At 42.7% G+C, this 144,179-nt stretch overlaps 1 protein-coding gene across 1 annotated transcript; it reads left to right on the top strand.

The window, feature by feature from the left end:
• The first annotated feature begins 79,743 nt into the window (after nucleotides 1–79,743).
• On the top strand, nucleotides 79,744–136,755 carry FSTL1 (follistatin like 1). The gene is made up of 11 exons (XM_055568308.1): nucleotides 79,744–79,893; nucleotides 80,055–80,111; nucleotides 118,831–118,935; nucleotides 121,097–121,226; nucleotides 122,048–122,080; nucleotides 123,367–123,497; nucleotides 126,891–127,009; nucleotides 128,820–128,932; nucleotides 129,250–129,360; nucleotides 130,403–130,479; nucleotides 134,104–136,755. Exons 1-11 carry the CDS (start codon nucleotides 79,891–79,893, stop codon nucleotides 134,146–134,148), a joined length of 924 nt encoding a protein of 307 aa, XP_055424283.1. The 5' UTR covers nucleotides 79,744–79,890; the 3' UTR covers nucleotides 134,149–136,755.
• Nucleotides 136,756–144,179: the final 7,424 nt, after the last annotated feature.

Below are 144,179 nucleotides of genomic sequence, written 5' to 3'. Positions count from 1 at the left end.
AATTTCAGGTAACCAAAAAATGCTGAAGAGATTGTCCCAGGGAGAGGATTGGGAAAGCAGGCCCATAAAGTTGCCTATGAATTCTTGGGCTCACTTCCAAGTGCATACACCCATGCCCATGCTGACCCTAAAGAGCATATAAGTTTAAGAACTGAACTACAGGACAGATCACTAAGGTCTCAAACTGGCCACTGGGTGGTGCACGTGCAAGACAGATCTGAATAGCACTGTTTTGAAAACAGGTTTTGAAATCAGCCATCACACTGAAACCACAGAAGGTTGTTCGGAACTTGTACCTAAACCCAACTGGGTCAATTATCTGTTAAAACAAATACCCATAATCCCATAATATAATATTCAAAATGTACAGGATACAATCTGAAAATAATCAACATACAAATAACCAGGAAAATCTCAACCTTGCATGGCAAGAAACAAGTAAGAGATGCCAATGCCAAGATGACATGCAAGTGAGAATTGTCTGATAAAGACTTTCAAGAGCAACTATTATAATTAAGGGCAAATGTTCTTAAAATATAAAAAACTAGAAGGTCTCAGCAAAAAAATTGAGGATATAAGGAAGAAACAAAGGGAAATTTAAAAAGCATAAGACAAAGAAAAAGCTGAATGGGCTCAACAGTAGAATAAAAATAGCAGAGGAAACTGTAAATGAACTTGTAAACCAATCAAAAGAATTTACCCAAAGTGAACAACAGAGAGAAGAAAGTTGGGTTTGTTTTGTTCTGGTTTTTTTGTGTCATGCCGCACAGCTTGTGGGATCTTAGTTCTCTGACTAAGGATTGAACCCAGGTCTTCAGCAGTGACGGTGCAGAGTCCTAACTACTGGACTGCCAAAGAATCCCCAAGTTGTTTTTGTTTTTAATGAATAGAATTTCAGATATCTGTGGAATGACACCAGAAGATCTAACATTGATGTCAGAGTCCCAGAGAAGATGAAAGTGCAGTGTAAAAAAATATTTGAAGAAATAATGGCTAACCAGTTCCCAAATTTTGTGAAAAACATGAGACTCCAGGCTCAAGAAACTCAGCAAACCTCAACAGGATAAACCCAAATAAATCTATGCCCAGACACATTCTAAGCAAACTTATAGATTAATGGGAAAGTGACCAGAGAAAAATAACACATTATTTATAGGCAAACAAGAATTCAAATGACTGTGGAATTCTTATTACATACTATGGAGGACAGAAGAAAGTGAAACAATATCCCTGAAGTGAAAAGAAGAAAAAACACTGTCAAATCAGAATTCTATATCCAGCAAAATGCCTTCGGGAAATAAGGTGAAATAAAGACAGTCTCAGTGAAAGAAAACTAAGAGCCAACAGACCTGCCCCAAAATAACTGATAAAGGAAGCCTTCCAGAATGAAAAAAATAATAATACCAGAAGAAGAAAACTTGGGATATCAGAAATGAAGAGAGAGCAACAAAAAAAATAAGTACATAGGTAAATATGCTCTTCTCTTTTTGAATTATTTAAAATACTTTCTAAAGCAAAAATTAGACAATATCTAGAACTGAACAAAAACAAAAATACAACACATCAAAATTTGTGGATGCAGTTAAAGCATTGCTTAGAGAGAGATTTATAGCATTAGATGTTTATATTGGCAAAGAAGAAAGTTCTCAAATCAATAATCTGAACTTCCACCTTGAGAAACTTTTAAAAAAGATGAGCCAAATCAACCCCAAACAGCAGAAGGATGGAAAAATAAAGAGAAGAGCAAAAAGCAATGAAATTTAAAACAGAAACCCAGTAGAAAAATATCAGTAAAGCAAAAAACTCAATAAAACTGATAAATCTTTAGCCAGAAAGAGAGGGAGACAGAGGGGTGTGCGAAGCAGTGGGCAGGGATTGCCAATATCAGGAATGAAAGAGGAAAATGACTATAAACCCTACAGACATTAAAAGAATATTAAGGTGATACTATAAAGAACAACTCTACACACAAAAAATCAACAACTTTCATTAAATAGACTAATTTCTTGAAAATTACTATGATATGTACTAAAGAGTAAATAGATGTTAAAGAGATTGAATTAATGGTTTAAAATCTTTCAAAAAAAGAAAGCTACAAGCCCACGTGATTTCACTGCTTCACTTGGTTTCATTTGCCAAATGGTTAAAAAATAAATAACATTATTTCTACACAATTTCTTCCAGAAAATATAAGAGGATGGAACACTTCCCAACTTACTTTATGAGGACAGTTTTGCCCAGATACTAAAATCAGATAAAGACAATACTTGGAAAGAAAAGTGGAGACTAATATAACTTAGAAACATAGAAATTCACACAAGATATTAGCAAATTGAATCCTGTAATGTTTAAAAAGAATAATATACCACAATCAAGAGCACTTATCCTGGCAATGTGATGTTAGTTCAATATTTCAAAATCATTCATTATAACCCACCATACTAATATCAGAAGACAGCATTAAGAAAATGAAAGGTAAACTGCAGATAGAAAGAAAATATTTGCAAAACAAAATGTGTATATGATAAAGGACTTGTGTTCAGAATATATAACTCTCAAGATTTCACAAAAACACAAAAGATTTGAGCAAACATTTTACCAAAAAAGATATGCTAATGGTCCACAAGCCCATGAAAAGATGCCCCAATTGTAGTCATAAGAAAAATGCAAATTAAAACTATGGTTTACTCAGAGGGGTAACTGAAATTTAAAAGATTGATGATATTAGGCCTGGGTGAATATGGAGAAACTGGTTTTCATACATTATAAGCAGGAATGCAAAATGGCAATGTCACTTCAAAAATCAGTTTGGCACTACATGTAAGTACCATATAGTCCAGCCTTTTCATTCCTAGATATTTACCTAATAAAAGTAAAGCTATACCCTCACAAAACTTGTATATGAATATAGCATAAGCATTCATAATAAGCACAAATGGTAACAATACAAATGTTCATCATCTAGTGAATGAATAATCAAAATATAGTATATCCATGCAATAGAATATTACTCAACAATTAAGAGAAATGAACTACTGATACATGTAACAGCCTGGATGAATCTCAAGAGCATCACGCTAAATGAAGGAAACTAGTGGCAAAAGTATTACCACACTGTATGATTCCATTTATATGAACTTCTAGAAAAGGCAAAACTATAACAACCTGAAGCAAATTAGTCATTTCTAGGGGAAAGAATGGACTGCAGAAGGGAGCTTTTGGCAGGTGATAGAGTGTACTGAAACTGGATTGTGGGGGGCTGCCTCCATGACTCTGTACATGCATACATAAAATTTACCAAAATTCATCAAACTATACATCTAAAAGTGGGTGAATTTTATTACAGGTAAATCATGCCACAATACAGATGTAAAAATAAAAATGAAGGTTAAGTAAAGTTGTTTCCAGACAAACAAAACCTGAGAGAATTCAATGCCAGCAGCTGTAAACCAAAAGAAACACCAAGAAGTTCTTCAGGTTGAAAGAAAATGGTCTCAGATGGAAGAGCACTGACAAGGGAAAACGTGTGGTTAAAAACATAAGAATGCTAACTGTTTACATCAAAACGATAATAATCACATATGTAGAAATGAAATACATGGAAACAATAGCACAAACTGTGGGAATGTGACATGTGCAGTTTAACTGTTGCAAAGTTTCTTGCCTTATTTAGAAAGTGGTTAAATCAAAAGTATTCCTTTAAGGTAGACTACAATACACCAAGAAGGCATATTGTAATATCTAGCCTGTGTGTGTGCTTAGTCACTCAGTTGTGTCCGACTCTTTGCCACCCTTTGGACTATAGCCCGCCAGGCTCCTCTGTATGTGGGATTTTTCAGGCAAGAGTACTGAAGTGGGTTGTAGTTTTCCTCTTCCAGGGGATCTTCCCAACCCAGGGATTGAACCTGCATCTCCTGTGTCTCCTGCATTGCAGGTGGATTCTTTACCTGCTAAATCTCTAGGGCAACCACTTAAAAAAAACTGTGTAAGAATGTATAACTAAAAATGGAATAAAGAAGAAAAATGGAATAATAAAAAAATGTTTCCATACTCCAAAAGAAGGCAAAAAATGAGAAATAAAAGAAAAAACACAAGAGGACAGATAGGAGAGAAATAGCAAGCATTAGATTTAAACTGTATCATTAACTATTAATTATTTTAATGTCAATGGTCTATGAGCCAATTAAAAGACAGTTTGCCCGACCAAATAAAAACACAAAAACCAGCTATATGCTATTATTAATCAGAGCCACACATTAGATGAAAAGATAAAGATTGAAAAATAAAAGGGTAAGAAAAGCTATCCTACTCAAATACTAATCAAAGTAAATCTGATATAGTTAAATTAATATCAGACAAAGTAGATGCTGAGGTTAGAAGTATTGCTAGAGATTAAAGGGGACAGTTTATAATTAAAGACATTTAAGAATATTACTCATTTCTATCTTCCTTTCTTTCATTAAGTGCTATAATTATCTAATAATAGAATAACTGTATTCAGGTAAGAGGATGATTCCAAAATGCTTTGTCATTTCAAGCACAAAAAAATGATAAAATCCAGTTTAAAAAATTATTGCTCATCTATGCATGCCATTAGGCTTTTAAGAGTGACGGCTGTGAAAATGTTAGGACTATCACATTTGCTGATCACCAAAGATTTTATTTTACTTCTGCCTATATAGCATTAATGTGCAGAACCACTCTTTGCATCTGTCCAATGTAATAGTCTGCTTCTCTTTCCTCTTTATTCTTCTGAAGTCACAGGTAATGAGCTCACTCAGAAAACAGGAGTGAGTTAGCACTGCCAGGACAGACCAGTTTCATTAGCTTCATGAAAATGGTTCAGGGGAAAGACCTTCATCAGCTATTATGTCCTGATGAGAGTTCAGTCATTACCTGTCTTAAAAAAAAATAACTTAAGCTTTGAATTCAGCTGTTTTCTTCTGGGCATGCATCTAGTTTCGAATGCACCCTTTAATAGAAAGTACTAAATGTAATGCTATAGAACTTTGTATAAATGTCAGGTTCTGTTATTATTTTTCACCAAACTAAGAATGCCATAATTCAGAAACTACATATGGCCCAATGAGATGCTTTTGCTCATAAAACCATTTGGTTTCTCTCAGGGAGCTGGAGCCAGCAGTAGAGACACTGTTTAAACATTGAACCAGGAGCTATTCAGGCCGAGCACCGTGGAGGACACACAGACTGTGTCCATCATTCAGCAACTTCATTTGAACCAGAACCAGTAATGAAACAACAACAAGCTGGACAATCTGTCGTTTCCAGGCTTTGATGTCTTATAAGCCGGTGGAGATAAAATTCACTGTATCTGTAGGCACACTCGAACTGGGAGCGTTGAGGTGCGGCCAGGGTGTAGGGCCCTCAGAGGAGTGAGTGGTTATCAAAACGCGCAGGAAGCATCCTGTGTGGAGAGGAGCTAAGACTTTTGGTTGGTGGAGCAGGAGAGAGCTGGGGAGGGGAGCATAAAAACCTTTGTTTTACTCTCCCTCTTTCTCACCTCCTGCCAATAATCTCTGTTGGCCAAACACAGCTGGAAGCCAGCAAGCAAGTTGGTGCATCCTTTGTGGGAACAGAGTAAAATGGAGACGTGTATAGGGAGGATGTGGAGGAGCACAGGGAAGCCATCTGGCACAGGGGCTGTTGCAACTGTCTAGATAAGAGACCACCTGCGTGCGTGCTAAGTCGCTTCAGTTGTGCCCAACTCTTTGCAACCCTACGGACTGTAACCTGCCAGGCTCCTCTGTCCATGGGATTTCCCAGGCAAGAATACTAGAGTGGATTGCCATGCCCTCCTCCAAGGGGTCAAACCCGTGTCTCTTGTGTCTCCTGCATTAGTAGGCATGTTCTTTACCACTAGCGCCACATGGGAAGCCCAAGAGCACCTACTGAATTTAAATCTCAACTCTGCCATAAACTTTGTGCTATGTGACTTTGTGGAAGATACTTAACTGCTCCGAACCATAGTGTACTAGTCTTTTAAAACGAGGTAAATAGCTCACAGATTATTGTCAGGATAAGGTTAATGTGTATCATTTAGTGCTGTACCTGCCACACAGTAAGTGCTAGATAAATGCTATTATTTTCCCTTCTTCATTGAACTTATTCTCTGCTTGCCTCTTTTAAGCCAAGCCTAGAAATCTACTTTCTTTTCAACATTAGCATGCTTTAGAAAGATCCTCTTACTCATAAAGGCCCTGGGAAAGTGTCAGGATCATTCCTATGTCAGATACATTATTGCAGTAAAATTGTTTTGGATCAAAATATTATTTAAGCAGAAAAACATTTACTTTTAATTCTTCAGAAAGAATTACAAGGACTAATTTGGCCTTTAGCAAATAATTCAACATAAATTACCACCTACTTACCAAAAGCAGCAGTTTATGTTGCCCTCGTAGCTCAGTTGATAAAGAGTCTGCTTGTAATACAGGAGACCCGGGTTCGATTCCTGGGTCAGGAAGATCCACTGGAGAAGGAAATAGCAACCCACTCCAGTATTCTTGCCTGGAGAATCCCATGGACAGAGGAGCCTGGCAGGCTACAGTCCATGGGGTCACAAGATACAGACACAACTTAGCGACTAAACCACCACACCAGAAGCAGCAGTTTTATTTCCTAGGACCACTGGACACTGGCATCAGCCATACCCTATTCGTTTGTGTCAGATAATGAGATACTCTGCATGGAGAACACTTAATTGGATCGCCGTGGAGTGAATCTCAGAAGACTTGCTGTGAGCCAATTGCTTATTCCAAGCATCTGAAGAATATTTGTTGTTGTAAACCTCACAGCAGCTTGCCAGGTCGTTTCCAAGTTCTGATGCAAAGTCTATAATGTATTCCTAGAATCATCTAATGTTGTTATCGATGATCCCTCAGGCTGAAATGTTTTCTGCTGTTTCACTCAGTGTAATTCTAAAACAATGATGGTTGCCTGCAGGCTGGACCATTAGAGGAGACTGGACCATGCTCAGGCTACAGGCTTTCCTTGTGGGCTGCTCTGAAGACAGGGAGGAAAACTGAGGATGTTGAGTGCAGTGTTGAGAAAGGCCCAGAAAATGATAATTGCATGTGCATCTGCTTCTCCCGTCACTAAGCAACTTCACAGCCATTATGCCAGTTGAGGTGGGTAGGATAATTACTTCCTTGCTCTTTACAGATGAGAAAACTGACTCCCAGGGATGTTAACTAGCTTGCCCAAGGCCTTCCAGCAATTTGGGTTGACCCAAGGGTTAGAATATAGGCCTTCCAATTCTAAAGAACTTGTTCAGGGATGAAAAAGAAAATTTACATTGCAAAGTCACTGTTGACTGCCTGTTCTCTGTAAATGAAACAAAGACCACCAGAGCTTAAATAGTAAAAAGAAGAAGAAGAAAGCAAAGTTTATTTCTTTGACAAGAAAACACTAATCAGTTAAAAACAAAAACAAATTCAGTGACTATTTACTTAGAAGGAAAAGTCAGAATTTTGTAAGTGCTTTAGAAAGATTCAAGGTGCTTATGCCAAGTAAGCATTGAAAACTACTTCTTTGGATAGAATGGAGCCAGACCCTAGGTCTTATGTGATTGATTTAACAAGCCCCATTGTTCATTGGTCTGGAGAGTCTGAGTGAGGGCTCACTAGAACTTGATATTCCTTTTTCAGCTTCAGCCAGTTACTATGGTTAAGTATAGCATTCAGGTTTTTTTTTTCAATATTAATTTATTTATTTTAATTGGAGGCTAATTACTTTACAATATTGTATTGTAAAAAAAAATTACTTTACAATATTGTATTGGTTTTGCCATACATCAACATGAATCCACCACAGGTGTTTGTTTTTTTAGGATTTTTGATGTGGACCATTTTTAAAGTCTCTATTGAATTTGCTACAATATTGCTTATGTTCTGTTTCTTTGTTCTGGTTTTTTGACTGACAGCTCATGGGATCTTATCTCCCTGACGGGAGATCCAACCGCCACCCTCTGTGTTGGAAGAAGTCTTAACCACTGGACCATCAGGAAAGTCCCTAGCATTCAGTTTTGACATCTTTTCAAACTCTCAAAATCCTCAAATATTCACTGGAATTACACAGAGGGCTTGCTGAGGCACAGATTGCTGGGCCTAACCCCAGAGTTTCTGATTCAGTGGTTTGGGCATAAAGCCTGTATCTCCAAGTTCCCAAATGAAGTTTTGTGGCTATCCTAGGGCCATGATTTGAGAACCTCTATCCCAGACACATAATGCTATAAAGGGAGAGTTTTCATTTTATACCTCTTGTTGCCAACATCCTCTCTAGGATCTAGCTACCAGATGACTCCCTCACACTCAGAAGGGACAGAGGTCTCTCCTGATAATAACCTTTATATTCCCCATACAGGAGACCTGCCTTTTTCTTCTATCAGTAGGGAGCCTTTTTTATGGGGGCAGAATAGATAAAGAATTGCTTGTGGAATCTAAAGTCAACACAACTTCACACCACAAGCTTTATCTGTTCATTTCCCTTCATGGTGGCAGTACTGAATTATTTGACTAGCCTTTTTTAAAAACTATCATCCCATGCATTGATTCAATCTCATTACCTTTAGAGTTTGCTTTTATTACATTACCCTCTCTGATCAATAATCACATTTTTCCACCTTCATAAGCTTTTCCCATCTGATTTTTCATGAGCATACAATCTGATTTATTTCTGCTGCAATTCAGCCTTACAGTTTTCCAAGCTTACAATTCTCCTTGTAATAATCCAGTCTTCTCCATTTACACCTTCATCGTTCCTCTGTTAGGCACATATTCTAAGTAAACAGTAGTTATTTGTGTACCTGTTTGTGTCTTGCAGTGGACTGGTGCCTATGGAGGGAGGGAGCTTACTAGAAGGCTTTGTTTTCCTCATACCACTAGTCCAGGCCCTACTATAATAGGTGCTTAATAAATACCAGTTTGAATTTGTTGGCAGTTTTTAATCAGATTCTTTTAATTCACATAAGTAAACTTCATACTTTTGGGCATAGAGTTCTGAGTCATGACAAACATGAAAAGCCCTGTAACCACCACCACAATTATAATAGAACAGTTCCATAACCTTAAAAAGCTCCATCATACATGCTACTGTTTGTAGTCAAAAACTTCCCTTTTCCTTAGTTCCTGGAGATCCCTAGTCTATTCTCTATCCCTATAGTTTTACCCCTTTTTGATTGTCATATAAAGAGAATGGTACAGAATGTAGCCTTTGAATATGGCTTATTTCACTTAGAAAAGTGCTTTTGAAAGCCATCCATTTTGGTGAGTCTGTCAATAGTTCATTCTTTGTTACTGAGTATTGTTCCCCTATATGGACGTTCTGCAGTTTGTTTATCCATTCACTAGTTGAAGGACCTTTGGGTTGTTTCTGGTTGTAAATATTTGCATAGAGGCTTTTGGGTGAACATAAATTTCCATTTCTCTTGGATAAATACCTAAAAGTGGGATTGTTGGGTAGTATGATAAATCTCGGAGAAGGCAATGGCACCCCACTGCAGTACTTTTGCCTAGAAAATCCCATGGACGGAGGAGCCTGGTAGGCTGCAGTCCATGGGGTCACTAGAGTCGGACACAACTGAGCGACTTCACTTTCACTTTTCACTTTCATGCATTGGAGAAGGAAATGGCAACCCACTCCAGTGTTCTTGCCTGGAGAATCCCAGGGACGGGGAAGCCTGGCGGGCTGCCATCTATGGGGTCGCACAGAGTCGGACATGACTGAAGTGACTTAGCAGTAGCAGCAGCAGTATAATAAATCTGTTTAACTTTATGAGAAACTGGCAGTTTCTTATAAAGTTGCTGTACCACTTTGTATTTTTATCAGCAATGTATGAGTTCCTATTGCTTTGCATCCTCAGCATCTCTAGGGCTTGTCAGCTTGTTTAGTTTTCAGTTCAGTTCAGTTCAGTCGCTCAGTCGTGTCCGACTCTTTGCGACCCCATGAATTGCAGCACGCCAGGCCTCCCTGTCCATCACCAACTCCCGGAGTTCACTCAAATTCATGTCCATCAAGTCGGTGATACCATCCAGCCATCTCATCCTCCATCGTCCCCTTCTCCTCCTGCCCCCAATCCCTCCCAGCATCAGAGTCTTTTCCAATGAGTCAACTCTTCACATCAGGTACATTCTAATAGCCCATTCTCATGGTCTTCCCAGGTGGTGCTAATGGTAAAGAACCCACCTGCCAATGCAGGAGATGGAAGAGATGTGGATTTCCCTGGGTGGGAAAGATGCTCTCGAGGAGGGCATGGCAACTCACTCCAGTATTCTTGCCTGGAGGGCTACGGTCCATAGGGTAGCAAAGAATCAGATACGACTGAAGTGACTTAGCATAAACACCTACAATTTTTTCGTTAATCTGCATATCCATAACAAATAATGATATTGAATACCTTTCCATGTGTTTATTTGACACCCATGTATTAACTTCTTTAATGAGATATCTGTTAAAATCTTCTGTCCATTTTTTCCAGTTGTGTCCTTCCTTACTGTTGAATTTAGAGAATTTCTTATATATTTTGGATAAAAGTCCTTTGTCAGATTTGTGATATGCAAATATCCCCCCACCCAATCTATGACTTACCTTTGCAGTGCTTTAAATTTTGACTCTTGAGAGTCCCTCAGACTGCAATGAGATCAAACTAGTCAATCCTAATCAGTCCCGAATGTACATTGGAAGGACTGATTCTGAAGCTGAAGCTCCAATACTTTGGTCACCTGATGTGAAGAACTGACTCACTGGAAGAAAGATTGAAGGCAGGAGGAGAAGGGGACAACAGAGGATGAGATGGTTGGAAGGCATCACCAACTCAATGGACATGAGTTTGAGCAGGCTCTGAGAGTTGGTGATGAACAGGGAAGCCTGACATGGGGCTGCAGCCCATGGGGTTGCAAAGAATCGGACATGACTGAGCAACAGAAATAAACTGAAATTTTTATCAAGTTCCATCTATTAATTTTTTTCGTTTGGGAATCATGCTTTTGCTATCCTTTTTAAGAACTCCATGTCTACTTCAAACTCACAGAGATTTTCTCCTCTGTTTTCTCTTCAAAGTTTTATAGTTTTACCTTTTGTATTTAGGTCCATGACCCATTTTGAGTTAACTCTTGTATGAAGTTCGGAGCATGGTTTGAGATTCACTTTCATGGCATTTGGGCATCCAGTTGTTTCTTCACCTTTTTAAAGAATATATTTGTTCGTTTATTTGACTGCACTGGATCTTAGTTGTGGCATGCCAGATCTAGTTCCCTGACTAGGGATTGAACCCAGGCCCCCTGCCCTGGGAGCTGGGAGTTTTAGCCACTGGACCACCAGGTAAGCCCCTCCTGCACCTTTTGTTGAAACGACAGTTCTTCCATTGAATTGCATTTACCCTTTTGTCAAAACCCAGTAGATCATATTTGTGTGGGTTTATTTCTGGATTCTCTATTCTGCTTCACTGATCTACTTACTTATCTTTTTACGAATACTGCAGTTTTGACTGCTATAAACCTATCTTTTTACCAGTACCACAGAGCTTATTTAACAAGACTTTTAGGAAGTTGTGAAACCAGGTAGTATGGATCTTTCAACCTTGCTTTTTTCCAAAATTTTCTTTGTTAACCAACCCTCCCAAGTCAGTCCCCAGCAAAGGTCCTTTTGCCTGGTGTCACTAACACTGATAGAACAAGTTACAGTTTGGTTCAGAAGCATAGGGAAGCTTCGTTATTCAACCAAAGAATGACGATGTGAGCTCAACTCCTAGAGCCCCTGCTCTCCCCAGAAGACGAACCGTGGGGGGAGGGGAGGATGCTGCTTTATATGGATTTAATCAGCTGGGACGGGGCAGAGTTCTCACAAGGCATGCGCAGCTCTGCCCCTCCGGGTCAGATCACCATGAGGAGCGCAGCGACTCTAACCGCGGCACTCTGCCGCCATCTTGAATTGAATGTTACGAGCAGAGTCTCTGTACACACCCCTGAGCTGAGGTACTGGTGCAGCCATTTCACCCTAGGAACTTGTTTGAAGTGCTGGGAATAAGACCTTTGCACACAGCACCCTTTAAGCAAGTGAAACTGGATGAAGCACAAAGAAGAAGAAAAAGGTTAGACTCTACTTTACTACCACATTCTATTTTTACGGGCTGGGAATTGTTAGTGGGCTTTGCCTGTGACAAATCTCTGTTCTGTCTTTTGTCCCGCTCCTCATTCTTGAGGGGTATTGAGGGGTGCAGGTCCATCTTCTGCTTTCTGTTGATTTCGAGCAATGTCATACCCCTGGGTAGAGGAGCAGAACTTCTCAGCTGCCTTTAGGTACATTTGAGGCTCACCAGACCTCAGCCCTGACTGTTGGTATGCCTGAGCCACCCTCTTTTGTCCAACTTTCGCAGTATCACTGGTGGCTCAGACTGTAAAGAATTCACCTGCAGTTCAAGAGACCCTGGTTGGATCCCTGGGTCAGGAAGATTCCCTGGAGGAGGGCATGGTAACCCACTCCAGTATTCTTGCCTGGAGAAAACCATGAACAGAGGAGCCTGGCAGGCTATAGTCGGTGAGGTTGCAAAGAGCTGGACAGGATTGAAGTGACTTAGCACACATGCAACCTTTAAAAATTATGAATCACTTTATTGTATGCCTATAATATATAATACTGAATATCAACTATATGTTAATAGAAATTAATTAACTAATCAATTAATTCAAAATACATGGCCCAAAAGAATATGATCACATTCAAATTGTGATCACAAGAGAATATGATCACATTCAAATTGTTTTCCTAAAAATGCCATTATTTAGGTCTTTTGTGTTGTGTTGGACTCTCAATTGTGTCTGACTCTTTGCAACCTCGTAGACTGTATCCCACCAGACTCCTCTGCCCATGGGGATTCTTCAGGCAAGAATACTGGAGTGGGTTGCCATGCCTCCTGCAGGGGATTTTCCCAACCAAGGAATTGGACCCGAGTCTCTTACATCTCCTGCATTGGCAGGTGAGTTCTTTGCCACTAGCACCACCTGGGAAGCCCATCTAGGTATTTTGCCTATAGGCTACGTGTGCCCTAATGTTGAGGCTCACTGCCAAGGCCTGAATATCGCTTATCACACTTTTGTTGTTTTCTGCAAGAGAAGCCTAAGGTCAGAGAGGTTTTCATGACTAGTCAAGGGGTTTCATTGTCCCAGGTTGTTTCTCCAGAGGTTGGGGCTTGGGGCCTCTTCACTCACGTGATGTAACCACAGAGTGACCCTGGCAACTTCAGGATGGAATGGGTGGTTAGGATCACCAAGTGGGGTCCATTCTCCTTATGGGTGAATTGGACTTGCAGGCTGCCACTTTTCTAGATTTTTAGGTTATCCAGTCTCCTGCCAGAAGTAGTGTAGGGCCAGGTCAGTGCATGCAGGCAATTTCATGAGGGCTTTCATGGTTTCTGCTACCTGAAGGGCACTCTTGAGTTGTTCCATTTCAAGGCAGTTAAGGTTTCTGTCCCTTCCCTCAGGCTTGGGACAGGAGTTGGGACATGAGTTCAAATGCCCTTAACTTTTTTTTCTTCATATTTTTAAAATTTATTTTTAATTGGAGGATAATTGCTTTACAATGTTGTGTTGATTTCTGCTGCTGCTGCTGCTAAGTTGCTTCAGTCGTGTCCGACTCTGTGCGACCCCATAGACGGCAGCCCACCAGGCTCCCCCATCCCTGGGATTTTCCAGGCAAGAATACTGGAGTGGGTTGCCATTTCCTTCTCCAATGCATGAAAGTGAAAAGTGAAAGTGAAGTCGCTCAGTCGTGTCCCACTCTTAGTGACCCCATGGACTACAGCCTACCAGGGTCCTCCATCCATGGGATTTTCCAGGCAAGAGCACTAGATTGGGATGCCACTGCCTTCTCCGGTGAATCAGCCATAAGTATACATATGTCCCCTCTCTCGTGAGCACTTAACTTTATCTCATGGAGTTAACTGAATAAGAAACAGGGCAAATGGAAGCAACTTAACCCAATTTTCTTGTGTTTCTTGACACAACTTGCCTAAAGGCCTGCTTCAAGTTCTGATTGGATCTCTCTACTTTCCCCAACAACTGGGGCCCCCAGGATGAGTGCAGGGTCCATTATATGGACTCCTTATCTCTTCATCACTATTATTTTCCTTTACTATTTAGCCACTTTGGCTGCAGTTTCAGGTCTAGTGGAGAATGCTTCTACCCACCCTGAAAATGTATCCACTAGCACCAAGAGATACCTGAAGCTGCCAGATGCTCTCGGCATGACAGTGAAATCAGCCTTCCAGTCTTCCCCAGGATATGTCTAACTGGTCTGAGGGGCCTTATCTGGGGGGAGGGGGTAGGGTCTGGTGTTGGAGTTGTTCATTGTGCAGATGGGGCACCTCTCGACCATATGACTGATTATTCTTTTCACACCTGGAGTTACCATGATCTCAGCTGATGAGTTATATAGAGTTACCCTCCCATAATGAGTTCCTTGATAAGCCTCCCTGACAGCTGGACAAGCTGAAGTTTGAGGAAAGAAGTATCACCATGTTCATTAACTAGCTGCCTGTGGCCTCCTAGATCTCTACTGAAACTCCATTTTGGGGCTCTTAATTCTTCCTTTGTGTAGATTGGGGAGTAATTGGTTGGAGCTGGCCTTCAAGGTATGAGGGATAGTTGCCAAGTTACTGGGTCTTGGGCCTCCCTTTTGGCAGTTGCATCTTCCTTGTTGTTTCCCTTTATAACCTCTATATCCCCCTTCTAGCACCCCTACAATGAATCACTGCTACCTTTTTGAAAGCTTTACTGCTTTGAAGAGCATCAATACACTTAAGCCTTGTTTTGCCTTTTTATTCTCCACAGTGAGCATACCTCTTTCTTCCCAAATAGCCCTGGTGTGTGTAGGATGGCATATACATGCTGAGAATCTATATAAATATTCAAGGTCTCCCCTGACCTGAGCTCTAAGGCCTGAGTGAGGGAAATTAGGTTGGCTTTTTGGGCTGAAGTCCCTGGGGATAGTGCCTTTATGACTTGGGTCAGGGAGACTAATGCGTATCCCGCTAGCCTTTTCACCTCTCTCATAAAACTGCTCCATCTGTGAACCAGTCCTCTTCGGCACTTGGGAGAGGACCACTTCCTAGGTTGGGGCAACTGGAATAGAGTGGTGTGTATGGTTTCTGTACAATTATGCTCCAGGAGCCCCATTTCTGTGGATAGGATGGCAGTCTGCAGGGTGGCAGGATTTAGCATGTGTCGGGTTTTTATGGTAACCACTGGGTTGTCTGGACTTGGCCTTCTGAGGGATAGCCATTCCATTCCCTTAGAACTTACCACAGCTGAAGCTGGTGTGGAGTCCATATAATGATCGGCTGACTGAACATGAACTTTTCAGCCCCCTTTGGCAGGGTTGTAGTAGCTGCTACTGCCCATGGGCAAAGAGGCCGTCCCTTACCAGTTTGATTCAATTGTTTAGAGAAATAAGCAACCACCTCAGTAAGCCATCCCAGTTTTTGAGCTAATATCCTCAAAGGCAAGTCCTTTTCTCTCATGAATGTGAAGGTCAAAGGATTTAGCTAAATCTGGGAGGGCCATGGCAGGGGCCTAAAATAATCGCTTTTCCAATTCTTGAAAGCCCCCTTCACATTCTGAATTCTATTCAAAAGGATTATCGTCTTTTCCTCTTAACATTTCATATAGAGGCCAAGCTATTAGATCATAGTTAGGGATTCAGACATGGCAAAACCTGGCCATGCCCAGGAAATCTCTAAGCTGTCTTCCAGTTTAGGAGGGGCAAAATTGGAAATGGCTTATTTCCTTTCCTGGGGTAGACTTCTCTGACCTTCTGTGAGAATGAAGCCTAGGTAGGTCACTCTAGTTTGTGACCATTGGAAGGGCCAACTTTCCCCATCTCCCAGCTGGTTTTGGGTCTAGGCTGTATTACCTAGAAGACTAAATGTTTCTACAGGATGCACCCTAATAGGTTGTCCTTAGGTATGGTGGACATTTGATTCCCAATACCTTAGATGCTCTGTTTTGGATTTGTTTCCAACTACTGAGGGGGCAAGAACTTACCAAGAAGCTCAGTGGTAAAAAAAATCCACCTGCTAATGCAGCTGACACAGAGACATGGATTCGATCCCTGGGTCGGGAAGATCCCCTGGAGAAGGAAATGGCAACCCACTCCAATATTCTTGCATGGGAAATCCCATGGACAGAGGAGCCTGGCAGGCTCTGGTCCATGGAGTTGCAAAAGAGTCGCACACGACTTAGTGACTAAACAACAGCTGAGAGGGCGGTTGGAGTGATATGGCACAAGATTTGACCCAGATAAGATTTCCAGTTCAGGAAATTTGGAACCACTACCAGATTAATGGATTCCTTTAAAGACCAAAAGAGGAGACGTCCAGATGGCATGGACTCTGATATAACTGAGATCCCCCTTGAATTGTAATGGCTTGTGCTTGAGACAGTTAGCCCCTCCTCAGTCAGAATATCCCACAGGTAGTCAGACAGGACTACCTCCATGCCAGGGCAGCTGAGCCACGTTAGTTCTTGACCCACCTGGTCCGTTAGAGGGTGGCACAAATGTCTCAGGCAGGGTTCTTCTTTTTCTCCCTTTTGGCCAAAAAGGAGTTTTCTGACTTTCCATCAGGTGAGAGCTAACAACATGAGTGATTCTCACAGGGTACTCACCAGATCACTGGGGAGGGGAGCCCGTGGAAACTCAGTCAATGAAAAATCACCCAAGTTTCTCCTTGTAAGTAGAAGAGGGCAGAGGTTAGGCATTGGTTGTTTCCTCTTCTTGTCAGCAGCTCACAGGGCTTCTCAGTAATACAGTTCCTGGTCTTGTGAATGGCTCACAGGGCTCCCCAGCCCATTTCAGAGAAGCTGGTGCTGACTAGAAGAGGTCAAGTCACCAGTCACACACCTACCTACACAGGGACCGTCTCTCACTCAGACAGCCCCGGTGCCTCTCCCTGAACTCTTCATTCCATTTTGTCAGGCAATCCTTAGCACCTGGGCCTCTTCCCAGTCTCACCTCTGGCCCACTTTACCAAATGAAAATGGCCGTGGAGAAAGCTACTGTTGACTTCTGGAGGTTGGCAAGGAGGGCAGCAAGCCCTGGTGTGGCTGCTGCTGCTTTGTACGGGAGTTGAGAGGACAGCTCTTGTTTGAGGCAGTGGGCAGGACTGCCGTGGCTCCCTCATTCGTGGGTCCCCCCATCCCCAGGTGTCTGGCACCACAGGAAGGCCAGCAAGAGGCAGCAGGCAGATAGGCATGAGTTTTAGTCTCTTACCCCCAGTGATGCCACAGTGTGAACCATCAAGGGGATGCAGTCCAGATGACTCTGAGGGCTATGTGCTGTGTACACCACACCCTCATATTATTGGGTTGTTTGGCAGAGTTGTTCTGAATTTGGCCAAAGGCTGCCACTGTTATACCCCATCAGTCTAAACTCAAAGATCATCATGGACTATGATTTGGGAAACATGTCCCTAGCTTCCCTGGAACCTAGAGAATGCTCCACAAGCTTTGAGGAAATTTATTACACCCACAAACTTGGTGAAAGAACATGGCATTGGGTTCACAGTTAAACTGAACAACTGATACCATTTATTATACAATATTATGACCAATCAGTATTGTCTATCCAGTGCTGGTACACAAACCCAAATTTCATGGATATCTAACTACCCTGCTTTAGATGATGAGAAAAATGATGTGGATTTCCTTGTCCCATGAGTAGCTCCTCTGTGATATGTATGCTATGGACCACTTGCATGAACGTTTTCTTATACTCAGGGCAGAAATTCATAAATCATTCCCAGACAAGGAAAAAACTGGATTGGAGGGATTCACAAGGTAAGTGAGAGAGTTACAAGGAGAAACATTAATCAAATGAATAGACTCTCTAGAGAAAAATTAGATTAACGACCATAAATATTAACTTTGCTTTACATTGAAATATGAATTGACCAGCTTGCTTGGGGAATTGGACATTCTTGTTAATTTAATTTTCTGTAATGGGAGATGGAAGGTTAACTGGAAAAAGCTTCCAGTAGAAAAATCTTTCTGAAATGAATTAGTGCACTTTTCATGTTAATTTATTATTAAGCATTCACTGCTTTGCTTGTTTCCTAAGGGTTGAAAAGACAATTTACAAAAAACCAAAGTGAATTTAAGAGGATTCTCACAGGTACCTAGACCAAGAGACTCACTGAATAGGCTTAGCAAACAGGTGGAAAGAAATAAATTATTGTAGAATGCCACTGGGGAAGTGAACTCCTTTCCAGGTGTTAATTGCTTTGCTAATAGGCCAAGGCTGCTTAGAAAGGAGTAAGGGGAAGTAAAAATTTAGAAGAAAACCAGTTTTCAGTCTTAAAAGAGCCTTCTCAGAAGCCCCAGAGTCTGCAGCCCTTGTGAAAAGGTGTGGCATACCAAGTGACCATGTATTCTTTATCGAGTAACCATGTATTCTTGACTCTTAAGTTTTCTTGAGGCACCATAGGGAGGCTTGATGAATCTTTCACTGGGCATTGTAGTCTAGGGGTTCCTAGGTGGGTTGTACCCAGCTGATATCATCTATACCCTGGCCTCACCTTTTGTTGGTTGTATCAGGGGTCCCCAACCCTGATTGGAACCGGTCCTCACAGCAGGAAGTGAGCAGTGGGTGATCTGGTGACGTTTCTTCTGTATTTATAGCTGCTGCCCACTGATTCTGCATTATGGTGAGTTGTATAACTTCATGATACATCACAATGTAATAATAATAGAAACAAAGTGCACAGTAAATGTAATGCACTTGAATCATGCTGAAACCATTCCCCCGCCCCTGGTCCATGGAAAAATTGTCTTCCACAAAACTGATCCCTGGCGCCAAAAAGATTGGGGACCACTAGGTTATATGGCCTTGGAAAAGTCATTGCACTTTCTCTTTCCCTCAGTTTTACTGTCTGCAAAATGTAGGAAACAATAGTACCCACTTCATAGAGTTTATTGTTGTGAAGAGCAAACAGGTTCTTGTATGGTTCTAAGATATGCAGAATAGTCCCTGGATAGTAATCACCATCATGAATTTGAGCAAACTCTGGGAGAGAGTGAAGGACAGAGGAGCCTGGTGTGCTGCAGCCCATGGGGTCACAAAGAGTTGGACACTACTTAGCTACTGAACAACATCAGTGATCAGTATTAACCACTACTACTAATAAAATCATTTATTTATGAGGAAGAATTTAAGACTGAGAATACTTCCTGAGGAAGATGTTGTAAGACTTGGCGTGAATCCTGTTCCTCTCTTTGCCTGAATTGCTACCGTTTACTTGTTGTGTGTGTACAAGGTGGTTAGGTCTGCAGCACAGTCGCAGCTCTCTCTGCCCAACTATGTTTCTTCTCTACTTGCCTTTCACAGCTGTCAGAACTACCTGTGAAGTCTTTCCCTGCCCTAGTTTGCTTCCACCCCCTTTATCTTGACTCTTGAACTCTTGATTCTGACCCACCATGCTTCCCGGAGGACCCAAACTAACACTGGGATCACCCCCAAGCACACCTCCGAAGACAGAGCCCATTGAGAGGCGGCACCTCACTCTGAATCCCCTCAGACAGTGGACCCCGAGCTGCTGGTTGGGGAGGGTTTCAGGCAGAGAGCTGAATGTACCAGAACTGTCTTAGCTTCCACTTGAAAGCTGTGCCTTTGAAATGTTAAGATTACTGGAAGTGAATAGGTATCTCAGAAGATGGTGTCAATAATTTTTCTTCTCAACTCTGATTTATAATACCAAAATGACAGATTTCTGGCAAAACAAGTGATGCGTGTTAGGAAGATTAGGAACAAAGCTTCCTAGCCAAAGGGCTCCACATGAAGTTTGAAGGGAAGGGAGAAAAAGACTTAGAAGAAACTTCTAAATTACAGAAATGGTCGTAAATATGAGTAGTGTAGAAAGAAGATTCACTCTGGGAGAAAAAGAAGCCCAGTAATTCTAAGAAAATTACAGAGAACCGGGCTGAGAATAATACTTAAGGCTCATTTTGTCATGTTTCAGTGTATGAGATAATACAATATAGGACTTCTCAGGAAACAAATGCTGAAATGGAGTTCAGCTTGCAGGATGCTGACTAGGGAGTGCTCTTAGGATTAATACCTGTGAACTGGGAGGGAAGGAGCAGAATTGAGCAAAGGAACAAGTGGAGTTTCATTGCCACCTCAACGGAATGTCTCACCAACCTTGTTGGGATGACCCTCCAGAGCTAACCTGAACGGACGCAAGAGGGGGTGGACTTTATTCCCGCATCGGTCAGTCACTGAATGACTACAGGCTACTCTGGAAGGGGCATGGCCTTGGGAGATGACGCAGCTCTCCTCAACTGAGACAGTTCCCAAAGAGACTGACAGGTGAAGACCAGCTTCAGAGTCATTCCCAATAGCTTGAGTGATACTTCCTTTATTCCTAAAGGGGAATGGGTGGTACATCATAGCATCCACCACACAGATAAATACAAGTTCTTAGATCTTACTGAGGCTTGGGGAAATGAAACTGGTTTAAGCAATGAAATGGTATGTGTTTCTCAATGTAAGCAGATCTGATAAAAATGGATATATAGTACCACTGTATGTCAAAACTGCAAATGTATGGAATCCACAAGTACGGCATACAGCATATGGAGAGGATTAGATGAGAGTGAGAGAGTACTGTTATTTATAGGAGCATGCTAAGAATGCCAGGCTAAACGGGAGGATGCTTCCCTAAATCAAATGATAAAAATGTCACAGAGGCAAGATATAATATGGCTATGTTACTTCAACTACTTAGACATCTGTTCAAAATCTCTATAACAATCTTAGAATTTAATACATTCTTGGCTTGCCTTCCTAATAATTTGATCTTTCAAAAAGTGTAAGAAAGAATGAAGGGAACTGCTATACTTCACTCAGTCTGATCAGCAAGGAAGGATTTGTTGGTGTTGTTTATATGCTAGAAATCTTTCAACAAGCATATGAAATAAAATGCAGTCCTTGCCTTCCTGAAGAAAAAGAAAGAAATTGTGTCATCCTAGAGTCTGTAATAGGAAAAAAAAAAAAAAGAAACCTTTGTCATGATAGACATGTAATTGAGGCTTTAGGAAAACAAACTTCAACAAGTTCACAGAAATATAAATATAACCCCAGGGCCAGAGGCAGTAAAAAGGACATCCATTTGCCTTAACGGTGAAACTCAGAAAAATTAAACTTTGTACTATAATAACTACCTGCAGAGGCCAATATGACCAACATGGAGTTCTCCAATGAGTCTGTATTTTGAAATGACACATACAAAAGATGAAAAAAGACTCACCAAGATGAATAAGGAAGTTATAAAACTCTGTCAGAAAGTGACAAAAGGCAAAAATTCAGAATGAGCTGAGGAGTGTTAAATGGCGAGGACCACAGAAGGGGCTTTAAAAACACACACAGTTTGAAGTAAGATGAAGGAACGTATAAACTGACTGACTAGAGAAGATTCTGTTAAATGATTATGGAGAAAAGACAGAGCTACTCAATTGCTTCTTTCTTCTCCAATAAGGAACATGATCTTCAAACTGAGAAGGGTATAACAGATATCACAAAGAATAAATTGAAACACAATCTAAGTGAGGAGAGAGTCAGAAAGAACAGGTATGCAGGATTTGCAGTCTGAACAAAAGATTATAGGTCTCAGGGAAATAGGAAATAGGATATGTGCCAGAAATCTAAGGCAGGCAAAAATACAGAGTCTCTAAAGGAGAAAAGGAGGTCAGGGGTATACAGTCAGCAAAAACAAGACCAGGAGCTGACTGTGGCTCAGACCATGAACTCCTTATTGCCAAATTCAGACTTAAATTGAAGAAAGTAGGGAAAACCACTAGACCATTCAGGTATGACCTAAATCAAATCCCTTGTGATTATACAGTGGAAGTGAGAAATAGATTTAAGGGCCTAGATCTGATAGATAAGAGTGCCTGATGAGCTATGGAATGAGGTGCGTGACATTATACAGGAGACAGGGATCAAGACCATCCCCATGGAAAAGAAATGCAAAAAAGCAAAATGGCTGTCTGGGGAGGCCTTACAAATAGCTGTGAAAAGAAGAGAAGTGAAAAGCAAAGGAGAAAAGGAAAGATATAAGCATCTGAATGCAGAGTTCCAAAGAATAGCAAGAAGAGATAAGAAAGCCTTCTTCAGCGATCAATGCAAAGAAATAGAGGAAAACAACAGAATGGGAAAGACCAGAGATCTCTTCAAGAAAATCAGAGATACCAAAGGAACATTTCATGCAAAGATGGGCTCTATAAAGGACAGAAATGGTATGGACCTAACAGAAGCAGAAGATATTAAGAAGAGATGGCAGGAATACATAGAAGAACTGTACAAAAAAGATCTTCACTACCCAGATAATCACGATGGTGTGATCACTGACCTAGAGCCAGACATCCTGGAATGTGAAGTCAAGTGGGCCTTAGAAAGCATCACTATGAACAAAGCTAGTGGAGGTGTTAGAATTCCAGTTGAACTATTCCAAATCCTGAAAAATGATGCTGTGAAAGTGCTGTGGAAAATTCTGAAAGAGATGGGAATACCAGACCACCTGATCTGCCTGTTGAGAAATTTGTATGCAGGTCAGGAAGCAACAGTTAGAACTGGACATGGAACAACAGACTGGTTCCAAATAGGGAAAGGAGTACATCAAGGCTGTATATTGTCATCCTGCTTATTTAACTTATATGCAGAGTACATCATGAGAAACACTGGGCTGGAAGAAGCACAAGCTGGAATCAAGATTGCCGGGAGAAATATCAATAACCTCAGATATGCAGATGACACCACCCTTATGGCAGAAAGTGAAGAGGAACTCAAAAGCCTCTTGATGAAAGTGAAAGAGGAGAGTGAAAAAGTTGGCTTAAAGCTCAACATTCAGAAAACGAGGATCATGGCATCTGGTCCATCACTTCATGGGAAATAGATGGGGAAACAGTGGAAACAGTGTCAGACTTTATTTTTCTGGGCTCCAAAATCACTGCAGATGGTGATTGCAGCCATGAAATTAAAAGACGCTTACCCCTTGGAAGGAAAGTTATGACCAACCTAGATAGCATATTCAAAAGCAGAGACATTACTTTGCCAACAAAGGTCCATCTAGTCAAAGCTATGGTTTTTCCTGTGGTCATGTATGGATGTGAGAGTTGGACTGTGAAGAAGGCTGAGCGCCAAAGAATTGATGCTTTTGAACTGTGGTGTTGGAGAAGACTCTTGAGAGTCCCTTGGACTGCAAGGAGATCCAACCAGTCCACTCTGAAGGAGATCAGCCCTGGGATTTCTTTGGAAGGAATGATGCTAAAGCTGAAACTCCAGTACTCTGGCCACCTCATGCGAAGAGTTGACTCATTGGAAAAGACTCTGATGCTGGGAGGGATTGGGGGCAGGAGGAGAAGGGGACGACAGAGGATGAGATGGCTGGATGGCATCACTGACTCGATGGACGTGAGTGAACTCCGGGAGTTGGTGATGGACAGGGAGGCCTGGTGTGCTGTGATTCATGGGGTTGCAAAGAGTCGGACACGACTGAGCGACTGATCTGATCTGATCTGATCTGAAAGGAGAAAAAAGTGCATTATGGAATCTATTAAGTGAGTGAGCTTAGCATTACTTTCTATAATATTCTAGAGTGCATATTACATAAACATTTGTGAACTAAACTTTAAATCTCTGAGTTAGCATCATATTATTTTATGATAGAGCTAAAAAATAGAATGGAAGAATACCAGGCACAATTAACCTTTTTTTGCAGCACAATATTTTGCAAAGATGCTTGTAATATTCATTTGAATAAGATGGAGGGATTTTGCCTAGTTTGTGTGCTGGTTGGGAGGATCCACTGCTGACTAGACAATGGCATTCATATGTCTGTTAATAGATCTATGCCCATCATAAACAAAGACTTCTAAGGCTGTAACGTATTGTTCTGTATATGTTCTTGTACTAGTCAACATTTTTTTGGGGGGGGGGGAGTTCATGTGAAGACTCTATAAAACAGAGTAGAGAGAATATTATGAAAAGAGTAAGAATAAGCAGTTCATACAAAAGATGTTATGGAGAAACTTCAAATGAACTTTTTGGCCAACCCAGTTAGATCCTCAAGCTCATTAGTAATTGGAGTTATTCAGATTAGTAAAAACTAAAGCATGTACAGAGGTAAAGAAGTGCATAGGAACAAGTCTTTATGAGTATATACCAAGCCAAGTTGAGTAAATATCTCTGGAGAAGGATGTGGGGTTAGAGGAAGAAGGGCCAAAGGAGATGTTCACTAAATCTATGGTGTTTGATTTTGTGCAATGTTGATTTCCAGTGGTCATGTATGGATGTGAGAGTTGGACTGTGAAGAAAGCTGAGCGCTGAAGAATTGATGCTTTTGAACTGTGGTGTTGGAGAAGACTCTTGAGAGTCCCTTGGACTGCAAGGAGATCCAACCAGGCCATTCTGAAGGAGATCAGCCCTGGGATTTCTTTGGAAGGAATGATGCTAAAGCTGAAACTCCAGTACTTTGGCCACCTCATGCGAAGGGTTGACTCATTGGAAAAGACTCTGATGCTGGGAGGGATTGGGGGCAGGAGGAGAAGGGGACGCCAGAGGATGAGATGGCTGGATGGCATCACTGACTCAATGGATATGAGTCTGGGTGAACTCCAGGAGCTGGTGATGGACAGGGAAGCCTGGCGTGCTGCGATTCATGGGGTCGCAAAGAGTCGGACACGACTGAACGACTGAATTGAACTGAACTGAAATGTTAGAATCATCACTGTAGAAGCAGTGCTATGATGTAGATGATAAAAATATAACAATTTCAAGCCATATTAGGAGAAACCTTGGGAAGAGAGATGTGGTCACAGTTGTTGGTGGGGTCATCCACCAGGACTGACTGGTCTAAGCATGTTAACCAAGGAGAAACACAGAAATATGTATCATCCAGGAACATAACAGATTTCTCTGAACTTCTCTCCATTGAATGCCATACCATTTAGCATTTAATATGATTTCATTAATTATCACTGTTGTTCCCATTATCTCTTCCTCTGATTCCCAGGTGTCGCTGTGATAAAGAATCTGCCTGCCAATGCAGGAAACACAGGTTTAATCCCTGGGTCGGGAAGATCCTCTGGAGAAGGAAATGGCAACCCACTCCAGTTCTCTTGCCTGGAAAATCCCATGGATAGGGTAGCCTGGTGGGCTACAATATGGTCCATGAGGTCACAAAGAGTCGGACACAACTGAGCAACTGAGAGGATCCCATTACATTGTAAACACCTTAAAAACACACACCACAGATTGTATTTTTCATTCCCCATAAAACTTGGAGGAGAGCTGAGCATATAAGAGGCATTTAGTAGATACTGAATGTAATAAAATAGATTTTATGTTTGTCTTTTTTAACTTTTTGACCTGGACCCACTGCAGGTGAGATCTTAGTGCCCTGGAAGATTTTTAAAGACTGAAGATAATGCAAGTTCTGCATCTGTCATTCTGAAGATCAGTAATAACATACATGATTCTAAGAGTAGATGTAGGGCATGGTTATACCTGTATTGTCAGTTGATTGTTTTGTTACCTTTATATGACCTTGTTTTCTTGAGGCTTTTTTTTTTTTTTTTTTTTAACACAGTCCAGCAGAAGTTCCAGTGAATTCACTATTGCATCATATTACTAAAGGTTTTACATGCAGAGGATTTTATGTTACTGGTGACAGAAATAGCTGGGACATCTGTAAGAATATAAGAGCAAGTTATCCATCAATCAGAAACAACTGGGAGAAACAGCTATTTAAGCAAGGAAGCCTTTTGTAGAGTTTTATGAGAATTCGGACACATTCGATTTTTCTGTTAAAAAATCCACTCGGTACTAATTTTAGCTTTTTCAGAGTTGTGATACTCTTGAAGGAGGAAATATGTCCATTGGAATATGTGAAAAGTGGGAGCTGTGTTTATCACTTTGTGTTGTTTCAGTAAATCCTTCTTCCCTAGCATCTATATGCAGTTTGCCTCACAATCAGCTGATATACTTTTTAAAAAGATATATATAGCCTGGGCTCCCTCCTCCTGGTCTGAAATGGAGCCTCAAATTCCTGATTTTTAAAGTGTTTTCATGATACATGGCCAGTTATGAAATGAATTTGGCTATAGCTGTAGAAAATAAATGTTGAAACCTTAGTGATATGTTTCTCCTCCTGTCATATTTTCAATACTGTCTTCATATAATTCAGTTAATCAGTGATTTGGGTTTGAGAAGAAAACAAAAGGAAATATATTCAGGAATTTTATTGGTGAGATGAGAAAATAAGGTCAGGCATGTGTCACAGTAAGGATGGATATATTTGTCATTTGGGACCCTGTCAGGGAACTGATGGAACATGTGAATAGGATAACTGGGGAGAGTTTAAAGAAACTATTTACAAAGTGTCGAGGGGGTAAGGGAAGTCTCAAGGGATGGGTAAGTGCCCCCACTAGCAATGGTGGGAACCACTGGGCCTGGAGGGGCAGGAGAAAGAAGTAGTGGTCAGAACTGCAGCTGTAGGAGAGGGCCACCCAACAGGGGCCTTCAGGAGAGAAACGAGCTGCAGCCCAGCCAGGAGGGAACTGAGGTGCTAAAGGCCCCAAACTTGCCCTTCTGCTACCGTCCTATCTTCTGCCCGCCTCTCCCACTGGCCAGACTTGACTTGGAGCAGAGGGCAAGGGAGCTGGTCAGTGCAATCCATGTAAGTAAGCCTTGAGTGGCACAGTGCAGGGAGGAGAAGAATGTAAAATGGATTTAGAAGGATAAATGGAGAACATCTGGCACAGGGGATGGTCCCCAGGTACCACTGTGGACACTTCAGCTTCTTTATTTGTTTACCAATTTTAATTTATTAAATCTATAAAACACTGGCAAACTTTCTGGTCGCTTGGTACCTCATCATTGTTGGGGAGGTTTCCATGTTAAGAGCTTTGGCTCTGTAAGATAGAAAACAAAAAACTTGCTTCCCCAGCCCCTTGTTTGCAGCAAGCTTCAGGCATGAGCCGGGGTACATCAATTAGACATATCCAAAGCACAGCAGATTTCTGGTTGAAGAAAAGCTTCATGTTTTGCTGCTCAGGATGGCAAGAGAGGTGATTGGGTTTCGGGATCAGTAGGATTATAGTTGAGCTCCCATAACCGGAGAAGTACAAACACACTGCACAATTCCAGCAGATGTCATTGACACCAAGGTGTGTTCTACACAGAAATAGCACTGATGCTAGTGGCAGTCGTAGTTTCGGTAAAGCCAAGATTCTGTAAGCATCTAGTTCACTATAACATCCAGTGCTCACCGCTTGAAACAGTAGCCTTTCTCAGCAGGCTGCTTCTAAGGTTTGGAGCCCTGTTTAGCCTTCACAACAATTCGGTGAGCTACACAAAACCCTAGTAATAAATTTTTTCTGCTCAATCAACCAGAGTCAGTTTCTGATGCTTGTAACTGTGGACCCTGAAATGTATAATACTTCTCTTTTCATTTCTATTCTTGTTTTTTTATTCTCTTACATTTATCTAAAGTAAAAGTGTTAGTCACTCAGTAGCCCACCAGGCTCCTCTGTCCATGGAATTCTTCAGGCAAGGATACTGGGTTGCCAGTCCCTTCTCCAGGGATCTTCCTGACCCAGGGATCGAACCTGGGTCTCCTGCATTGCAGGCAGATTCTTTACCATCTGAGCAACCAGGGAAGCCCCATATTTATCTAAACTAAATCACTGCAGATGGTGACTGCAGCCATGAAATTAAAAGACGCTTACTCCTTGGAAGGAAAGTTATGACCAGCCTAGATAGCATATTGAAAAGCAGAGACATTACTTTGTCAACAAAGTTCCATCTAGTCAAGGCTATGGTTTTTCCAGTGGTCATGTATGGATGTGAGAGTTGGACTGTGAAGAAAGCTGAGCGCTGAAGAATTGATGCTTTTGAACTGTGGTGTTGGAGAAGACTCTTGAGAGTCCCTTGGGCTGCAAGGAGATCCAACCAGTCCACTCTGAAGGAGATCAGCCCTGGGATTTCTTTGGAAGGAATGATGCTAAAGCTGAAACTCCAGTACTCTGGCCACCTCATGCGAAGAGTTGACTCATTGGAAAAGACTCTGATGCTGGGAGGGATTGGGGGCAGGAGGAGAAGGGGACGCCAGAGGATGAGATGGCTGGATGGCATCACGGACTCGATGGACGTGAGTCTGAGTGAACTCCGGGAGTTGGTGATGGACAGGGAGGCCTGGCGTGCTGCGATTCATGGGGTTGCAAAGAGTCGGACATGACTGAGCGACTGAACTGAACTAAACTGAACTGAAGCACTTAATAGGGCCACGTGAGAGACAGAATAAGGAGTAGCCTCCTAACTCTGCTTTCTATCAGAAGCAAGAAAGGCTGGTATGCACATATTTGCATTTGAAAAACTCACAGTAGATTGAAACTGAGACCTTATGAAAACTGGATGTGATTTGTTCTGTGAAATGCCTCCACTTTTTAAATAGTTATGCATCGCAATAGAAATCATTTATCAAGTATCCTAGTTCCATCACTTCTGATATATGCTACTGACAGCTTTGTTGAAGAAATACAAATCTAAGAGAACCCAATTATTAAGTTCTAGCTTTGCTGTCGGTATACCATGTAACCTTGAGCAAATATCACATATTTTTAGAATCAGCAAGTCATTCCAACTTTGCTAATTACAAAAATTCCCATTCATACCTTAAACATTACAACCCATGGTGTATGTTATTAATGGTCACTTTGTCACAGAAAATTGAAAACTTCCCAAGGAAGATTTTTATAAAACAGCTGCTGGACTTGAATAAGATGAGACAGGAAGTTCACACTGACATTGCTGTTCTTCCCTCAAATACATGGTGATTATAAACTATGAAAAAGAAAATTAAAATGATGTTGCAGAGTTCAAGGGGGGAAAAAGATTGCTGTCTTCATGGATGTCTCTCAGATATGCAGATAACACCACCCTTATGGCAGAAAGTGAAGAAGAACTAAAGAGCCCCTTGATGAAAATGAAAGAGGAGAGTGAAAAAGTTGGCTTAAAGCTCAACATTCAGAAAACTAGGATCATGGCATCCGGTCCCATCATTTCATGGCAAATATATGGGGAAACAGTGGAAACAGTGGCTGACTTTATTTTTCTGGGCTCCAAAATTACTGCAGATGGTGATTGCAGCCATGAAATTAAAAGACGCTTACTCCTTGGAAGGAAAGTTATGACCAACCTAGACAGCATATTGAAAAGCAGAGACATTACTTTGCCAACAAAGGTCCATCTAGTCAAGGCTGTGGTTTTTCCAGTGGTCATGTATGGATGTGAGAGTTAAACTATAAAGAAAGCTGAGTGCCGAAGAATTGATGCTTTTGAACTGTGGTGTTGGAGAAGACTCTTGAGAGTCCCTTGGACTGCAAGGAGATCCAACCAGTCCATCCTAAAGGAGATCAGTCCTGGGTGTTCATTGGAAGGACTGATGTTGAAGCTAAAACTCCAATACTTTGGCCACCTGATGTGAAGAGTTGACTCATTGGAAAATGCCCTGCTGCTAGGAAAGATTGAGGGCAGGAAGAGAAGGGGATGATAGAGTATGAGATGGCTGGATGGCATCACCAACTCAATGGACGTAGGTTTGGGTGAACTCTGTGAGCTGGTGATGGACAGGGAGGCCTGGTGTGCTGAGGTTCATGAGGTCGCAAAAAGTCGGACATGACTGAGTGACTGAACTGACTGACTGACTCCATGGATGATAAAGAAGACAACAGAATGCCAAAGAGTGAGTTGGGCTAAAGCCATGGACGTGTCAGTCTCCATGTCTAAAATTAGGTGGTGAAGGCTATGTGACTGGAAGTCTGCTCCACTTGAGACAATGGGCCTGGATTAGAATCATTGCCTTAGGCAGAAGCTGCCTAAACTGTGAGTTAGAAAAGTCTATATATCTAGGGAGATGGGAGGACACAGATCCGGCCTTGAGAGCAGGATAGGAACCAAGCCACATGTTGGCCTGGTGAATGGACCTGTGGTACCTATGACATCACCATGGCCAAGAGTCCTGAACTGCCTTTATAGCATCTGGTTCCGAAATGGAATTCCAGGGGGCCAAGTGAAGTGACAATCACAAAACCAATGAATTTAGAAAAGTAGACACAGGGAAAGAAGAGAGAAAAAAACAGACTGAAAACAACAATTAAAAACAACACAAAATTAGCTTGCAAATCAAAATACCAAGATCCATGAAATCTAATCCTAAAAACATAAAATCAGTAAAATATGAAATCAGAACATGAATTCACTCCAGAAGGAAATTTATTATAATGAATGCATAATGGGTATAACAAAATGGTTAAAGCAAGGAAGCACAAAGATATAAATAAGAGAATGACAGTCATAAAAAGAAGCAGCCATTACTGAACAAAAACAGGCATAAATGAAGCAAGAACAGATGGATATGCAAAATAACCAAATAGAACTACTCTTCAAGTAGCCCTCAAAATTTTTAAATTACTTAATAGACGGAATGACCTCTAGATCAATGAAGAAAGTGCTGGTCACTGGAAAGTTCACATTGAGGAATTCACCCTAAATTTAACACAAAGAGATAAAGAGTTTGAATATACAAAAGAGTGGTTACATGCATATACTATGAGTCCCAGAAAAAGAGAATGAAAAGGATGACAGAGAAGCAATACAAGTTGTTTCACATAAAAGTAACGGCTGAGAATTCTCCAGAGCAGAAGAAAGACGTAAATCCTCTGACTGAAAGTTCACTCAAAGGGTAAATAAAAATAAATCCCCATCTAGGAATGTTGTCATGAGAGTTAGAACACAAAGAATAAAAGTAAATCTTAAATGTGCCAGAAAAAAATACAGATTGTTAAAAAAAAAACACCCCAGATTATCAGATTTAGCAGCAGCAACTTTAAATGCTACAAAACAATAGAGAAAACATTCCTCAAAATGCTGAATGAACAAAACTTTCAACTTAGACTGTTATATTCAGCCAAACCACAGTTTGAGTGATGAAGAAAAATAAAGATATTTTCAGACACACAAAACTAAAACTATTTATAATCCACAGACCTCCACTGAAAGGACTTTTGCTTTGCCAAGCAGGCTTCTCACCCACCCCTTCTTCAGCAGTTCTCCACCTCAGAGCGCTCCTACCTCACTCTCCTCCCAGTTTCTGCCATGTTTGGTGTCCTGATAGTGTACACAGCATTAACCCTTTCCCTCTGGTCTCTCTCTGCGCTTCCTCAGTTTACCCTCCCCCTCCTTTGCCCTGGTTCTCCTTAACCCCATGGTACAGGCACCAAGCAACTGCCATCTCCTGCATCTCTCCGCCCCCCTAAGCAACCAGCCACACATTTTCTGCTATTTTCTTCCCTAGAGCATGCAATGCGGCAACCTAAGCCTGGAAACATCAGAAAGGCTGCTTCATTATCTTGTATGCAGTTGGGTTAGTGTAGGACATAGATTGGAGGGAAGAATTATGAGTGCCAGGGAGAAAAGTAAGAACACCAGGTCATAAAGCAAAAGATGTAACAGGAGGAAACCCTGAGAATTCCAACTATTGCTGTAAATCCTGATCCTAAAATATCTCTCTCTTTGCACTGGAGGGTGTACATGTGTGTGTGAGAGAGAGACAGAGGCAAAGAAACTGAGATTGGGGATTTTGCAGTTTTTAAATACAGTACATGTGCCTCAGTTCAGGAGCAGCTAATACTGTAATGCTTTAGTTTCCTGACCATCTTGGATAACAGGGTTTACTGGAATTTCCCATGTAAACATGAGTCATTCTCATTTGTGCTGTGAAATTGCCGTGGACAGAGATCCTTCCACACAAGAGTGTATTGACCTAAGGCCTGATCTTCCCCCAGTGCCCAGTCTTACTGGTCAAAACCTCAATTCTGCATCTTCAGTCAAACAGCTTGATTTGTGTTCTGCAGGCAAGAGCATTCTGGCTTAGCATGTATGCCTTCTTTTCAGTTTCTAGGGTTTGCATATTGCTTTGAGGGTGGAGTTTGTCCTAGAGGTTTTTGCAGTAATAGAGGACTGTTTTATTTCAGGCCTGGTGGCCTCTTGACCAATTTAATGGCCTATTAACACCACCTAACAACTTTTAAAGAGGCTTCACAGAAATAAAATTAGGACCATTTCTGTTGACTTTGGCACAATCAAATTTAATTTCCCCAAAGCATCACATAAGTAAAGAGCAGAAAACTTCCAAATATGACAAGAAGTGATAGGTGTTTTTTATTGATAAGAAATATAAATACATATGCCTCTAAAAAGCCAAGTAATTTGAGAGTTCTAATTTAAAAATAAGAGATTAACATATACACCATTTCTCAGCATATTTTACAAATGAAATGCCTCTTTGTGGCATTTATTTCACTTTTCTTTGATTATGGGAAAAGGCAGAGGGAAGAAATTCAGATTTTTCTTTCATTGTCCTAGTGATGGCCACGACTGACTTTTGGAGTCTTATTTTTTAACCTGCTTTTTTTCTGTTAATACATATAATAATTAGCTTAATATATCACAAAATTTTCTTATGAAATTTAGTATTATTATAACATAACATTATTTTATGGTTGTATAGTATACCACTGTGACTATATCATGTGTGTGCTCAGTCGCTCAGTGGTGTCCGACTCTTTGCAAACCTATGGACTGTAGCGCACTAGACTCCTCTGTCCATGGGATTTCCTAGGCAAGAATACTGAAGTAGGTTGCCATTTCCTTCTCCAGGGGATCTTCCTGACCCAGGGATCAATCCTATGTCTCCTGCATTGCACACAGATTCTTTACTGTTGTGCCAGCTGGGAAGCCCTAAATATATTGTAATTTGTTTAAAGGAGGATTCTCTTTTTGGCTATTTGGCTGTTTCCAATTTCTCACAATGATAAATAATGTTGCAACAAACAATCTTCTACAAAGTTTTGTTTTGTTTTTGCACATCTTGGATTATCTTTTTTCCTTCCTGAAGGCTGGAGTAAGTGACTTGAGAGATTACTTTTAAGTCCAATTTTCTTCAAGCTCAGGCTGTCCCAGAAGTGTTGACCTTCTGGTTCACAGGGGTGTCAGTTAGTAGAAGGCCTGGTGTTAGTAGTAAGATGGTGCATCATTCTTAATCAACAGGTCCATGGGAAGTAAACTCTTCATTTCCATCTTGAAACCCTAGATTTTTTTTTTTTTTTTTTTTTGCCATTCTATTCAAATCAATTAAAAAACAAAAATCCTGAGCTAGCTCACATGCCAACTTTTTGAAGCAGCTGAAATTAATTTTGATGTGTTTAATATGAGTTTGGAAACTGTTCTCTAAGATTTGTTATTTTTAGAGTTTTCATAGCTGTTCCTATGCCTTCCCGGTGCCAATTCATTGTTAAGTGTACCAGATCTATAATGTACATTTTAATTAACTCCATAGTTGAGCCAAATAGAATTCTGCAAAACGTAATTGAAATTTTGGAGACACTTAATGGGCATCTTAACACACAGTTCAGTCCTATTTAACATGAGTCAGAAAAAAGGCATCTTTGGCTCATGAAATTGCCGCCCTTACATTAGCAGTCTCTCTTATATCCCAGCAGGCAGAAAATGAAGTCACTTTGGAACAAAGCCTAAGAACACAATGACTTCAGAACACAAATCTTCACATAGGGAGGAGTTTGAACATAAACAGTTTCACTAATGTCCAGGAAGTTTAAATCTACTTCTTGTTAGGATGACTATTATTATAAATAGCCAAAAAGGTAGGAGAGGGAGGAATGGGGATAGAATTTTAGCCTATTTATCTGTTTCACTTGATTATTTCTCCTTTTTTGGTGCTTTTTGAAAGCATGATATCTAAATACATAATCATGGAATACAATAGTTCTCATAATTTCATCATCATCAAAAAAGAGGGGAAAATGTAGGTTTTTTCAAGCTGACCTAATTACTATAAACTAAGCCTGATAGATTAAAATAAATTTTTTTCTGAATATAAATAATATTCTGAGTATCTTGGGTTTCCAAAGTGCAGCAGCTGAAGATTAAGTTTATGGCCTATGGCAAAAGCAACATATCTTAAGACATGTCAGATTTTCTGGCTGAAAACAAATAACTGAGGAACGTGGGCATAATGAAAGCATAGAATTTCCAAGTTAATTCCTAATATTTTTAGCAGTCCTGACCCCAGAAGAATTATAATCAGTTTTTAATAAAGGCCAGTTCAAAAGCAGCAGTGTAGAGCTGAATGTTCACAGCACCATCCATAATCATGCCTTGTTTTCTTATAAACCTCTATCCTTTTAGTTTATAAAAATTGGGTAATGCTGCTTGGCTCATTAATAGTCTATATGAGTTCAGGCTGAAAGGATGCCAGAGGGAGAGAGAGAGAAGGCCTCAGAAGAGCTGGGAGAGGAAACCAGAGGAGAAACATAGCCTGTGCTGAGAGCTTTGCACAGCAAAGCAAGAGTGGGGCATGATTTCAGTCACCCCTCTACCCCCACACCTGAGGAACATGTGAGGCGCACAGAGTGACTGTAAGAATAAAAACTCCTTCATGTTCTGTCCTTACAATCAAACTGAAGGAAACCATGTGATCTACCATCATTCATTCATAACCCAAGGTGAATCAGAGTTGGGAAGTTAACAAAAATGCTTAGGGTCAATGTGCTAAGACCATGGGGAGAAAGAACAGAACCAGGATGCAGTAAGATGAACCTGGGCTTATTGCCAAGCTGGTCAGGCTACAAGGATGGGATTGGACTTCTCCCCGAGGAGTAGGAGCACATCTGTCATCACCAGGTGACAGTGCCCCATTCCCTGAATCAGTACATCAGAGAAGGGAACCCTGGGGAAGTTTCCACGGGGTGTCATACACCAATAAGAATAAACAGCACTAGCACGCTAGAATTTACAAAGCACTTTCATCTTCTTTTTCACATATCTATTCCTCATATTTCCATCAATGGGTAAACCTTAAGAGAAATGATGCCTGAAATAGTGTGTGATTTTCATGTTACCAGGGAAAGGTTCAGTTCAGTTCAGTTCAGTCGCTCAGTCGTGTCCGACTCTTTGCGACCCCATGAATCACAGCACGCCAGGCCTCCCTGTCCATCACCATCTCCCGAAGTTGACTTAAACTCACATCCATCGAGTCAGTGTTGCCATCCAGCCATCTCATCCTCTGTCGTCCCCTTCTCCTCCTGCCCCCAGTCCCTCCCAGCATCAGAGTCTTTTCCAATGAGTCAACTCTTTGCATGAGGTGGCCAAAGTACTGGAGTTTCAGCTTCAGCATCAGTCCTTCCGAAGAACACCCAGGGCTGATCTCCTTCAGAATGGACTGGTTGGATCTCCTTGCAGTCCAAGGGACTCTCAAGAGTCTTCTCCAACACCACAGTTCAAAAGCATCAATTCTTCGGCACTCAGCTTTCTTCACAGTCCAACTCTCACACCCATACATGACCACTGGAAAAACCGTAGCCTTACTAGACGGACCTTTGTTGGCAAAGTAATGTCTCTGCTTTTGAATATGCCATCTAGGTTGGAAAGATTCAGTAACATGTTCCAAATAAAAGCATGAGAGAACTAGGTTCTGACAGAGCAGTCAGCATACTACAGGGTGTAGCACTCTGGACTGGCTGCACTGGTAGGCATACTCAGCAGGCTCGGTTTTCTTCTGCTCCTCCAGGGTGTCCAGAGAGATAGAATGTTCAACTACTGTGGAGAAGAGCACATGCAGGCCAGTCCTGCTCAGACTGTGGTAAAAAGATACCAGACGGGGCTGGGAAGATCTTGCCCACAAGCCTTCACTCCCTCCTAGATGGTCACATGACATTCCCAGAGGCAGAGAACAAATCCGATCAAATGAGGCTGGTATCTCCAAGTGGGTAAGTCAGAGGCAGGAGAAAAATTGAACTTTCTCCTGCACTTCAGATTTTCAGTGGACTTCCCTTGTGGCTTACATGGTAAAGCGTCTGCCTACAATGCGGGAGACCTGGGTTCAGTCCCTGGTTTGGGAAGATCTCCTGGAGAAGGAAATGGCAACCCACTCCAGTATTCTTGCCTGGAAAATCCCATGGATGGAGGAACCTGGTAGGCTACAGTCCATGGGGTCGCAAAGAGTTGGACAGAACTGAGCAACTTTACTTTTTTTCTTTTCAGATTCTCTGCATATGGGAATCTGGTTTGTCCCTGGGAAAGAAGGTTCCGCATTGACACAATAACCTTCATGAAGTTTTACAAGCAGGCTTCATCTTCTAATGTCTAGTTTTACCTTCAGCATCATAGCTCTGTGTTGTGCTAACACAAATCTACATCATCTATGAAAGTGAAAGTGTTAGTCTTTGCAACCCCATGGACTATAGCGCATCAGGATCCTCTGTCCATTGGATTTTCCAGGCAAGAATACTGGAGTGGGTTGCCATTTCCTTTTCCAGGGGATCTTCCTGACCCAGGGATCAAACTCGAGTCTCCCACATTGCAGGCAGATTCTTTATCGTCTGAGCCACCATGCCTGCGTGCATGCTAAGTCACTTCAGTCGTGTTCAACTCTTTGCAACCCTGTGGACCACAGTCCGCCAGACTCATCTGTCCTTGGGATTCTCCAGGCAAGAATACTGGAGTGGGTTGCCAGTGCAGCTACAGTAACTGCTGTTTCTCAATCTCACCTCTGTTCTTTACTGAATTCCCTTAAATTGCTCATTCTCCAACTTTCTCTTTGCTTTGTTTCTTCTCTGTCTCTGCTTCTCTCTTGCTGAATCACCCTTAGTGGGTCTTCTTTTTGTGAATGTTCATGTATGATACTCCTCCAGAGTATCTTCCTGACCCAGGGATTGAACCCACGTCTCTTTTGTCTCCTGCATTGGTAGGCAGGTTCTTTACCACTAGTGCCACCTGGGGAGCCACTGAGCTACCATACGGGGTATTAAATCCTGGAGAACCACTTCAGACAAAGCCAACAGCTCTTCAGGGTTACCACTCATGGCAAGCCTCCAGCATGTTTCAGCTGGCCTTGGCCTTGCCCTCATTGTGAAAGCCTATGACCATAAAGGGTCCTGGACTATGCAGGCAGCAATTCCAGGGATGGGTCCAGCAGTCTGAGCTATTTCAAGCATTCACTGAATATTGGGGGCATAGGGGACTTCTTATCTTCAGAGGATGAGGGAAGTGGCTGTATCTTGCATCTCTTCCTCCTCAAGCTTAGTAAGTCCTCATTCAGCCCTACAACCCTGGGGGTAAGTGAGGAAGCCCCTGTGGCTGCTGGAGATGGCTCTGGAGTTCTCTAGGCCTTGGGATTAGCCCTGCAAGTGAGTCAACAGACTGATAACCTAAAGTTTGATGGTAAGGGAACAACAACCCCTGGGGGCCCTATGAAGCCTAGTGGGTGGCAACCAGGGCTCAAAGGCTCCCTCCCAGTTCCTAGTAAGCAGCTGTGTTATAGGATGGAACTTCTCTGGGCTTTTCACTGTTCTACCTACCACCTTGGTCATACATGAACATTCACAAAAAGAAGACCCACTAAGGGTGATTCAGCAAGAGAGAAGCAGAGACAGAGAAGAAACAAAGCAAAGAGAAAGTTGGAGAATGAGCAATTTAAGGGAATTCAGTAAAGAACAGAGGTGAGATTGAGAAACAGCAGTTACTGTAGCTGCACCCCCTTAGCATCTGATACTGTTTACATCCCACATTTTGGCCAAACGTCTTAACAAAGATTTTTGCCTTAACAGGTAGGTGTCCTTATTTGTGTTTCATAGATAGAGTCATGAAGGGTGAGGATTAGAGAGTTCTTGCTCAAGGACACACAATATCAGACATTTTCCCAGTTCCTCATTTGTCTTCTGGCCTCTGGAGATTAAAATGCCTTATTGATTAAGCTTTAACTATTTATGTCCTTTGAAACCTTTCTCTTCACTGGGTTCCATGACACAGTCTCCCACAGCTGTTCTGTATACTTCTTAATTAGAGAGTATTATAGCATTGTTTTTTTTTCCAGAATTGTGCCAAAGCATCAGAATCATGAAAATAAAGGATCTGAGAGATGGAAGCAACTTCAGAGGTCATTGAGGTCATTGAGCTCGGTCTCCTCACTTTCTACATTAGCAGCCTGATGGCAGTCCAGGGAGGTGAAGAGGTTCACCACAATTGCCTGGTTGCACAGGGAAGGCAGGAATTGCAGTTTATATATCTTGATTTCTAGGAAGCTATCTACCCAAGAGTCTTACCAGACACAGATTTCTTTCTTTTCTTTATACCTAATCCCAAGTATTTAGCATTCCCAGAGCATTCCAAATGGATGAACAAAAGCAAAGAACTCAGTGTGATCCAAAGCACTGATTTCTGGTGTTTCTTCAAGGGTGTTTTTGGCTTTCAATCTGTTAACCATAAGGAATATTGAGTTTAGCAAAGTACATCGACGTTTTCTGTGCAACATGTTAAGAACAGCTGAAACCAATTAAATGGTAATCAATTTTACCCTGTCTGATGCAGAATGGAAAAAATGTTCCAGAGGTCTCTCCACCCTGAGATGTTCTTGGCAATGGGTCTCTGTGCTGTGGGCCCCCTCCCATCTCTCTTAGTCATGTACACTCAGAAGAGGAGAGCTGGCCAACTCCCTTCACAACTGGGAGGAGAGTAGAACCAGCCCAGACTTTCCTTTGAAATGAGAGTTCATCATGGGAAAAGAAGGCTGCAGACTCTGAGACAATGCACATCACAACTGTGAGAACAGAAGGGTCTGGGGAAGGCAGTGAAGTCACATTTATCGATCCTCCATGGCCACTTCATGGAGTTTACCAAGATCTCTATTACCTTATCTCCCTGCCCTGCTTTCCCCCAGTCCCCATCTTCCATGAGAAATAGATAGCAAAGAAGACAGTGTCCAAATATGATAAACTGGGGTTTGAATTTGGACTCTGCAATTATTAGATGTGATGCTAGGCAAGTGAACCTCTCCTGGCCTCAGTTATTTACTTATTGGTTAAAATTGAGTAATAATATCACCTTTTAAAAATTAAATGTTTATAGAGTACCTGATATATAGTGGATGAGCAACATGCCTTTTCATTAATTATTCACAAACTCTCCTATATTCAAGCCATTTCATTCACTTTTCTATCAGCCTAGTCCAATGTGTCACAGTGTATATGTATATTTGTCTGTCTGCTGACTATCCTGCTCTATCTGTCCTGAGGATGCATGGATGAGAATATGTATATTAGGGAACCACAAGACAAAGGGCCCTGGTTCTCTGCTTGGGGCAGAATGGGGAGTGTGTTACCCTCCACTCTGCCCAAGGTTCTGTGTCCAGGGTAATAATCATCTTCTATCCCTGAGGCCTGAAATTCAGGACTTCTAGCGGATACTCACCACTCTCCAGTTCACAGCATTAGTCTAAATATATATATTTTTTAATCTGTTAACTTCATATATCTATGTGTATAAAAATATCTACATGGGTAGATAAACATGTATCTATATCTTTATTTTATTTGCTTAATTTTTTATTTAAATAAATTCACCTATTGATTAATTATGTGTATACTATTAACTTATTTTACTAACTTGATGATTTACTCTTTTATATTTCTGTAAAGAGTAGGAGTGGGAAGCGGGGAGGGTGGTGTGCCTGACATAGCCATCAAGTGTTTACTAAGACTTGAAAAGGACTCAGTGACTTCTACTTCCAGGAAGTTGGAGGAAATATACTTTCCTTATTGCTCCTGCTCAGCACAACTGAAAACAAACCTAAGAAGCCTCTGAAAGGTGGAGGGAAGGCTTCTAAACTCGAAGAATGACATGATGGTAATTCCCTGGGCTTTCTCTTTGCTTCACACATTCCAGATGTGGAGCTGAAGAACATACAACCCAGAAACACCAACAGGTGCAGGCAAGAGAAACCTTTAACAAAAACCTGCTCTCTCTAACTGAACATTGTAGCTAGACAAAACCTACTCTCCTCCAGTGAAACATCAAAGAAAAGCCATGCTTCAACCTCTCTCACACCAGCAAAGCCCTGGTGGGAAGCTTAGATTTCCACCCTTGGGAGGCTGAAATGAGGCACCCCAGCCCCTCTGCTAGGGTGGTGCAATGGAGATCACACAGGAAGCCTGGAATTCTGTCCCCACCCAGCAGTAATGAGACATCCTTCAGCCTTCCTGCTGGGGTGTTGTCAGAGGAAGATTAGTGAAGAGTTAGAATGTTCATCATTACCCTGTGGAAACTAGGCCACCTCTACCACAGTTCCAGTAGAGACCACCAGGAGAATCAGCGCTCCCAACCCTGTCCCACAATACTGAGTGGCTCCTCACTTTGGGTATCAGTGGAAGTTGAGTGAAGAATCTGGATTTCTACCTCTTCTTGACAGTAACAATGTGGAAGTCTCCTTCTCCTGCCAGAGCAAGGTCCAGAAAAAGGCCAGCTAAAAGAGAAGGTTTAAATAAGATTTAGAGTCACGTAACCTGATATGAAAATGTCTAGGTATCAGTCAGAAATCACTCATCATAACAAGAGCTAGGAATATCTCAAATTGAATGAAAAGAGACGATCAACAGATGCCAACACTGATATAACAGAGAGGTTGGAGTTACCTGATAATGAGTTAAAAGCAGCCATGATAAAAATGCTTCGGCAAGCAATTATAAATATGTTTAAGATCTGTGAAAACAAGAGAATTTCAGCAAAGGGACAGATGATATAAAAAGAATCAAATAGAAACTTGAGAACTGAAAATACAAAAACCAAAATAAGAATAGCAGTAGATGGGCTTAATTGCAGAATAGAGGGGACAAAGGAAAGAAATTGTGAAATAAAATATAGAACCATAAAATTAACCAGTCTAAACAACAGAGAAAAACATACTTGAAGAAATGAGCGGAACCTCAGACTGTAGGATCATAACAGATGATCTAACATTTGCCTCATCAGAGTCCCAGAAGAGAAGAAAGATAAGGGAGCTGAATAATTCTTGAGAGAAATAATAATGGAAAACTTCCCAAATTTGTCAAGAGATATATATTTCCAGGTTTAAGAAGCTGAGCAAACCCCAAACAGAAGAAGCCTAAGAAATTCATGCCAAGACACATTATAATTAATCTTCTGAAAACTGAAGATAAGGAAAACTTGAAAGAAGCCAGAGAAAAATGGCATCTTATCTATTACAGACGACTGATTTATATGTCAGCAGATTTCTCATTAGAAATCATGAAGGCCAAAGGGAAGTGATACAATATTTTTTCAAGTCCTGAAAGAAAAGAACGTTTAACCCAGAATCCTACACACAGTGAAAATATCTTTGCCTACAACCACACGGCATGTGGGATCTTGTGGGATCTTAGTTCCCCAGCCAGGGCTCAAACCCACGCCCTCTGCATTGGGAGCACAGAGTCTTAACCACTGGACCACCTGAGAAGTCCTGAACATATCCTTCAGGAAAGAAGGGGAAATTAAGACCTTCTCAAGTGAAGGAAAACTAAGAGAATTTGTCACCAGATCCATGTCAAAAGACGTCTAGGTATCAGTCAGAAAGCTAACTGAAGTTCCTTACACAGAAAGGTAACAGTAAAAGAAGGAAGTTTGGAAGACCAGGGAAAATGAACACAATAAGCAAAATTATGGTAAATACAATAGAATTTTCTTCTCCTCTTGAGTTTTCAACATTCTGCTTGACTATCAAAGCAAAAGAATTATAACACTATCTGATGGGGTTCTAAATGTAAGTTATTTAAGATAATTATATTATAGATGGAGGAGGGTAAATGTACATAGAAAGAGGAGGTGAGGTTTCTCTAACATTATTCAAACTGGTAAAATGATGGCACCGAAAGACCAATAAGTTAAGTAGATATGATGTAATATTTAGAGCAACTATTTAAAAAGCTATGCAAAGAGATACACTTATAAACACCACAGATAAATCAGAATGGAATTTTTTTTAAATGTTTGGGTAATCCGTAGGAGGGCAAGAAACAAACAAACAAAACCGGAAGGGAAAAAAAACCAGAAAACAAAAAATAAAATGGAAATAATAAAATAGTGCTCAGGAGCTCAGTGGGTGCACAAGTGCGTGAACAACACACAAATGCCAGGGTTGCTAAGCCACCACTGCTACCTGCTTATAGGCCCAGCTTCACCACTGCCTCACTCACAGGCCTTCCCCTGGCTGCAACCAAGTGCCATCCATCACTGATGGGGTGGGGAGAGGAGGCATGTTTTCCAAACTAGTCTGCACAGGCCTATGGTCTTGCTCAACAAAGCTGGAAACATCCCCTCCTCTTTCATCTTCAGGGCCATGGCCTCATGGTACTATCAGCTGCTGAGGGACCGCAGGCCCCCATCCCTAAGCTACACCCAGGGAACTGGAAACAGCCAAGTACCTCAGAGCAAATATGCAGAGCTGTGGACTGTCACAGAGTTGAGGAAAGTGATCAGACCCACCTACCCTGAGGCATCATTCACCCTAAAGGACTGGATAAGGAGTACTTGGCTGAAACAGAACACAATACCAGACCCTAGTCACCTTTTTAGTTTTGAAAGATTTTCCATATATATATTTTTAAATAAGATGGGAGGTTACAGTTTCTCTTCTGTTTAAATGAAACATGCTTCCAAAATGGTAACGGTTTGAATTTTTCTGCCCTTTTCCCTCTCATGGTTCGTTAGGTTCTGAACCTAAAGAACAGATTTTGCTTTTAATTAGAATTTTCGTCTTAAGTAGTTAGGAACTATTTGGGTTAGTTTTTAAAGCATCGATTAAAAAGATGCACATGAAAGTTATCTACTGTTGCAGCAAACTGTAGTTTGCCTCCCGGATACCAGTGTCTCATTTTAATCTGTCTTGATAACAGGTAGCCCAACTTCTTCCTTGTACCTTTTCGTAAGCCAACACAACCCTAAGGATTTTGTTTGTAATGAATCCTGACAGATCACTTTGTTTTTAAATTTTTATTTTACTGACAGCTGTACAATATAGATGCTACATAACAGAACCTTTTTGCTTAAGCACTTGCATGACTGTTAGTGCTTTGAAGTCAGCTTTAAAAGTCACAGTTTATAAATACAGATAAAAGAGCAATCAATCCAACAGCAACTTTCATACTGACTGTATGTAGATTTAAGTACTGCTTTTACTGTAAGTTGATCAAAACATCTGTAAAAAAAGGACTAAAACTGCTTTCATCTTTGTGCATATTTATTATTTAATAAAGCTTATTTTCATTAACAAAAAATTAAAATAAATTAAATGGAAGATTAAGGCCCTAACATATTAATAATTACATTAAATACAGACAGTCTAAATACACCAATTAGAAGACAGAGGTAGGCAGACTGGATTTTAGAACATGACAAAATGTATATGCTATGTACAAGAGATTTCGATTTGCATGATATACGCAAGTTGAAGGTTCAGTTCAGTTCAGTCACTCAGTCATGTCCGACTCTTTGCAACGCCATGGACTGCAGCATGCCAGGCTTCCCTGTCCATCACCAACTCATGGACTTTGCCAAACTCATGTCCATCACATTGGTGATGCCATTCAACCATCCCATCCTCTGTTGTCCCCTTCTCCTTCTGCCTTCAGTCTTTCCCAGCATCAGGGTCTTTTCCAATGAATCAGTTCTTCACTTCAGGTGGCCAAAGTATTGGAGTTTCAGCTTCAGCATCAGTCCTTCCAATGAATATTCAGGACTGATTTCCTTTAGAATTGACTGGTTTGATATCCTTGCAGTTGTAAGGGACTCTCAAGAGTCTCCTCCAACAGTTCAAAAGCATCAATTTTTTGATGCTCAGCTTTCTTTATAGTCCAACTCTCACATCTATACATGACTACTGGAAAAACCATGGCTTTGACTAGACGGACCTTTGTTGGCAAAGTAATGTCTCTGCTTTTTAATATGCTGTCTAGGTTGGTCATAACTTTCCTTCCAAATAGCAAGCATCTTTTAATTTCATGGCCGCAATCACCATCTGCAGTGATTTAGAGCCTAAGAAAATAAAGTCTGTCACTGTTTCCACTGTTTCCCCATCTATTTGCCATGAAGTCATGGGACTGGATGCCATGATCTTCATTTTTTGAATGTTGAGTTTTAAAACAGTTTTTTCACTCTCCTCTTTCACTTTCATCAAGAGGCTCTTCAGTTCCTCTTCACTTTCTGCCGTAAGTATGGTGTCATCTGCATCTCTGAGGTTATTGATATTTCTCCTGGCAATCTTGATTCCAGCTTGTGCTTCATCCAGCCTGGCATTTCACATGATGTACTCTGCATATAAGTTAATATGCAGGTTGACAGTATACAGCCTTGACATACTCCTTTCCCAATTTGGAACCAGCCTGGTATTCCATGTCCGGTTCTAACTGTTGCTTCTTGACCTGCATACAGACTTCTCAGGAGGCAGGTAAGGTGGTCTGGTATTCCCATCTCTTAAAGAATTTTCCACAGTTTGTTGTGATCCACACAGTCAAAAGCTTTGGCATAATCAATAAAACAGAAGTAGATGTTTTTCTGGAATTCTCTTCCTTTTTCTATGATGCAACAGATGTTGGCAATTTGATCTCTGGTTCCTCTGCCTTTTCTAAATCCATGTTGAACATCTGGAAGTTCATGGTTCATGTACTGCTGAAACCTGGCTTGGAGAATTTTGAGCACTACTTTGCTAGCGTGTGAGTTGAATGCAACTGTATGGGTAGTTTGAACATTCTTTGACATTGCCCTTCCTTGGGATTGGAATGAAAATTGACCTTTTCCAGTACTGTGACCACTGCTGAGTTTTCCAGATTTTCTGGCTTATTGAGTGCTGCACTTTAACAGCATCATCTTTTAGGATTTGAAATAGCTCAACTGGAATTCCATCACCTCCACTAGCTTTGGTCATAGTGATGCTTCCTAAGGCCCACTTGACTTCACATTCCAGGATGTCTGGCTCTAGGTGAGTGATCACACCATCATGGTTATCTAGGTCATGAAGATGTTTTTTGTACAGTTCTGTGTATTTTTGCCACCTCTTCTTAATATCTTCTGCTTCTGTTAGGTCCATACTGTTTCTGTCCTTTATTGTGACCATCTTTGCATGAAAAGTTCCCTTGGTATCTTGAATTTTCTTGAAGAGATCTCTAGTCTTTTCCATTCAATTGTTTTCCTCTATTTCTTTGCATTTCACTTTAGGAATGCTTGCTTATTTCTCCTTGCTATTCTTTGGAACTCTGCATTCAGATAGGTTTATCTTTCCTTTTCTTCTTTGTCTTTTGTTTCTCTTCTTTTCTCAGCTATTTGTAAGGCCTCCTCAGACAACCATTTTGCCTTTTTGAATTTTTTTTTCTTGGGGATGGTCTTGATCATGCCTCCTGTACGATGTCATGAACCTCTGTCCATAGTTCTTCAGGCACTATGTCTATCAGATCTAATTGCTTTAATCTATTTGTTACTTCTACTGTATAATCGTAAGGGATTTGATTTAGGTCACAAACCACTAGATCATTCAGGTATGGCCTAAATCAAATCCCTTGTGATTATACAGTGAAAGTAACAAATAGATTCAAGGGATTAGATATGATAGACAGAGTGCCTGAAGTTGAAGGTAAAAGTATTGAAAAAGATATACCATGCAAACATTAATTAAGGAAAGAAGGAATGCTAGAAACAAATAAAGTAGATATTAGAGAAAATAAAATTACTAGAGACAGAAAGGGATATTATATAATAATGAGTCAATCCATCAGGAAGATAGCTGTTACTGTTTAGTCTCTAAGTCGTGTCCAACTTTTTGAGACCCCATGATGGGTGACCCCCCAGGCTCCTCTGTCCATGAGATTTCCCAGGTAAGAATACGGGAGTGGGTTACCACTTTCTCCTCCAGGGGATCTTCCCAACTCAGGGGTCGAACCCAGGTCTCTTGCATTGGCAGGTGAAAGTTCTTTACCAGTAAAGCCACCTGAAAGAAAGTGAAAGTGAAAAATCGCTCAGTCGTGCCTGACTCTTGTGACTCTGTGGACTATACAGTCCATGGAATTCTCTAGGCCAGAATACTGGAGTGGGTAGCCTTTACCTCTCCAGGGGATGTTCCCAACCCAGGGAGTGAACCCAGGTCTTCCGCATTGCAGGTGGATTCTTTACCTGCAGAGCCACAAGGGAAGCCCAAAGCCACCTGGGAAGACTTAAATATGTTTGCGCTAAACAACAGAGCTGCAGAAAACATAGAACTGAAAGGAGAAATAGAGGAATTCTGAAGGAAGAGCAGAATCACTAGAGAATTAGAACCCAGAAAACATGACAGGATTGGAAATCAGTAAAGATGGACTTTGCACTGATGATGAGCCAGGCTGGGCCCCATGAGAGAGAGAGTCAGCTAGATATGATGGGACCTGAGGACTCTGGCAGAGTGTGGTATGCAAGATGATTTCAGGAGGCTTACCACTGCAATGTTAGTTTGCTTTTTACATTATGCATAAGTATTTTAATGTTATTAAGGGCACAAGTACTTGGGCACAGAAGCTAGAAACATGGTTTCATAGACCACCTAGATTAACAGACTGCCGTGAATATTTCAGACCTTTATGTATTCAGCATTTCACCACAACTTCTTGGAACCAGGGATAGTAAGAACGACTGCTCTTATCATCCTCCCATAGTGGTCATGGTAGGTTATCATTCCCATATTGAGACTGCTGTCAAGGTGGCCTGACTGTTACACCACCAAGCAGGGGCCCCACTCACTCTGAACCGAGGACTGTGTCACACCACCAAGCAGGGGCCCCACTCACTCTGAACCAAGGACTGTGTCACACCACCAAGCTGGGGCCCACTCACTCTGAACCAAGGACTATGTCACACCACCAAGCCAGGGCCCACTCACTCTGAACCAAGGACTGTGTCACACCACCAAGCAGGGGCCCCACTCACTCTGAACCAAGGACTGTGTCACACCACCAAGCCGGGGCCCACCCACTCTGAACCAAGGAAGCATCTAGGCATGGTGTCAACATTGAGCACCAGTTGGACAGTCGTGAACTTAAACCAAGGAGTTTTTCACATGTTTAAATTAAGCACTTTTCGTATATGCATTTAAACACTATATTTACTACTTGTTTATCATTTTTTTATTTTAATTTTTTTAAGTACAACTTTTGTTTTTGCAGTGTTCATGTCAGCAGTGTTTTGTTCCCAAGTCTCCTTAAAACCTGACCCGGTGGGAAAGCTTTTTTTTTTCTTTGCTAACTCTTAGGTTAAAGATAGTACAGTCTTTTATGTTCTAATTCAGTCTTAATTTGGTCATTTGAATGTCAGGTCCTTTAGCCAACCCTTCAGCCTCCTCCCCCTCCCCTGGGCAAGGCCTCTAACTTGACAGCTGCCTGCCTTCCAGGAAGGGAGTGTATTTGGCATCTGCTCTTTCCACTCACTTCCTCCTCCACTTGTTAGCTGCTGTTTTACTTCTTCCCTGGTTAAAGAAGGGGAGGTCCAAGACAGGAGAGGTACAGGCACTAGGACAGTATTTTCTGACAGGTGGCTGAGTGCCCTGTGGGCCCAGGAGCTCACATCTGAGTCCTTCTTGCCTGGGCACCTTAATAGAGATTTCTGTCACCCCCTGGGTCAGGGCACGTATGTATTTCTAGTCCTGTCACAGCATTCCCTTCTAGCTTCTTTTTGCTGAACTTCCTTCAGGATCCTAGATGTTCTGACCCAACTTCTCTTTCTCCCAAGTGGCCCAAATCTGGCCCATGACAAAGAGTAATACCTTCCTTGTCCCCAAAACACTGGTAATTCAGCCCACTCCTAACACAGCCACTTCTACCCTTCATGGGGTGGGAATTGGTTGCAATTACTCCATTTCCCTTAACTGTAGGGAACATAGTCCGCAGCTCTGTGTGTGTGTGGTCCTGAGGAAACTTGTCACTCTAAGTCTGAAGAGAAGGACCTTCTTGAGTCTCTGCAATAGCACCAGAATCCTAAGAGCTCCTCCACAAATCCTCCTCTCCCTCCACAGTCTGACTCATTTTAAATATCATTGATCTGGCTAAGGGGTACAAAAATCATAGAACCAGTTCTCCACAACTTCCTATGTAAACTTGCATATAAGGACTCCATCTTACACTAGTTTGGCAGTATATATTGTATATTGCATTGGAGTCTTAGTCAAAAACCATGGTTGGAAACCACATTCTAACATCCTGCTATATTTATTTACATGATTACTTTCTATTTAAGGAAAGTGATATCAGTTATGGTAGAGTGTATTTTTTAAATTAATGTATTTAGTTATAGGCTGAGTTGTGTTTTTTTTAAGACATTAAGTAATGAAATACAAGAGGTAACATAGATAAGGCTAAAACAGAGACAGTATATGAGTAATAGTCATCATAGATTGGGCTTCCCTGGTGGTTCAGTGGTAAAGAATCCTCCTGCAATGCAGGAGACACGAATTCAATCTCTGGATCGAGAAGATCCCCTGGAGAAGGAAATGGTGACCCACTCCAGTATTCTTGCCTGGAGAATCCCATAGATATAGGAGTCTGGCAGGCTATACTCCATGGGTCTGCAAAGAGTCTGATACAACTTAGCAACTAAACACACACACACATACCATAGATTATAAATCTAAGGTATTTTATAGAGATTAATTCAGTAGAAGTGAGAATAATATATTGGAGGAAGGAGAAAATATAGTTTTCCCATAAATTCCCAAAATACAAATACACAATCATGAAGAAGGCTTAATAGACAGTACAGGGGACTTTGGGAACTAGAATCCCTTTTGAGAGTTAAAGTATAGCACAGCTGCAGTGGGCTGTTGTGTCCTTTGTCTGCCACGTTCTCCAACTTTTGAGGAAACTGCCCTGTTACTCTCAAATGAACATAAAATAAAAGTAGTATATTCAAAGGGACCTTGTTCCCTAGCCACAGTTGATTGTTCCAGGGCAGGAAATTGACTGGAGTTTGGCTAATTATACTCCTTCCTTAGGAATTTGAAATTAAGACCAAGAGATTACAACTCAGTTTAACTATCCTGCAGGAATGCATTAACCATGAGTGTGCTGGCAGATTGTATTTCTGAACTTGTGAAATGGACAGCCCCCATCTCAGAACCTGATGATATGCATTACCCAAAGTCATGAAAATTAATGCGTGAAAAGCCAAAACTCTGATTTTTAGATTTATATTGAGAAATATAATGATCCAGCAGACTAAATACTTAGGCATACAGAACAGCATATCCTGTCACTGCTTAATCTGCATAAGCAGCCAAATTATTAGAAAATTGCTTGAAATCAGAACAACGGATGCTAACTCAGTGAGCATAGTGGCTGGTGTCCAGACCAAAAAAACATGGTGCGTTTATCTCCTCCAGGGGGATGTGCAATCTGGTGGGTCACAACCTGTGTTCTTTGCATCTGCAGGCCTTTTATTCCATCTGGTACTGAAAACACTCTTTGTCATCCTATTGCCAGCTAATGCCATTTTTTTTTTCAGTTTAATTTATTTATTTTAAATGAAAAAATGTACAATTCACAAAGAAGATAGCTAACACCATTTTTAATTGGCATTTTATTTTTAAATATGCCAAATGTTGAAGGCCATATGATGGTCCCCTAGAAGATATTGATGTCCTAATCCCATGAATCTGTGAATATTACCTTATATGGCAAAAGAAGTCTTTGTAGATGTGATAACATTACATATCTTGAGATGAAAGATTATCCTGGATTATCTGGGTGGGCCTAAATGGAATCACTGTGTCCTTTTAAGAGTAGGGAAATTTGATGCCCAGGCAGCAGATGGGAAAGCAACATGACTCCAGAGGCAGAGACTGAAGTGACTGATGTGGGCACAAGTCAAGGAACTGTGGCGGCCACTACAAGCTGGAAGAGACAGAAAGCAGATTTCTCCTGGAGTCTCTGGAAGGAGCACACCCCTGGAGTGAGCATGGCCCTACCGACACCTTGATTGTATTCCAGTGATACTGACTTTGGACTTCTGGCCTCCAGAACTTAAGAAAATTAATTTCTGGGTTTTTAAGCCACCAAGTTCATGGTAATTTTTTCTTATAGAAGCCATAAGAATCAATACACCAATACTTACAGATTCAGCTTGAGAGTCACTCTTTCTCTTACAGATGACTTTACTTGACTGAATTCTAATTCATTATGTGCATGAAGTAACAGAAACTGATTTTAGTAACCATAAGCAGAAAGGGAATTTGTAATTAGGGCCCAAGGGAGCCCTACGAATGCTGAAGGCAGGAGAGTGATTGGATCTCAGGAATAGGTGGAACTATGCCACCTGGGAATCCTCTTTCACGGTCTCTCATCTCTGCTCCTTTCTGAGCATCCCTCTGCTTCCTAGCCTCTCTTGCACCAGTACAGGCTTTCTCTGTTACTCAGCCCACATAGCTGGTAATGGCTTCTTCCTTCAAAAGTTCTCAGCTGTAAATTTTGTTTTCTCAGCTGTTAAATGAAAAAGTTGGATAATATGCTTTGTAAGCTCCCTCTGGCTCTGAAATTCGATGGAATTCTATTAAGGGTCCTGTGTGGTAAATGACAGAAGGAATGGAAAGCCAACTACAGTGGGTGTGAGGGAGCAGAAGTGCTACAGAGAAGGTAGCTATGGGGTGAGGCTCAGAGCTGGAATCTCTCAAGACCCACTGAGCTCATGGGCTTAGCCAATGGGGGGAGAGATTTTGACAGGTAGCCTGGAGCGGGGGAGATTCACACTTTGTTGTTCAGTCGCTCATTTGTTTCCTACTCTTTGCAACCCCATACACTGCAGCACGCCAGGCCTGGAGCTCGCTCAGACTTAAGTCCATTGAGTTGGTGGATGCCATCCAACCATCTCCTCCTCTGTCATCCCCTTCTCTTCCTGCCTTCAATCTTTCCCAGCATCAGGGTCTTTTCCAATGAGCCAACTCTTTGCATCAGGTGGCCAAAGTATTGGAGCTTCAGCTTCAGCATCAGTCCTTCCAATGAATATTCAGGATTGATTTCCTTTCGGATTTACTGATTGGATCTCCTTGCAGTCCAAGGGACTTGCAAGAGTCTTCTCCAGCACCACCATTCAAAAGCATCAATTCTTTGGCACTCAGCTTTCTTTATAGTCCAACTCTCACATCTATACGTGAGTACTGGAAAAACCATAGCTTTAACTAGATGATCGGATATTTGTTGGCAAGGAATGCCTCTGCTTTTTAATATACTGTGTAGGTTTATCATAGCTTTTCTTCCAAGGAGAAAGTATCTTTTAATTTCATGGCTCCAGTCACCATCTGCAGTGATTTTGGAGCCCCAAAAAATAAAGTCTTACTGTTTCCATTGTTTCCCCATCTATTTGCCATGAAGTGACGGGACCAGATGCCATGATCTTCATGTTTTGAATGTTGAGTTTTAAGCCAGGTTTTTCACTCTCCTCTTGCACTTTCATCAAAAGGTTCTTTAGTTCCTCTTCACTTTCTGCCATAAGTGTGGTGTCATCTGCATATCTGAGGTTATTGATATTTCTCCTGGCAATCTTGATTCCAGTTTGTGCTTCATCCAGCCCAGCATTTCACGTCATGTACTCTGCATATAAGTTAAATAAGCAGGGTGACAATATACAGCCTTGACGTACTCCTTTCTCAATTTTGAACCAGTCCATTGTTCCATGTCTGGTTTTAACTGTTGCTTCTTGACCTGCAAACCTCCTGAGGTTTCTCAGGAGACAGGTAAGATGGTCTGGTATTCCCATTTCCTTAGGACTTTTCCAGTTTGTTGTGATCCACACAGTCAAAGGCCTTAGCGTAGTCAATGAAGCAGAAGTAGATGCACTTTTAGGTAGGCATTGTGCACTTACACGTAATAGCTGACAGAAACTCTAGCTAGATTGTTCCTTACCTGTAATTGGCATATATTATTTATGAATTCTTTCCCTTTTTTTGAGTAGGAGGACACTTTCTTTATTTTTAATAGAAATGAGTCTGACTGCCCCATTCTATTTGGGTTGTCCCTCAGAGCACTTCCTATTGGAACCACATGTTCAGTCTGTACTTGGAACCACAGTGTGACAACTAGATGCATCTCTGCCCATGCCCTTCACCTGGATAGTCCTACACACTCACATGACACCTCCTCTGGGACCCTACCCCTGAGGCCGTCTTATTTAGAGCCCCCTTATATGTACCCACTGCACCCATTACTTGTTACTAAGCTTATCACCCTGGCTGGGAGTCAGCTGTTCACTCTACCTGTGTTTACAAACTGTATCTTTCCCACCTGCATCTCCTGTGTCTCACACAGAGCTTGGAACATGGTAGAGACCCCACAAATACTGAATGATGAGAAGGTTAAGTGTCCATTTACCCGTCTTAATTATGCTGCTCTTCCAACAGAAACCACTAGCCCCTTCCACATTTCCTGCTTTCAAATTGTGATCCTACTTATAATGAACATTGCATCATGAGATATAGTGAAAAATGAGATGCTTACTACCTAAACAGAGAAGAGCTAATGTTTTCTTAGATTAGCTTGATTTCTATGTTCACAAAAAATCTTAACGAGACTCTTTAGGCATGTTAAGTTTGAGGATAAAATGTTCTGGGCAATATAGGAAGGGATAGAGAGGAAAACCAGCCCTTCCTGCTCTCAACTTAGACCCTGAAAGGAAAGCCTTTCCAGCATCCTCCAGTCTTGCTACAGGATGACATACACTTACCCACTCCAAGATCCCCTTGTGGTTTTATTTCTTGTGTTCTCATAGTTTGGAAAACAGAGTGAATTCATTTTGAGACTTCAGTTTATATGCAATATTTTCATGATTAAATCTATCTAGAGAAGCATCACTCATTGCCTGACTGGGGTTATTGTTGTCTGGTAGCTAGGCACATATTTTCCGAGCATGAAAGGAAAGGGTTGATATGTGAAGCCTCAGAAGAAATATCTTACTTGGCACCTGCTCCAACTACTTCCTTAGAACCACCCCACTCCCAAGCAACCTACCTTGTCTCAGAGGTCTCAAGCCTTATCCAGGGTCCCAGAAGTTTAGAGGAGCTGTAAAACATCTTAAGGAGGGGCTCCCACTCAGGAAGGAGGCATTCTCCCATGAAATTAGGCAAGGGAAAATGACTCAATTTTACATGACCAGGAGTATGACTTCTCTGTTTTTCTTTTTAATACTAAGCAGCATAGACATAATTATTGCTCTGTCAAGGCCATACTACTACTTCCAACACCAAAGTGAGTATCTGGGTGGAGGAACAGGATAGAAGGGTAGGTGGGGTCATGAGGCAATGAAGAAGGACCCTCACTTGACGCTGCAGAGCCAAGCCTTTGCAGAGGTGCACACATTCACATGCTGACCTTCCAATGCTGCTTGTCACTCTGGATCAGTAGTTCTCAACTGGGAGCAATTTTGCTCTCCAGGCAACATTTGACAGTGTCTGGGGACATTGTTGGTTGTCACAAGCATAGGAGGTGCTACTGGCAACTAGTGAGTAAAGTTTGGGGATGTCGCTAAATATCCTACAAGGCACAAGACAGGCCCCTACAACAATTATCCCGCCCCGAATAACAGTAATGCCCTGCTCTAGACACTGGATGTAGAGACCGCATTCCTGTCGATGGTAGCAACCATCTTCCCTAACTCCAGAGCAGAACAGCCTCCGAGCTTCTGCCTTACACACCCAGCTGCTTCTTAGGTGTCTTTACCTGGAGGTCTCAAAGGCTCCTCGAACTCAGCATGACAAAAACTCATCTTTATTCTTTCAGCAAACATAAATAAGCACTTTCTATATGATAGGCACTATACTCATGATAGAAATGCAGGAGTATTTCTGCCACCTTAAAAATTCTGGTTTGGTGGAATGTCTAAGCAGCCAAATAGGAAATTATAATATTGAGTGAAAAGTGATCATTAATTAAGCAGAAAACTGGGTTGTAGAATTGGTGAGAACTGTATTCTTGCCTGGGAAATCCCGTGGATGGAGGAGCCTGGCAGCCTACAGTCCATGGGGTCACAAAAGAGGTGGACATGGCTTAGGGACTAAGCAACAACAACACTCAAATACACTGTAGAGTTTGTAAGCAAATTTCATTCTACAGTTGTAGGCTTAAAGGATACAACTTTCAGCCAAAGGGAAAGAGATATCAACTAGAGACGCTAGATAAGTACAAATTCTAGGATCTCCTCTAGTCCCTTATCTAGTCCCTCCTGACAAACACTTTCTGTTGGTGACAGTGGCTGATCTGGGAGGGGAGTTGGGAGTTGGGTTCCTGTCCAGGATAAGGAAACTATGAGCATGTTACCCTGAAACTGTAGCTTAATTATCTTCATTGGTTGTAATTTCTTTTTTTGTTTATTTTTTCATCTGTACATCAAGGTTCAAGACATAATTTCTTACTCTGTCATAAATGCCCTGTCTTTGCCTTATCCAGAGCCTATGTAATAATAAATAGACTCTACACATAGGCCGTGGCACTGTTTTTACATAAATCATATTTAGCTTGAGGACATAGAGGATCATTTACTACAACATAGGCCTGGAAGAATTAAATGTGGCAGACTATCAAACGGTGCTTTTTTAAAATACAATCTATTTATTTTATATTTTGGTCTGTGCCAGGTCTTTGTTGCTATGTAGGCTTTTCTCTAGTTGCAGCAAGCAGAGACTACTCTCTAGCTGCAGTGTTCGGGCTTCTCATTGTGGTAGCTTCTCTAGTAGAGCACGGGCTCTAGAGTACAGGCTCAGTAGTTGTGGCGCGTGGGCTTAGCTGCCCTGAGGCATATGGGATCTTCCTGGACTGGGGACTGAACCCACGTCTCCCGCGTTGGCAGGTGGATTCTTTACCACCAAGCCACCAGGGAAGCCCCTAAATGGTGCTTTAAGAGGGAAAATTTAACTCAGGCTTGGAGGTTAGGGAAGGATTCCTGAAGAAGTATCTCTCAAGATATGACCTGAAGTACCAGGGAAAGTTATACAGATGGTTTGTTGTAGTTCAGTCAGTCAGTCGTGTCCCACTCCTTGTGACCCACGGACTGCAGCATGCCAGGCCTCCCTGTCCTTCACTGTCTCCCAGAGTTTGCTCAAACTCATGTCCATTGATTCGATGATATTCTTGGAGTAGAAAATGGCAACCTGCTCCAGTATTTTTGCCTGGAAAATTCCATGGACAGAGGAGCCCGGTAGGCTACAGTCCCTGGGGCACAAAGAGTTGGACACACACACACTGACATCCATCAACACGAATGAGCCACAGGTATATAGAGATATATCCCCTCCCTCTGGAACCTCCCTCCTGCCCTATCGCACCCCTCTAGATAGTCACAGAGCGCTGGGTTTGAGCTCCCTGCATCAAACAGCAAATTCCCACTGGCTGTCTATTTTACAAAATGTGTCTATTTTTACATATTCTACATGTCTATTTTACATGTCTAATACATGTTTCAATGCTTCTCTCTAAGTTTTTGCCACCCTCTCCTTCTCCCACTGTGTCCACAAGCCTGTTCTCTATGCCAGCATCTTGGAGGACAATATTCTTTACTCAGTCTACAGATTCAAGTGCTAATCCCACACAGAAACACCCTCACAGAAACACTCAGAATAATGTTTGACCAAACATTTGGGCGTGCATGACCCAGTCAAGTTGGTAGAAAAAAAAATAACAGTCATATCACTTTAAAAATTCTATTTGTTTTAAAAATATATAAATCAGGCTTCACTAAGGCCTCTCACTGTATCCCTACATGGAAGAAACTATTCAAAATCTCATTTAAACAATGCTCTTCTGTTTCAGAATACTGCATTTTTTCGTGACTATATTTAGCTGTGCTGTTCATAGGTAACCATTACATTTGAAGCAACTCACAGCATGTTAGCTTCCAGGAACAAGGATTTCTAAACAAAGTAGTATGTGGAAAAGCACTTTCCCCTGAGAGGCAGGGGTGTGGTTAGCTACCAGAAACTTGGCCAAAACTTGTTTGGGAAAGTGGGGTCTCTAACAGAGACACACCCAGATCGTGCCAATGGAAGCAGAGAAACGAGTTACAGAGCAAAGGAAGGCTGGGATGCAGTTCTGGTGATACCACTTGAGTTAGAATGAATGACTGTAAAGAGCTGGTGGTGGAGGTATGAATTTCCCATGGTCAGTACAGCTTATCAGTCAAGTCTCAAAGTCAGATGTGAGCAACCAAACTTCATCTTTCCATCTAAATAGAATGAGAATACTGGAGTTGGGGGAGGGATGGTGGTGAAGTAGATTTATCTTCCAGAAAATATGAAAAAGAAAGGAGAATTGATATGTCTTTATAGTACCTAATTTAATCTTTAAAGTAGGAGTTACTATATCCACCTTATAGAAGATAAAAATAAGGCATTGACAGATTAAGCTACTTATCTAGGGATATAGAGGTAGAAGTTGGCTATGGAAAACTTAAACACACAGTTTTCTCTAATTTCTCTTCATTATGCTGAAGGTAACAGTTTGGGGTTGAATTCTGTGACCCCCATATGTTGAAGTCCTAACCCCAGTATCTTAGAATGTAACCTTATTTGGAGATGGGGTCTTTATGTGCGTGTGTGCATGCTCAGTGACTCAGTCATGTCCAATTCTTTGCAGCCCTATGGACTGTAGCCTGCCAGGCTCCGCTGCCCATGGAATTTTGCAGGCGAGAATATTGGGGTGGGTTACCATTTCCTACTCCTGAGATCTTGCCAACCCAGGGATCGAATCTGCCTCTCCTGTGTCTCCTGCATTGGCAGACTGATTCTTTACAAGTGCAACCACCTGGGAAGCCCCAGGGGCTTTATAGAGGTAATCAAATTAAAGTGAGGTCATTAGGATGAGTTCTAATCCAGTCTGACTGGTGTTTTTCTAAAAAGGGAAAATTTGGAAATGTACATGGAGGAAAGATGGTGTGAAGGGACATAGAGAGAAGATGGCCATTTAAAGGACAGAGGCAAGGAACAGATCCTTCCCTCATGGCCCACAGAAGAAACCAACCTTGCCAACACCTTGCTTTCAGGCTTCCAGTCTCCAGATCTCGGAGTCAATAAATGTCTGCTGTTGAAGCCACCCAGTTGCTGGTAGTTTACAATAGCAACCCTAGCAAACTACTACAGTGACCCCATAGTAAGGATTTAATCAAGAAAATAAAAACTTCATCAGCTATTTTTTTTACAGAAAGAATTTAACTACTGAAATTGATTAAGCAGGTATTGGAGACTGAAAGGTGAAGGAGGAGCATGGAGGTAACAGAGAATTCAGGAAGCAGCTCCCATGCTAGGGCAAGGGGAAAAGAGAAGAGATCAGGGTCATCAGGATCTAAAGGCTTAGAGGAGTGGCCCTACCGAGCTGGGATCCAGACGCGGGGGCTGCCTGTCAGTGCTGGTGCCTCTGGAACTCAGGGGATGGGCCCACCAACCTGGAACTCATCTCTGAGGAGACGTGGGCTGTCGCTGGGGCTGGTGTCTCCAGGGTGGATGCTGTGAGGTTTGTTCAGAAGGGTGGGAACCAGAACCCATTGTCATCAACAGGGTGAGCAGTCTTTCCTGAGGTGACCCTGACAGGAACAAAAATCAAAACAATTCCAAGAATCTCCTCAGCCTCCCAGTCTCCCTTTAGTGTCACCTATGGTCAGAGTGTCACAGGGACCAGCTACTCAAGGAGAGACGTGGCTTGATGACCTCTGTCTTATTCTAAAGATCTAAACGACTTTCCTTCAGGAAGGCCCTGCTCACCATCCCTCCTTCACCCCATTGCTAGTCATCACGCTGCTGCTGCTGCTAAATCGCTTCAGTCGTGTCCAACTCTGTGCGACCCCACAGATGGCAATCCACCAGGCTACGCCGTCCCTGGGATTCTCCAGGCAAGAACACTGGAGTGGGTTGCCATTTGCTTCTCCAATGCATGAAAGTGAAAAGTGAAAGTGAAGACGCTCAGTTGTGTCCGACTCTTAGCGACCCCATGGACCGCATCCTACCAGGCTTCTTCATCCTAGGACCTGGCAAAACTTATCTGCACCATCTGGTATACCAGTTCTTTATAAATTCCCTGAAACACATTTGTTGTCACATTGCTCCTCTCCTCAAAAACTTTTCGTAACTCACTGTTTTCTCTATAACCCTATTTTCTCCCCAAGGCTCTCAGCCCTGACCATCAGTGATTTCATTTGTCCCTACTAAATGCCCTTTCTCATTCTCCATGTTGACAATTCCACATACTCTCCACAGCCCTTCCTCCAGCCTATTTGTCACAAAGAAAATGGGCTATCAGGCCAGAACCCTTCAACTTCTCTCTCCTCTTCCTCTCAACTTATCTACTCACTTTCCTCCTTCCTGCCTGGTTCAGAAGAAGAGCTTTCAGTCCTCTTGCCCCAGGCTAACCTCCTCACCTACCTGGGCCTCAGCCCAATCCTGCCTGTCTCTCCCAGGCCTTGCTCTCTTGTCTGTACTTTTATAATCTGACCCTCTCTAAGAGCTACTTCCTCTTCACCAATAATATATCCAGGTCTCCTCCCATCTGAAAAAAGGATTCCCCAAATTTCAGCCCCCTTATCATGTTCTCAGCATATCTTCACTTCCTCACTTTTCAGTCACTCTTCCACCCAAGTACTCTGGCATCTGTCACTGTCACTTACTTAAATGCCTTCCCTTAAGGTCAGCAATGACCAAATAATCAAATGTATTTTGTACTCTCTTGTTCATTTGTGTCTAATTCTTTGCAACCCAATGGACTGCAGCACGCCAGGCTTCCCTGTCCTTCACTATCTCCTGGAGTTTGCTCAAACTTAGATCCACTGAGTAGGTAATGTCATCCAACTATCTCATCCTCTGTCATCACTTTCTCCTCCTGCCTTCAATCTTCCCCAGTATCAGGGTCTTTTCCAATGAGTCAGTTCTTCACAGGTGGACAAAGCATTGGAGCTTCAGCTTCAGCATCAGTCCTTCCAATGAATATTCAGGATTGATTTAGGATTGACTGGTCTGATCTCCTTGCAGTCCAAGGGACTCTCAAGAGTCTTCTTCAGCACCACTATTTGAAAGCATCAATTCTTTGGCATTCAGTCTTCTTTATGGTCCAACTCTCACATTCATACATTGACTACTGAAAAAAACCATAGCTTTAACTTGACTGATATTTGCCAGCTTTTTAATATCTGTCTAGGCTTGTCATAGCTTTTCTTCCAAGGAGCAAACGTCTTTTAATTTCATGGCTGCAGTCACCATCCGTGGTGATTCCAGAACTCAAGAAAATAAAATCTGTCACTGTCTTATTTGATCTCTCTTGTACTATCTGATCTTTGGCAAAGGTTTTATGATGGTTCTTGTCTTGGTTTAAAATTAATACTCAGTCATTACATACATTTGGGGGAATATGGAAAATAACAAAATATATTTTTTTAAAAAAGATTCTCAGATTTTCCTGGCAGTGCAGTGGTTAAGACTCTGTGCTTCCAAAGCAGGGGGCATGGGTTTGATCCCTGGTTGGGGAACTAAGATCTTGTATACTGTGTATAGCGTGGCAAAAATTTTTTAAAATAAAAATCTCCAAACCAGGTAATACTTACTGTAAAGTTCCGAGGGGTTACATTCTAAGGTACTGGAAGTTTGGGCTTCAACATATGAGTTTTGAGGGAGACACAGTTCAGCCCATAATAGTCTTTGCAGAAAAAAGTTTTAAGATCTAAAAGCTTGGCTTTTAGTTATTAAATGCTAATGCTCCAAAAGATTTAGGGCATAAAATCATGTGACACTATTATTATGTCATATTATTAAATTTTGAATCCCATATCTCATACTTGGATTAGATTCCTCTGAATTTCCACTGAGCTCTAAGACACTGATCAATTATAGAAACAAAAGAGAAATTTGAGACATGTTATTTTTACACTGATATCCCTAGTCAGCACTGATGCTTTAAATGTTTGTATCTGATTTTTTGTATTTCTGACTCCTGTGTCACTATCAGCAGTTTTTCTTACTGTTTACATTGTACAACTAGATCCTCCTATCACTTACCAACCTCAGTCTGGCATAGAAACTTGATAACTTGAGTGTCTTTGAATATGTAACAAAAACAAATAAGCTTTATTGGAGGGTTTAAGGGGCTTGCCTATGAATGAACTCTTTGGTGTATGGCTTCTATGAAACCTGTTTTCGTGACTTTTTTTGCTACTTCCTATCCCTAGCTGTGTTTAGATTAAGTTCAGTCCATGTTTCAGGTGGATGAGAGGTCATTGTATAGCAGAGTTTTGGCAAGAGAAAAATCTTTTACCTTTTCACAGAAGAAAACCTTGAGCCTGGCAGTGGGAACTCTGGGATCTATTTAAACCCCCTAGTTCATGAACACTCCACTGGCATATACAGTGGATAATATGACGCAATGTCTTCTCCTCCTCCCCACCCCGCACTTTCTGCTGTGCCTTGTCCAGTCTGCATTTGACCTAGACCTGAAGCTGACATTGTCTGAGGGTAGATTTGTTACAACATAATGCCAATAGCAAAGAAGTCAGTTCTTAGTTTCAAAATAGGCTTTGCAAGAAAAAAGGGTTTTGTGATCCAGAAGCTCTGCCTTTAGATAGCAAAAGCTAATACCACCCCCCCAAAATTCAGGGCATAAAATCATGCCAAATTATATATTATTAAACTGTGACTCCCATGTTTCTAAAAGAGCAATATAGAAAGGCTCTCTTTGTTAGTTCTGATTATTTTGTAATTAAAGAAAACAACTAAATAAGCTATTTCTGTTTAGGTACTCTAGTAAGAATAAAACACTGTGTTTTAAGAGACACATTCCATAAACATGAGAAGACTTCCCTGAGAAGACTTCCAAGGAAGGGTCTAGGATCCAGTCCGCCATCCCACGGTTGCACAAAAGGAAAGAAAGAAAGGCTTGAGAAAGGCTCTCGTGCCCTTCCATGTGCTAAGCCAGGGAAGAAGGTGAACAAAATGCTCAGAAACTGTTGGGGAAATAGGAGCCCAGGGAGTGGAGTGGTGTGACTCCACCCCTGCGAGCAGTGGAGCAATTGCAGGGTCTGGCCCTAGAGAAGGTGTGGGTTTAGAGGCCAGAAGTGCCTCAGAGAGTCCCTGTGCCCCGAGGCAGCAGGTCAGGACCCAAGAGAGCAGGAGGGCCAGGAAGACCAGAGGGTGAGGGAAATCTTTGCAAGTGTCAGGCATGCATCAGTGGTGATGAACCCAGGGTTATAGGCTATCCTCACCAACTCACTCGCCCAGGGGAAAAGAAGAAAAACACTGAACCCAGGGAGCAAACTCAGACTCTTCCACCAGGTAGAATGAAGGCTGAAGAGAGTACTTAAATATAGCATTGAAAAGGAGCAAATGTTACTCCACCTACCCCCTAGCCCACACCTGAGTTTGTGGTCTGAAGATATGTTTCCACTACACATGTGATTTATCCTTTCAAAAGCTGTAAAGTACAATTGAAAAATATGCTCCCAGTTAATAATTTTATTCCAGGTCGACTTCATTGAAATGCAGAAGCTGGCAGTCTGCAAGGCATACTCTCCAGTTAAGCCACTCTTCCCCACCTCAGCTCAGAGGAGACAGCTCATGCATGCCCCAGAACACCTGTTACCACAGACCCGCCAGAGGGCTTGATGGGAGTCCATTTATTCAAAAGGGCCAGAACCACTCAAGATATCTTAAGCAAAATAATAATAATAAATAATAATAATAATTATAAAAATTTATTGGAAGACTACTAGGGTATTTCATGAACCTCTGAGACAGAAAGAGGAGATAGACCTTGCACCAGAACCAGGCCTCTGGAGGCAGAACCAAGCAGTCAGGAATGCACCCCATGCTCCCGTTTCCCAGGGATCTTAGGCTCCCTCCCCTCTGCATGTTTCTGCATTTCTGTTTCCTCTGTCTCTCTCTGAAGTACAGCTTTCTCTTCTGTGCATGCTTGGCCCTCCACCCAAGATCACATGCAGTTTCTCAGTTCAAAGCCTGGGAGAAACAGCCAGAAATTCAGGAGTTCATTGTAACTCAAGGAGTTTTATTTATTTTTACTTTATATAATAAATAACTTTTTAAAATTGCAGTATAATTGCTTTACAATGTTGTGTTAGTTTCTGCTGTACAACAATGTGAATCAGCTATAAGTAAACATATATCCCCTCCCCCTTGGGCCTCCCTCCCACCCCACCCCCATCCCACCCTTTTAGTTCATCACCGACCTTTTTAAAAAGGGCTATTTCCCATTGAAATCTTTTCCAATGTTTAAAATTTTAAACACACACATAAAACCCCTGAAATAACAGTGCAGTGAACATTTATACACCCTTCAATTAGATTTATTAATTGTTTTAATTCTGTGATGTTTTAATTCTGTGATGCTTTCTCTTCCTGTACAGTATATATACATATATACAGTTTTCCTGAACCATTTGAAAATAAATTATGTATATCATGAGATGTGACCCCCAATTTCTTCTTCATGTATCTCCTGAAAACGAGAATGATTCAGGAGAGAAAAGCAGTTTGATCCAAACACCAGATCAGCTCTCCCTGCGTTGCGTGTCCCAGCAGCTGTGGTGTGGGGTCACAAGCACAAAGCTTCCTCCAAGGGCCCACCTCTTTTGTGGGGGGCAGTTCTCAGAGAAGAGAATGACTGGGCGGGTACTCAAAATGATTCTACTGCATCCTCACTGCTTCTTATCCATTTTAGGTTAAGGTTATATGTGTGTATATATATATATTACATATAGAGCGTATACCATGTCACAACCCTTGAGACAGTTTATGAATAGTTGAAACCACAAGAGTGAAATCCATGGAAGACAAAGGCCTACTTCATTTTACAAACGGCGCAACCTACCCCTCCTTAATGTCTATAAAACATTCTGCTCTTGACCACTTACAGTGATGGGATTCTGATGTTGGAAAGTTCTGGAATAAAGTAATTGTATGCAGGTTCAGTACCTATGAAAAAATAAAACAGTTAAATAGCTAAGTAGTAATTGAGCAGTCACTCTGTGCTAAGCATTATGCTAAGTGTTTTATGTACATTATCCAGTTCCATCCTCACAAAAACCCTGTGTGATATTATTATTCACATTTTACAGAAGAAACTAATGAGCAAAGAGCTTAGGTAACTGGCCCAAGCAGCTAGTAAGCTGCAGATCTCTCATATACGTGAATCTGTAGTCTTAACCACTACTCTGTATATCAAAGCATAACTGTGCCCTGAATGCTTTTAAGGGAGCTATTAATTTTCCCCTCCTTCTATAGAGAAAGAAAAGTTGAGCCCATTTTTAATAACAAAGAATGGAAATGGCCCCAATACTAAAACTGGATCTTCTCAGACAACCCTTATCATTTTAACTGCAGGAAGCTCACCAGGGAACAGTGATCACAGAGCAAGTATTCCTGTCCCATTTAGAACTATCTCTGAACAACCCCAAATACTTCCAGTTCAACTATAAGGTCACATGCCAGATAAAGAGAGGTTATCTACCCTTCTCTTAAGAAAGTGATGGTGTTGGAATGAAACCAGCCTTTCTAATCAGTCCTGCCTCATGCAACATGTCAATGGGAGTCTCTGAAGTGCTTTGCCAGGTAGCAGACGCTGTGTTCCCCACACTGACTGCATGTTCTGAGGGCCTTTCACAAGAACATCCTGGGCTAGGGGGTGTGCCCATGAAGCCTACTCCTAATTACCCTTATCCTTGCAGAGACCCAAAATATTGACTCTTGAGTTATATTTAATCCACAGACAAGTTGCTAAATACACTATACTCCTGCTCTGAGCCTGATTTGGATACAGGGGGTGAATGTTGCCTCCCACTGAGTCCATCAGAATGTTTCCACCTACTGTTCAGTTCTGGTGTGGAGCTTCTGGGATTTAAATCCTCAGGGGTTACTCTCAACTTCATAGACCCTGCTGGCTGCCTCATTCGAGGAACCCTTGCTTCAGGCCATCCTGAGCTGGTCCTGCCCAGGACACAAGAGTTATGTCTAGGAGATCATCACTGTCCTTCCTGACATCCATCTCATAGGAAACGAAATAGTCCCAACATATTGAGCTCTTCCCAATAACTCCCCATGACTCAACCACATAGATACGTTTTGAAGCTTTTCTTAAGCCCATCTATGTTTTCTATTTTTCAGGGACTGAAATGTGTTCTGAAACTTCCTTTCTGCAGTGTAAGGTACTATTTCCTGTTATTGACCTAAATTGTACCCTTTCAAGTTTCCTTGGACACTCTTTAGTTCAATCTTTTCTTTTTAGTTGCCAAATCTCTTTGTAAAGGAAGTATTTACACCATGTTCTCTAGGCTTTTTCAGGCTGCTTGGAAAAGACACAGCCGTATCAGTGAAGGAATTTATTGCAAGGATACATGAGAATGTCAGACAGGAGGGTTCCTCTCTGTCTTGACCGTAGACTTCCAAGATTGAGGAGCATAGCAATCTTCATAAAGACCTGGAACAACAACTCAACATTGCTTCACTCAGTCTGAGCTCTAGTCACCCACTTTCCCTTTCTCCATCTAGCATTTATTTTTCAAAAGACAATGGATGGGACCAGTTAATTATGCCCCACCATAACATCCCCCTTTCTGGTTGGACTCTGTGACTCTTGGTCTAGGTCATATCCAACTGCATTCTTAGCTTTTGACTCAAGGAGAAATCTCTTGTTTCATCATTTATGGCCAGGAGAACAGGATAAACATGTGACATATAAACCCAGTTTGAAAGACAGGTGGGGTCATGACAGACATTTGAGGCTTCATGGTTTATCTCCCAATTTATATTTAATAAGTTCTGTTTTATAACTTGAAGTTTTCCTTAATGCAGGAAAAGCTACCGACACTGGAAAATTGTGGGGATTAACGAGTTAACATAGCAGATCTGAGACAGTTATCCTTAGAAAGTCCTGACTGCAAGGTTGGTCCATGGCTGGCATCAGGAAACTTGGATTTCAGGAGGGTTCCCACCATTCCCAGAAATTATGAGAGTGGTCCATTGTGCCTAAATTGTGCAAGCAGTGTGGCTATGCCAAACACTTGCTTTTCTTCTAAAGCTCTGGAATTCTGGTAGGTACTAGGCAGGGTGTGCCTGCATGACCAACTCCCACTAAAACTCCTGGTCACAAGTCTTAATCAGCTTCTCTGATGGGCAGCATCTCACATATGTTGTCCCAATTTGTGGCTGGAAGATTTCAGTGCATTATGACTGACTCCAATAGCAGCAGACCCCTGGAAGCCCGGCCTGGTTTCCTCTGGTCTTTGTCCCATGTGCCTTTTCTCTTTGCTGCTTTTGCTCTGTATCCTTTCACTATGATAAATCATAGCTGTAAACACAACTATGTGCCCAGTCCTGTTAGTCCCCCTAGAGAGTCATGGAACTGGAATCACATGGAATCAAGTGGTCTTGGGGATCCTCAACACACAGTCAACCTGGTTCACAGATTTCCACTCATATTGCAGTAGCACCATTTCTTCACATTAAAAACAAAAATAGTCTCTCTGCAAAGAAGAGACATTACATTCCCCTCCTCCATATATCCATTACAGCTATTTAAGTCTGTAACTTGAAAGAGCCAGCTTTCTTTGGAAGAAGCCATAAGTGTCTAAAAATTTAATGAGGGCAAAAGAAGAAACATCAAGGGGGCAGACCCAGCTGGAGGGTGCTTCTCTGGCAGGCTCACTCTGAGCTGTATCAGCAGGTTAATGGCGACATTTCTATTTCATGAAAAGCCAGTAAAAATGAACATTTTCTGCCACTTTTGCATATCCTAAGTGAACCAAATTCTTCTTTTGCATGACCTTCATGTGCAGGTCAGTTCCTTTAACCAGCTGCATTTATTCACTTCCATTTTTAGGTTTTGCTGGTACATTAAAAATAATACCTAAGAATCTGAAACAAGTCCTGCCATTGCTCAAAAGTGCCTGATTTGCTCCTAGGAAGTAGCCCAGAATCTGGAAGAATCTGTCTGTGAAATTTTATGATAAATATCAGTGATTATGCTGATAACAGAGTACTCCACCAAAACTAGGCAGGGAAGGCACTGCTTTTCAGCTGGGGAAAAAAAATCAAACTGCTTTCTACAAAGCCCACAACTGGTGCATTAACATCCTGCTTCTTCTCCTGAGGGTAGGAGTTAGGAGAGACAACGAGGAAAAAAAAAGAGGAAAGGAGGTTAAAAGGGGGAACAGAGAGGGAAATGAAGTTGCCAGAAAATGAGAAAGGGCTCTCTTCAGCCTTGAGCTCTGGCCATGAAAATCCCTATCCCCAGGGGTCCTCTCAGGAGAGGCCCAGCCCATCCATAACCTGCTACTGCCTATTAACTTCATGGCACCACTGAGGCCACCCTCTCATCCAGCCTAGACCAGTCCCACTCTGACTGGAACCTATAGGAGGGTGGGACCAACATTTTGATCAAACATGCAGCTTTTCTGATCTCCACATAAATTCCAAAGGCAGTTCTTTATACCTACATCTGGGTTGAAAGTGAAAAAGTGAAAGTGATTGTCACTCAGTCGTATCTGACTCTTTTGAGACCTCATGGACCATAGCCTGCCAGTCTCCTTTGTCCATGGGATTCTCCAGACAAGAATACTGGAGTGGGTACCATTCCCTTCTCCTGGGGATCTTCCCAACCCAGGGATCGAACTCAGGTCTCTTGCATTGTAAGCGAATTCTTTACCGTCTGAACCACCAGGGAAGCCCATACATCTGGATCAGAGGAAGGAATATCCAGTAGCCCGTGTCCCAGGGACAAGGCTGTTGTTCCTCTGCCCATAACCCTACACAGCCTCATGGTGTCCCAAGTTAGGAAAGAATCCAGGAATCTGGCCAAATGCCTTGTTATGGATATTTGTTGTTTCAGTCCACCTCGTCTCTTTTCTTAGGAAAAACCTCTAGCCCCATGTGGTTTAGGAAGTTGTTAATCAGCATGTCATGCCTGCTACAGGGATGGTATCACAACCAAAATACAGCCAAGAAAAGGACCACCCGGTTGACAGTATGCTTTGTCCAAACACATGTTGATGGGGGTGGGGTGCAGAACATTATACAAACAGAACCAATCAGAAAACTTCCCCGGGTTGGATGTAGGGACCTTGGGAAAACATCAGTAAACACTCCCTTCTTGTTGCAATACCAAAGCTGAGAGGATGCAATCTGGGCACTTGTACTAGCCATCTATTCAGCCAAATGGAGAAACTAAAACAACAGATTAAGCAGAGAGTCTTCCCAGGTGGTGCTAGTGGTAAAGAACCCGCCTGACAATGCAGGAGACATAAGGGATGTGGGTTAGATCCCTGGGTCAGGAAGATACTCTGGAGGAGGGCACGGCAACCCACTCCAGTATTCTTGGCTGGAGGATCTCATGGACAGAGGAGCTTGGCATGCTACGGTCCATGGGGTCACAAAGAGTAGGACACAACTGAAGTGACTCAGCACATGCACTGATGAGAGAGACAGAAAGAGCAAGTACTTCTAGTATTGAATATTGTGTTCATTTCCTGGGGTACCATAAAATATTAACCGCAACTTTGATTGCTTACAACCACAGAAATTTATTCTCTCCTCGTTGTGGAGACCAGAAGACTGAACTCAAGCTGTGGGCAGGGCAGTGCTCTCTCTGCAGACTCGGGGGGAGACTTTGTCCTTTGCCTCATTCAGCTTCTGGGGACTGCCAGTACCATTCCCACCTCTACTTCCATCTTCATAACACCTTGTCTCTGTGTCTCCTCTCCTCCTTTGTCTGTATAGAATATCCATTTACCTCTCTCTTATAACAATGTATCAGGATAAGCTCCTCCTCTCAAGATCTTCAAATTAATCACATCTTTGCCATATAAGTAATATTCACTCTTTTGCATAAAAGGTAATGTTTGCAGGTTCCAGAGATTAGGAAGTAAGTATATCTTGATGGGAGTTGGGGAAGCATTCTTTTTTTTTTTTTTTTTTTGCTTACATGTCTCATTCAAATCCCCGAGACCTTATTTCTTGCAGCTCTTCCTTCAACGCCATATATCATCACCAGTCAATGAGTTCCTTCCTGGCTTCCCTGGTGGCTCAGATGGTAAAGAATCTGCCTGCAATGCAGGAGACCTGGGTTCTATCCCTGGGTTGGGAAGATCCCCTGAAAAAGGAAATGGCTACCCACTCCAGTTTTCTTGCCTAGGAAATCTCATGAACAGGGGAGCCTGATGGGCTATAGTCCATGGGGTCACAAAGAGTCAGACACAACTGAGTAACTAACACTTGGCTTAGGCTACCCTAAGTTGAGTTAGTCACTTGTATTAAAGGTATCTTAAATAATATACATGCCTGTGTCTGCAGCAAGCTGGGAAATGGAGGAGGCAGCCTGGTACCATAGACAGAACATCTGTTCTTTTGCAAGAGTTTGAGAAAATAATTTCCTTTTCCCAGCTTTGATGTTTCATAACTCTTACAAAGATAAGGCTTAAAGGACTGTTGCATTTGCTTATGCTAGGTATTTTATTGGTTTAAACACTGTGTAATTATATTTATGGCCTGATGATCAGCTGGGACTTTCAGAAATTGTGATCAAAAAACTCAACATAAGACGCTTGAGCAAAACCAAGCAGACAACAAAGCTAAAAAGTCTGGGGCTAATCAGGTACCTCTCAGTTTGAGGCTCTGATGATATTATTGGGCTCCATCTCTTGGCTCTGTCTCTTTAAGGTTGGCAGCATCTCAAGTCCCAGGAGGTGGCCCCTTGCAGTCTCAAACTCACATGTCTTGTACCCTGACCAGTGGAAGAGAAAGTAGATTTCCCGGATGGGTAGAACAAAAATCCTGAAATTAGATCTCATTGGCCCAATTGGTCTGACTCCTGCCAGATGCCTACTGCTAAATTGTGGTCAGAGGAATGAAAGGCAGTGATTTGCTTACCCTAGAGATCGTTGCTTTACCTCTAGAGTGGAGTAGAACACAAGGATGAAGAGTGAAAGAAGAGTGGTATTCTAGAGGGAAATGCAGCATGGTTACCTGAAGTGGGGTGAAAGCACGCTGGCCACAAAAGGAATAAATGTATACTAAATATTGGAGTGTTTCAGGGTACAAATTCCTTTATTCAAATGAATAGGCTTGCCAAGTGTATGAGAGATTGTTATCATAAACCATAGTTTTGTGGATATAACGTGATAATTTATACTACCAATTTACAGAACTTTCAGAAATTAGCTTGGAGAAGATTGTGTGGATCTAGCACCTTTAGACAGGGTAGAATAAGCATACATATAAATTATACGTTGTTCTGTGTAAGTAAATAAACACAGAAATATGTACCAAATATTTGCCCAAGTTGCTGATGAAAGCATCTTGTCACAGGTGCTCTCAATGATTAAACAAAATGTCACAATGAATTTGATTAATGTCACAATGAATGTGATTAACAATAGTAAATATTGTATTCATTTCTAGAAATCTTCTTTTGGCCTAAGTGTGAAATTTAGTTTTCTATAGCAGTGGTCTTCAAACTTTTTGGTGACATACCTCCACCAATAACAATGAACCGACTAAATATATTATAAAACATATAGGAAATATGAAATAAGAAGACAAGTTAAAGATAATCAACATTCAAAAAACACATCATTTTACTTATCAATGGTCAAAAAACCTTTATGCTCTTCTGGGAAAAATAATGATAATAAATTTAGTGAGAGTGGTGTTTTTATTTTATTTAGAAAATATTTGCTTAATATCTTGTGACAGAGAAAATTGAAGGTCTGATCCTAAGTCCAGTTTATTTTGATATTTGGCTTTAGACTCTGAGAAGTAAAAAAGACAACTTTTTTTTATAGACAGAATTGTGTTTTCCCAAAACTCACATGTTGAACCACCAATGTGGCTGTGTTTGGAAATAGGGCTTTTAAGGAGGTAATTAAGGTTAAAAGTCTTTCCTGGTGGCTCAGATGGTAAAGAATCCACCTGCATTGCAGGAGACCTGGCTTCGATCCCTGGTTGGGGAAGATCCCCTGGAGAAGGAATGGCAACCCACTCCAGTATTCTTGCCTGGAGACTCCCATGGACAGAGGAGCCGGATGGGTTACAGTCCATGGAGTCACAAAGAGTCAGACACAACTTAATGACTTGCACACACACAAGGTTAAAAGAAGTCAGAAGGGTGGAGCCCTAATCCAATACGACTGCTCTCTCTAAAAGAAAAGGAGGACACCAGGGATGCATCACACAGAGAAAAGGTCACGTGAGAACACATCAAGGAGGTGCCCATCTGCCAGCCAAAGAGAGAGACCTCACCAGAAGCTAATGCTGCCAACACCTTGATCTCACACTTTCGGCCTCCAGAACTGTAAGAAAATAAATTGCTGTTGGGTAAGCCACCAGTTTGTGGTGTTCTAGCAGACTAATACACTCCCAACATTCACAGATCTAGATGGCAGATGTGTATCAATGGCCCAGTCACAAGATTGTGCTAAGTCACTCAGTCATGTCTGACTCTTTGTGACCCCGTGGACTGCAGCCCATCAGGCTTCTCTGTTCATAGAATTTTCCAGGCAAGAATACTAAAATGGGTTGCCATTTCCTACTCCAGACAGCACTATAAACCAATCATGCAAAAAATTTTTGTCAAAATTCAGCTAGTAAATTTCCATCTCCTCTGGAAATCATTTGCTCTTCAAATTAATTGCAAGTTACCTTCTTTAACTTTCTACAAATGCATAGATAAACTACTAAATCTCTTTGTTGGAAGCTTTTTAAACAGGGTTAGAAAATTTTGTTAAAGTTTTTTAAATGTGCATACATGAGAGTTTTTATGGGTGCCACACCATTTTTGTTTGGGACAACAAAATCACCTAACAGTGAAGTGCTTCCAAATATCCAATTTCGAAATATTTTTTTTCACAGCATGTTTATTTCAAAGAGCAATTACTTTCTCACTCATTAGCATCACAGATTTTCCATGTAGTGGTAGATTGTATGTGGGTTATTTTTTTAATCTGATAGGTAGCATTCTATTTTTATGTTATCACATAAAAAGCCAACAAATTTGGAACAGTAGTCTTTACAGGCAAAGATTTGTGTTTTCAAGTTCAAAAACATTTATGGCCTGTGTCTCAAGACAATCTGTGACCTCTGTGTGGCACAAAATATTTTCATGGTCACTTTCCATATCAATACTAAATATTAAAATATCCTGCTCTATGTTAATTTATAAAATTAACCACACCAATGACTTTCTATGCCATGGTATGCAGCTCTGACCTCAGTATCCTTGCTGCAGTAACTCATTTGTAGCTCATCTGTGAGTTGCCGGGCATAGGATTCCATCTGTGAGGGTAGCTGTGGAATGTTATCCTGAGTCTTTCTGCTCTGTTCAAAGCAGCCACTCCTCCTCGGTTTTACTTACATAGTTCTTCCAGAAGATACTGAGTTCATTAAAGAAGTTGTTTATTATTAGGAATTTATCTTTTCCAACTACAGCTTTCTGTAGTTGCTTACACACAAAAAGCAGTTCCTTGTTGATTTCATTATTGAAACAATATAGTCAATCTTTAAGAAGAGAAACATTCAGACATCCATATTTTCATCCCTATGCTAAAGCTGAAACTCCAGTACTTTGGCCACCTCATGTGAAGAGTTGACTCATTGGAAAAGACTCTGATGCTGGGAAGGATTGGGGGCAGGAGGAGAAAGGGACGACAGAGGATGAGATGGCTATATGGCATCACAGACTCGATGGACATGAGTCTGAGTGAACTCTGGGAGTTGGTGATGGACAGGGAGGCCTGGCGTGCTGCGATTCATGGGGTCGCAAAGAGTCGGACACGACTGAGTGACCGAACTGAACTGAATTGATGTAGTAACTTTGCATGGTGTAACTTGCTTTAATACTTGCTTTTCCTGCTAATTTTCAGATGTGTGTATGTGTAAACCATATATATATATATATATATATGATTTTTGTATTTTTTTTTGCCAATTCCAATGGTGTATCCTGACCAAAAATGTATTTTAGCTTGTCATCATATTGTTTCCCATGTACTATTTCTACTATTCTTAATTAGAGCAGGAAGATAATTGTTTTCCCTCAAGGTATGTCCTTTGCTATTAAGTAAGAAACCTGAGTGTCTCTATTTATTATCAAATTCAGTGAAGTTTTCTAAAGTACTGAAATGAGTATTGCAAATATCACCCTCCAAAAACAAGTATCTGTCTTAATGTCTTTACGTTCCAGATACATGGTTTCTAAGTTCAGTTCAGTCGCTCAGTCGTGTCCGACTCTTTGTGACCCCATGAATCACAGCATGCCAGGCCTCCCTGTCCGTCACCATCTCCCGGAGTTCACTCAGACTCACATCCATCAAGTCAGTGATGCCATCCAGCCATCTCATCCTCTGTCGTCCCCTTCTCCTCCTGCCCCCAATCCCTCCCAGCATCAGAGTCTTTTCCAATGAGTCAACTCTTCGCATGAGGTGGCCAAAGTACTGGAGTTTCAGCTTTAGCATCATTCCTTCCAAAGAAATCCCAGGGCTGATCTCCTTCAGAATGGCCTGGTTGGATCTCCTTGCAGTCCAAGGGACTCTCAAGAGTCTTCTCCAACACCACAGTTCAAAAGCATCAATTCTTTGGCACTCAGCCTTCTTCACAGTCCAACTCTCACATCCATACATGACCACTGGAAAAACCATAGCCTTGACTAGATGGACCTTTGTTGGCAAAGTAATACCTCTGCTTTTCAAAATGCTATCTAGGTTGGTCATAACTTTCCTTCCAAGGAGTAAGCGTCTTTTAATTTCATGGCTGCAATCACCATCTGCAGTGATTTTGGAGCCCCAAAAAATAAAGTCTGACACTGTTTCCACTGTTTCCCCATCTATTTCCCATGAAGTGATAGGACCAGATGCCATGATCTTCGTTTTCTGAATGTTGAGCTTTAAGCCAACTTTTTCACTCTCCACTTTCACTTTCATCAAGAGGCTTTTGAGTTCCTCTTCACTTTCTGCCATAAGGGTGGTGTCATCTGCATATCTGAGGTTATTGATATTTCTCCCGGCAGTCTTGATTCCAGCTTGTGCTTCTTCCAGCCCAGCGTTTCTCATGATGTATTCTGCATAGAAGTTAAATAAGCAGGGTGACAATATGCCTTGATGTACTCCTTTTCCTATTTAGAACCAGTCTGTTGTTCCATGTCCAGTTCTAACTGTTGCTTCCTGACTTGCATACAAATTTTTCAAGAGGCAGATCAGGTGGTCTGGTATTCCCATCTCTTTCAGAATTTTCCACAGTTTATGGTTTCTAAAGTTCTTGGTAATTCCAAGTATTCCTACTGAGTAACTCAAAACATACTAAGGATGAAGATATCACCAATAATAATGAATATGAATCCACATTTCAAATAGTCTTATTGTTATTTTGAGTTTGACTCATCAGATCTAATTAAGTCATTTGTTTTTACCTTGTTAATGTGGCAGTCAGTGACCTGTTTTCAGAAGTAGAAAATATGTCAGCTCTACCCTTTTCTTATTAATAGGAAGGTTTATCCTCAATTTATGGTTCTGTAGCTAAAATGTTTTTAATCTAGTTAAAACTAGATTGTATACTATGTAAATCCATGTAAGGGGGCACACCACAGTATATGACAATATATTAAAGGGAGCTGGCTGGAGCCATCCCTTTGTGGGGAGAATGCCTGCTGTTCTTGGCAATGGTGCTTGGCAATAGGGTGTAATCCATGACTGTCTGACACAGAGACCAAATATGAGGAACAGAGCCTGTCTGCTACTTGCAAAGGTAATTTCTATTTTTAGATTGGAAATGAGTAAACATAGACATTCTAATATTCTTTTCCCATACCCTCTGGGAAAAGGGGCACCCCAACTTTGGAGAGTGCTGGTTTCACAGTGTAGGTTGGTGATTCATTGCTGCAGTGGCCATTGTTGACTTGGTCCCAGCACTCATTCCTGCCTTTCCTGTCAACATTACCCTGATTTTCTTCTGAGTAGATCCTCTTTGGCTTAAACCAGTCAGCCCAGTCCAGCCCCCATCAAAGTGATTGGTATGGAGATGTCAAGAAACTCAATTTTGGCTTTCTTTTAAAAAAAGTGAATGCTGGGAATTTCCTGGCTGTCCAGTGGTTACAACGCAGTGCTTTTTACTGCCATAGTCCACATTTGATGTCTAGTCAGGGAACTAAGATTCCATAAGGCAGTCAAAACAAAACAAAACAAAAGTGAACCCAAAAGAGACTCTCTCCCTCACCTAGATGGGGGTAGTCCATGGGCATGATAAGACTGGCACTGCAGCCAGTTACCACAGTGAGAGCATAGACTGGAACTCCCAGTAGCCACCATGTGGAATCCAGGGATGAAAAAAAGATGCTGAAGGTAAAGGGGAGAGATGGCAAGAAATTGGATCGTTGGTGACCTTATTTGAGCTCCAGCTGAAGGCTTTCCTGAAGTCAAATTTACCCCTGGATTTCTTAGCTAGTAGGTGAATAAATTCTATGTAATTGCATAAGCCATTTAGTCAAGTTGGCTTCTCTATCATCTGCAACCAGAAAATTCCTCATGATACAGCTATCAACTCTTTTGGTTTTTTGTTTTGTTATCATTTTTGATTAATCTTGTTTTATTTAGTGTTTATTATAGTGTGTCAAGTTAACCGTACTCTGAGGATAGAATTATCATCAGTACTGCAAGGTCCTTCCATTCAATTATTCCCCTAGTAGCACTATATTATCCCCATTTTACAAAAGAGGAAACTGAGACCAGAGATAAGTAGCTTGCCCAAGGTTACTGAGTAAGTAATAAAGCCAAAATTTACTACCAAGGCAAAGACTACACTACTCACATACTATAGTTAGGTGTTGTCCAACTCTCTCATTTTTGCAACTATAATGAATATAAAGTAATATTTACTATTTCTTATGTAACTTTGGACAAGTTACTTAAACTCTTTGTGTCTCAGTTTCCTTACCTATAAAATGCAGGTAATAAGATAATGCTGATTTTATAAGGTTGTTGGATAGTTTAAATTGTACCAGTTACTTTGAACATCTTTTCTGTATTTATTGGCCATTTAGGACTCCTTTTTTGAGAAACTACCTGTTCATACCTTTTGCCCATTTTTCTGTTGAGTTTGGTGTCTTTTTCTTATTGATTTTCAGGGGTCACATATTGAAGTTATGTCCACTTTAGATATTGAACATCTTCTAATCTATCACATTTCTGTGGTGCCCTCGATTAACAGGAATCTTTAGTTTTTATATAATCAATGTGATCAATTGTGCCCCAAATGTGGAAAGAATAAAGACATGAAAAACAATGTTTATGCCATCAGCAACTTAAAATCTAACTGAAGAATCAAAACCAACAACTAAACAAACAAGTGTTAGACACTATGTATGAGCGCGTGCTCAGTCGCTTCAGTTGTGTCCTACTCTTTGCAACCCTATGGAGTGCAGCCCGCCAGGCTCCTCTGCCCATGGGATTCTCCAGGCAAGAATACTGGAGTAGGCTGCCATGCCCTCCTCCAGGGGATCTTCCTGACCCTGGGATATAACTCTCATCTCTTGAGTCTTCTGCATTGGCAGGTGGATACTTTACCACTGTGCCACCTGGGAAGCCCCTATATAATCAACTGTTAACCTCAGAAAAGTACCCCAATTTTTCTGAGTTTCAGTTTCCTTACTTGGAAAGTGGAAGCAATGAAAAAATACTTTTCAGTTTGTTGTGATAGTTAAATAAAGTAAGACCTGGTTCTTGTAGTTAGCACCTGGCATATAATAATTGCAATTCATAAGCAGAGCACATCAACAAAATGATAACAGCTACCATTTATAGCCATCAAGGCTGTATATTGTCACCCTGCTTATTTAACTTCTATGCAGAGTACATCATGAGAAACGCTGGGCTGGAAGAAGCACAAGCTGGAATCAAGATTGCTGGGAGAAATATCAATAACCTCAGATATGCAGATGACACCACCCTTATGGCAGAAAGTGAAGAGGAACAAAAAAGCCTCTTGATGAAGGTGAAAGAGGAGAGTGAAAAAGTTGGCTTAAAGCTCAACATTCAGAAAACGAAGATCATGGCATCCAATCCCACCACTTCATGGGAAAGAGATGGGGAAACAGTGGAAACAGTGTCAGACTTTATTTTTGGGGGGCTCCAAAATCATTGCAGATGGTGATTGCAGCCATGAAATTAAAAGACGCTTACTCCTTGGAAGAAAAGTTGTGATCAACCTAGATAGCATATTGAAAAGCAGAGATATTACTTTGCCAGCAAAGGTCCATCTAGTCAAGGCTATGGTTTTTCCAGTGGTTATGTATGGATGTGAGAGTTGGACTGTGAAGAAGCTGAGCGCTGAAGAATTGATGCTTTTGAACTGTGGTATTGGAGAAGACACTTGATAGTCCCTTGGAGTGCAAGGAGATCCAACCAGTCCATCCTAAAGGAGATCAGTCCTGGGTATTCATTGGAAGGACTGATGTTGAAGCTGAAACTCCAATACTTTGGCCACCTGATGCGAAGAATTGACTCATTGGAAAAAACCCTGATGCTGGGAGGGATCGGGGGCAGGAGGAGAAGGGGATGACAGAGGATGAGATGGCTGAATGGCATCACCGACTTGATGGACATGGGGTTGGGTGAACTCCAGGAGCTGGTGATGGACAGGGAGGCCTGGCGTGCTGCGATTCATGGGGTCGCAAAGAGTCAGACACGACAGAGCATCTGAACTGAACTGAACCATTTATAGAGGTCTATTACCTGCCTGGCATTACTCTAAGTCACCATATTTAAATTCCACAAGCCTCTGCAAGGCATTATTACTGCCATTTGTCAGACGCAGAAATCTAGGTTCAGGGAGCTCAAGTAATTTGACAAAGTCACACAGCTGGTATAAGGTGGCAACAATACTGAAAGTGTACTAGACACTAGACACTGTCGAGTCTGACTCTGTGAGCCCATGGTCTGTCCATGTAATATTGAAAGCCAGGTTCATTTGACCTTAGACCTCACGTGCTTTCCACTATGTCAATTTATTGCCAGAAAAGATGCTAGAAAAAGCAATGAAACTTGACTTGGATCCTGAAGAAAAAGAGAAAAGAAAAAGACAGAATTTTAATAGACAAAAGGAGGAAGGTGGAGAGGACACCCTGCCAGATTCTGAAGGAGTACAGTGCATATACCGGGGATGAAAAGTACTGTGAGTTATTAGAGGGCAGAAGGAAAACTTGTACAACATAGTGCCCTTCAGTCCAAGCACAGAGACGGGGACAGGGTAACTACTGGGTCGGGGGTGCCTATTCCCTACTTCTATTTCCACAAGGAGGAAGTAGGAGTACACTGCCTGTCTAGTGAGCTTGAAGGAAGAACTGGCATTGTGTCCTTCTGAACCCTCAAGTTTGGAAAGCAGGCCTAACCCAGGAAGCATGTATTTTCTGCTTTTCCAGAAGTTGCAAAACTACAGTCAGCTTTTACAAGCAGACTTTCCAACTCTGCTTGTGACTGGTGTTGTTTGTTGTTGTTGTTTAGTCTACTAAGTTGTGTCCGACTCTTTGACACCCCATGGGCTGTAGCCCACCAGGTTCCTCTGTCAACAGGGTTTCCCAGGCAAGAATACTGGAGTGGGTTGCTGTTTCCTTCTCAGGGGAATCTTTCCAACCCAGGGATCAAATCCACATCTCCATTGTGGGATATGTTCAGTTCTGGACTGAAGTACAAAGCGGTCTTTATCCCTGCAGATCTAAAAGCCACGGCTACCATTCCAGTTTTTCCCAAGGACAAAGCTGACATTTTGTTTTCCACCAGTCTGACTCCTGCAGCTATCTCGATGGAGTTTGAACTTGGATGGGCCTTGTGGGTGTTATCTGAAGACCCCTAAGACTGCAACAGTATGCATTCAACAAATCATGGTAAAAGAATGAATATGACAAGTTCAGAGAACAATGAGAAGACGGCCTGATTTGAGTAGAGAACATATAAGTAGCTTTTGTGAGTATTCATGGGATTATCCAGGCAAGAATACTGGAGTGGTTGCCATGCCCTCCTCCAGGGGACCTTCTGGACCCAGGGATCAAACCCCCGTCTCTTGTGTCTCCTGCATTGGCAGGCAAGTTCTTTACCACTAGCACCATCTGGGAAGCCCTATTATAAGTAGCTTGTAAGGTTAGATGGATGACTTACAAGAAAGAGTTTTGTTTTTGATGTGGGAAGAGTGCTCAAGTTTCTGAGCAGGGAAAGAGCAGGAGGAAGACAGTGTTTATGTAGATATCTCTATTGCTTATATAGATATCTCTATATGGCAATATCCATTGCCTTATTATCAATGGGCTGCAGTGAAGGCCAGGGGAGGAAAACCAGGAGCTGAAGGGCAGCCAGAAGTGGTTTCTAGAATTCCTGAGTGAGGAAGGATGAAGGTCTGGTCCAGGGAAGTGGAAATGTGAACTGGGGTGAAAGGACGAACAGGAGAGATCAAGGGAAAAGTGCCAGGATATGGTCACAACTGGGGTTCGAGAAGTGGAGATACCTTTTTCAGGCACCACTCAGAAAAACGTAGATGAGCATGCCCAGAGCTGGTGAGAAGTGGGTCTCAGCCTTCAGTTCAGTTCAGTTCAGCTGCTCAGTCATGTCCGACTCTTTGCGACCCCATGAACCACAGCACACCAGGCCTCCCTGTCCATCACCAACTCCCAGAGTCCACCCAAACCCATGTCCATCGAGTCGGTGATGCCATCCAACCATCTCATCCTCTGTCGTCCCCTTCTCTTCCTGCCCTCAATCTTTCCCAGCATCAGGGTCTTTTCCAAAGAGTCAGCTCTTCGCATCAGGTGGCGAAACTATTGGAGTTTCAGCTTCAACATCAGCCCTTCCAATGAACGTCCAGGTCTCAGCCTTGAGCACCTTAAATCTGAGGTCTCAAGTGGACTTGTTCTTGGCACCAAGGACACCGGGCACAGGCTAGGAAAGAAGTTAGGGTTGGGAGCAGTTTGGGGAACCAACATCGACAAAGAGGCAGCACACATTTGAAAGCCTCTGGGTAGCGGTGGAGATGTGAAGCATGAACATGGAGAGGACTCGGGATGACAGGGATGTGGGAATAGGGACATAGGTGAAGCTGGGAAGAGAGCAAGGGGACACCGGTCGCTCCTGGATTGAAGGGAAGGGCAGGATGAGGCGGCTGGCAAAAGGTTGGAATCAGGATCTTGTCAGCAGAGGAGGATGGCTTCCACCTCCCTCCCCTGTCCCGCCCCCCAGGAAATCCACAGCTGGACCCAAAGCAGCTTTCTTCAGGCTGGCCTGTGTCTTCTGGGCCCTGAGTCCCCTTCCTCATGCTCCGGCGACAGTGACGCCTCGGACCACGGGCTGCAGGGGTCCCTCTATCAGCTGTAGGGGGCGACTCCAGCTCCCCACGCCGCAGGGTTTTTTCCCTCCAGGTTCCTGCCGCCCGTCAGTGCCGGGGTCCTCCCCAGCACCGCCGCACCTGGCCACCGCCGCAGCCAGCCCGCGCCCGCAGCCAGCCCGAGCTGCCGCAAGCCACCGGCCCCTCCCGGGGGTGGGGTTTAGGCTCCCCCTTCCACACTCGCTTTGTTGCAGCCCCCCCCCCCCCCAGGACAACCCCCCCACTCTGTCTCCACATCCTGGGAGTCAGAAAGGTGCTAAACTAGGGGCCTGGTGGGAAAAGGGGCTCAGCAGCGCTCGGACGCTCGCGGGCTCGAGGTAGCTAGGGATTGGGAGGAGGGAGCGGAGCCTGAGCCGCTGGGGCCGCTGCTGCAGAAGGGGGAGGAGAATGGGGAGGAGCTGGGGGGCAGGCTGTCGGGGAAGGAGGGGTCTTAAGGGGCGGCGAGCCTAGGTCGGATTTCCTCTGAGGCTGGCGATCCGCGAAGCTCCCACCTTCCCTTAGAGCTCGCTGCAGCCGCCTGCCCCGCGCCCTCCGGAGACCGGGACGGGACCATGGTGAGAGCGGGGTGCGTGGCGCGAAGCCGAACGCACTGGTGCTACCCCTCTGAGCGGCCGAGGGTGGCCGGGCGGAGGGGGCGAGCGGCCGGGACCCGAGGAAGTTTCCGGGGTCGGCACGGGGCCCGGAGCCTTCAGTCTGGCTCTTCTCTCTTCCGCAGATGTGGAGACGCTGGCTCGCGCTCGCGCTGGTGGCGGTCGCCTGGGTCCACGCCGAGGTAGGTGAGCCTCTGAGCCGGTCCGAACTCGGGCGCCGGGGCTACTGGGGTCTGCGCGTGGCGCGGGCGGTGCGTGCGTCCCCGGGGATGCTCTCCCCGGATCGGACTGGGAGTTTCCATCCGCCGGGTGAGGGGGCGCTCGGAGCAGAAATGCTACTTAGGAAACTTAAACCTGAAAAATCAGGAAAAGTAGTTTGGGCCGTAAGCTGGAGCCCCACCAAGGCTAATATGGAGGGAGAGTGGGGAGGGGGAGAGAGGACGAGCAGGGCCGATTGGGACAGAGGCGGCGACACGAGCAGGAGCCGAGTTCAAAAAGGCGCTTGAGTTCTTTCCTTCACTTGAGAGGAATCTGAGAATAGTTGGAGCCTTCTCCCTTCCGAGTCTGTCTCCTGGGGGATGGGGGGCGGTCCGAGGAGCTCAAGAGATTCTTCTTTTAGGGCGGGATATATATATATATATATATTTTTTTTTTTCCTCTTTTATAAAGTAAGGTTATGATTCTCTGATTTTTTCTTTCTTTCTTTGTAAAGTGCCCTGGGATTTTGTGTTACTAATCAGAGCCAAATAACGGCCTTTTAAAAATCTCAGTTTTTTTCCTAAACTGGGCATTGCGCAAGTATGAGCAATCCGTTGCTCAACTCTTTGAGGGCTCCGCGTTTCCAGTCAAAGTATTTCAGCGCTTTTGGGGTAATGTTTTCTTTTCAACTCCAGTGACCTTCCTGAAACACTACAAACAAACCAACAAACCCTTCACTCACAAGCCCCTCTATTAACTCAAAGGTTTATGGACAGAAAATAAACAATTCTAAGTTCCCTGGGCTCTAGTCTCCAGAAAAGTGAGGTCAGAAAGCAAACATTTGATAATTATGGCAGGAAATGTGGAAGGAATTAAAAAGCATGAGGGAGAAGAAATGGAATGTACATTACAAAAGAAATAGTTCCCTGGTGGGTGGTTATTCTCCCTCTTTGAATTTTTTTCTTCATATTACAGTTTAGCCCCACCCTTAGCATCACAGCTTTTCTGCCCAGAAAAGTCATAAAAGCCTGCAAGGTCTTCACGATTTAAAAAAATATGCACATTTTACTGAACTCTCATTTAATTCACTACTACATTGTTGGTTGATCTGGATATAGGAATTGTTTTTACTCACAATGAAATTAAAAGTCAGGCTTCCCTGGAAGCTCACACAGTGAAGATTCTGCCTACAGTGCAGAAGACCTGGGTTCGATTCCTGGTTTGGGAAGAGTCCCTGGAGAAGGAAATGGCAACCCACTCCAGTATTCTGGCCTGGGGAATCCCATAGACAGAGAAGCCTAGCAGGCTATAGTCCATGGGGTCGCAAAGAGTCAGACACGACTGAGCAACTAGTACTATATTAAATTACAAAGAGCTAATTCTTTTGGATATCTACTTGTGTTGTAATAAAACTCCATTTGAATGATGGGGAGAGTAAGTCAGAAAGGTCACATTATTCATCTAGAGTCCTAAATTGTTAAATGGTAGAAGTGAGATTTGAAGACAGTCTGGCATCACACCCCAGGCTTTTAACCACTACCTCCTACAAGGACTTCATATTTGCCATGTACTTCTTGGCATAGAGCAGACCTTGGTTGGGCTGCATACATCATTTCATTTAAAGCTTCCCCGAACCTTGTAGGGTCACTTTTGTTATCCACATTTTACAGGGGAAGAAACGGGTTCCAGGAGATTAGGTAACCTGCCCAAGGTCACACACACAGCTAGTTAGTTCTGAAGAAGGATCTGAACCCAGCTCTTTCCACTGACAGAGCTCATCTTGAACTCCAGATCAGTTTCTCATGCATTTTGTTTTCCAGGGTTTGAGTTTGAGGGAGGACCCTTCTTCACTGGCTGATTTAGTCCTAGCTAAGGAACACCCTTGCATCCCTGCTGTTGCCTAGAAAAGGCAAAAGCCACAGTCCATTGATGGTTGAGGAGAATCCCTGATTTGTTTTACTGCAGGTTTAGGAATTGCCAGCTAGTGTGTGAAATCGCTCTGTGAACTGGAATGCAAGTGTGAGGAGTGAGGGGGCCATAGGTTCACTCGTCACAAGGCTGTGTAGCCCAAGGTCTGGGATCTATTCTCAGAAGCTGTTTGTACTACACCCCCTCCCCCCAGTGCATTGCAGGGAAAAGCTTAGCCCTCATAGGAAGTTCCCTCAGCAGCAATTTCCTGCTTGAGGTGGAAGAGCAGAAAATACTCTCACAGAATTCCCAAGGCAAAATCTGAGGGGAGAGAGGCAAAATCAAGAAGTGCTGAGCCATGAAAACTGAGGAAAGGAGTGCTGCAGAAAGAAGGCTGTGAACTCAAGGTATGTGAAGAGTAGGTATGATGTAGGTTTCATTTCATGACCCCAGATTATTAAGGATTATTTTTTAATGAGTACAATCTCTTGGTGTCTGGACCTGGTAACATTTGGCAAGTCTTTAATCCACATTTTAATAATAACATACCTTAAATTATTAATGAAAAGATAAATTAGCATTAGCAGTTTAGATATTACTTTCAGCATTTTATCATGTAGTTAATGGTGCTTGCAGTAGAAATTTTTTTCCTTGTTAGCTATAATAACATATAGCAAACAAAGCCAAATAATTTACTGTCTTTATTGAATTCCACTTTAGTAGTCTTTAGGGCTAAAATTATACAAATATTGTTGAGCTTTTAAAATGAAATTTAAAAAACAAAGAGTTTTCTTGCTCCTTTTTGATTTAGTATAAGCACAAGGATTCAATTCGGCATATTTTTAAAGCATGTGATTGTACAACAAATTATGTTGATATTTGAAGAAGTCAAGTGCCAAGCTTGAGAAAAGTAGTTGTCTTGATTATCAGTGTCAGTCTGTAAAAATCCTGTTTGGTTGGATTCAAGAAACTATTAGCAAATCTCGTTAAACAAAGTGTTCTGTTTTGAATGTTTTCCATGGTCTCTTATTGGCACCTCAGGGTTGCTTTTTTGATTGCTTCCTCTCTGTCTTTCTGTCTCAATACTTCAGGCAGCCTCCATCAAAATTCCATCCCATTCAGCTGAGCTCACTCCCATGTGCTCATTAGAGTCTTCTTAAAGGGGGTGTTGGCACATGTCTCCTGATGAGCCATGTCTCTTGATATATTAGTGTCTGCTATGGATGAGGACCGGGGAGTGGCAGCACAGAGCAAACTACCTCTTTTCAGAACCTTTTGGGAGGGGGCTGTATGGACCTGCTCACTCTCCTTTACCACCCCCTCTTCCAGTGAGAATTGCTACAATTCACTGAGAAGTGTGGATAGTAGAGGCTGGGAAAGGTTGAGAAGTCAGGTATTAGTGCTCGTGCCCTGGAGTCTTAGTGGGTGGGTCTGAGTCCAACACCATAGGCTGGAGGGGACCCTGTGGCTCAACTGCCTGCTTCCAGAAGGCAGCCTTGGCAAGTGCCCAAGCACACTCCACTCTCTGCTGGTGGTTATGTCTGCTGGCACTCTGATTTCCAGCATTCCAGGTCTATAAATTCACAGGTCACACGATAAGTCACAAGTACAGGAGACTGATTCACAAATCAGAACACTTATTCCAGGGAGGGGATGCTTAACCCATGAACTGTGAGTGCATCGCTTAAGATAATAGTGACAAGAATAACAGCAATTATACAGATAGGCAAGAAGATTATTAGTGCATTGTTCCTCTGAAGCCAGATTTCTTACCTCCTTCATGCCCTATTATCAACATACAGTTAATCAACCACTAGGGGTATTATTTGGAGAAGGCACTGGCGACCCACTCCAGTACTCTTGCCTGGAAACTCCCATGGACAGAGGAGCCTGGTAGGCTGCAGTCCATGGGGTCGCGAAGAGTCGGATGCGACTGAGCGACTTCACTTTCACTTTTCACTTTCATGCATTGGAGAAGGAAATGGCAACCCACTCCAGTGTTCTTGCCTGGAGAATCCCAGGGACGGGGGAGCCTGGTAGGCTGCCGTCTATGGGGTCGCACAGAGTTGGACACGGCTGACGTGACTTAGCAGCAGCAGGGGTATTATTGGCCAATGTGAGATCTCCCTTATATTCTTGAGAATTATTCTAATAGTGGATTCAGGTGGGCCAAGGTTTGACTTTCCACCCCCCCCCCATTTTCCCTTGATTTTCCCCACGTTTTCTACAGGAAAAGCTAGGATTTTGATATCTATCTTGTATATTGACCACTAAAATAATCTCTTGTTTGTTTATCCTTTGGCAAAGAAACTCCTTGCTGTGATTCTGGAGGTCATTGTTAGACAATGGGATGTTAAAATATAGCAGGGACTCTGCTGAATAGCCAAAACAGAGGGACAAGCACCCTGCAAATTGAAGCCTTGGATACTGAAAACATCTTTAGAAGGAACATGTCACAATTCCCATAGAAGTCTCTGGATTGGAAAACAGAAAGCAGGGGTCCATTCTCAAGCTCAGAGGAATGAGTTTGGGAGGAGCTGTGAGGTGGGGGCATGGCTGCTATGAATGTAATGTCTTGAAGAAGGAAATAAAGTCTTCAAATTCAGTGAGGCAAGAAGATACATGTTTCCAGGAGAACAGAGAAAGTAAAGGATGATCTGTAAATGCCAGTGGTCACACACAGAGAATTGAAAATGTCATGGTGTCTTCTTCCTACTCCTTTTAAATAAATGGACATCCAGACAGAAATATCTAGTAGCCACAAATAGTATTAGCTTAAGGACACCAGATATTATAGGATTAAAAAACAACTTATCTTTAGATGGGTTCATTTTTAAGCTAGGTGACTGATGTCCTGCAGGTCAAATGTATACTTTTCTCTTAAGGTGCCATCTTCTGTCATGCGTGACTTTGGTGTGGGATACTTTCTCTAGGAGTGAGTCATCAACAGCACAGACCTTGCCTTCCTGGTGCCCATCAGGCAGTATTCCCTGCTGCAGGCTGAGCATGCCCTACATAGGGCAGAGTCGTGGATGAAGTACAGGACATGGTCTCTGCCCTCAGGTTGCTTACAATTTAATGGTGCACCAGGAGATTTAAACGATGGCAGCTAAAATACGTAAGATTATTACTACCTGATGAACAAGTATCTTCACTATTACTATTTTTTTTTTTTTTTTAATTTATTTTTAATTTTATTTTATTTTTAAACTTAACATAACTGTATTAGATTTGCCAAATATCAAAATGAATCCGCCACAGGTATACATGTGTTCCCCATCCTGAACCCTCCTCCCTCCTCCCTCCCCATTCCATCCCTCTGGGTCGTCCCAGTGCACCAGCCCCAAGCATCCAGTATCGTGCATCGAACCTGGACTGGCAACTCATTTCATACATGATATTTTACATGTTTCAATGCCATTCTCCCAAATCTTCCCACCCTCTCCCTCTCCCACAGAGTCCATAAGACTGTTCTATACATCAGTGTCTCTTTTGCTGTCTCGTACACAGGGTTATTGTTACCATCTTTCTAAATTCCATATATATGCGTTAATATACTGTATTGGTGTTTGAAGTGTAAAAACAACAATACACTATTACTATTATTGCTTTTTTTTACATTAACAGAGGACATCCCTTGATTTTTAAAGTTCCTTTACATTAATACAGTGCACACATTTTTAATGTATCGCTTGAAGAACTTTTACATATGAATATACCACCCAATCAAGACTGAGGGAATTGATGCAGTAAGGAGGCCATAAACACGGGGTGTGTGGAAACAGTTGCAATGAAAAAAGTGAGGAATAGATATGATCAAGGTTACATTTCATCACTTGATGATCATTATCATTTAATTAGTCCAATCTCTTAATGTCTGGCCCTACTAACAAGTTTTTTGGCAAGTTTTAATTCATGTTTTAACAATGAATTAAATGAACCTTTAATAATTAATGAAAAGGTAAACGAACCCTCTCCATATGAGATTTGGATATTAAGCATTTTAACTTATAGAAAGCAGTGCTTTCAATAGGAATTGTTTTCCTTGTTAGCTACAAAAACATAACAAACACAGTTGAATACAGTCTTTGTTGACATGAATTCATTTGAGCACATTTTGTATAGGCTTTAGGGGAGCTGACTTGACTGTTTTGCCAATAGATATTCCAGGGCTCAATATAATCTACATTGAGAAACTAAACCAAGGATAGAAACTCAAGTAATTCCCTTTGACCACTTTGCCCTGGTCAGTATTGTTTTTAAAGGGACTCTACATAAGATGCCTATCACATTAATTCTGAAAGCTAAAAACTTTAAACCTACTACAAGAGAAAAGTTAAGAGTTAACAGCAATATATGCCAGTAAAAGTTATGTTTACAAAAATTTAAGGCTCTAGCAAATTATTGTGATTTAAATTAAAAAGCAGAACACTCCCCACACCAATGCCCTATGCTCACACCTATGTAAAAATTTATAGAGAAGTATCCTGGGTGTTCTTCGGAAGGAATGATGATGCTAAAGCTGAAACTCCAGTACTTTGGCCACCTCATGCGAAAAGTTGACTCATTGGAAAAGAATCTGAAACTGGGAGGGATTGGGGGCAGGAGGAAAAGGGGACAACAGAGGATGAGATGGCTGATGGCATCACCGACTCGATGGACGTGAGTATGAGTGAACTGTGGGAGATGGTGATGGACAGGGAGGCCTGGCGTGCTGCGATTCAAGTGGTCGCAAAGAGTCGGACACGACTGAGCGACTGAACTGAACTGATGACAAAATGTCTTAAAAGCCATCATGAGGATTCTTGTGACATCTCACATTTTCCAAGAGGAATTTATCCTCCTAATACATCCTATTTTATTTAAATAAAAAAGTAGTATTATTTTCTGATAAAATACGGAAATATGTTAATAAGAAGCTCAGGGAATATAGAAAAAACTAGAGCAAAGAATAAAGTTGCCTGTACTTCTACCACCTAAACTTAAACTAGCCTTTCATCCCTCCTTTTAGAGAAATTATCAGTCAGTTAACAGATGTGTGTGATGTGCCTACTAGACCCTACAAGTAATGAAAATTAGTACCTCCCAACACTAGGATAAGGGGCTTCCCTAGTGGTTCAGACAGTAAAGTATCCGCCTGCAGTGTGGGAAATCTGGATTCAATCCCTGGGTTGGGTAGATCCCCGGAGGAGGGCATGGTAACCCACTCCAGTATTCTTGCCTGGAGAATCCCCATGGACAGAGGAGCCTGGCGGGCTACAGTCCACGGGGTCACAAAGAGTCCAACACAACTGGGAGACTAAGCAGAGCAACAGTAGGATAGATGGCCTGCAGAGATGAAACAAACAGGATGTGTGTGTCACCACTGCCTTCTCCCTTACCTACGACAGGCCTTGCTAATCAATCATAGAATTCTCCCTTCTGAGGCTGGAGGAAGTTAGAAAATCCTTCTCAGGAATGCAGTGTACGTGTGCGTGCTCAGTCTCTCTGTCCTGTCAGACTCTTTGTGACTACATGGACTGTAGCCTGCCAGGTTCCTCTGTCCATGGGATTTTTCCAGGCAAGAATACTGGAGTGGGTTGCCATTTTCTCCTCCAGAGGATCTTCCTGACCCAGGGATCAAACCCGCATTTCCTGCATCCCTTGCCTTGGCAGGCAGATTCTTAACCACTGAGCCACCAGGGAAGCCCCAGTGCTCTAGGTAGCCACTAGCAATCCATTAGTCTGTGTGTGAGATAAAAAGATACTTGCTTTTTCTGTTGGAAAAGTCAATCCAATTTGGAAGTCAATCCAGATAGTGCTATGTCTTTAGCCAGAATTAAGATGATTTAGAAGGCAGAGTTTGGGACTATGTGAAACAAAGACAACATGGGGTGATAGACCTAGGGTTGCAAATGAAATGGATGAAAATGCCAGGAAAACAGTAGTTTGTTCCTAGCTCAAGCTTCTAAGTTCTTTAGATGAATCCGAGCATCTTAAAACCTAAGGCAAACTTTTTAACATTGGCCATCAACAAAAATATGAGAGTTGTCTTGGCTCTTCTGGTGGAATAAATAGTTGCTCTTGCTAAGGCTCTAAGAACTGCTGTTGTCATAGATAACAGCCTCCTGGCAAGAACATGCTAATGGAAAGCTCTTTGGGTAGTTGGAGTACAAAATATATCCTGTAAATCTGCATTTTCTGCTATGGTTGGAGAATTTCCATGTAATCTCTTCACAGACTTTTTATATGCTCATTTGGAAGCCATCACCAGTAAGCTGTTCCCAGGATTGTCTGAATTTATGACCTTTAAAATGTTTCCTGTATAATCCCAGACACTATATATGACCAACTAAGCTGTTGCCAAAACAAGTCATGTGACACATGGCAAAAGCCTGATATGATGCACGCACGGTTTATAATGTGTGTGGCATGGGATATTGGCTTGAATTGGCTTGAGGTGGGGAAAATGTCTCTGTTTTCTACCTTTTATTGTATTCAAGGATAAAATCCTGAGTCTGAGTCAAAATTTGCCTTTTCCCTCACAGTCTGTCATTCTGCCCTTCAATGATAGTGTATGAATATAATTTATTGATCTCCTACAGCAGTGCCAGGCATTATGCCAGTCAGTCTGCACATATGCTTCTATTAAGAATAGTGTGGAACTAAAAAGCAGTACCATATTGGTCCCTATTCTGAAGTAGCTGCTACCACCATAGCTGCTGTACAGCTCAAATGGACCTGGCCATTAGGGAGCCACACCGCCTCCTTCCTCGTCTCCTGCTGCTGGTGCAGAAGTCTTTGCAATGCAGCTGTGGGATGGATGCCTTCTCAGAATTTAAGAGGCTCCAGCAGAGCTGCTGGGGCCATTTTCAGCCTGTTCATCTAGCCCACTTGACCAGTCTGTCCAGTAGGTGGCAGCTTTTTGTGTGGAACTTCATCTGAAATTGTCTGTTGCTCGAGGGCTGGTGCTTTTATTTCCCGTTTTCCTGTCACTTGAGCCGTCCACTGAGCTCCTTTCTTCATTCTCTTCTCTTGTTCTTGTATCTGGGTGTTTTCAAGTTTTATCTTTTATGTGGATCCTGTTACAAAACTCCTTGTGATTGAAAAGAACCTTATAAAATAATGGAAGAGTCCTTGACTTAGTTCTGCTCTTCCCCTTTCTTGCTGATATTACCATTTTAAAGCCACCTAATTAATATCTCTGACTTGCAGCTTCAGTTAAGAGCAAGCGCTTTGAGGTAATGAACCAGGTTTGAATTCTGGCCTTGCTGAGCTGTGAAACCATGAGTAAGTTACTTAACCTCCCTGAGCTCACTTTCCTCATTTGTAAAATGAATAATGGCCATCTGTCCTGCCAGTCAATCAATTAGATAATAGAAAAGCCTTCTCCTCATATCACACAGTCAACGCCAAACATTTGCAAAACTGAAGTGCCCCTTCCCAGAATGTTTTTGACTCATGATTTCAATGAGAGAATTCTCAGTTTACACATTGACATTCACAAGGTATTGTCTCCATTTGTACAGCCTGTGCTCTAGCTCAGGTTATTACTCTGTTTACTGATTTATCCTTGAGAGGAAGTATAGCATAATGGTGTAGCACTCAGGCTTTGAGGCTATATTGTACTGTGCTCTGCTAAGTCGTTTCAGTAGTGTCCAACTCTTTGCGACCCTATGGACTGTAGCCTGCGAGGCTCCTCTGTCCATGGGGATTCTCCAGGCAAGAATAATGGAGTGGGTTGCCATGCCCTCCTCCAAGGGATCTTCTGGACCCAGGGATGGAACCCACCTCTCTTTCATCTCCTGCATTGGCAGGTGGGTTCTTTACCACTAGCACCCCTTGGGAAACCCTGAAGCTATATTACCTGAGTTTAAATCCTAGGCCTTATTAGCTCTGTGAACCTGGGGAAGTTACTTGACCTTCTGGCTCTCTTTCCTCATCTATAAAATGGGCTTAATATGGAGTATTCACCCCATAAGTTAGCTGTGAGAATCCAACTGTTCCATGTAAAGCAATTAGAAGAGTGGTTTGGCACATAGAGTGCAATAAATGTTAGCTATTATTATCAACCTTGTGGCATCTCTACTTATTGAAAGAACTTCAAAGCTGTGTATGTGTGTGTTATGTGTGTGTGTTTGCATACTCGCATGTGCTCATGGCTGGCAGAATTCCCCTTGCCTCCTTTATTCTCTCTAGGGATTAAGGATCACCTTTGAAAAGACAACTAGAGCATTTATTTCTGTGGATGCTTTGTCACCCAGAGTTCATATCAGAACCCTGCCTCCACTTAGACTTAGCCAGTCTTGCCTTCAGACTTCCAGCATGTCCTCTGTAGAGCCACAATTCTATCGTTCCTCTGAGAAAAGAGTTAAGGACTCATCAACCTCCTGTGCGCAGGCAGTGAGCTGTGTAAGCCAGCACAGGTTCTCTCTGAAGACTGAGTGAATAAGGCAGAGAACTGGAAAGGGAAGAAGAGCGAGAAAAGGCAAAAAAAAGAGGTAATAAAACTCCTGTGGAATTTTTGCAGATCCAGTTGTTTTCCTGTGTCCCACCTTCTGACATATGGAGGTGGCCACCAGATAGCTTCCGTTTTTTGTGGGATTTGTCATTTACATATGTTCTTGCTGTAGTCCCCATAGCACGGCCTGTTCCCAGGCCACAGATGCTAAATTTGGGGTTTAGAAAATGTGATCAGGCAGAGGAATAGAACCCTTTGCCTTCACTGTTTGAAAAATAAATACCTTCTCTCAAAGACAGGGTAGGCAGTGTTGCTGGAGCAGGCTGATTTGTCTGTTTGGGAACCAAGGCAGCGCTGCAGTGTTTTGCACACAAACTTGAATCCTCTGCTGGGCACTGCTGTGTCTGGCAGCCAGCCCTGACTGCAGCCTCACGTGGTTGCCGGTTCCCAGGCCCCAGAGCCTGTCTCTTTATTGCTCCCTGTGTTGCTCACTTCATCTTTTCCCCTCTACTTTCTTGTCTTTCCTCTTCTTTCTCATCTCCTTCCTCCACCATAACAGAGAGGTCATCGTGGAGTGTTTGGGCTGCCTTAGGAGCTGCCAAAACATGCACAGAGCACCAGGCTCACATCTCATACAGAAAGAAAACTTCACACAATCTTGATGCATTGTTTTGCTTCATCCATCTGGGACAAAGTAACATTTCTCCGAGTAAACTCAAGAAAGGCAAGTAGAAAGTATCACAAGCCTATTCTCTATGACACTCTGAGTTAGTGCTGGTGACTAAGACACAGACCTGTCTCCAAGGAGCTTGCAGGCCAGTAGGGGAGGCTGACACGGTGACCCACCGTGGTAAGTGCTAGGACAGGGCTGACAACCTAACCCATCACTGGGGGTTGCAGGAAGGCCTCAGAGAGGGTGTGTCCCCAAGCTGAGCCCCAAATATGAGTGGTGTTAGCCAGACAACAGCAGGGAGACGCAAAGAGCCTTATCTAATGCTCACAAGAGGATGATGCTGTTACTATAATCTTCATTTATCAGAGAAGAAACCATAGCTCAGAGGATTCAGTTAGTTACCCCAAATCAGCCACCTAGTAAATAAATAGTAAAGCCAGGATACAAATCCAGGACTTCAATTCTCAATGCAAATACTCTGTGTTCAAGTGTGTTTAAGGTCGTCTTAGTTTTATTTATGAAAGTGACTTTGAAAACAAAGCAAAGACCTTTTCTCTAGGTAACTTGAACTCAAAAACAGCTGCCCAAGCTCTGTCATTTACCATTTCACACTCTATCAGCTACAAGTGCCTGGATCAATGTTTCAGGCCTGGTCATGGTCATTCTGGCCACATCAGCATAGACATGGCCTCAGCTTGGTTCACGTCCAGGTGCTTCTTTGAACCACAGTGAAGTATAGATGTCCCATCAGAGTGCTTGCTGCATAATGGTCAGTGACTCAGGAGATGCTTTATAGCAGTGTCCTTGTCCTTCAGATGTATTCAGAACTATTCCACATTGAAAAAGACCAAATGGTAAGACAGCTGTAAATCTCCAGCTAAGTGTCTGGGTATGATTGTCCACACTGTTGACTGCATAACAGTGGCTGGCCAAGGGGGCAAATTGGGCTGACCCTATCCTGTGCTCTGCTTACCAGTCTCTATGCCCTGTCCTGGGGCTTTTCTGACCTCCCAGAGGGTCACCGTTTTTCTAACCGATGTGCAGAGCTCCCCAAACCCACCATTTTCTCTCAGATGTGTGATGCTTATTGGACTGTGGTGGCCATTTCTCCTCCATACATTTTGTAAATCAATGTCATTTTAGGGTCTTAGAAAGTTTTCATAACTGGCCTCCATCAAAAGCCAGTTCTTTGTTTTTGTGGATTTTCCTTATGGATAACCTAAGATGATACAAATGGAAATTTTTAAAAAATCTGTTGTTTTGCAACCAAAAATGTGCTGCTTTTGGCTCTTGTCCAACTCAATCTAGTTGGGGAACTATGATTCCCCAGGAATTGAGAAAAGCATTCCTAGCTTCCCCCTGATTGCTGGATTAGCACAACTTCCCTCAGCCCACAGCTGAATTCCAGCTCCGAGGAAGAAATGCCTTAGACAGAGTGAACTCCCAGCCCGGAACCGTCAGAGGTTGTGTCATGTGTTTGCATTAGCTGAACAAAAAGCAAGCAGGCTTTCCGGCCTTGCTCCCGGTCCTCCCCGCCCCACCCCCGACCCTGGAGAGGCCAGTTAAAGTCTAGACAGTGTCTGCTTGGCAGTGAGCCTCTGCAGCACAATCTGCACAGTTCTGCAGCTCTGACTTCAGTTGCCTCTGTTCACTCATCCCCACCCTCACCCCATTTTCTTAGTTAGCCTTAAACTGTCTCAGGGTACTGGCCGCATATATAAGCAGCAGGTGAATGCATTTGTGAGACCATGAGGATTCAGCAGTCTTGAGGGGTTCAGAGATGAGAAAATATCAGCAGCGCTGGCTGCAGCTGTGGCTGGGTTTGCAGTGATCCCTGATGTGAGCCAGCTTCCAGTCAGCCTCCATTTACTGGCCAGAGATGGGCTGGAGCGAACCCAGGACTGACAGTGGCACCCCGGTAATGAGCCTTATGCTGTCCTTGGTGGAGTGAACTTGGGTGAGTCACTGGGCCCCTCATTTATAAAATACAGGGGTTAGAGCAGGTGAGCTCTCAAACTCAGCTCTGAAATCCTATCCATATAAAAGAAGGCAGACGTTTTAGGTTGGATTGTCACAGTATTTACTTAATGGAGTTAGGATATTTGATTAGCTCTTAACTCATGGCCCAAAGAGGAGGAGTTTGAAAGAGAAGCTGGCCCGGGAATGGGAACAGAGAACAAGTAAAAGCAGAAGTCATGTTGTGTCCCTTGCTTCCTCCTGTGTGCATTGACTGAAATATAACCAGTACATCCTGTGGCACCCGAACAGTCTTCATGCCCAGAAATTCCAATTGCTGTTTATTCTACAGAAAGGAATCACTTGATTATTCCACTTTAGAAAGTAGCTATTCTACAACACTGGGCAAGAAATGAAGGATGCTGGGTCCTCTTGGGGTTGAGCAAGGAATCTTTTTTTTTTTCTTAATGAAAGACCTCGAAATTCCAAAATGTGCCACTTGAGCTTTTGCTAAACTTACCAAAAAAAACAAAAACAAAACTTCCTTCTGACCTTCGTAAATGTTCATGGCTTACAAAAATCATTGTCTGAAAGTGTTGCACGGACCCTGTTTTGTTTTCTGGAATTCATCTTGCTTTCTCACCATGTTGCCTGGCCCATGACCAGATCCTGGGTTTCCTCAACAGGAACTGATGAAGTGCCTGCCTGGGTCCCCATGCCTTCTCTCTAGATCAGTTCAGGGCTCTTGTTACAGCTGAGGGCACTGCTCCTTCGGCCTTGACCTCGGTGGTTAAATCGAGTGACCTGAGAGGGTGAACCCAGTAAGGAAGCAGAGGCCAATGCAGATGTTTCAGTCCTGCTTAATGCCTGGTGCCTTAACTGCCCTCTAGTTCCTGAATCCCACTAGACAATCTCAGTATGCTAAATTGTGCTGACTTTTGGTTCTGAAGGGGGGACCAGCCCAGTGTTGTCTGTGGCTTTCCTAATAAGGCCACTTGTAGTGTCAGAATTGAATTGAAATTGGCTGTGCTCCAGGGTAGACTATATACACAGACACACACATAAATTTTACTGCTTAATTGACTTAAGTTTCACTACTTGGAGAATGTGACCATCTACTTATAGTTCAAACACACTCCCCTCACAAAAACAAATTCCTGTGGAAACTAATGAAAAGAAGGATATATGTTACTAAATTTCCCTTAATTCGATTGCTATGTTTGTTCTAGTTTGGTGTTTAACTTCTGTTACACTGTCCTGATTTCTATCTGAATCTAGGGATATAGATCAGTACTTGTGGTTGTGAAGTTTGCTTGTTAATGAACATTAACTTAATATATGTCATTCATTCATTCATTCCCTACCTCATTCCAGGAATAAGAAGAATGTTTTCCTTCTCAAATCCTATAGCTAGCATGTCCTACTAGTTTCCGTCAGGGTTACACTAACTAGGCATATTCTCAGTTATGGACAAGGACCCAAGTTTATAGCATAACATTTGCAACAGAGAAAAATATAATGGATGGAGAACTTAAAATTCCTGGTGACTCACCAGCATACCTGGCTCATGTAGATGTTAGTGAAAAATTGACACACCAGTGTGGAATTTCTATTAGAACAGCTAAAACTTTTGAAGCAGGATTCCAGATGCCCTCACTGAGCTGAGACTCAGACGTAACCAGAGTCCCCTTCATTGTCAGGGTCCCTATCAGGAGGACCCGGGTGTGGCTTCTGGGTGGCCCAGCCCAGCTCACAAAACCTGCTTGGAAATGGAGGCAGAATTCACAAGTGCTCAGAACATTCACCTTCACTTTCCCAAGGGCATTCCCATCCTTGGGTCTTCACCATGTGCTATAATTGCAATGCTATCGTTAATTGAAGCAGATGTCTACATCAGAAGCAGGAAGTTTACTTGGCTTCTCCTCGGAGTCCTAAGAATCTTTCAGGAAATCTGTTCATTTGTGCTTTGTTCTCCCTACCCCTCTTCTGTCCTTGGCATTTTCTGTTTTCTTTCCTTTCTTAGCCTGTGTGGCCTTGGCCTTGCCAGCAGCCACATGCCAAGAAGCAGACTTCCTGGTTTAGCTATTTATTTTAAGGGTGAAACCTTTCACTTTATGCATTAATTGGTGTCTGTATCATGTTCAACAAAAGAGTAATTTTCTGCATGCACCAAGGGCTGGCTAATGATCAAAGAAAAGAACCCCAGCACAAGGATATCCACTTCAGGTGTGAGTTCGTTTGGGGTTTCTCAATTTCCTTTCCTGGGGGATGTCTAGAAGGGAGAATAGGATTGGGAAGTGTTTTGAGCAGAGGCCAGACATTCAAGTCTTTGCTAAATGTCGAGTGTAATAAATTCAGTACTCACTGCAGACTTATTTTTTAATAAAACTTGCTCAGCTATTTGTGGACCATATTGTTTAAATAATAGTTTCAAAGTTAACAGTTTTCTCTCTGAGAAATACAATTGGAAAAGAGTCTGTGTTTTTTTGTCTTCTATGAAAAAACGTGTTAAATATAACCTGGATGATAATAAACTATTTTTTTTGTTATATACCCTATCTAGGCATTCTGTCTCTCTCTCTTTTTTTTTTTTTTTACATAAAAATAAAGAAACCATGAAGGTGATATGAAATCCTGTAAGAAAAACTAATGCTTGAGGTTTATTGACTCCACTGTTTGGCCATTTGACAGCTTAGATAATTGCATTTTCCCTCTAAATTCCTTTTACACATTTGATTAAACAGCAGGCTCTTCATTTCCTGCTGTGTGGATTAGAGAGCAGGTTGGGTTCCTCCCCAGGGGCTATATTTCAGCTGGTGATTGCTTATGTTTCCGGGTAGCGTTATCACTATTTTGCCCAGTGTAAATGGCATTGTCATGTAGTGACCATAATTACTCATGTTATAGTGGCCTAGAATGCAAAGACCTTCTCATTCCCCAATGATTTCTTGTTTAAATCTGGGAAAGTCTTCTCTCTGTCAGGTTTGGTGAAATGAGTGCACACACACAAGTGTGTGTGGGGGGGAGTGAGGCCTGTTCCCAGGCAGCTGAGGACTATTATGGGCTCTAGATTACCAGTCTGTGGATTTAGATGTGACAACAGCCATATTTGGAAAGCCATGGCATTGTCTTTGAGGGAGAGACAAAGGATTCTAAAGCCAAGGGTGTTGAAAGCATGAGTGAGTGAGTGAGTGAGTGAAGTCACTCAGTCGTGTCTGACTCTTTGCGACCCCATGGACTGTAGCCTAACCAGGTTCCTCCATCCATGGGATTTTCCAGGCAAGAATACTGGAGTGGGTTGCCATTTCCTTCTCCAGGAGATCTACCCAACCCAGGGATTGAACCCAGATCTCCCGCATTGTAGGTAGACCCTTTACCCTCTGAGCCACCAGGGAAGATCGAAAGCATGAGAACTGTCCTAAAACAGTTTCTTGTTTAGAAATGGGTGGAGTAAATAGGAAGAAGGAAAATAGTGATGGGGAAGACTACAGGAAGACGAGGGAGGCAGTGGTGGGGGTGGGAATCTCTTACTGTTAGCTGTAGTTGGGTAAGTAAATGAAGAAGAGGTGATAAAATGAAGAATATCTGGTCTTTATCATGAATGCTTTGTGAGGAAATACTGTGAGTGAGCACTGTGGATACATATGACCCAAAAAGAAAGGTGACTGTTTTTGCTAGATGGATGTATGGTCTCATCACAACAGCAAAGGATAACATACAAGCTGTAAATTTAAACAGCACCTGTATATAGTGTGTATAGCAAGGGAGATAATGATATAAAGTACCTTACATAAGGTAAGTGCTCAATAAATAGTAGCTGCAGAGATCAAATTGCCAACATCCGCTGGATCATGGAAAAAGCAAGAGAGTTCCAGAAAAGCATCTATTTCTGCTTTATTGACTATGCCAAGGCCTTTGACTGTGTGGATCACAATAAACTGTGGAAAGTTCTGAAAGAGATGGGAATACCAGACCACCTGATCTGCCTCTTGAGAAATCTGTATGCAGGTCAGGAAGCAACAGTGAGAACTGGACATGGAACAAAAGACTGGTTCCAAATAGGAAGAGGAGTACGTCAAGGCTGTATATTGTCATCCTGTTTATTTAACTTATATGCAGAGTACATCATGAGAAACGCTGGACTGGAAGAAGCACAAGCTGGAATCAAGATTGCTGGGAGAAATATCAATAACCACAGATATGCAAATGACACCACCCTTATGGCAGAAAGTGAAGAGGAACTCAAAAGCCTCTTGATGAAAGTGAAAGTGGAGAGTGAAAAAGTTGGCTTAAAGCTCAACATTCAGAAAATGAAGATCATGGCATCCGGTCCCATCACTTCATGGGAAATAGATGGGGAAACAGTGGAAACAGTGTCAGACTTTATTTTTGGGGGCTCCAAAATCACTGCAGATGGTGACTGCAGCCATGAAATTAAAAGACGCTTACTCCTTGGAAGGAAAGTTATGACCAACCTAGATAGCATATTGAAAAGCAGAGACATTACTTTGCCAACAAAGTTTCATCTAGTCAAGGCTATGGTTTTTCCAGTAGTCATGTATGGATGTGAGAGTTGGACTGTGAAGAAGGCTGAGCACCAAAGAATTGATGCTTTTGAACTGTGGTGTTGGAGAAGACTCTTGAGAGTCCCTTGGACTGCAAGGAGATCCAACCAGTCCATTCTGAAGGAGATCAGCCCTGGGATTTCTTTGGAAGGAATGATGCTAAAGCTGAAACTCCAGTACTCTGGCCACCTCATGCTAAGAGTTGACTCATTGGAAAAGACTCTGATGCTGGGAGGGATTGGGGGCAGGAGGAGAAGGGGACGACAGAGGATGAGATGGCTGGGTGGCATCACGGACTCGATGGACGTGAATCTGAGTGAACTCTGGGAGTTGGTGATGGACAGGGAGGCCTGGCGTGCTGTGATTCACGGGGTCGCAAAGAGTCGGACACGACTGAGCAACTGATCTAATCTGATCTTCTTTCTGTTGCTTGAATTCCAGGGGAGAGTAGAACTACAGGGAGAGACATACAGAGCCTAAACCCATGTTTCTCAAACTGAATACTGATTGATGTTAATATTATGTGCTCAGATAAAAGGGTTTTTGTTGCAAGACTTCAGAGCCTTATAATGTTCATATGTGTTATTTATTTTCCTCTCTAAAACAAAAGTAAGCAATGTTTTCCAGACATATCACCACATAAAGCAATTTCAAAAAATACCGTAAATATTTAAAGACTAGTGGGACAGTTTGGAAACATGGGTCAATTCCAGATTTCCATAAGCAGAGTCTGTTTACATCTGACCCCCGGCTCTCAGTGAGCTTGCTGAACTCACTTCCTAAACTAATTCAGTTTTATGAAGAGGGCATGGGGCTCATCTGGATCCTAGGGTCAGTCCAACAGATTCTTCTGAGCCTGACTCTAGACTGGACCATTGGCATGGCCATATCTATACCTACCTAGAACTGGCTGGGATTTTTTTTTTTTTTTTTATCAGCTTGAAGTATCCAGGTGTCTTCTTTTCTATTTTTCACTTTCCCCATCCATACCCAGTCAGTCCATCAGCAGATTTTCTCAGCTCTTTTGTCAGAATCTATTACCTCTCCATTGACTGTTCTGTCTCCATCACCACCACCTTAGTCCATGCTACCATCATTTTGTACTTGGACTATTGCAGTAATATCCTAGCTGCTCTTTTTGCCCTCTAGGCTTTCTCCATCCGCTTCTCTGCACAGCAACCTGAGTCATCTTCATAAAGCACATACACTCTTGGCACTCTTTTATGTAAAACCCTCTAGTAGCCTTCGTCTCATTAAGAATAAAATGTCAACTTCTTGCCAGCACCTCCAGGGCCCTACATGCTCCAGCCCTCGTTTGCTTTTCCCAGCTCACCTCTCACTGCTCTCCCTGTTGGGCCCTGTGTCACAGCCACACTGGGCTTTCTCTTGTTCCAGGAACATGACCAGTTCCACCCTGCTTCAGAACCTTCACACTTTTCTTCACTCTGTCTGAACTGCTCCATTCATCCTTCAGATCTCAGCTCAAGAGAATGGTTCCTAACCACTAGATCTAAATGGTGCCCTCTCTCCAGATTGCTTTGTGAGACATGCTCTATATTCTTGTAAACATTCATCACAATCCAAAATGATCTTGTTATTTGTGTTTATTCACTGTCCTCCCTCTAGAATATGTACTCTTCAGGACAGAGCCCTTCTCTTTTTCCTTCACCAGTGAATCCCAGGCCCTTAGAACTGAGCTTAGCATATATAGTAGGTGCTCAGTAAGTAATTTGTGGGATTAATCCACTGGCTAAATGCATTGCTCAGTGCACCAAAATATGTCATCTGCAGTATAAGAAGATGCATAGTATCCTGTCTACCTCAGTCATCTCTGTGCCGGATTCTGCAAGAATATTGTGCACCTGGGAAGGTGGTTGATAGCATATGCCATCGATACTTTGCTTAACTTTGGAGTTGGTAGTAATGCTGGGCTTAGTTAGTCTGAAACCTGATTCTCTCAGCTCCAGGAAAAGTTGGAATTTACACAGACACTAACTGAATAGTAAATATTTTTATTCTTTTTCTCCATGATCAGCAATTCTGATTTAACTGGGCATCATTCCTAGAGTAAGCAAATGTCCCAAAGGAATGTAAAATAAAGCATTATATTTCTGTTATTGGTGATACTTTGCCCCAAAGCCTCTGGTCAGTCTGTCTTCTGACCTCACCATTTGCTGAGACCTTTGCTTTCTGGGATCCTAAAGCTTTTGTTCTTCCTTCTGTTTCATTTGAATGGCACCTATGATGTCCCCAGTGTGGGTAAAACAATATTTCTGGACTTACACATTAAATCTCAGAGAAGTCTTATGTCCTTGGGAAAGCTCCAGCAGAGGCACAGTCAGCAGTGAGTAGAGTCCCAGGGAACAGACCACCTCCGCTTATCTGCAGTCTTACTTTCTTTAAGCTCTCCAGATGACCCACAAACCAAGTTCTTGACTTCCACAGCATCTTGCTCTGCCTTTCAATGGAGCCAGTTTTACGTGTGACATTTCTCTAGTGGTTCAGTTCAGTTCAGTCGCTCAGTCATGTCCGACTGTTTGTGACCCCAGGAACCGCAGCACTCCAGGCCTCCCTGTCCAACAGCAACTCCCGGAACCCGCCCAAACTCATGTCCATTGAGTCAGTGATGCCGTCCAGCCATCTCATCCTCTGTCGTCCCCTTCTCCTCCTGCCCTCAATCTTTCCCAGCATCAGGGTCTTTTCATATGAGTCAGCTCTTCGCATCAGGTGGCCAAAGTATTGGCGTTTTAGCTTCAACATCAGTCCTTCCAAAGAACACCCAGGACTGATCTCCTTTAGGATGGACTAGTTGGATCTCCTTGCAGTCCAAGGGACTCTCAAGAGTCTCTAGTGGTTGGTCAGTTAAAAATGAAGGAGAACAGAATTTTAAGAAGTATACTCCCACATAATACTTGGGAATTTTTTACTGCAAATGATAATCTGTGTGTAGCTACTAAACTAGTGGGTTTTGGGGTAGAGTTTCTAATACGGTCCTTGGGGGAAACAAAAAGAACAGAAAAGGAGGTATTTGTGCATTGCTGGTATAGCTTAAAGGTCTCATAGGATTTTAATCTGCAAAAATAGGGTGTTTCACTACAGTGGAGCCGGATACCCGGCAGATTCTCATTGGTGGGTCTACTGTCAGCTAAGACCTGACTGGCAGAAGTAGGCTTTACAGTTCCTTCCCCCTGAGCTGTGACCTTCCAACTGCTCCAAGGAAAGAATGCAAGGCAGGAAAGTCTCAAGAGGAATAGAATGTGCATGTATTCATTGACTTTAATCTCAAGGCACTAAAAGTGTGTGTGTGTATGTGAGAGAGAAAGAGAGAGAGATTATTGAAAGCTGACAGCAACAGAGTAAGTCTATCAGTCAAGCAGAAAAAAATGAAAAAAGAGTTTTGAGAAATATCTACGTCATTGTGAAAGTTGTCCATGAACTTCTATGCCAAAACAAAAAAGTATCTTTAAGTAGTTAAGAGAAGGCTCAAAATACGTAATTTAATTAGCCCCTTATTTTTTCATGAAATAAGCCATACAAAGTCCTAAAATAGGAGATAGCAAGCATTTTATCTCATAGAGGAGACCAGATGGGTGAAGTGACTTGCCCACAGGCACTGAAAGCTGGGTCAGAACTAGGCGTAAGTGCCCGTGATGCCTGTTCATCTTCACAGGACTAGGTATTTCAGTTTCCTAGTCCCAGAGGCAGCCAGCGTGCTGCCTTCCCTATGTTATCAGATAACATCTGTCGATTTCAGTTATGTTCGAAAACATTCCCAGTTAAAGGCTTAATTTTTCTATCTAAACCCTCCTCCCTGATTTAGTTCTCAGTAATGTATCAGAACTCGGAACTTACTGTTTTGAGCTGTGCTGTTCAGTAGAAAAAGCCACGAGCCGCAAGTGCCCCTTGAGCACTTGAAATGGGGCCAGTCCCGTTAAGATGTGCTGTGGATATAAAATATATGCTGGATTGCAAAGACTTAGTATGAAAAAAGAGTGTAAACTGTCTCAGTAATATTGATTATGTGCTGAAATGGTCATCTTTTGGCTATATTGGTTTAAATAAATTCTTAAAATAATTTTATCTTTTTTTTTTTTTTTTACTTTTAAAATATGGCTACTAGAAAATTTTAACTCATTTGTGAGACTGGTGTCTATTGGACAGCACTGCTCTAGACAATTGTCACTTCACCAGACGTTGCATTTAGCCTCACAGCGTCTTGAGGTTGCTCTTGTTAGCTTATATTTTTGTTATTTAAAACCCTTACGTATTTATACCCCATCTCCTCATCCAAACTGTCAGCAGCTGAGGAATATGGACTATGCTTTATTGTTCCTTTAGTCCCCAGCATCTAGCATAATGTTTGGTATTCTGTTGCTTGATTGTCCCATATTTTGCTGACTTTCTCCAAAATAGGTTTTTGTCCAATTCCACTTTGGACAATGATAAGGAAATGCAGATTAAATTGTGTTTGGAGTGTAGCTTTTTTTCAAAAGGATTGATTTTATGTAATTCTTAATTTGTTCCAGAGAGATTAACATTCCTCTAAACTGGACTGTTAAAACCCAGGAGACATCCAGTAGGTGCTGGAACTTCCTGACACTCCTGCCCAGCAGAGAGCAACAGTGTTAATTGATAGTTAAAGATTGTAAATTGGCACCCACAATTTTTTGGGAAGCTCCACATTAAACTCAGAGATTTGTGCCCCATTTTCCAGTATCTGTCTGGATATAAGTCCAGGTAAATAAAACTCATTAGCCCCAGTGGCTCCCAACCCTGCAGCAGAGTTGAAAGAAGAGGGCTAACCACCAGCCATGGTTGCTAAGTAACTGCCAGGAACTCTGACTAGATGGCTGTGATTCCCAGCGTCCCTGAGAAAATACCAGGGGATGCACCCTGGGTGGCCTTACCCTTTAAACATCCTACAATTTTGTGACTGAGGTTGTGGCTGAACCACATGCTCATAATTTCTAGGCTGGCTATATAGTACCTAAAATACAGTCATTTTTTCTGGTTCCCTGGGAGAGTCTGACCTTTCCCTGGGTTTTGTGACCACAGGGTCCCTGAGCCACTGTTTTTTGGTTCGGTTGCTAAGGAATGTGTAAGAAAGCACCTTTGGAAACCTCTCTTCAGGGGAGATTTATTAGGTCTCACTGCTGTGGAATGATCCCCCTCCATTGACCACATTATTGCCATATATTCATTGAGAACCATCTCCTTTTGGCAATGATGTATTAAATCGCTGTCTCTTTAGAGAAGTAGTTAGAAGGATTTGTAATGACAAGGATTCTGAAGTAAAAGTGGTCTCATCTGCCTGGGTTCCCCAGCTTTGCAGCAGCAGACCCCCTTGAATAGCTTTATGTTGCAGTTGAATCAAGGGAGATTAAAGCTGCAAGAGGTGGTTCATCCCTAAAGCGGTACATTTTGGGGTTTTTCATCTTTCCTAGATTATACCCTAGGAAAATTGAGTCCCCAAATCTATAGGTGGATTTCTAGGGTCTCATAGACACCAGGTAAGAATTCCCACATCATAAAATGGAAAGAAACACTTTCCACTGAGGCAGCCTATTGATTAAGGTGACCATGTGTCACAAGTATATCTGTTTGAAAGTTCCCTTTCTACTCTCAGATATGTCCCAGTTTGACTGATAACATACGCTGTTGTCCTCCTATGACCAAGTGTACCCCCTCCCTGCTCAAGCTCACACGCCCCTACTTGCCCTCAGCACTTATCCAGCATCCCCCTCACAGAGGAACTGGGCTCCTTAGTGATATATAAATTAAGCCTGCAGCTTCCTTCACTGATCCTCAGACTCAGATTCAGAAAGCTCCTAGGGCCAGAGACTGCCCAGAGGACATTATCACCTGCACAAACTTTCCTCCAAGAATTGACTTTCTCTGGGTGCCATCTGAATGGAGCCCTTCATTGGCATTTGGAATTGCTCTAAGTGTGTATCTGGGTAGTGGGAAGTGAGGATGAGGAGAAACTGGTTGGGAAGGGTCCTCAAGGGTCTGAGAGTGGGTAGGATAGAGAAACAGACCCTGCTTGTAGAGCCTGAGGGTGATTGCCACCCACCTCGGGCATTTCCTTGGAAGACTGTATTCCTCGGACTCCAGGTTTTCCCCCTACTCCCTCCACTCCAGGGGCTGGCAGTTGCCATGGCAACACAATGTCTAAGAACTTCTAATTACATCTGTCTGTTTCTCCTGGAACCATACTGAGCCACACATATGGAGACTTCATTTAACCCAGAGTTTCTTGCTGGGTTTTAACCCCTTCTTCATTCCTTAGACTGGAGAATAATTGCCAGTATCTGGAAACTTGACAAGTACTTTTCAGCTGCACTGCCCCAAAAGATTCCCAGGGCTTTGTCTATGTCTTTATAAAGAGGAGACTCACGCTGCTCTGCTATGCTGAGTCTCTGGGTCTCTCTGTTCTATGTTGTTCCAGTCAGCCCTGAATTCTTTGCTTTCCCCCCACCTTATTTCCCCCTCCATTCAGTCAGATTGTCTCAGGATTTGGTTGAACATCACAGTTCCTTTTAAGGCCCCCAAGCCCCAGGGGAAATAAATCACTTGGGCATAGCTAAGCCTTTGCCCTTCTCTGGCAACTCACATTTCAGTGTCTTCCAAGCCACTGCTGGGTCAGCCTAGTGGATGAGCTGGAGGGGAGTGGCTGGAGACATTCTGGGGCTGGAGGAGGGGTAGAATAAGGCAAGAAGCATCTCTTTCTCATCTAGGGAGAGACTGACCATCTTGCCTTCCTTCTACCTCATAGAGCAGTGTTGGGGTGAGGGTCCTGAGAAGAGGGAACACAAAACAGCTGCCTTGATAATAAGCCCATTTTCACAATTTCTCTTGGCCTCCTCTCATGTGCTTCTCTTCATCTTCTCCATTTTTGCCACCTTGTGGGGCTATTCTTGGGTGGCATGTACCCTACACTCTGAAGTCTCACCGAATTTTGCCTTCCTCTGAGGGACCTCACATTCTCACGTTACCTCATCTTCCACACCCCTTCCCTCCACCAAAATTCTCATTCCCCCAGCATGTCAGCTAGGTTATACATTAACTGTGAACAAAGGGCGTGACTGAGAGCCATTTCAGTCCTGTAGTGTTCTCCTGTCCACTTTGTCAACACACACACCCCCCCCCAGCGTCTTTCTGTGGGTCTAAGACAATCTCTGGTTAGTGAAATTCCAAGCTGTTTATGGCCTGGTAGAGAAAAGAGTGGGGTCTTGAGGCTATTCCCCAAAAAGACTGGCCCTGGAAGTGGGCAGTGCTGGGAGAGGAACTGGCATAGGAGCTGTCTCTCTGCCCCTGTTCCAAGTCCTTAGGGAGGTGGGGTTCAGTCCCCCTTTCCTACTTTCAACAAAGGTTGATTGAGTGTCACAGGATACTATGCCAGGACCTATGACAGAACTTTAAGCATAATCCTTGTCCTTTCGGAACTTTTAGTTCAGATAGGAAGGCAAAATCTGCAAAGTCAATTTTTAAAAAGTGATCAGAAGGAGTTCATAAAGACAGGAATGAACATTCAGAGAAGGAAGAAGGAATTCATAACCAACCAAAAGTCACTGAAGATGGAGTGGTGTATAATAACTTGAACTAAGCCTTGAAGAACAGAAGAATTGGGGTAATTCAGACGATAAATCAGATTTCCCAGGTGGTAACATTATTTTTTGGCTGGTCTTGTGGGACATTCTCTACCTATCTGAAGGTTAAAGAAGCAGCTAACAATGCCTTATGTGTTGACATTTTAAAAGAGTAATGAGTTCTCATTTCAAAATGTAGAACCTCAGAAGCCCCATCCCCTTTATTTTAGTCTACTATGGCCACCTGCTCTACTCACAGACACCTCCTGAAGTGCCTGTAGAAATGAGGATTCCTGGAGGTGAGCAGGCCAAGTAAACAATGAAGTCACCCAGGAGAGAGGAAGAAAACTGAGCCACGTGCCAGAGATCTGGTTAAATGTGGTCAAGTAGATGACAGCGTTGGCACTGGTGCCAAGTCGTGTGAACCACCTTGGAGAACAGTGGCTTACCTTTCAGTTTTAGGGGGAGGCATGTTTAACCTTCAGATAGGTAGAGAATGTCCCACAAGACAAGCCAAAAAATTTGGGGTGCTGGAAAGGGGACACAGTTCAGGGAAGGTGACCAAGTTCTCTGCCACAGTGGATTCCTTCCTTAGGAGTGTTCTGATATCAGATCAGATCAGATCAGTCGCTCAGTCATGTCCGACTCTTTGCGACCCCATGAATCGCAGCACACCAGGCCTCCCTGTCCATCACCAACTCCCAGAGTTCACTGAGACTCACGTCCATCGAGTCAGTGATGCCATCCAGCCATCTCATCCTCTGTCGTCCCCTTCTCCTCTTGCCCCCAATCCCTCCCAGAATCAGAGACTTTTCCAATGAGTCAAATCTTCTCATGAGGTGGCCAAAGTACTGGAGTTTCAGCTTTAGCATCATTCCTTCCAAAGAAATCCCAGGGCTGATCTCCTTCAGAATGGACTGGTTGGATCTCCTTGCAGTCCAAGGGACTCTCAAGAGTCTTCTCCAACACCACAGTTCAAAAGCATCAATTCTTCGGCACTCAGCCTTCTTCATAGTCCAACTCTCACATCCATACATGACCACAGGAAAAACCATAGCCTTGACTAGATGGACCTTTGTTGGGAAAGTAATGTCTCTGCTTTTGAATATGCTATCTAGGTTGGTCATAACTTTCCTTCCAAGGAGTAAGCATCTTTTAATTTCATGGCTGCAGTCACCATCTGTAGTGATTTTGGAGCCCAGAAGGTGGTGTTTTAGTCACTAACTTGTGTCCAACTCTTGTGACCCCATGGACTGTAGCCTGCCAGGCTCCTCTGTCCATGGGATTCTTCAGGCAAGAATACTGGAGTGGGTTGCTGTTTCCTGCTCCAGGGGATCTTCCCGTCCCAGGGATTGAATCCAGGTCTCCTGTGTTGCAAGCAGATTCTTTACTGACAGCTATGAGGGAAGCCCTCCTGAAATCATGAACTACCTAAATTCAGAAGAGCCCCGGTCAGAAGAGCTAGAGCTCTCAGTCTGTATCTGTATCTCTTCTGCCTTCCACCAGAGCAGAGGAATAAATCCTATATTCCACTCAGAAGTCCAAAGAATGTGAATTCTATGTGGTTCGGGGCTTGGGATGAAGTGCCCGGAATGTGTGGGGATGTTGGTCCAGATGTGGCCTGCACTGCAGGGGACACTTCTAAAACTGGCTCTCGGAACTCTCCCTGAGCTGCCCTAGAGCTATCTCTCCTCTTTAGTTGAGGGAGTTGGGATTTAGGTGTGTGGGTTTTTTTTTTTTACTTTTAATCAACCATTTTCCTTGAACTACATGTGGAAATAATTAGAGCATGAATGCTGAGTAAATGTGAGTCCTGGCAGTCCCAGACATATTTCAGTGACAGGTTCTTGGCAGGAATGAAGAATTGTGAATCTCATGTGAATTTCCTTTAGCCATTCTCTCCCTTCTTTTCTCCCTTTTTCTCTTGCAAGGCAAACACAAATAGAATAAAAACATTATTAATGGCATTCTAGGGGAGTAGAGGGTTCCAACCAGTTAACTAAGAGTGAAACCAGGCCCCTCAATTGGGGTCCCATTACTGCTCCCCTGATTTCCTCTGCCATGATCCAGGAGGGAATGCAAAAGCATTGCTTATGAAAATCCTTTGACTATGAAAGCTAACGTTAATTCCCCCACCAAAGCCCAGCAAAAACCCTGAAACCCTCACGAGAGTCTATACATAACCAATATCTTTAGCTTGGACACTTAGGTTAGTTTCCTTGGGAGATTGAAGTTTGATATTCAGGAATATCTGAAATGTTAAGTTCTTGTGCTTACTAGTTAAGAGATTTCTAACAATTTAAGGGGCTGTGGTATCATCAACAAGACTTGATTTTATAGACAGGGAATTGGAGGCCCACAGAGGTCAAGCACATTGCCCTAATCACACAGTATGTTAGAGGCAGAGACATGTCCAGGGCCTGTCTCCAGGCTCTTACACCAGTTCTCTTTACATAAGACCTCACTGCTTCTGCTTGGTCTGCCCCTTGAGTTACCGATTCAGGTTTTAGCAGAAGTTTAAAAGTTTTTTTTTTTTTTTGGCTACTTCTTCCCAGTGTTTGCTAAAGCATTTCTCATGCAGTGCCATTCATCATCCATTTCTTGGAGCTCTCTAGACTTCCTGGTTTAGCTCCCAGTTTTCTGAATGTGTCTACTTTGCTTGCTTGGCTGGTCTGCCTTCAGAGTCCTCATACAGTTGGGGGGCTAAATTCCAACCTGCCCTCTACTTGCCAAGCCTGGTAACCTGGCCCAGTATTGCATCTGCTCAAAGGAGAAGACACCATTTCTGATTTGCACAAGGCCCCCATGGGCAGCCTGCCTTCCTCCTTGCTCCTCTAGGTGTTCATTTTGTCCCTTTCTCTCAGTCGCCCTCAGCCCTCCATTCCCACCCTTTCCTCCTGAGCTCGTTTGTTCTCATCGTCTACACAGATGATGTCCAGCTGTGTACCTCCAGCTCTTTATTTTCAGCTGTCAGTGGGTTATCTTACTGTCCTTTTAGACTCATGTCCATAACTGACTCATCATTGCTTGTCCCTCTTCCATTCAGCCCCTTCCCAGGGCTCCATCTCCACCAGCAGCCTTCCAGGCCCTCAAAGCCAAAGATATTGGCAGCTCCCTGGATTTTCTCCTTGCTCTCCTCTGTCCAATGTGCTGCCAGATCTCCTTGTTCCTTAGAAATTTCTCTTGGCTTCCTTTCTTTGTCTAAATCTATGTCACCACCTTCAATGAGACTCATCACCCCAGACTCTCTCTAGCTGGTTTCCATGTGCCTGCAATTCATTGCAGGCAGACGCTTTACCGTCTGAGCCACCAGGGAAGCCCCTCCTCTTTACCTAGTTCTTCCCATATACCACCACCCAACTGTTCTTAAAACCTTCCTGCTCAACAACTTTTTCTGTCTAGATCCCACTATTCTTCAGGGCTTGGCTCAAGTCCCGTCTCGTTCATAATACCCATCTCCCAAAGTCAGCCCCATTTACTTCAGGACTGCATTAGTGTCTGTGATAATTTCATCTCCTGGGCTAGGTTAGACACTCCTATGAAGGCGAAGGCCACATCCTATATGCTTTTAGAGTATATACCATACAACTTGTGCCGTGCCGGTCACAGGTCACTCTCCTTCTTGTTTGTTGTTATAGGCATTGTCAGATATGCTTTCTGATGGGTTTAAACTCCTTGCCTTGATCTTCACTGAAGAAGACTAGGAGATTATCCATACCCTCTGCTTTGTGCTTTAAAGTGGAAAAGTCTCAGGCAGATGGTTGGGAAACAGAAAAGGAATATCATGTTCAACAGACTAATAATTCAGGGTGGAGAGTGGTCTGGCTTAAAAGTTTCCATTCAGCGTTCTGAAGAAACTGAAGGATGGAATGGTGAAACTAGGGAACTTACAAAAAACACTCTTTAGTACAACTGACACGTGATCTTGGGAATCCCCAGGGGTCACTCTGAGGACTCTTTTTTTTTTTTTTTCTGGAATTCTCTTTCTTTTTTTTATTTTTTAAAATATGAATTTATTTATTTTAATTGGAGGCTAATTACTTTACAATATTGTATTGGTTTTGCCATACATCAGCATGAATCCACCACGGGTGTACCCGTGTTCCCCATCCTGAATCCCCCTCCCATCTTCCTCCCTATACCATCCCTCTGGGTCATCCCAGTGCACCAGCCCCGAGCATCCTGTATCATGCATCGAACTTGGACTGGCGATTCGGTTCACATATGAAATACATGTTTTAATGCCATTCTCCCAAATCATCCCATCCTCGCCCTCTCCCACAGAGTCCAAAAGACTGTTAGTAGCCCCTGTGTGTCAGAGTGGAGTCACTGGATGTGCTGAGTCGGGGAGACAGCGTGGCACTCCCAGAAAGACTGCAGCTCGTTGTGGTGGACCATGGCCTGAAGGCATGAGAGCAGAAGCGCCTCCTGGGCTGACTCTTACCTCAGTCACAACTCAGATTCAGTCTTTTCATGGCCAACAGGGATGAATCCTCCAACCTCATAGATCCTTGTGAGGTTGTTTTCAGTTTATGTGAAAGGGCCTGGCGTATTTCTAACTCTTTAAGTGCTTACTCAGTGCTGCTGTGTACTTGTGCTCTGACTGGAGACCGAAAACCGAACTTACATAGAAACCAGACATCCAGTCGGCCATGCTGTATCTGGGCCACGTCAAGAGAAACGTATGAAGGGGGAGGCAATTCCAGAGATGGTGCTGAGCAGCTGGGAAAGTGGGAGGGCTTCCATATGAAGGTGGCAGTGTAGATCCTTGTCTGACAGGGCCAGCACTCAGAGAATGTGACAGAATCTGTAAAATAATAAAGACAGTGACTAAGGTAAACAGCCTTGTCCCATTTGAAATTTGAAAGTAGTCATTTCCGGGCACATAATCACATCGTGAGTAGAAAATGTGCTATCCCATAAGCTATGATAGAAGCTGAATGTAACCAGTGGTTAAGAATCCTCTGGCCAATGCAGAAGATATGGGTTCTATCCCTGATGTGGGAAGATCCCACATGCTGTGGAGCAACTAAGCCATAACTACTGAGCCCATGCTCCGCAATAAGAGAAGCAACCACAATGAGAGGCTTGCACACCACAAAGACTAGCCCCTGCTCCCTGCAGCTCGAGATAACCTGCACGCAGCAAGGGGGACCCAGCACAGCCATAAATAAATACTTTTTTTAAAAACAAAATGAATATAATGAAAAATTAGGTCATTCTTGAGTGACAGATCCATAATAGAGATTTTTTTTTTTTAATCTTAAGGCTAATCCTCTTGGGGTTGGCGCAGCCCTTATTTTGATATCATAAAGCTCAGCCACGCTTTCCCCTAAACATCCGAGTGCATTGTCACCAGCCACTGACACTGACATCAACCTGAAAAACCCCAAATGACACTTAATGTAAAAATATATATATATTTTTATTGAGCATTTTCTCTGGCAAGACAATGTGGTGAGTCTGTGGGAAGCCACAGTGTGCAGGCGTTTAGTCTACTTGAGATAAGCTATATGTGCATAAAATATTAAATAGAGCTCTGACTAATAGATTGAAGGCCTCAAAGCCTCCTTGTTTATGAAGAAAATACAGGGTATATAGCGAGTCAGATCAACTGAGAAGCTAATTAAGCTTCAGTTTCAGTCCTTTTTCTTGTAAGGCCCCTTCCAAAGCCCTGTGCCCAATTTTGCAGTTTTACATATGTATTCTTTTTCATAAGGAGGGCCCATCAAATTGTTTAAGCTGCAGGCCCCGCAAAACCAAGGTCTGGCTCTGGTGCCTAAACCTGGAGATAAGGGATTGGTCGTGAGCACACACGAAGTGGGGCGCAGTCCCTGCAAACAAAGTGCCTCCTGCCAAGCATGTCAGAGCAACTGCTAGAAATCACTCCTTCCTCCTCTTCCCTAGAATATGTAGCATGCAGCAACACAACTTTTCAGAGAAGAATCGCAGAGAATTGAGCAAAGTCACATGATGCCTCAGCCAGGTTTCAAGGTCCTGAAGTGGCTTGGATTTTCCCCTGGCTTTCTCCGGCCTGTGCTACTGGGCTCCATTCCAGAACAGCCCTCCACCCTGTGCCCAACCCAGGTCTCCTCCTGCTCGCCCCCACCCCCCAGTTCTGTGAATTCCTTTGTCCCCAACTCCGTGGTGCTCTGCGTATCTGAGGGGCCCTCGTATTCCTGTGAAGTTTCCATGACTAATTCTGGCAATGCAGGGAGAGTCTTTCTCATGTCAACAAAGCTGCTCTGTCACAGAATAGTGGCAAGGGGAGCCAAAATTCCACCTTGGCATATGTAGGGCTGCTTTTTTTTTCTTTTTTCAACAAGAAAGTTGGGAAGAAGTAAAGGGATGGAGGGACAGAGCCTACCCAGTTCACATTAGTGAAATGATGGTATATTAAGCTGACAGTTTTATGGCTTTGCTTATAAGCTTCCAACCCCTGCCAAAGCACACTGTTCTTCCAGAAATTGTTTTACTTCAGAAGACTTTTTTAAACATTCAAAGCATACTTTATGTTCAGACTTAATGCTGTTCGACCCAGAGACTCAGACACACTATCACCTCTACTGGTGGTTTTGCAAACCTCTACTTGGTTTTCCCTTTGCTTGCAAAGAATCTTTTTCAATTGCAAAAATTGTTGCCGATTTTTTTTTTAGACCTTGGATCCTTGTCTTTTCTAACTCTGATTTATAAAGAGCCAAAGTGGTTTACTGGAAAGAGGGCTGGAATTAAAGTCTGGAGACCTTGGTTCAGGACACAGTTCTGTACCCACGAGGTCTTGAAACTGTCAATACAGCTGTGAGCCTCCATTTCTTCTTTATCACAGGCTGTTACATCTGGAGCGACCTTAGAGGTAACCCCTTCTTTCCTATCCTAAGAGGTTTTGAGAATAAAGGCAATAGTAAAAATTACAAACTAGTTAAAATTGCTGTACAAATAGCATCAAATCTGTAGATTACTTGGGGTTGTATAGTCATTTTCACTATATTGATTCTTCCAGTCCCAGAACTTGGTATATCTCTGTTTGTGTCATCTTTGGTTTCTTTCATCAGTGACTCATAGTTTTCTGCATACAGCTCTTTTGTCTGTTTAGGTTGGTTTATCCCTAGGTATTTTATTTTTGTTGCAATGGTAAATGGGATTGTTTCCTTAACTTCTCTTTCTGATTTTTCATTGTTAGTGTGTAGGAATGCAAGGGGTTTCTGTGTGTTAATTTCATATCCTGTAACTTTTCTACATTCACTGATTAGCTCTAGTAATATTCTGGTAGAATCTTTAGAGTTTTCTGTGTATAGTATCATGTCATCTACGAAGAGTGAGAGTTTTATTTCTTCTTTTCTGATCTGGATTCCTTTTATTTCTTTCTCTTCTCTGATTGCTGTGGCTAGGACCTCGAAAAGTATGTTGACAGTAGTTGTGAGAGTGGGCATCCTTGTCTTTTTCCTGATCTTAGAGGAAATGATTTCAGTTTTTTACCATTGAGAATAATGTTTGCCGTGGGTTTGTTGTGTGTGGCCTTTATTATGTTGAGGTGCCATGCCATGTTAAGTCGCTTCAGTCATGTCCAGCTGTGCGACCCCATGGACTGTAGCCCACCAGACTCCTCTGTCCATGGGATTCTCCAGGTAAGAATACTCAAGTGGGTTGCCATTTCCTTCTTCAGGGGATCTTCGTAACCCAGAGATCGAACCTGCATCTCTTAAGTCTCCTGCATTGGCAGGTGGGTTCTTTACCATTAGCACCACCTGGGTTATGCCTACTTTCTGGAGAGTTTTTTTTTTTTAGAATAGTTGGGACATGGAAGCAACCTGGATGTCCATCAACAGATGAATGGATACAGAAATTGGGCTACATATATATAATATAATATTACTCAGCTTTAAAAAAATAACCCATTTGAGTCAGTCCTAATGAGGTGGGTGAACTTAAAGGCTATAATACAGAGTAAAGTAAGTCAGAAAGAGAAAGACAAATGTTGTATATTAACACTTACATATGGAATCTAGAAAGATGGTACTGATGAACCTATTTGCAGGGCAGCAGTGGATATGGATATATGGAGAAGGAAATGGCAACCCACTCCAGTGTTCTTGCCTGGAGAATCCCATGGACGGAGAAGCCTGGTAGGCTGCAGTCCATGGGGTCACACAGAGTCGGACATGACTGAAGCGACTTAGCAGCAGCAGCAGTGGATATGCAGACTTATGAACACAGTGGGGGAAGGAGAAGTCGGGACAAATTGAGAGAATAGCATAGAAACATATACATTACCATATGTAAAATGATGGCAAGTAGGAATTTGCTGTGTGACGAAGGAAGCTCAACCCAGTGCTCTGTGACAACTTAGAAGGGTGGAATGGGGAGGGAGATGGGAGTGGGGTTCAGGAGGGGGGGGGGCATATGTATACCTTTGGCTGATTCATGTTGATATATGGTAGAAACCAACACAATATTGTAAAGCAATTATCCTCCAATAAAAAATTTTTTTTAAAAAGAAAGTGTCATTATCACCATGCAGAGGTTCAGAGAAGTTTTTCCCTGGTAAAAGTCAGCAATGTTCTGGTCAATTTTTTCCAAGGAGAATTTGCATTGTACAAATTAATGAGATCAAACCCCCAGAGCCTGGCATACAACACATAATGAAAACAACATAAAAGCAAGTGAGGGAAATGATATAGAAGGATAAAGCTAGAACTTGATATATCTCTCCATAGGGAGCAGATATTTTGTTGATATTTCTCAATATATCATGGTGTCCACCCTTCCAGAACACACTCCATCTCCCTACTCAGTCACACTCTCACAGGTATATATTCAGACTTATGGGTTCATGTACCTGAGAGCTCACACTCCCAGAGAATATTCCTATGCCAATGTGGTTGCCTCTGCATAGATGAAATTCTCATACGGCCCTGGAACCCAGTTCCTAAAATTGCTCTGGTGGTAGAGCAGACAAATCTATTTCAGTTGTGAGAGCTGCACGGAACCTGTGACCTCTCCCTGTGCCAGCTCCTATAGCTGTACGCTCTCCCTGCAGCTCATGTCCTCAACTGTTCCCAATAAGGGACTGTCGAGGCTCTGGGGTCAGGCTGACTTGTGTTCCAATCCTGACTTAGCTCTCGCTAGTTAATGTGGTCTCTGCACATCACAGAGCTTTTCTGAATCTGAAATTCCCCTCTGGATCTTCCCGACTCAGGGATCAAACCTGGGTCTCCCACATTGCAGGCAGATTCTTTACCATTTGAGCCACAAGAGAAGCCCCCTCTCTGTTATATGGGACTAAAAATATGGAAACCTACAAGATGTTGTGAGGACAGAGAGATCTGTGAAGAGCCTCACTCAGTTGCAAGTGCTCTGATTAATACTAGCCCCAGGCCCTGGTCACTCCCAAAAGATTTACTGCCTTATACCTGGCAGGTTTCTCTGCCTGCAGCTTCTCTCCAGGCTGCCCTGCACTTTGAGTCTGTATTTCCAAGCTGGAAGGGACCAGAAATAATATCTGAAAGTACCACCTTCATCATGACACCTGTCCCAAGCCTCCCAGGGTCCTCTTTGTGCATCAGATTCAGCAGAGAGCCCCCTAGACTACTTGGCAAGACCCGCCCCTTGCCACCTGCCACCCCAACTCATCTCTTCCTCACCACGCCCTCCTCCACTCACACACAAGGCAGCCATTGTCCTGTGCTATGAGCATGTTCGTGCCACGATTATCCCCTCTCAAGGTGTCCCCCGCCCCGCCACTCAGAATCAGCAGATGGGCAAGACTACCTACCATCTCAGGAACTTTCTAGAAGCCTTGAGGGTGGTCCTGACACCCCTACTCCCAGAGATGATAGGGCTTGGAGAAAGGCTTTTAATAACACAGAGAGACCCCTTCTCTAAAGAAAGTTTTTCTTCCTTACTGATTCTTGCATTACAGCATGCCTGTGAATGGACAGAATTAGGAGGCAGGGGTGCTATGAGGGCTACAGGTTAGACATTTTTCCCCAAGTCAGCAAATTCCTGGTTCGTAGTGTCCTGATGCCCAAGGGGCACCTGCCCATTCTCCCAGCCCCCTTCCCCACATCTCCATGAGAGGACAGAGCTGCGAGGAGCTGCTGAAGCCAAAGCTGCACTTCTGCATTGCGGCTCCAAGTGGTGCCAGGCTCCACAAGACAAAGAGAGAGATTGCCACCTATTGACAGATGTGCCACCTGCAAAGAGAAATGCTTGTGTAACTAGCATTTCTCTGTGGTCTTCAAACAGGATAATGGGGTTGTTAGGTCCTTGGATTTTTCCATCCAGTCAGTGCGGTTCTCAGTATTACCATTCCTTGTAAGGAAGGATGGGTGGAGACTTGACAGCCACGGTGCTGATGGCATCTCAGTGGGAAAACTGTTTGAACATCAGTTGCCCACTGTAATTATGGATGCTTTCTGATGTATGGCAGGCACTCTGCTGTATGCAGCATGTCTTGTATGACCCTCCCAGTCCTCACAGAGATCAGTGCTCCCGTTTTACATACCAGAAACTGAGGTTTACAGAGAGTACTTTGCCTACAACCTTGGCAAGTAAGGAGCAGAGGATCGAGGTGGAAGTCAAATCTAACTCTCTGTCATACTCTTAAGCACTTTCTCCTGACATTTGCTAATTATGCAAATCAATTCCCCATCATAATTTCCTTAACCTCCAATCTTCTAGGTATGAAAATAAATATTAAAGAACGGTTTTCTCTTTGGTTGGCTAGAATCCTAGCTGTGTCACTTTCTATTTATTTAACATCTTAAGGCACAGTTCCCTCATCTGTAAAATGGTGATGGTTATGATGTCTATGATGTTGTCATAATGTATCATGTGTAATGAAAATCACTTAGCAGGGTGCCGGGCATTTATAAATGGGAGCTTAGACATCTACTGTCTGAAGATCTGGGCACTAGCTCCTCATTTTTAGCTGTGGGACCTTTGACAAGTTACTCGACCTTCCCATCTTCAGTTTCCTCTTCTATAAAATGTGGTTAATAATATGCATGTTTTTGTAGGGTTGTCCACAGTAAGATGAAATTTTAGGCATGAAAATGCTGTAAATGTAAATAGTACTATTCAGACATTGGGCTTCTCTGGTGGCTCAGTGGTAAAGAATCCGCCTGCCGAAGCAGGATATGCATGTTTGATACCTGGATTGGGACAATCCCTTGGAGAAGGAAATGGCAACCCACTCCAGTATTCTTGCCTGGGATATCCCATTGACAGAGGAGCCTGGTGGGCTAAAGTCCATGGGGTCTTAGCAACTAAACAACAACATTCAAATGTTAGTCATTATATTTTAAGTAAACAGTATCTGTTTCTTCAAACGGATATTTGATAATTATTTCTGAAAAATGACTTGGGTTGAATTTGACCTATCAGTAAAAGCTTTTACTTTTTATACTCACTAAAAGCAAACATAAGATAAAAAGAGGCTCTGTAAATGTCACAGATTATTCTGCAGGAAGCTCTATAAACATTAACATGAATAATACTTAACAGGCAGATTTGCTTTACAGCTTATGATGCAATTCCAAATACATTCTCTCTCTTCATTTTCACAAGGCAGGGCTAGTATTTACCCCTATTTTACAGATGAGGAAACCAAGGCTCAAAGAATTAAAGTGACTAATTACAGACATACAGCTACTGCTGCTGCTAAGTCGCTTCAGTCGTGTCCGACTCTGTGCGACCCCATAGACGGCAGCCCACCAGGCTCCCATCCCTGGGATTCTCCAGGCAAGAACCCTGTAAGTGGTAAAGTCTTGTGGGTGTTTCCCTGTGGGGCTATCTGCTGGTGTGCCTTTGAGTGTAGGCATGTGTCTAAGCATGCTTTTTTATGCATTAGTGTGTCTTTTATTCATGTGACATACTCGCTGTGGGTATATATTTGTCTGTATTCCTCAATTAGCATATTGTTTCATGAAGAGGGGGAGTTTTTTTTTTTCACACTGGTCGATGACAGCCTTTTTCCTCTTCATTTTTCTACCTGCTTGCCATTCCCAGGCACAGTTTCCAAGAGGGCCTTAGCCGGAATATACTCAAATAGACTCAATTTTATATACCACTCCTGATTTAGGAAATAACAATTCTCCAGTACTCCCAGCCTTCTGGGAATTACTTCTTTTCTTTTCTCCCTGCCAGCTTTATTGAATTCTCCTTAGCAACATCCAAAAAAGAATGGGTTTAGCAACAACCTGTGAACCAATGAAATGAGAGCAAGGCAAGAGCTTCTAGACCAATGGGAGCCCTGCATCATGGGCAAGCTGGCTGAGAGAAAATAACTTGGAATTTGCAAAGCAGCCTCCAGGTGGCAGCAGACCAGCTGTATTAGACATAGCCTCTCCGCTGTCATCATCCACTTTTGTTTATTGCTTTGGATATAGAACATTCACCAACTAAGAATTTTCCAGTTATAAGCTTTGTGGTTGTGAGTTCTCTGCGTGACGCGGCAGACGGATTCCCGAAGGATGGAATCTTAGCTTCCACCCCCCACCTTTACTATAGCCAGTCCCACAACCCCATCCCAACCTCTGCCATCTTTGTTGGCTCTTCCACAGCCAGTGCTACCCCAGTGGACAGGAGCCTGGAGGCCCGAATGACTGCCTGCCCAGCCAGTCAGGAAAAGGGCTAGAGAAATCACGTACTTCTTTGTTCAGCCTCCACTACCACTGGCCTGAGCGGCAGATGAGGTGGGGCTGGCTTTCTGCCACCAATTAATATGAGGGAAGGACTGTGTCACTGACAGGTTAGTGCCTGTGGACATCCACATTCTCAGTGGCATAGACTGGGACCATTCCCTGCCTTGTCAGTTCTGCTGCATGTGTCTGAACATGAATGTCTGACCACAAGTGGTTTGAGAACAATTCTCTCTGTCAGGTGATTCTTCAGCCCTCTTGATCTTAAAGTTGGAGGCAGACTTGGACAGGGGCTGCATGAGACCATGTGAATAACAGCAGATGCATGTTTCCTATGGCTTAGCCATCCTTCTTTTGCCTTTGAGATGGCAGTGCCTTGAACACCACTCAGATTTTTGGTCTTTCAGATACCTATATTTTCTCTCAAGCATTTCCACTTGTGCCTGGCTTATTCTTGTCATCCTTTAGGAGTCAGTGAAGGCAACCTGTCTTCAGAAAGCCTTGTTTGAGTCTTGCCCTCCTGTTACACTTCCCCACTGCTTTCTAGATGTCTCTTTATTGTGTTTCCTTGGATAGCCCTGGAACTTCTTGAGGACAGGGACTGTGCCTTTATATCTCCAGTCCTTAGCCTAGTACTAGCATTTAATGGGTGTTCAGTAAACATTTTCAGAAGAAAGGAAGCTTGCTAGAAAGATGCACTTGCTCTTTGAGAAACAGTCTTAGGGATTCATAGGCAGCTGGGCCTGGGCAGGAGCAGTGCTAACAAGACTGATGCTGGCTGTCAGGGAGAACTTCTGGCTGTGCAGGACCCTTCAGCACCAGGAGCCTCGACTGGACCACACCCAAGCCTGAGAGATAATCACCACCATTGACTCATCCAGAGACAGGCTCCTCCCATGGACCGTGTTTCCCTGATGGCTTTGTGTTTCAGGAGCAAGTAAGGAGCAAATCCAAGATCTGTGCCAATGTGTTTTGTGGAGCTGGCCGGGAATGTGCAGTCACAGAGAAAGGAGAGCCTACCTGCCTCTGCATCGAGGTAAGAACTGCGGGCGAGAGCCAGAGGATGGTGGCCAAGGCCATGTGGTTACCTCACTGGAGCTACCCATCTACAGAGCAGAGCCAAAGATTTTGTCATCTTTATAAAAGCACACCTTGACTCTCTGAAAGACGTGAACTTTTTATCTCAGAGATTAAAAATCAGATGTGAATGTAGGGATTTTTTTCCTTTTAAAAATTATTTAGCTTTATAAGATTTTCAAATTACAAAATTAACAATTGCTTTTTATAAGTGATACAGAAGACATTTATGCAAACATAAAGTTAATAATCTCCCCCCATAACTTTCAAATCCCCTTAGTCTGAGGTAATCAGTGTTAACAGTTTGTGTATATTTGTTCCACATAGTTTTTCTTTGTTTCTCTGCACTATAAATATATAGTTTCCCCCTATTTTATGCAAAAATGAGATCATAATGTAGACAGATCTAGATATATGCAACTTGCGTCTTGTACTCTTTAATATGTAACACAACCCTCTATGGGTCAGCACATATAGTTCTCATTTTTTAATAGCTCAGTTATATTTAGTGATATAAAAGAACCAGATTTATGTAATCATTTTCCCACACATGGACGTTCAGGTTGTTTACCATTGTAAAGAGTAATGTCTTTGGCCAAATATTGTTACATGCTGTTGCCTTTATTTCTGTAGGATTGAGTCCCACTTGTTAGGTTGTGTCCTAGGCTTGCTAGGTCAAGGATATGCGCATCTTAAAATACTAGCTGGAATGCAGATTTTTCAGGTTTGGTTTTGTTTTTAATGAAATTTAAAAAACAAAGTGAGCTTTTGAGAAATACTTCTTTTGTAGGCAGAATTATCTCTCTTGGTGAACATAAACAGCTTGGATGTGTGCCTTTTTCCCCTCTTTCTGTCAGAAGAACCCAAGACTGGATTCATCCTTATTGCTGCAAGTTAATTCACCCACTTTAGTAACCAGTTGAAAGATCCCGACCCATTGTCCCAGAAAGGAAGTCTCAACTCAAAAACTTGCAAACCACATCTGTTAAGGATTCTGGAAGGTCCTCACTAGTGGTGTACCTGGCCACTCTGTGGCCATTTAGGGTCCAGAAACCTGGAGGTTAACCTCAACTTGGCCACATACCATTGTGTGATTTTAAGCAAATTAATTGCCGCTGGATGCCCTGAAGACCGACCATGTTTGGCTTTGCTCAGGGCCCAAGTTGCTTATCTTAATAACCCAATGATAAATATTGGTTAAGTGAAGTTTGTCTTTCTGGGCTTTGGTTTTCCAGTCTATAAATTGGAGAGGTTGACCTGCCTTCAGTTCCAGGGTCCTGTGTTCTTTTACCACATCTACTATTTTTTGTTTTAATGTCTTTATTAGGTCTAAGCAGAACTTGCTTACCCCTTCCCCCTTTCAAAAACCACAGAAGTGTAAAGAAACTAAGCTTGCCTGTCACTGTGGCACTTTAATAGCCAAAGTAGAATCAAGCTGCCAAGTGAACTTTAGTCCATTTCCTGGTCCAGAAGGATCCTCTGTCACACTTCACAAAGACCTGGCACCCCCTCCCCCTGCCTGAAAACAACCGTTGTGAGATTAGGAGAAAAACAAAATACTAAATAAAGCAACAGAGCAAAGATTCTTATAGCTAGACCCTGAAATAATTGAAGAATTGGGGTAATGGGGGTTGGGGGCTGTGGAAACATTCCTTTCAATGTTTCCATATTTCTAGCTCTGGCTGTTTTGTGTCATAAAATTTTGGAATTTTAAGGGGTTTTTCAATATCCAGACATTGAATGACTTTCTACAAAGTGATAAAGTGACAGATAATCCAGATTCCTGACTTCTGACAAAATGCCCTTCCTGCTAATTTGATAGGATTGGGGTCAAGGAGTGGGTATTTCTTTTCACTGAATAGAAGAGATGACCCAGGGCCAGGATCGGCACAGAGCACCATGAGGGACTGCAAGGTGATGTAATCCCTCCAACACTGAGTAGGGTAGGGTCACTGATGCCAGAGCTGAGGCTCCCTGTGCCCTGGCAGGGTAGAAGTCATCTCTGCTGGGGAGGACGCCTCACAAGATGGCTGTGTGTGTGTGTGTGTGTGTGTGTGTGTGTGTGGCGCACACACAGACTCAGCCTTGACTGTACCAGCATCCTCCACGGTCTATTTCAGCAATGCAAACCTCACAAGAGGCCTGTGTGTGGCAGCAATGGCAAGACCTACCTCAACCACTGTGAGCTGCATAGAGATGCCTGCCTCACAGGATCCAAAATCCAGGTCGATTATGATGGACACTGCAAAGGTAAGTGGTGCTCTCATCCCATGTTGCAGCTCCAGCCAGGGAGCCAGAGAAGGAGCAGTGTGGCCTGGCTTCCTGGAGTTCTTTCCACCCCGAACACAGTGCCCAAAGCTGTGGGGACCACCCAGTTGCTTAGAGAGGCATCCCCTTGGTGCTCATGAGCCTGCTGGGTTTGCCCTGGGTGGCCCTGCTTCTACCCTGCCCTTCCTGCCTCAGATCCCCCAGGTGGCTTCCCACACTGTCTGGAGAAGGATAGTGCATATGGACCACATCAACAATCAATAGTGTGGTAGTATTTAGCTAAATTCTGTACCTCTTTAGAAAGCAGGTAATTTCACATATCTCGTGCTTTTTAAATTTGGGTACCTTTCAGCCCTGATGATATAGTTCCTCTAATTTACACTCAAACCACTGGTATCAGAGTAAGAGGGAAGGGATTCTAAGCTTGTTGCTAATTAGATACCAGCCTCCTGCCTAGCCTTGAACTTCTCTGGAGAAAGAAGCTGTTTCCCACATGTTGGTCTCTACTGCATTTCTTTGTCCGTAATGATTCTGTATGAATTCTCAAAGTCCCAGCAGCCCCCCACCCCTCAATCTAACAAAAGGAGGTGTGATATCAGGAGGGCAGCTCAGTGGCCTCAAAATTCAAACAAAGCAAGAAAGAAAAGATCCCCATACTTGGGACTTGGAAGGAGAGGAGACAAGGATTCAAGACAAAATGATGAAAAGATATAAGTGGCCCCTTAATATGGGCAGTTTTAACCCTAGCAATACACAGAATTTTCTTCACTTTATGTTATCCATTTTCTCCTTTTGTCTTACAGAGAAGAAATCTGTAAGTCCTTCTGCCAGCCCAGGTGAGTACCTCTTTTTTCCTACAGTGTGCATTTAGGGAGGAAATTCTTTTCATGATGGAAATTCCATGTTCCACAATCCCTACCCACAAAGCTCACAAGATCTTTAATGTGTCAGAGCTTGTAACCCAGAACTGGTTGCTCCTCAACATAGTTCAGAAAAGCTGCAATACTGCATTTTTTGGTACTTGCCATGGAAAGCAGCTGATTGGATCAGAGTGTTGGCTGTGTTTTTCATTTTTGCTGAGTAATGATTGAACTGCAAGGATGGAAAAGCCGCTGAGTCCCTCCTTCAGTGCCCTGTGAGACCTGTGGGTGTCACAGGACAAGCAGAATCAGGAGGCACAGCTGGTTTGGAAAGGGGATAATTGGAAATGGCAGATCTTCTTCCATGGTTTTCAATGAATACAAATTTAAGATTTCATCGATTTATAGCTACAGACTCCTTTAGCACATACTTTTCCTTAGATCCTCATGTAACCTTGTGAAGTAGTTACTATAATTACCTTATAGATGAGGAAACTGAGACTCAGAGAGGTTAAGTGAATTTCCCTGAGTAACACAGCCAGAAAGTGCCAGAGTGGGGAAAAGTGCCCACAGTTTTATTTCCCTGGCTCAGTGCCCTTTTACATCCCGACACGTGTTGGGAATTCCCTTTTGCCAAAGCTTTCCCTTCTCTGCCTCCCAGCGCACTAGACTTTCAGCCTCACCTGTTGTTGGCTTACAACAAACAGCTGTCCAGAGCAGGGCTTCAACATGCCCTTCCCCAACCTCATTTTCTGTTGTTTATAATATAGGATAAAATTTTAAATGGGAGAAGTTTTTAAGTGGGAGAGAGGGAAAAGCTATATAGAAAGAATCAAAAATCCAGTGGCATAAAGAATTGTAATGTTCTCTCTTATTCAGTATTAATTCAGCTCATCTATGAACCAAAAGAGCTGTTCTACTGATTGATTGATTGATTGATTTTTTTTCCCTCTCGGCTTTCTAAAGTTAGTGAAAATATCCTTTATTTTTCTTTTTACTTTTTTCTCACCTAAGCATAATCTCTGTTTCAACCATCTCAAACTTTATAAATTTTTTAGACATGCACTTGAATCCTGGGTTAGATGCAATCCAGTATCCTGGATTGACTCCTTTGTAAATGTGTGTAATAATCCTGTTTCCCTGGGTTGCTGTGAAAACTCAATGAGATGACACGTGCAGATCCCCAGGCACTGAGCCCACCAGCTAAGGGGTGCTGGGTGACATTGGAGTCCTCACTGCTCAGCCGACCCCTTTTCCTGCAGTCGTTTGCTATCAGGCCAACCGCGATGAGCTCCGGCGTCGCATCATCCAGTGGCTGGAAGCGGAGATCATTCCAGACGGCTGGTTCTCCAAAGGCAGCAACTACAGTGAAATCCTAGACAAGTACTTTAAGGTAATCCAGCACACAGAGCTGGCTGCCTATTCCCAGACCCAGGCCACTTCAGCCTGTTTCCCACCCAGTTTGGCTTTTCTCTAAGTCTTTAACTTGACCCTCTATGGCTTACAGAGTTTCTCTTCATCTGAGGAGAGCCAATGGACTCATATTTCATGGGTCCAGGATTCTTCATGAACCTAGAAACTGATGTTCCCATCGTGTTTGGTTGAAGCAACAGATTGTTCCACTTGTGGGGAGGAGAGATGCTGCTTTCCAAAAGGAAAATGAGGGAGGAAACAGTATTTATCAATGAATAGGGCGGCCATGCCATAGAGATCTTTCAGAGAGCTTGAGACAGTTGTTAAAAGAAGCAGTTAAGGGCGCTCTTCCAGCTGATTGATAAGAACATACACACGTATGTACATCACACTCAGATAAACACCACATACAGAAACACACCATCACATGCAGAGGTGTGCATGCCACACGGAGACTGTCGTACACACAGACACATGTTCAGGCGCCCGCGTTCCCGCATAGCCACGAAAGCCCCCATCACTTACAGACAGTCACATCTCTGGGTAGAGGCCCTCCGAGGCTCATCCTCAGATGCCCTCACATACCTCCATGGTGTGTCCTAGGCTCGACCAGCTCAGACTCAGAAGCAGCCCACACACATGAGGGACTTCTAGTCAGCTCTGTGGCCACTAAGTGTGGTCAACACCAGCCTCGTCTGTGGATTCCTCTTGTTAACTGACATCATGGACCCCCTGCCCAGAGATGGAGAAATATGGTGTTGGACTGAAATAGGATATTGGTCATCTAGGACTTCATTTAAGTAGAAGTTTCTCACTGTGGCAGAAAGTCGGTCTCTGGATTCCAGGGGCTTGAGAAGAGAAAGCACAGCCCTCTCTGTCTTCTGTCTCAGCCACTCCCATATCAGGGAGCTCTGGGAGCAGGGGTAGTTCCTTATCTACAGAAAAACACGCATTGCTGAGCCAGGAGATTTGGACAGGAGGAGAAACTAAAGAAAATGATTTTTTGAAAGCCAAGTGAACAGCACCTGCTGGGTCTGTCGTGAGCAGTGACTTCGGCTTGGTCATTACAGCTCAGGAGCCATGGGGCCCAGGACACTTTCCAGGAGACTTCTTGGGACCTTATAACTGTTCATAGTGGCCCCTTGATGGAACATGCCTTGGGCATCACTGGAAGGTGCTATTAATTTGATTCCTAAGGACCAGGGGGGAGAAGGCAATGGCACCCACTCCAGTACTGTTGCCCGGAAAATCCCATGGATGGAGGAGCCTGGTAGGCTGCAGTCCATGGGGTCCCTAAGAGTCAGACACGACTGAGTGACTTCACTTTCACTTTCCACTTTGATGCATTGGAGAAGGAAATGGCAACCCACTCCAGTGTTCTTGCCTGGAGAATCCCATGGATGGAGAAGCCTGGTAGGCTGCAGTCCATGGGGTCGCACAGAGTCAGACACAACTGACGTGACTTAGCAGCAGCAGCAGCAGTAGCAGCAGCAAGGACCAGGGCCCCACACATCTCCACCCCCTCTGGCAATAACTTTCTCTCATAGGTGCCTGTCTAAAAACTGCAAGGCCTCTGGAGAAAGTACCTTTTCTCTAGAGCATTCTCATCCTAACCAAGGAAGCTTGCTCATAAGTGACAAACACAATGCTCGCTCTTCCAAGTGTCCTCTGAGAAAATAGGGTTTTCACAATCTACTTGATGATCATCAAAGAACCATATGGTACAATCTTCAAAGGGAGGCTTCTCCCCACTAGGCAAACAGCTGCCTGTTGCTAAGCGATCTGTATCTCACAGAGACTGTTTCTGAACCAGTGAATTACCCTCCAGCCCAGCTGACATTCCTTACATCAAAATTAGTTGCAAAAGAAATCTAATCGGAATCTGAATGAGACCAAAATCAGACTCTCATCTGAACTGGTGATTCAGTAATTATTTTTTAGACAAAAGCCCAACAGAGTAAAGAGGGGAAGGCCTCGGGTAGAAAGAGCCTTTTATGACCATGTCACACACACACACAGAGCCACAGAGCCTTTTATGATCTTGTCTCTCTCTCTCACACACATACACACACCCTGAATTCCTGGTGACCAGGGCTGAAACTGGAGCCAGGGTAAAAGTATAGTGACGAGAGAGCATCTGAGATATTTTCCTAGGAATTAGGACAAGAATAATAAATAGGTATAAAGCAAGGGCCCCTAGAGTTGTTTTATACATAACTGTCATACATGCCACTAGAAGATTGACAGCCTTAGAGTAGAATATACATGATATGTGATAGTCCTGCATCAGAGTCAGTAGCTGTATCTTTCTCTTCTACCTGGAAACCTGTGCAGACTTTTCTTCCAGAAACTCTTCCACCATCTGGAGAGCCACCTTGAAAGTAACATGGGGTGCTGATTATTTCCCAGGGTAGCAGAATGAGGCAGCCTAGGGAAAGAATTTTGAAAAAAATATTTTTTTCCCACTAGAAATATTCTGGAGAGCAGCAGTATCTAAATTAGAATTTGATCAGAGCCTTGAAGTTGCTGCCCTCCACCTGCAGCAAGGGCCTGGGCATCCCGAATGGTCCCAGGTGGCTAAGGTCTCAGTTGACCATCTTGCTAAAGGGAGCATAATGTTGAGCTCACTGTACCTTGCTTTGTGCTCATGGAACGTGAGCTGGATCACGAGGACAGGCTGCACTGTCTACAGTGGGGCCCACAGCACAGGGCGGCAGGGTGGGGGGCTTTGCACCACTTCCACAAGGCAGGTTGATGTGGATAACGTACATGGGCCTTTGTCTTTGATGAGGTCGGCTAATGGTACCAATGGGAGAAGTAAGCACTGAGAGCTAGCCAGAAAGGCTGGAAATCAAGCAGGAAGAAATGATCCTGTGGTTCCCAGAGTGAGCTCTGAGGGTCGCCTACATCACTGTTCACAAGCAACTTGTTAGAAATATGCATCCTGGGCTCCAACACTGATTCTGATCACAAGTCTGTTGTTCCATGATCGTTAGGGTTTGAGAACATGGTATGATGGAGTGAATTCAAGAATGTCTGGAGAATAGGGCCAGGGATGGGGCTACAGAGACCTCTAAAGCACCCCCAGGCTCCTTGACAGCAAAGGCCTGGGTTCAGGCTGCCCTCCTTAGCAGGGTCTGGGATTGAAAGGCCCTCAGTAGCCTTTGCCCAGATACTTTCAGCCTCTCATCTTGGGGCACAGGTGCCTTCTCTGGGTGCCCTAGGGCTTCGAGGCTTTTTTGCTTGAAGGGCAGAGCAGGTTTGGACTGTGTTAAAAACAAGATGAACCAGAGATGGGCCAAACTGAGTGGAGGGATGATAGAATTGAGGTTTTACAAAACGTTCCAGAAAGATCTCTTCATCTCCTTTATAGAACTTTGATAATGGTGACTCTCGCTTGGACTCCAGCGAATTTCTGAAATTTGTGGAGCAAAATGAAACCGCCATCAACATCACCGCCTATGCAGACCAGGAGAACAACAAGCTTCTCAGGTGAGTGGAATAAGGGGGTCAGGGAAAGGCCCACAAGGGGAGGGTGTATAAGAAGGGATTTGAACCCCTTCCTACCTGCCAAGGAGCCTCCAGTGTCAAAGTCAATGTGAAGTAAAAAGCGAAATAGGGTTTTGTCCTGATCTCTTCCATGAACATTATGAACTAATACATTGAGCACCACTGATATCTGATCAAGTAGTTAGTGTTTTTGGCCAGAACTTGCAAGGAATAGAAGAAAGTAGTTTTAAAATTAATGATCACATCAGAGCAAAGTTGTTTCTTAGTGTTGTGGGTGATGTTTTAATGGTTCATTTTCTTAAGGAATTACTTCAATGTTCTATTTAATGATAAGTCTAAAATAGCTTTAGATTTGATTTTAAGATAATAAGTGCTATTTCATGTAGAGAACCCTAATTGTTACAAATGGGAGCACGTTCCTCTCCTTTTCTGGTATTATTCCAGAGTAAACATTAATAAAAATTAACCCCTAAGTAAATATTAATAAAGTTAACCCCTAAGAATTAATAAAAATTAATCCCTAAATTAACTGTGGCTCCAGTATATTGGTAAGAATTAAAAATAGGAAGGGCTTCCCTGGTGGCTCAGCTGGTAAAGAATCCGCCTGCTATCTCGGAGACCAGGGTTCAATCCCCGGGTTGGGAAGATTCCCCTGGAGAAGGGAATGACTATCCACTCCAGTATTCTGGCCTGGAGAATTCCATGGTTTGTATAGTCCATGGGGTCACAAAGAGTCAGACACAACTGAGGGAAAACAGGAGAACACCTGTTTGTTCAGAAGAATGCAAAGCATGAAACCCAGATTCTAGGGTTCCTTTTTAATGATAACCCATGGCCTTAAGGCTTCCCTGGTGGCTCAGATGGTAAGGAGTGTTCCTGCAGTGCAGGAGACCTGGGTTTGATCCCTGGGTCAGGAAGATCCCCTGGAGAAGGAAATGGCAACCCGTTGCAATATTCTTGCCTGGAAAATCCCATGGACAGAGGAGCCTGGCGGGCTACAGTCTATGGGGTCACAAAGAGTTGGACATGACTGAGCTTTGAACTTTTACTTTTTATTGCCTTGAAGTATAATACCTGTAAATCCTTCTTATTTTGATGACCTGCAATAAGATAATGTTTTACAAATTCAACGTTTGATCCTTATAACACTGCAGTGAAGGAAGGCCTCTTGTCCCCATTTCACAGATAAGCAAACAGGTGCAGGAAGGTTGAATAACTAGCTCAAGGCCATTTGGGTTGTAAGTGATTGAGCCAGGGCTCAAACCCAGGCCAAGGGGAGAGGGAGGGAGCTGGAGTTCTAGAAAACTTCTGAAAGATCTCTTTGTATAATAAAAGGATGATAGTGGTGCTGCTGGTTTCAAACTCATATTCTTTCAAATCACACATTCTTTCCATGTCATCTGTTCCTACCACTTTTATTTGATCTTTCTAGTTGGGTTGACTTGATACATTACACCTGGAACAGGGGAGGCAATTGATAGTGGAAGGTATGTGCAGATGGTGAAACATTTGTCAATCCAAGTGGACAAAACCATCCAGGAAGCTTCAGTCATCTTGGGAGTATCATTTGAAAAACTTGAATGATCTGATATCCCATATAATAAACTAAAGGTTGGATGCTTACTGGAGTCAGGATACATGATTGTTATAGAAGGTCAGTGTAGAAACTTTCTCTTTAAATAGTTTCTTGGGCCACCTTCAGAGGCCCAGGTGTATGTAATCCTGTTGCTTGATTCCTTCAGGAGGGAAGCTGAGGTCTTGCCAACACGTTTCTCCTGTGTTTTCTTTTCAGAGGACTCTGTGTTGATGCTCTCATTGAACTGTCTGATGAAAATGCTGACTGGAAACTAAGCTTCCAAGAGTTCCTCAAGTGCCTCAACCCATCCTTCAACCCTCCAGAGAAGAGTATGCCTAATTTAAGAAATAACGGCTTGTAGGGAGTTGGGGGTATTTGGAGGGGGCCAAGATAGAGGAGACTGGAACTCTCCAGAGCTTACCAAGAAAATTCCTTTCCGTGATTCTAGACTGGGCCCCAGCTCATCATCTCCATGCTGAGGTTCAGGCCTGAAAATCTTTGGGCTGACAGAGGCATTTGTTCAGTTATCGTGCCTCTGAGGGACAAGCAGGTCTTATCTGGAAGGTGGTAAGGTGCACAGATGGTAGCCAGGGTGTCCTGTTCCACCCTCACCCTAAACCTTTGCCCCTCATTTCTGGTCTCGCAGAGTGTGCCCTGGAGGATGAAACGTATGCCGATGGAGCCGAGACCGAGGTGGACTGTAACCGCTGTGTGTGTGCCTGTGGAAACTGGGTCTGCACAGCCATGACCTGTGATGGTGAGAAAGAAGGGACGGCAGGGAGAGTGCTGTCTTCATGAAACACCATGAGAGAAGTCAGGGTGGGGATGCTGGGAAGAGTGCAGCGGCTGGGAGAAAAGAAACTGGAGGGCAAGAGACCCACTCACATTTGAACCATCAGGGCTCCCAGAGAGCAGCCCTGAGGGCACAGCACTTATGCTAGATGCACTATGTTAGAAAGTCACTCCAGAGGTTGGGAATAAGAAAGATTCAAGACCCAGGGCAAGATCAGTGTTGGTAAGAGATTAGAGTGGTAAAAGTAGTAAGGAAAGCAAACACTTATTAGTGAGAATTACATGCATTTCTTGGAGTAGGAAATGGCAACCCACTCCAGTTTTCTTGCATGGGAAATTCCATGGACAGAGGAGCCTCGTAGGCTACAGCCCTCGCGGTCACACAGAGTGGGACACAACTGAGCACACACACACACAACTGAGCGCACACACACACACGCATGCATGCATTTCTTCTAAGCACTTTACACATTAACCCACTGAATCCTTATGACAGCTTAGGAAGTCCTCTATGTCAAAGACTTAGGTGATTGGAAGGCAAAATGACTTCTTGCCATCCTTGCCCGGCAGGAAAAGGAGACATGTTCATAAGCATGTTTGAATTAGCAGGATTGGGTAAGCCTAAAAAAAGAGAAAGTTGAAATAGTTGAGACATGGGCAGGGCAGGTTGGGAGACATCAGACATCTGGGGAAGGGGGAGCAGTGCCCAAGCCAGCATCACCACTAGCACCGTTCTACCAAGAGATCTTTCAGAAAAGATTTCTAGAACTCTAGCTCCACACCCTCCCCACTTAGCCTAGATTTGAGCCCTGGCCCAGTCACTTACTACCCAAGCATGTTACTTTGGAGGTGTCCATTTCCCTGGGACACTTTATATTCAGAGAAATGTGGGTATTTCATTTCTCCTTCCATAAGTTAAATGGGAGATGAAATTGAGAGCCTAAAAGGTAGGTATTGGAGGGATCTCTAACAGCCACCACTGCTCTGAGCCTTGATTCTTCTTATAGGAAAGAATCAGAAGGGGGCCCAGACCCAGGCAGAGGAGGAAATGACTAGATATGTCCAGGAGCTTCAAAAGCACCAGGTAAGTTGCTGGTTCAGGTAGCCCTGTCACCACCAGGCCCGTCCTCCACGCAGACACTGCCTAATGCCCCAGGTGACCAAGGACATGTGCTCTGTTCCATACAGTAGATCCCGAACAACACACCTATATACCTGTGCCATGCAGATCATGATACAGATAGTTCCCTGACAGAGTCCTTGTAGAGCCAATATGCCCCAGCAGATGTAAATTACAACTTGGTAAATTGCTTTATAAGTTAGAATCAGGTGGGTGGTGGTTTGCAAATAAGCATGGTCTAAAGAAGCATTCCTATTTCTTGTCATGACCAGTGCCTAGACCCAAAGACTGTGAGCTCCTTGAGAGCAGGCTCTGTGACCTGCTCACCAGTATAGCCCTGCATTTAGCACAGGGTCTGCTGTATAATGGGCTTCCCTGATAGCTCAGTTGGTAAAGAATTCGCCTGCAATGCAGGAGACCCTGGTTCGATTCCTGGGTCAGGAAGATCTACTGCAGAAGGGATAAGCTACCCACTCCAGTATTCTTGGGCTTCCCTGGTGATTCAGCTGGTAAAGGATCTGCCTGCAATGCAGGAGACCTGGGTTTGATCCCTGGGTTGGGAAGATCCCCTGGAGAAGGGAGAGGCTACCCACTCCAGTATTCTTGGGCTTCCCTGGTACCTCAGCTGGTAAAGAATCAGCTTGCAATGTGGGAGATCTGGGTTTGATCCCTGGGTTGGGAAGATCCCCTGGAGAAGGGAGAGGCTACCCACTCCAGTATTCTGGCCTGGAGAATTCCATGGACTGTATAGTCCATGGGGTCACAAAGAGTCTGACTGAGCAACTTTCACTTATGAACTTATGAACACTGCTGTATATAATTGGCTCTCAGGGAGCATGAAATTAGTGGATTTAGACCGAAGCAGAAAGGATTTGTTAAATGCCAAGCTGGCTAGAACACAGCCTGAAAACTTAGAGATTCTGTTTCCTAGAGACTTGAAAGGATAATAAGAATTCTGTTCAGGTTCTATGTCATTAAGTTGAAGGCCTTCTTGGTGAGAAATATGTTATTGAGGGCCTAGAGAGAAAATCTAGATGAGCTAGACTCCTAGGACTGTCTTTCCACTGGTTTACCTGTAGTCCTAACAAAGGATATTGCTCCTTGAATCATCTGTCTGTAAACTGGGTCTGGTAATACAAGCCTTCTCTCTGACGTATAAGTTTTTAAGCAATGTAATGCTCACAGGAACTGTTGAGATGAAATATGTGACTTGAGAATCAAAAATTATTTGTATTAATAGTAATTGCTCATATTTATTGATGGTTTTTCATGTGCATTTTGTCACTGATAGTGTAGAAACCTCATGTCAGTTTTTTAAACAGATGCAGAAGCTCCTAGTCCTTGGCTTTTTCATATTTCAGCAGCCTTGAGCTTCTTCCAGATTAGTATAAACCCACAAAAGCAAAAAGCACTTAATAGGAATTCCTTTCATCTAGGGTGGAAAAATGATCAGAGTAGACAGTGGGGAGTGAGTTATAATAGCTAACATTATGTAGTTTGTCCGTTTTATGTCAGTTGCCTCAGAAGCAGAGGCTAAGATAAGAACTCAAGTACAAACAGTTTATTTGGGAGGAAGTCCCCAGGAAACACCAGAAGGGGAGTTGGGAAGTGAGCCCAAGGAGGGAAGAAATAATGAGTGTGTATTCTGGCACATTACCAATGGGGGCAAGTGGAGCTTAGTCCTGCTACAGAACTCTGGGAACAGTTACAGTGCAAAGGGGGCAGGGAGCCGGGCTGTGCCTGCATGAGCTCCCAGCAGCCACTGGCTGAGAGCCGCCACCAGCAAACATGAATTCCCTGGCATTTCTGGCCTGTCAGCGTGTGTGGGCAGAGCAGGCTTCAGCAGCCAGAGAAAGCCTCAGGCAAAAAGATGCAGGTGCTGGCAGTAAGAAGCCAGGCCAGTGTACTGAAATGTTGAAGACAAGGGCTATGGATGGGGCACTGACAGTGCCTCCTGCTGCTGCTGCTAAGTCGCTTCAGTCATGTCCGACCCTGTGCGACCCCATAGACGGCAGCCCAACGGGCTCCCCCATCCCTGGGATTCTCCAGGCAAGAACACTGGAGTGGGTTGCCAGGGTTGCCATTTCCTTCTCCAATGCATGAGAGTGAAAAGTGAAAGTGAAGTCGCTCAGTTGTGTCCAACTCCCAGCGACCCCATGGACTGCAGCCCACCAGGCTCCTCCGTCCATGGGATTTTCCAGGCAAGAGTGCTGGAGTGGGGTGCCATCGCCTTTTCCGCTGACAGTGCCTACTAGATGCCAAACACTGTTTTTTATTCCCTATTTAATTTTTTATTGAGATGTAATTCACATACCATAAAACTCACCCTTTTAAAAGTATACAATCAGATGGGTTTTAATATATTCACAAGATTGTCAGCCATTACCACTGTCTATTTCCAGATCATTTTCATCATCCCCAAAAGAAACACCAAACTCATTAGAAATCACTTATATTCTCTCCTCTCCCAGCCCCTGGCAACCACTATTATACTTTCTGTTTCTATAGATTTGCCTATTATGGACACAAATAATTGGAATCATACAATACATGGCATTTTCTGTCTGACTTTTTTCATTTAGTGTACTGTTTTCAAGGTTTATCCTTATTGTAGTGTGAATCAAGACTTCATTCCTTTTTATGAATAAACATTTCATGGATAGATATACCACATTTTGTATATCCATTCATCAGTTGGTATATATTTAGTTTGCTTCTACTTTCTGACTGTGATGAATGATTCTGCTGTAAACATTCTTATACAAGTTTCTCTGTGGACATATGTTTTCAGTTCTCTTGGGTATGTACCTAAGGAGTGGGATTGCTGGATCACAGGGTAACTTTGTGTTTAATCTTTTAATAAACTGCCAGACTGTTTTCCAAAGTGTGACTATACTATTTTATATCCTAACCAGTCATATTCCAGTTTCTCACAAACTCACCATCATTTTTCATTGTGGTTATTTTTTATTAGACATCCTAGTGGGTGTGAAGTGACATCTCATTGTATTTTGATTTTCATTTCCCTAATGATTAATGATGTCAAGCGTCTTCTTATATGCTTCTTGGCTGTAAGAATGTCTTCTTTGGAGACATTTGCCACTGTTACAAGAGGTAGTATTTACTTTATTACCCTTATTTTGTAGTTGAAGACATTGAGGCTCAGAAGTTTTCATAATAATGCCCGAGTCCCCCAGAAAGTTGCACAGCCATGATTCGAGCTCAGGCAGTCTGCCTCCAGAGCTTGTCCCTCTCAATGCTTCTCTAAACTTGGATTCAAAACATTTTGTAGCACTTCCATGTAGCATCCTTTCTTCATTTTTCAAATGAATATAATAATGTCTGACCTTATTGTTTCATAGGAGTTTAGAGTCAGCTCTTAATTTAGCCACAGTCCTATGCAACTGTGTCATGGTAAGACATGATCCTTGCCCTCAAGTTGTTCATCATCTGTGGAGGAGATAGACAAGTAAACAGAACCAAAATTCAGCATGAGCATGTTTCTGTGAATGCTGGCCTTGAAGACTAGATAAATGCCAATAATTTTTTAAAATATTTCATTATGTTTATTTCTCTTGCCTCTCAAAGGAAACAGCTGAAAAGTCCAAGAGAGTGAGCACCAAAGAGATCTAATGAGGAGGCATCTGGGAATGGTGTCCGGAGCCTGGCACCTTCTCTTCAATTTCAGCGCTGAGTCCAGTATATGCAAGTGTCTGCTACAACCGCCAAATCACCTGTATTTGCTTATATAGCAATGAGTTTTATTTTGTCTATTTGTTTTGCAATAAAGGAAATGGGGGTGGCTGGCTAGGAGGGGAAAGGCCAGAGCCTTCATTTCTAGGAGTGTTTTGGGAGAAGCTGTCAGTGGTGCTCAGGGCCCGGAGGCAAGTAAGGCAACTGCATCAGGGTTGGGAGAGTGGACCCAGATCTGGAACCCTTCTGAGTATAGCACGGCTGTGAACATGCTGCAGGGAGTGCAGGCAGTGAGAGAGAGCTGAGCAGGCTGTCCCCAGAGGAGGGAATTGGGAAACTCAGAGAAGAAGACAGCATTCTGCTTCCAGCCCTTCCTGCCACCATCAGCGTAACAGACCTCTAGCATCTGTGCTTCTCCTCAAGGCCTCAGCCGCTGGCTCTAGACACACGGCCATCCTGCTAGTTCCCCAGTGTCTGAGAGAGGGTGCCCCCAAATGATGCAGATACTTGTAGACTTTGAGCCCTTTAGAGATCTAACCAAATTTTTAAAATACTTTTTACCAAAGGTGCTATTTTTCTGTAAACTTTTTTTGGCAAGTTGATTTCATTCTTCAATTATTATCATTATATTATTGTTGTTGTTTAATATTTTATTTTCTTAACTAGAAATTAAGCTTTTGTAATTATTTTTCATTAGTCCTGCATTTCAGAGATGGGAGAGTTTGGGGTTCTTCCTTGTGCAGAGATGCTATCACCCAGACATCTCCCCACCCTGCCACATGCAGCCTGGAATTCTCCTGTGGTTTCCAGTGGGTCTGCAGTCTGCCAGAGGAGCAGGGGGTGCCTCAGACAGAAGCCATGAGAAGTATCCCCACACAAAGCCTTTAAGATCCACAACGCTAACTTGTTTTCATTTATTCTGATAGAGCCATACAAATCAGTATTCAAAGGATGGAGACAGGCGCAGCTAAGCAAGACTTAGATGTTGCCAGCCTATCAATATGCTCGTTGATCCTGCACTAAGTAGGAGAGTGACTCTGGCCCATCTCTTCCTATTTCTGGGCCCTAGTTTCCTCAGTGAACAGGTAGGAATGCATTAAACTATTGATTTGAGGAACTGTAAATTCTGTGATTCTGGTAATAGGTCCAGAAGGAGAAAATGACTTTTCTCCTCCTTAGGATAAATGAAACCTTGTTTTTATGTAAGAATCAGATGACCAAAAACAAGATGACCAAATTTGACCTCGGTCTGAATGGCCCCACGGGTTGTGCTATGATGTAGAGCCCTCAAGTAAAGCCTGCCCAGGAAGAGAGTGAGAAAGAGAACCACTTCTTTGTCTTCGCTTTTGCAGTTCATCTTTAACCTTCTTGGGAAGAAAAATGACTCTCCCTTTAGAGATGAGGAGAAAAGAAGGTTTACATTTTAAGACAGGGAAAAAAGTGGAATCAAATCCTAAAAGTGTGACTGGGGAGAAGTCAGTCATTTCTGTGTCTTTTGACCCTTGTGATAATTAACCCCACTCAATACCATGTTTAAGATGCATTTGGAATAACAAAATTAAAAACTTGACATAAGATCTCATTTTCAGAAAGCAGATTACAGACCACCAGAGGGAAATCATGGGGGCCGTATTGCACAGGCAACTCTGAGAAAGTTGTGCTGAAAATGTAATTCCTTCTAACCAGGTTTCCTTTGTCTCCTTTGAAAGAAGAACATTCCACTTTGTTCAGAATTCTGAGTTTTTGTAAATCATCCCACTTAAAAGCTCTCTTCCAACCCAACTTATACAGTTTGAAATGCACCTCCATGTCAAAGTGCCTTGGAGAGCTCCCAACAGCACATCTTGACCAAGTTTTGCCAGCCCTTGGACACCAGAAGAGAGGGCGGGAGTACCAGTCTGTTTAAAGCAAGAAGGCAGAATGTCTCCTCACCTGTTACCTTTAGGTCAGTGGCTGCCATCCAAGATGACCCTACCCTGCGATGCTGACCCTACCCTGCATTCCTCCTGTGAATAGGGAAGCTACTGTCGGCACCATAGAGTCACGTGATGATGATCATTCACAGAAAGCTGCTAAATAGCCTAGTTTGGGGAGTCTTGCATAGAGCTTTGCATGGAGCAAATACACAGAATTAAATCAGGTTCAGTTCCTCCAGCTCTCCAAAAGCACAGGGCTTAGACTGCAAGCTTCCTTGGGCTTTCTCTGTGTGTCTATGGTTTTTATAAAGACATTATAGCATCTGTTAAGATTCAGTGTCCATGGAAACCTTCTCACATGCCATGGCTCTGGACTCCATCACTGTTTTTGGAAAGCAGGGCTCCTCCACCTGCTAATAAGACCATTTGGACCTGTCTGAATGTCTTTCCTTTACATTTATGTTTTTAAATAGTCAAATTTCAAGAAGCAAATTTGGACAGGTTTCTGTTGCCTGTGTGTTTGTGAAATGTATTTGTATTTAGTAGGCTTCCATATTGCATTTAACTTGTTTTTGTAACTCTTGATTCTTTTTTTGGATACTATTGATAAATAAAGAAATTAAAACAATAACTGTGTCATTTCCCTTCCCCTCAATTAAGGCCAAATAAAGTTGTGAGAGAGCTTCCCAGTGGCTCAGTCGTAAAGAATCGTCTGCAGTGCAGGAGATGGAAGTTCAATCCCTGGTTCGGGAAGATCCCCTGACGTAGGAAATGGTAACCCACTCCACTTTTCTTGCCTGAGAAATTCCATGGACAGAGGAGTCTGGCGGGCTGTAGTCCAAAGCATCACCAAGAGTCAGATGTGATTCAGCATGGAGCAAGAAAGAGAAAGTTATAAGAACGTTAACCATTTACCTTATAAAAGTGAATTTGAGTTTCAAGAGGCTTAAAAGAGGCCTGAAAAGTTTATCTTAATCTTGGGACTGAAGCTGTAGGCAGGAAGGTTTGCTCATGGACTGATAAAACAAGTTGATTAAAAAAAAAAAAAAAATCACTGATGATGGGTCTGGATAAGAAATGATGAGAACTCTGGGAACATTCCTCTTTGAGAAGAGGTTAAACTAAATGACTCCTAAAGCTGCCAAGAATCTGACGAGACTGAAGGCTGATTACAGGTAAACTTGTATGAGAAGTCAAACAAACCTGGGAACGTGGCATAGGAAGCTTGTGAAGATCTGGTTGACTAACCTTAGTGGCTATTTACCTGATACACGTGCATCCCATGGAGTAAACATTTCCAAGTGGACTGCATGTTGTCTGATCAATACCATCTTGGAGACACATGACCAATACTTATTTTCCAACCGCCTGTCCAAATGATTCTTACAGGTATCATTCACTCCCCATGACCATTAATTCTGGCTTCCAGAAGAGCGCATTACAGTTGATGAGGTTTAAGCTGTCTTAATTTTAGTCATAGAAAGACAATGCCAAAGAATGCTCAAACTACCACACAATTGCACTCATTTCACACGCTAGTAAAATAATGCTCAAAATTCTCCAAGCCAGGCTTCAGCAATATGTGAAATGTAAACTTCCAGATGTTCAAGCTGGTTTTAGAAAAGGCAGAGGAACCAGAGATCAAATTGTCAACATCTGCTGGATCATCGAAAAAGCAAGGATATTCCAGAAAAACATCTATTTCTGCTTTACTGACTATACCAAAGCCTTTGACTGTGTGGATCACAATAAACTGGAAAATTCTGAAAGAGATGGGAATACCAGACTACCTGACCTGCCTCTTGAGAAACCTATCTGCAGGTCAGGAAGCAACAGTTAGAACTGGATATGGAACAACAGACTGTTTCCAAATAGGAAAAGGAGTTCTCAAGGCTGTATATTGTCACCCTGCTTATTTATCTTCTATGCAGAGTACATCATGAGAAACACTGGGCTGGAAGAAGCACAAGCTGGAATCAAGATTGCCAGAAGAAATATCAATAACCTCAGATATGCAGATGACAGCACCCTTATGGCAGAAAGTGAAGAGGAACTAAAAAGCCTCTTGATGAAAGTGAAAGAGGAGAGTGAAAAAAAATTGGCTTAAAGCTCAGTATTCAGAAAATTAAGATCATGGCAACTGGTCCCATCACTCCATGGGAAATAGATGGGGAAACAGTGGAAACAGTGTCAGACTTTATTTTTGGGGGCTCCAAAATCACTGCAGATGGTGACTGCAGCCATGAAATTAAAAGACGCTTACTCCTTGGAAGGAAAGTTATGACCAACCTAGATAGTATATTGAAAAGCAGAGACATTACTTTGCCAACAAAGGCCCATTGAGAGTTGGACTGTGAAGAAAGCTGAGTGCTGAAGAATTGATGCTTTTGACCTGTGGTGTTGGAGAAGACTCTTGAGAGTCCCTTGGACTGCAAGGAAATCCAACCAGTCCATTCTAAAGGAAATCAGTCCTGGGTGTTCTTTGGAAGGACTGATGCTAAAACTGAAACTCCAATACTTTGGCCATCTGATGCAAAGAGTTGACTCATTGGAAAAGACTCTGATGGTGGGAGGGATTGGGGGAGGAGAAGAAGGGGACGACAGAGGATGGGATGGTTGGATGGCATCATGGACTCTATGGACATGAGTTTGGGTGAACTCCGGGAGTTGGTGATGGACAGAGAGGCCTGGTGTGCTGCAATTCATGGGGTCGCAAAGAGTTGGACATGACTGAGGGACTGAACTGAACTGAACTAAATTTTACTCATTGAGTTAGACAAGGCTGTGGTCCATGTGATTAGATTGGCTAGTTTTCTTTGCAGCCAAAGATTGAGAAGCTCTATACAGTCAGCAAAAACAAGACCGGGAGCTGACTGTGGCTCAGATCATGAATTCCTTATTGCCGAATTCAGACTTAAATTGAAGAAAGTGGGGGAAACCACTCACACCATTCAGGTATGACCTAAATCAAATCCCTTATGATTGTACAGTGGGAGTGACAAATAGATTTAAGGGACTAGATCTGATAGAGTGCCTGATGAACTATGGACAGAGTTTCATGAAATTGTACAGGAGACAGGGATCAAGACCATCCCCATGGAAAAGAAATGCAAAAAGGCAAAATGGCTGTCTGAGGAGGCCTTACAAATAGCTGCAAAAAGAAGAGAAGCAAAAAGCAAAGGAGAAAAGGAAAGATACACCCATCTGAATGCAGAGTTCCAAAGAATAGCAAAGAGAGATAAAGCCTTTCTCAGCGATCAAGGCAAAGAAATAGAGGAAAACAATAGAATGGGAAAGACTAGAGCTCTCTTCAAGAAAATTAAAGATACCAAGGGAACATTCCATGCAAAGATGGGCTCGATAAAGGACAGAAATGGTATGGACCTAACAGAAGCAGAAGATATTAAGAAGAGGTGGCAAGAATACACAGAAGAACTGTACAAAAAATATCTTCACGACCCAGATAATCACAATGCTGTGATCAGTCACCTAGAGCCAGACATCCTGGAATGTGAAGTCAAGTGGGCCTTAGGAAGCATCACTACAAACAAAGCTAGTGGAGGTGATGGAATTCCAGTTGAGGTATTTCAAATCCTAAAAGATGATGCTGTGAAAGTGCTGCACTCAATATGCCAGCAAATTTGGAAAACTCAGCAGTGGCCACAGGACTGGAAAAGGTCAGTTTTTATTCCAGTCCCAAAGAAAGGAAATGCCAAAGAATGCTCAAACTACCACACAATTGCACTCATCTCACATGCTAGTAAAGTAATGCTCAAAATTCTCCAAGCCAGGCTTCAGCAATACATGAACTGTGAACTTCCTGATGTTCAAGCTGGTTTTAGAGAAGGCAGAGGAACCAGAGATCAAATTGCCAACATCTGCTGGATCATCAAAAAAGCAAGGGCGTTCCAGAAAAACATTTATTTCTGCTTTACTGACTATGCCAAAGCCTTTGACTGTGTGGATCACAATAAACTGGAAAATTCTGAAAGAGATGGGAATACCAGACCAGCTGATCTGCCTCTTGAGAAACCTATCTGCAGGTCAGGAAGCAACAGTTAGAACTGGACATGGAACAACACTGTTTCCAAATAGGAAAAGGAGTACATCGAGGCTGTATATTGTCACCCTGCTTATTTAACTTCTATGCAGAGTACATCATGAGAAACACTGGGCTGGAAGAAGCACAAGCTGGAATCAAGATTGCCGGGAGAAATATCAGTAACCTCAGATACGCAGATGACAGCACCCTTATGGCAGACAGTGAAGAGGAACTCAAAAGCCTCTTGATGAAAGTGAAAGAGGAGAGTGAAAAAGTTGGCTTAAAGCTCAACATTCAGAAAACTAAGATCATGGTATCTGGTCCCATCACTTCATGGGAAATAGATGGGGAAACAGTGAGAGACTTTATTTTGGGGGGGCTCCAAAATCACTGCAGATGGTGATTGCAGCCATGAAATTAAAAGACGCTTACTCCTTGGAAGGAAAGTTATGACCAACCTAGATAGCATATTCAAAAGCAGAGACATTACTTTGTCAACAAAGGTCCGTCTAGTCAAAGCTATGGTTTTTCCAGTAGTCATGTATGGATGTGAGAGTTGGACTGTAAAGAAAGCTGAGCACTGAAGAATTGATGCTTTTGAACTGTGGTGCTGGAGAATAGCTGGAGAGTAATATTCCATTGTATGGATATGTGTGTGTGTGTTTGTGGTGTATATATGCCACATCTTTATCCATTCATGTGTCAGTGGACGTTTAGGTTGCTTCCACGTCTTGGCTATTGTGAATAGTGCTGCTATAACCACTGGGGTGCAGGTATCTTTCCAAGTTAGATTTTCCTCCAGTTATATGCTCAGAAGTGGGATTGTTGGATCATATGGTAACTCTATCATCCTCTTAATTCCTTAAAACCAAATTCAAATGCCATCTTCTCCCTTATCTCTCCAGTGAGGTAATGACTTCCTCTTCTGAACTTTCTAACTTTATGATATTTATCACTTCATTAATTTGCATTTTAGCTATTTGACAAATGTGTTTTCTCTCTTGCTGGTCTGTAAGTCCTCAAGTATTGGATTTGTGTTTGATTCATGTTCATGTTCTACCATGGTACCTGGAACATTGCTTTGCACAAAATCAGGGCTCAGTAAGTATTTGCTGAATAAAAAAGAAAACGATACAGTCACAGACAGTGAAAAACAAAGGTAACACAGAGAAATGCACATCTATTTATGTAAATTTCTCTCTCCTTGCAAAAACAATATCTATTTACATGAAAGCATATAAATGCATATATCTATGACTAAGCTGTGAGTAGACACATCCCTTAAACTAAGCACATTATTATTTCTATTTTTATTCTAATTCAGACCTTCTTCTCAATGACTGACAGCAATAGCCTCTTAACTTATCTCTGTTCCTAGTTCTTCCCTTTCTACTATTCCAATGCCCTCAACCTGTACCTTCCTAAAGCACCTCTTTGATTATATTACTCCTTAGCTCAAGAATTCCAGGAGTTCTTGCATGGTAAAGTCTGGAAAAAGCTGAATGCTTTGTTTTCTAAAGGGAAAGAAATCACAGTTATAACCAGTGTTGTTGCCTTATTTTTAATTAATGTATTATATTATTCCTTATGTGAGATTGAACATCTTTCCATGTTGGTCCTTGTTCTTTTCTTTCATTCCCTTCATTCATTTTCTATTGATTGTTAGCCTTTTTCTTACTGCTTTGTAATAGTTCTTCATAAATTATTATTAGCTCTTTGTTGTGAGGGTGGCAAGATATGGCAGTAGTAGATCAATTAGAAGGTTACTTCAGGAATGAGGTGAGAAATAATGGTGACTTGAATTAAGATAATGGCATTGGGGGACTAATAGAAGGTTAAGGAGGTAACATTGACAAGAGCTGGCTAATGACTGGCTATGGGAGTTGAGGAGGCAATGGTCAAGAATGACCCTAAGGTTCCAACTTGGATGACTTGGTAGATAAAGTGCCATTTCTTGGGGTTGGTAAGAGAGCAGGAGAAACCCACTGGCTGGGGAAGGGAGGAAGGAATGGGAGATGAATTTAGTTTTTCACAGATTGAGTCTGAGTTTGGAGAGATCTTGTGAGTAGTTGAATAGGAAGGTTTGGGAAGAGATCTGGACTAGAGATAAAGATTTTGGAAAAGTATAGAGATAATATTCCTTTGTATAGACAAGATGGTCTATGGAGAATATATCAAATGAGGGGGGAAAAAGAAAAGACAGTGTTGAGTTGGGAAAGTCTATAATAAAGACAGAGACTCTTTTTGAGTAACTCTGGATATATGTATTTCTCCTGCTTCCTTATGGCATCATTAACAAAAAGTGTACACAGAAGAAAGGTACAATGGGTTTAATTCATACATGAAAATACAGCATGTAGAAAGTTCAGATGGGCAATGGTGATAGGGATTCTATAGACAGGTCAAAACTCAGAAGGAACCACCGTGAATATATGAAGGGAAGTAACACAACTCGTTAGAAAACCGGTTAAATAAATTTAGGAAATAGGAACAGGAAATGCACCCAGATCATGACCCCTGGAATGCATAGGTCTTAACTGACTTGCCATGGTCAGGTAAGAAACTTAGGAAACTTGATAATGTCAGGACCTGTAAAAAGAATGTATTGCCAGGAAAATAAGAGACAAGGTTGTTAATGGATAAAAATAAAATATTTAACCAGGAAACCCGTACACAATTGTCAGGAGGATGAAACATTTGAAAGGAAATTTTGTCCTACAGAAGAGAAGGGACTTTATCCTTGTAGGCCTAGCCTCGTTTAAATTATATAAGTTAGCAGAATTTGTCATTTTCCAAGGAGCAGTGACAACTCAAAACAAAATGCCTGCTTAAAAGTTCTTCCACCAGACTCCACAGTTAAACCAGGTAGCCAGTAATATTTATCATTTTACATATTCTTTGTCTGTTGTAAATGCCATTTTTAATCTCATGTTTCAGCTTCTTGCTAACTGACCTGTATCGTAACAACACTGTTCTCATTGTGACTAATGACTTTTTTGTTGTTGTGTCGTCACGGAGTTCTTTCCGACCCTTTTGTGACCCTGCCAAAGGGTAGACCACCAGGCTCCTCTATTCATGGAAGTACCCAGAAAGAATACTGGAGTAGGTTGCCATTTTCCTTCTCCAGGAGATGTTGCCAACCCAGGGATCAAACCCACATCTCCCACATTGGCAGGTGTGTTATTTACCACTGAGCCGCCAGAGAAGCCTGACTGGTAACTTACTGAGAGACAATATAATGTAATGTTTAATACCAGGCATCTTGAGTTTATATCCTGATCCTTCCCCTGCTCTTTACCTCTTTGTGTCCCAGTTTCCTCTCGAAGTGGCATAACAATAGTACCTACCTCATTTTTTTTCTTTTTTTTTGGGGTATTCAGTGAGGTATTGTATGTGATTTTTTCAAATAGTCTTTGGTACATAAAAGTGCTGTGTAAGTGTCAAATACCATCCTTATCAACAATTATTTTAATCTATTTTACAATACAGTCTTAAAATTTTCACAATGACTTTGTGAAAAAGATATTTTACAGATGAGGAACACACAGTTTGTTAAGTTTAAGGAACTTAGGTAAGAGCTCACAATTAGCAAAGAACAGAGTTGAGCTTCAAATCTGCATCCCTCTCTTAGTCATTTTACCTTGCCATAATCCTTCCCTTTATTTTAAGAATTATTACATCAGTATGAACCACAAATTCATCATTAATGTTTTCTATGTAATCGCTGAGCACATTTAGTAATTAATAAATTTTTTCATTTAGTTCTAATAACTGTCTGCATATCTTCTCACTTTTAAGTAGATATGTGAGTACAGACCATGCCTCTTAAGTTCCCTGAAGCATGACCCCCTAGTCCAACTTGGTCTCCCCAGAGATGATGCATCCAGGAGTCACAGCAGCCAGCGTGGGACCCCAGCAACCTCCAGTGCACACGTCAGAGGTTTGGCCGGGTAAACCTCTCTGATGTGCCTCCTTTTGTGACAGTCTATGGGGAGGTGTTAGAAGCAGACATA

Source organism: Bubalus kerabau, chromosome 2 (genome assembly GCF_029407905.1).
Source record: "Bubalus kerabau isolate K-KA32 ecotype Philippines breed swamp buffalo chromosome 2, PCC_UOA_SB_1v2, whole genome shotgun sequence".
NCBI classification, from domain to species: Eukaryota; Metazoa; Chordata; class Mammalia; order Artiodactyla; family Bovidae; genus Bubalus; species Bubalus kerabau.
This window is presented reverse-complemented; position numbering and strand designations above follow the sequence as displayed.

Excerpts from the sequence above, each read along its gene's own strand:
- FSTL1 (XM_055568308.1), top strand. Across the intron at positions 80,112-118,830 it reads TCGCCTGGGTCCACGCCGAG|GAGCAAGTAAGGAGCAAATC; the intron begins GTAGGTGAGCCT and ends TTTGTGTTTCAG. Across the intron at positions 121,227-122,047 it reads TTATGATGGACACTGCAAAG|AGAAGAAATCTGTAAGTCCT; the intron begins GTAAGTGGTGCT and ends TTTGTCTTACAG.